This window comes from Vicugna pacos, chromosome 18 (genome assembly GCF_048564905.1).
Source record: "Vicugna pacos chromosome 18, VicPac4, whole genome shotgun sequence".
NCBI lineage: Eukaryota > Metazoa > Chordata > Mammalia > Artiodactyla > Camelidae > Vicugna > Vicugna pacos.
Genome location: NC_133004.1, coordinates 41,206,367 through 41,323,712, shown reverse-complemented (window position 1 = coordinate 41,323,712; position 117,346 = coordinate 41,206,367). Strand labels below are relative to the sequence as shown.

Sequence of the window (117,346 nt, the reverse complement as noted above, 5' to 3'; positions counted from 1 at the left end):
AACTACAGAAACTTCTGGAAACCCAGCTTACTGTTCCAGGCACACTTGGTTGTGGCCTTCCCAGGACCCATCTCCATCTAGCCACCAGCCCTACACCATGCTGGGGAGAGAGTGACCTAGACAGGGCAAGGGGGTGGTTAGGGGGTCATAGGGCCTGCTTTCCTCAGTCTGGGGACATCATCCTCTGAGAAGCCCTCAGCACTGACCTGGTCAGCTCAGTGGTCCCTGCAGGGCTACGGGTTCAAGGGAGAGAGGAGGGGTGCTGCGAAGGTCTCTGAGGAAAGTCAGGGGAATATCAGTAAGGGAGGGAGTAGCTCATAGCCAGGCCACCTTGGGACCGCGTCAAGACCAGAGATGGGGACGGGGGCAGTGGGGCTCAGGGGAAGCCTTGGAGGAGGCCTCACTTCCCTAGGAAGAGACTGTTCATGGGACAAGGGGGCAGCTCTGAGGGCTCCCTGGCCCTCAACCAGGCCCCTTGCCCATCACAGTCAGGAAGAGCCCCCGACCCAAGTCCATCTCCACAAGCTCAGGAGGCCACAGCCCAGCGTGGTCCTGTTGCGTGAAACCAAAACCTCAGGACCCAGCAAGTCCCTTCAGATGGCCTGCTCCCCGAGAGCCAGAACCAGCAGCACTGAAGGGACCAGCAGAGAGCGCCGGGTTGTGGCCCTGTGCCTGGAGGTGTGGCTGCACACAGCTCCTGAAAGCAGCGTCAGCCCCACCATCTTGGAGATGATGCTCTACTGTTCATTCATTCAACATGTGGGGAAACTGAGGCCCAAGCAGGAGAAGACTGGCCCAAGGGGACAGAGCTGAATCAGCCCAGCATCTCCACTGGGCATCCAGGACATGCCCCGGGCCATCCTCCCATATAAGGCTGCTGCTTTGAACAGACGTGGCTTGGAATACCGGGGGCCACTCCCTGGCGGTGGGACCTCCAGTGGCTTACTTAACCTCTTAGAGGCTCACTTTGCTTCTCATGTAAGGACGGCAAAGGCTGAGGGGAGTGTGAAGATTGGAAAGCAGGGTCGAGTACTGAGCAACTTGTCACAGACTATCTTGTTTAGTACTTACAGAAAATATCTGCTCCTTGGGGTTGTTAGAAGCCCACTTAGCGAAAGTGGAGCCTGAGCCCAAGATCACGCAGCTAGAAGGCAGAGATATTCATACCGGGGAGGAGAGGGGGTGGGGCATCACCATCCTGGCCCTGGAGACGCTTAGCTCCTAGTGCAGCCCTGCTAGGGCGTCAGGTCGAGGCAGAGGTAGGTGTCGGAAGCCAGGCGTGCGGATGCCACCAGGTGACACCACTGACACAAGCAGCAGAGGAGTCTGGCTGGGCAGCCACCCCGGAGGTGGCCCTGGAGGTCCTTCTGCAGATGTCAGCCCTGCCGCAGAGAAGAGCATCCTTAGAGGCACAGGGGGTGGGCAGGGGAACAGAATTGTGAACTACCCACGTCCAGGACCCACACCCACTCAGTACCGGGCCCACAGCCCCCCTTCCCGCCTACTGAGCTGGCCCAGGAGCCCAACCTGGAGCCCAGGACCGGAGCTCAACCCGTCCCCAGACCGCCCTCGGGACCCTCCCTCCCTGGTAACTACCTCCAGCCCCCGTCAACTGCTCCTTCTCCTCACCCCACTGCAGTCCAGCAGCAAGTCTCCGAGAACAAGCCACCCTGACCTTCTGCCCCTTGGCGACCCCGGAGCCCTCTGTCCGCAGCCCAGCCCCTACCCACCCTGGGGCTCACCCCCGGCCCTATTCTGAGCCCAGGCTTCGGCTCAGCCCCCTGGAGCCCTCCTCCCCACTCAGGTCCCATCATGTGTCCCCATGGCCTACGGCTCCCCACCAGCACCCCTGCGCCACTAGCCTCAGTCCAGTGCCAACTCCTACCCTCTGCGAAGCCCACTGCCCATCTAGCTTCTCTCAGTTTGGGGCCCTTGGCTGCCACTGCTCTGTACTGACCTGTGCCCAGATGGAGCGCTGGACCCTTGGCACCACCACCACGGCCGGGTGTGTGACCTTGAGCCCCTTGTGGGGCCAGGGAGCCACAGACCCTTGCTGGGTTCACTGCAGAGGCTGGGCGACGTCACAGCCTCGCTCCCAGTCCTATTGGGGCGCCCACCCGCTGCTGCTGAGCTCAGCAGTGAATGGAGGGGCCTGGGACCTAGAGAGAAGAAATCGGACCTGGGGTGTCGGAGGACTCTGCCAGCAGGACGCAGGGAGAGGGCCTGGCCTGGAGGGGCCAGAGTTGAGCCAGGAGAGCCTCCTGCCTCCCTCCTGGTCTCTGGGCCTCTTCCAGGCCCAGGAGAGTAACTCCTCCGAGAGAAACCACAGACGGTGCCCCCATTCCCAGCTTAGGGACACACAGGGTCAGGGGGAGGCTCTCCAACCTCAGGTTGCAGTCAAACCCTGCTGAGTGGGGCTGGTAACATCTGGAATTTCCAGAACTGAGCCCACAAACAGCTTTATTTCAGCACCTGTGGAAAGGGTCAGAAAGCTGCACTGTTGGCAGAAAAATACACACATTACAAATGTTAAACGAAAAAGATCAGGGTGCTCCTGAGTAGATGACTTTCTTCTCATTTTTTTTTTATTGTTGCAAAATACACATAACTTAAAATTTACCACCGTAACCAGTTTTTAAGGGAAAAAAATATTGAAACATACTGACCAACAATATTATGGTAGTTCCAGGTGTACTATGTAGTGATTTGACATTTGTGTGCACTATGAAACGATCACCGTAAGTCTAGTGACCATCTGTCTCCACACAAAGTCACTACAACATTACTGACCATGTTCCATGTACTGTACAGTACATGCCCGTGGCTTATTTATTTTATAACTGTCGATTTTTACCTCTTAATCCCCTTCACCTATTGCCCCCACCACCCTCCCTTCTGGTAATTACCCGTTTGTTCTCTGTATCTATCAATCTGTTTTCATTTTGTTTTGTTTTGCTTTTCTTCGTTAGATTCCCCATAGAAATGAGATCATATGATTTTTGACTTTCTCTCACTTATTTCACATGGCATAACACCACCTAGATCCATCCATGTTGCTGCAAATGGCAAGATTTCATTTTTTTGAAATGGCTGAGTAATATACCATTGTGTATAGTATATATGTATATATACATATATACAAATATACAACATATATACATTGTATATGTGTGTATATATACATACACACATTTACATATATACACATATATATGTGCATATATGCATCACATCTGCCTTATCCATTCATGTACTGATGGGCATTTAGGTTGCTTCCATTTCTTGGCTAATGTAAATAATGCTGCAGTGAACACTGGGGTGCATATATTTTTTCAAATTAGTGTTTTCATTTTCTTCACAGGGCAGAAGTAAAACTGCCCTATGATATGGGAGTTCTATTTTTAATTTTTTGAGGGAACTCCATGCTGCTTTCCATAGTGGCTGCACCAATTTACATTCTCACCAGCAGAGCACAGGTGTTCTCTTTGCTCCACATCCCCACCAGCACTTGTTATTTGTCACCTTTATGGTGACAGCCGTTCTGACAGTGTAAGGTGGCATCTCATTGTGGTTTTGATTTGCAAGACGTTGAAAAGAAAACCTAAATGTAAGTGGGAGTTCTCTAGGCAAGGTTTGTGAGGAGATCATTCCAGGTAGAAAAAGATGTGTACAAAGGCCCAGAGATTAAAAAGAGGAAAATAAGGAAACAATCCCATTTACCATCACATCAGAAAGAATAAAATACCCAGGAATAAAGCTACCCGAGGAGGTAAAAGACCTGCACTTGAAACACTGTAAGACACAATGAAAGAAACTGAAACTAACAAAAACAGATGGAAAGATATACTCTGTTCTTAGATTGGAAGCACTAATGTTGTTACGATGACCGCGCTACCTGAGGCAATCTACAGATTCAATGCAAAATACCCATGACATTTTCCGCAGAACTAGAACAAATAATTTTAAAACTTATGTGGAACCTCAGAAGACCCCGAATAGCCAAAACAATCTTGAGAAAGAAGGAAAGAGCTGGAGGAATCATGTTCCCTGACTTCAGACTAACTACAAAGCTACAGTTATCAAAACAGCATGCTGCTGGCACAAAATAGACACACAGGTGAATGGAACAGAATGCAGAGCCCAGAAATGCACCCACACACTTACGGTCAATTCACTATGACAAAGGAGGCAAGAACATGCAATGAAGAAAAGACAGTCTCTTCAATAAGCGGTTCTGGGAGAACTGGACAGCTACTTGTGAAAGAATGAAATTAGAACATTCTCTAATACAATATTCAAACATAAACTCAAAATGGATTAAAGACCTAAATACAAGACTGGATTCTATAAAACCCCCAGGCTGTAAGAAACCTAGATTCCTCTTCTAAACAGCAGGTATATACTTAACTTGCTTCAAAAGAAGACAGAGAAAGCATGTTGAAACTACATGGCCTGGTTCTATCCCCAGTACCTCCATTAAAAAAACAAAAGAAAGAAAGAAAGACAGAAAGTAAGAAACTTCCTACGACAGCGCCAGTGTGTGCCCCAGCCTGAGCCGGGTGCTGCACCAGCCCGGCTTGCTCTGCGGTGCAGCTGCACGCTAGGGTGAAGGCTGCAGTGGTCAAGGGGAGTGCTCAGTTGTGAGAGGCGGGGCCAACCCAGACCAGGAACAGCATCTGAACGGATTGCGGGCAGCCATAACTGGGACTTACAGGGCAGCACATCAGCAGTCCAGGACTCAGACTGGGACCAGGGCAACCATAGCTCATGCCCAGATCCATGCTGAACACTGGCTCCAGGCCCTTTTGCTCCAGCACTGCCCTACTCTTGAGCAAGATTACTGGTGCCAGGAGGAGGGAGAGCACACACTTAGAGGGAGTAGAGCCAGCTCAGATCCAACCCTCAGAGCTCCTGTTCCAGCAACTCGGGACACACCCCCATTCCTAACAGGGTGGCACTAGATGCTGAGCAGAGGAGAAGCCCTGGCTCACACCTGGATCAGGCTTTAGCATCTCCATCTCCAGCCCCACCTGCTACCAGGGTGATAGTTGCAAGAACATCCTAGGGAAAGATGTGACTCATACTCATGTCAGATCCCGCTCTCCCAGCAAAACCACTAGGCAAGTGCAGACTGCACTGGAATGTTCCCACATAAGGACACCCCATCAAAACATCAATAATTAACTGTTTCATGCAATTTCATAGAAACAGAGAAAGTTAAGCAAAATGAGAAGACAGAGGAATTTGTTTCAATTAAAAAAATAAGAGAAAACCCCTGAAAAAAAATTAATGAAACAGAAATAAGTAACTTATTAGATAAAGAGTTCAAAGCATTAGTAATAGGACCTAACTGAATTAGGGAAAAGAATAAACACAATGAGATACTTAACAAAGAACTAGAAAATATTTTTTAAAACGTCAGAATTGAAGAATAAAATACCTGAAATGAAAACACACTAGAAGGGATTAACACAGACTAGGTGATACAGAAGAACACCCGAGTGATCTAGAAGATAGAATAATGGAAATCACTCAATCAGAACAGCAAAAATAAAAACAAATTTTAAAAATGAGAACAGTTTAAAGGACCTTTCAGACAACATCAAGTGTACCAATGTTCACATAGAAGGGTCCCTGAATGAGAAGTGAGAGAGAAAGTGGTGGCAAATGTATTTGATGAAATTATGGCTGAAAACTGCCCAAACTTGAAGAAGGAAACATATCTGTACAGGAAGCACAGAGGGTTCCAAACAAGATGAACCCAAACAGACTCACATCAAGATGTTATCATAATTAAAACAGAAAAAGTTAAAGAAGAATTCTAAAAGCAGCAAGAGGAAAAAAAAGATTGAGATAAAAGTGAGCCCCTATAAGGCTATCAGTTTATTTTTCTGCAGACACTTTGCAGGCATGATAACATTTAATAACGTGCTGAAAGGGAAAAACCTGCAAAGTAGAACACTCTGCCCAGCAAGATTATCATTTGGAACTGAAAGAAAGATAAGGAACTTCTCAGACAAGCAAAAACTAAAATAGTTCATCAACAGTAAACTTACCCTAAAATAAATGTTGAAAGGTCCTCTCTAAGTGGAAAAGAAAAGGTTATAACAAGAAGTAAGTATCTATAGGAGTGGAAAAATCCCACTAGTAGAGGCAAATACACAGCAAAAGCTGAGGATCAACCACTTAAATACACCGGTACAAAGATTAAGGGACAAAAAAAAACTGTAAAGTCAACTTTGAGCACAACAGTAAAGGGATAAACATAAAGATGTGAAGTATGGCACCAAACCCACACGATGTGGGGAAGGATACGTTTTTTAAATGTAGCTTGTTTAGAATGCATTTGAACTTAGATGACTACCAGTTTAAAACAAGTAGATATAGTTATAGGTCAACATACATACACCACATGGTAACCACAAATCAAAACCCTGCAGCAGATCACAAAAACTAGAGAGAAAGGAACACAAGCATACCACCGAGGAAAATCAAACCAAAGGGAAGAAACTAAAAGAAGAGAAGAACGGAGAAGAACTACAAAAACAACCAGGAAGCAAGCAGAATAAGCACCTGTCAATAATCACTTTAAATGTCATGGGAATAAATGCACCAACCAGAAGACAGAGTGGCTGATTGGCTTTTAAAAGACTTGTGCGTATGCTCTTTACAAGATTCACTTCAGAGCTCAAGACACGGGCAAACTGAGAGTGAGGGAATGGAAAAAGATACTTCATGCAAATGGAAATAATGAGAAAGTGGGGCAGCAACACTCATAGCAGACAAAATAGATTTTAAAACAAAGTCTGTAACAAAAGACAAAGATAAAGATAAAGGGGTCAATACAAGAAGAGGATATAACACTCATTTATATTTGTGCACCTATTACAAGAGCACCTAATTACATAAAGCAAATATTAACAGACATAAAGGGAGAAAATTACAATAATACAATAATAGCAGGAGACCTTAACACCTCACTTAATGGATATTTCACCCAGGCAGAAAAAAAAATCAGTAAGGAAACAGTGGTCTTAAATGACACATTAGACCAGTTAGACTTCCTCGATAGCTACAGGACATTCTATCCAAAAACAACAGAATACACATTCTTTTCAAGTGTTCATAGAGCATTCTCCAGGATGGATCACACACTAGACCACAAAAGAAGTCTCAACAAATTCAACAGGACAGAAATCATATCAAGTGTTTTTTTCAACCAAAATGGTATGAAACTAGGAAATAATTACAGGAAGTAAAATGGGAAAAGCACAAATACATGAAGACTAAACAGCATGCTACTAAAAACTCAATCGGTCAATGGAGAGATCGAAGAGAGATACCACAAGACAAATGAAAAGGGCAACACAACTTTCCATATTAATGGGATGCAGCAAAAGTAGTTCTAAGAGGGAAGTGTGTAGCGATAGAGGCCTACCTCAAGAAACAAGCAAAATCTCGAACGACCTAACCTTCCACCTAAAGGAGTTATAATAAGAATAAACAAAGCCCGAAGTCCGCAGAAGGAAGGAAATAATGATCACAGAGGAAATAGATAAAATAGAGCCCCGCCGCCAAAAAACCCAATAGAAAAGATCGATGAGAACATTTTTTTTTTGAAAAGACAAAGTTGATAAGCCTTTAGCCAGGTTCATCAAGAAAAAGAGAGGACCAAAACAAACAAAATAAGAAATGAAAAAGGGAGATGACAACTGATGTCACAGAGATATGTAAGACCGTCACAGAACACTGTGAACAGTCACATGCCAACAAATTGGACAACCTAAAAGAAATGGACAGATTTCTAGAAACACACAACCAGCTAAGACTGACTCAGGAAGAAATAGACAATATGAACAGATCAATCACTAGTGAAATAGAGTCTGAAAAAAACTTCCCATCAAACAAAAGTCCAGAACCAGATGGCATCCGAAGGGAATTCTACCAAACATATACAGAAGAGCTAATTCCTATCCTTCTCAAACTATTCCAAAACATCAAAGAGGAGGAAACACTGCCACATTCATTCTATGAGTCCACTGTTTCTCTGATACCAAAATCAGACAAAGACACTACAAAAGAAGATTGCAGTTCATTATCTCTGATGACTATACACACAAAAATCCTCAACAAAATATCAGCAAACCAAATTCAAAAATATATAAAAAGGATCGTATGCCAAGATCAAGTGGGATTTATGCCAGGGATGCAAGGATTATTCAATATCTGCCCCCCAAAATAAAAAAACCCAGTGTAATACACACATTAAAAATAAAAGGAAGGATAAGTCACATGATCATCTGAATAGGTGCAGAAAAAGCATTGACAAAATTCAACATCCATTCATGATAAAATCTCTCATCAAAGGCGGTATACAGGAAACAAATCGCAGCATAATAAAGCCCATTTGTGACCAAATCACAGCTAACACTACACTCAATGGTAAGAGACCGAAAGCTTTCCCTCTAAAGTCAGCAAAAGATGAGGACGCCCCACGAGTGCTGCTTCTGTTTAACATAATGTTGGAAGTCCTAACCACAGTAATCAGACAAGAAAAAGAAAAGACGTCTACACTGAAAGGGAAGAAATAAAGCTGTCACTACTTGCGTATGACATAATACAATATATAGAAAACCCACCAAAACACTATCAGGACTAATAAATTCAGTAAGGTTGTAGGATACAAGATTAATATTCAGAAATCTGTTGCTTTTCTATATACTAATAATAAACTACCAGAAAGAGAAAACAATTCTGTTTAAAATCACATTAAAAAGAACAAAACACCTAGAAATAAACTTAACCAAGGAGGTGAAAGATCTACACTATGAAAACTCTAAAACACTGATGAAGGAAATTGAAGGTCTACAAAGAAATGGAAAGATATCCTATGTTCACATACCAGAAGAATTAATATTGTTAACATGTCCATGCTACCAAAGCAATCTACAGATCTAGTGCAATCTCTATCAAAATATCCATGACATTATTCACAGCCCTAAAATTGATATGAAACCAAAAAAGACCCCAAATTCCCAAAGCAATCTTGAAAAAAAAAAAAGAACAAAGCTGGCTAATATCAAGAAGTCTACATATAATAAATGTTGGCAAGGACATGGAGAAAAGGGAACCCTACTATACTGTTGTTGAGTATATAAATTGGTGCAGCTACTATAAAAACAGCACAGAGATTCTTCAATAAACAAAAATAGAGCTTCCATATGATCCAGCAATGCCACTCCTGGATATATATCTAAAGAAATGAAAACACTAATTTGAAAAGATACAAGCACCCCAGTGTTCATAGCAGCATTATTTGCAATAGCCAAGATATGGAAGCAACCTAAGTGTCCATCAACTGATGAATGAATAAAGATGTGGTATATATATACCACAGAATATTACTCAGCCATAAAAAAGAATGAAATTCTGCTGTTTGCAACAACATGGATGAAATTAGACGGTATTTTGCTTAGTGAAATAAGTCAGACAGAGAGAGACAAATACTGTATGTTATCATATATGAGGAATCTAAAAAATAAAATAAATGACTGAATGTAACAAAACAGAGACAGACTCACAAATGTAGAGAACAAACTAGTGGTTACCAGTGGGGAGAAGGAGGAGGGGTGCAAGATAGGGGTAAGGGATTAAAAGATACAAACTGCTATGTATAAAATAAATGAGCAAGAAGGATATTATACGGCACAGGGGAATATAGCCATTATTTTGTAATAACCTTAAATGGGGCATAACCTATAAAAATATCAAACTGTTGTACAACTGAAGTTAATATAACTTTGTAAACCAACTATATTCCAATTTTTTAATTAAAAAATATAAACAAACATAAAGGGAGAAATTCACAGTAATAATAGTAGGGGATGTTAATACCACACTTACATCAGTGGACAGATCATCCAGACAGAAAATCAAAACTCTGTCCTTAAAGGACACATTAGACCGATGGGGAGGGTATAGCTCAGTCATAGAACGCATGCTTAGCAAGCACGAGGTCCTGGGTTCAATCCTCAGTAGCTCTATTAAAAAGATAAATAAACAAATAAACCTAATTACCTCCCTCCCATAAAAAAATAATTTTAAAAAAGGACACATTAGACCAGATAGAATAAATAGATACAGACAGAACATTTCATCCAAAAATAGCAGAATACTCATTCTTTTCAAGTGCACATGGAACATTATCCAGGATATATATGCCACAAAAGAGGTTTCAACAAATTTAAGAATGTTGAAATCCTATCAAGCACCTTCTCTGAACACAAAGGTATGAAAGCAGAAATCAACTACAAGGAAAAAGTGACAAAAAACAGATGGAGGCGAAACGATAGGCCATGAAACGATAGGTCACTGATGACATCAAAAAGTAAATAAAAAGTACCTGGAGACGAATGAAAATGGAAACACAACAATCCAAAATATGCAGGACACAGCGAAAGCACTTCTAAGAGGGAAGTTTGTAGCAAATTCAAGCCTGCCTTAGAGAAAAAGAAAAAGCTCAAATAAACAACCTAACTTTACACCTAAAGGAACTAGGAAAAGAACATCAGTATAATAAAAGTTAGTATAATAACAGGAATAAAGATCAGAGCAGAAATAAATGAAATTGAAAACAATAAAAAAAAAGATCAATGAAACTCAGAGCTGGTTCTTCGAAAAGATAAACAAAATTGATAAGCCTTTAGCCTTCTTAAGCCTTATTAAGGAAAAAGGCAGATCCAAATAAATAAAATCAGAAATGAAAGAGAAGCTACAGCGGACACCACAGAAAGTGAAAGAATCATAAAGAGATCACTATGAACAATTTATGCCAATAAAATGAGCTACCTAGGGGAAATGGGTAAATTCTTAGAAAGTACAATCTCCCAAGAGTGAATCAGGAAGAAACAGAAAATATGAACAGATCATCAGTAATGAAATTGAATCAGTAATAAAAACAAATAAATAAAAACTCCCAACAAACAAAAGTTCAGGACCAGATGTCCCCACAGGCAAATTCTTCCAAAAATTTGGGAAGAGTTAAAAACCTGTCTTTCTCAACTATTCCCAAAAATGGATGAGGAAGAAATGCTTTTGAACTTATTCTAGAAGCACAGCATCACCCTGATAACAAAACCAGACAAATCCAGCACAAAAAAGAAAATTCCAGGGCCGTATCGTTGATGAACACAGATGCAACATCCTCAAAATATTAGCAAACCAAATACAACAATGCATTAAAAGGATCATACACCAAAATCAAGTGGCATTTATTCCAGCGATAAAAGGATGGCTCAATACCAGCAAATCAGTCAACCAATGTGACACACCCTGTTAACAAACTGAAGAATAAAAATCACGTAGATGCAGGAAAAGGTTTTGACAAAATTCAACATCCACTTATGATGAAAAGTCTCCACAAAGCGGGTAGGCGGGAACATACCTTAGCATAACAAAGGTCGTATATGACAAACCCAGGAGTAAATCTAACAGAAGATATGGAAGACCTTTTTGACAAAAATATAGAACTATTGAAATTTATTCCATTTTACACCATGGTCATGGATAGAGACTCAATATCATAAATATGTCAGTTCTCCTCAAATTAGCCCATAAATGCATACCATTCCAATAAAAATCCCAAAAGGTTTTGTCATGGAAATCGGCAAGCAGGTTCTCAAATGCAAATCGAAGAGCAAAACACTGAGAAGAAATGAGATTTTGAAGAACCAAAATTAGATGAAGGTCTCACATGCCAGATATTGGTACTAATTACAGAGTTATTGAAATTAAGACCATGTAACTTTGGCACAGAAATAGATGAATAGAGCAATGAGCGTAGAAAGCCTGGAAATGTGGGAACTTTATATTAGAGGGATGGTATTACAATTCTATGAGGAAAAGATGGCCAGGACTATTGGCTATCCATCTGGAAAAAACTAAATTCAGCTCCAGCTTCACACCTTACCAAAAAACCAGTTCCAACTGGATGGAAAAGAAATATGAAAAGCAAACGTTGAGTCTTTAACATAAAATACAGGAGGCTGAGTGGGGAGGGTATAACTCAGCGGGGGAGGGTGTGCTTGGCACTCATGAGGCCCTGGGTTCAATCCTCAGGACCTCTATTAAAAATAAATAAACCTAATTATCCCCCCCCCAAAATAAGTAATTAAATTTTTAAAAAATACAGGAGGCTGTCTTTATGACCTTAAGAGTGGGACAGGATTTCCCTAAAAGACACACAAAGAATGGCTGATGAATCTGAGGTTAGGTTTAATTTTTTTGTTGGGGGGGAGAAGTAAAGTAAGTGGGTTTGGTCACTTATTCATTTGTTTTGGGGGAGGTAGTAGGGCTTGAACCCAGGGCCTCATGTATGCTAGGCATATGCTCTACTGATTGAGCTACACCCTTCCCACCAGTTAGATTTAAATTTCTGTAGTTCAAAAGTACTGTCAAGTAAACTAACAAGCCACCAACAGAAAGATGACATTTGTAGCGTATAGAATTGACAAAGAATTAGAATTCAAAATATCGAATGAATGGCAAATCAATTAAAAACAACAGAAAAATGTATTACCTAACCTGGCTCGTTCAGCCGATTGGCGGCAAGCCACAAGCCAAACGCTGAGATGCCGACATTTGTAGCAGAAGGTTTTTTCAGGAGGCGGCCAAGCCAGGAGATGGGAGACTAGATCTCAAATCGGCCTCCCGGGAGGGGAGGGCCTCAGGATATCAACGGGGTAGAGCTGAGTGCGGGTGGGGAGCCTGGGGAAAGGTAATTGCAGATAAGAAAAAAGTGGGGCAATGGTCCTTCTGCCCAGGTGCTATTAAGCAACAGTCTTCATGAGACACCTGTTCTGAAAATGGTGATGTTAGCTTGTTCTGAGGATGGCGTTTTTGGCTCTCTGACATCAAAAGGTTACTGAGTGGACACTCACACATGTCCAGTTTGGAGGGTCAGTGGTCTTAGCAGTCTTAAATGGCTCAATCTAGAACTGGACACAGCTGACTACAAGCTCCTAAAAACACAACTTGGGCAAACATCCTCATTGTTTAGGCTACTTGAAGCTTGGAGGACATGCAAGTCGTTTGGAGCAACCATAAAGCGAGCTTGAGCAGTGAAGGCAGGTGACAGGTGCAATGGATCTAACTAATGATTACCTTCCATTTCAAATATACAAAAGATAAGTACCAAGAGGCAATTCACAGAAGAGAAAATCAAAATGAGAGAAGACATGACAAATGCTCTTCTCTAGCAACCAAGGACACTCCAGTAACAATGACCATTTTAGCACACATCAGACTCATGAAAATTAAAATGTCTGGCTCATCAAATGTTGGAGGTAATGTGAACAGTGGTGGGAGTGTGTCTTGGTACTGCTTGAAGAGCAATTAAACATAGTCTTGAAAAGTTAAAATGCACACACTCTGTGATCCAGAAATTCCAGTTTTAGATTTTAGGTATATGCACTAAAGAAACTCTCACACATGGACCCAAAGAAACACGTAAAAAAAAAAATGTGTATTGCAGCATAATTTACAGTAGCCAAAGATTGAGACTAACCTAAATGTCCATCGATAGAGTATGGATAAATGAATCATAGTAAATATTCACAATGAAATATTTAGCAGCATTTAAAATGAATGCACTCCAGTTCATCTAACAACATTGGCTAAACATCTCAAAACCATGATGTAGAGCTAGAAAGGGTTCTGATCCCAATTCCAGTGTGTTGGGGTTGGGTTTCCTCACACCACCCAGCAATATTCTTGACACCAGAATTGAGTGTCTTGCAATTCAACTCAGTTCTGACACGATCTACTTGGAGGCAGGGTCAAATCCCACAGGTGAAGGGTGCGGTCCTGCAGGACCACGCCTCCTACCATTACTACTCACACCAGACGCCAATAACAAGTTGTCCCCTGGGCTTCTGACCCATTGGCTATAGAGCGGAGGTTCCAACCACCTCAGGTTCAATCAGTTTGCTACAGCAGTTCCCAGAACTCAGAGAAACATTTTACTTCCTAGATCACTAGTATTTACAAAAGGATATGCAACTCAGGAGTATCCAGATGGAAGAGATGCTAGGGCAAGGTATGGGGAAAGGGCAAGGAGCTGCCACGCTCTCTCGGATCACTCTCCATCCTTTTGGGGTTTTACAGAACATTCATTAGGTGGGCGTGATTGATTAAATCACTGGCCCTTAGGGATTAATTCAACCTCCAGCCCCTCTGCCACCACAGAAATCAGGGGTTGGGTTCATGGCTGCTTCCCCTGGCAACCAGCCTCCATCCTCAGGTGCTTTCTATAAGTCACCTCATTAACAGAAACCCAGTGGTGGCGGCAAGGGGCTTGTTATAAATAACAAGATAGCCATTTCACCTTTATGGCTCTGAAACAATTTCAAGAACTGGAAACAAGAGAACGAATATTATAACAAAAGATGTTCCTATTGCTCTTATGGCTCAGGAAATTCCAAGGGTTCGGGGAACTGTAAATCAGGAACTATGGGTGAAGACCAAATAGACATGAGAAATACGTTTTTGGTCATCTGAATGACATATATATTTCTTATCAATCACAGTGTTGCAAGAGTAAAGGGCAGGTTGCAAATGAATGCGTCCCGGGAGATACCAACATCGTCATCAGTTCCCAGGGACCCAGCGCACAGGCTGGGCTTTCCAGCCTCCTGATCCCTGGTGACAGGAGGCCAAGGCTGGGCCGGAGCAGGATGGAGACCACACGAGACCTCTGCGTAAAGCCAGGACCCCTAAATCACTGACCCCCAGACAGTGAACTAGAAGAAAAAGAACCGCCATGAAGAGGGAGGCGGTGGGGACTGACTGTCCAGTCACAGCTTGAGAGAAGAGAATGGACAATATTCCAGAGCATCCCTCACCCTCACCCACACCCTGGGGGGTTAGGTCAGAATTCACAGTGCCTGTGAGGCTTGAAAAACACGAAGCCAAACTCTCATTTAAAGTGAGCCTCACTGGACAGTACACCTGCACCCGGCAGCTGTAAACGCAGATCCCTTCTGCAGGAAGGCACTTACACCTACGCCTGAGAGCATTCCCGCAGGTGAAGTTCCAAGGAAGACGATCTCAGTTAGAAAATCATCAAACACTACAAAACAAGCGACCACGAGCAAAAGAACTGCAGAGACAATTGACTGCAGAGTTAGACCTTCCAAGACTGCTGCCCTTAGTGTTAGCTGACACAGTTCATCGATCAATACACGTAAACAAATGAAAGTACATGTTGGAAGTATGACGAAACAAGAGAATGTGAAACTGACCAGACAAATTTAGGGGGAAAAAACACAAATAGAGACTTTACACTTATAAAATATAAAAAGTGAAAAAATTTTAAATGGGTAAATTAAACAGCAAGTTAAATATAGATAAAGATAAAATTAGTGGGTTGGCTTAAGATGGGTCCAAAGATATTGTCAGAAAGGAGCATGAGTACACAGAGACTCAAATATAAAAGACAGAGTAAGAAAGTCTGGCGTATCTAGTAATACAACTTCAAAAAGAGAGACTAGAGAAACTGGAAAACAAGCAATATCTGACGAGACAGTGGCCAAGAATTTTCCAGCATTGATTCAGGAAGTCCAATAAATTCTAAGTGTAAAAAATAAAAAGAAGTCCACAACCAGAAACATTCTAGTCTAACTCTAAAGTACCAAAGACAAAGAGGAGATGTTAATAGCTGGAAAATGAAAAACTAGTATCTACATAGGAGCCACAAATAGACACCTACTTCCTCAGTGGGACCCAAAAGACAGGGCAATGGTATCTTTGAAGTGTTCAGAAAAAACAGGGTCAACCGAGAATGATATACCCAGATAAATTATTTTCAAGAACACTAGCAAAATAAAGACATTTCCAGACAAAATAGGGTAACAGAAAGAAGTAAGGTCTGAGGTGCAAAAGGGGATGGTGAGAAAAAGAAGCAAACATGCAGATAAAACAAAACTAGTACTGAGCTTATAAAACAATGGCAACAATGCCCAATTCGTGGGGTTGAAAACACCAAGCTAGGAGCCCCAGTTCTGGTGAAGACGGAGCAGACACACTCCACCCTCTCTCTCCCCGGCTGATTACAATTAAAACCCTGGACAGAACACATGAAGCAACTATGGAGGACTCTGAAAATAAGAGCAGACAGATTGGAGAGAGAAATCAGAACTCAAGTAAAGATATGGCAGCAAGTTTGCGGGTTTGTTTCAGGCTTTATCCTCCCCGATCTCTCAGCTCCGACTCAGAGCGTCTGGAGTCCCGGAACTGCGTAGCAGGCATGGGAAGGAAAAAGCCCCAACAGAAACCGTCCTTGTCTGATCAGAGGCCTGGGAAAGAGAGAACAGGAGGAGAGTCCTGGTTTTGCTTGCAATCCCACTCAACCCTGCCCTGAGGCAAGACCCAAAGACTCACCCTCCTGGCAGTAGTGGCAACCCAGCCGCAGAAGTGGGACCACCCGACAGAGAAACTAGGAAAGGAAAAGTCCTTCTCTCTGACCGTAGAACCTAGGGAAGGGAGCCCTGGCAGTTGTAAGAGCTTGGGCGGAGTCCCCTTCTTTTCTCCCTCCCCTTCCTCTCACGCTTCCCCAGACCCAGGCGCAGCCCAGGAAGTGCGTGCCACAGGTGATGAGCAGACTGAAGCCTTGGCTTTCTATTTTTAGCGGAGGCAGCTTGAAAGAGAACTTCCATCAGCTGCATATGAAGTCCCAAGTCCACGTCCAAGGTACACATACATGGAACTGATCCTAAAAGCATACTAAAGGCTTTGAAAACTAAATTGTGATGTGGTTGTAAGGTTTCTTCACGGTGGCTCTCTCAGAGGAAGGCAAGGATTTGGAAGAGAGGTGGAAAAAGGGATACTTACAGAGGAAAGAGTGTGCAGGATGTAGGAACTCGCTAAGAGACAGGCTGGTGGCCCAAGGCCAGTTCCGTAGGTCTGTTCTTATACCTCCAGGCCTTATGGAGTAGTTATAGACCAGAGAGAGAGAGCGCGAGAGAGCGAGCGAGCTGTGCAGAGAGGGCTGTTTGTTCAGGCAAGAGGGATCCTACCTGGGCCCCAGGATCTAGAAAGTCTTGAACATAAAAACACAAGTGCATTAATGAAAGACACATGAACATCTGGGTCACCTGGAATCCAGCCCCCATTGCTGGCCCAGTGCAACCTATGACCCAAGGAGAGAGAACTCATGAGTAACACACTTCCGGGGCCAGAGAAGGGCTTCTCCCCAGCTTGCCCCAGTCCTGACCCAAAGGGGACGGGACCCACATGCCGTAAGGGCCTGGGGGTTGCGCCAGTGTTCACATCAAGGACTGTCTGTGCGTGTGGAGGAAATGACAGAGGAGTACAAACTGACAGAGCCATTGATTCACTTTGGTGAACAGGAATATAATGAAGCCCAGTCACAATATTACAGAGTAGACGTGGGGCAGAAATGGAGTTGATGCGTCCACAAGCCAAGGTGTGCTGAGGACTGCTGGGAGCGCCAGCGGCTGGACGAGGCAGGCAAGCGTCCTTCCTGAGAGCATTCATACGGCCCAGAGGACAGAGAGATTGTGGATTCTGGCCTCTAGATCTGTGAGGGAATACATTTCTGTTGTTTTAAATCACAAATAAATGAGTACCAGGGGCCAGTGACACGCACAACATGAAGTTCTCTGGGCTGAGATGAAGTGTGTGCTGTGTTCAGGACCTTGGCTGAGGTCAGTTTGCCAGTTCAGGTCGGGTAAGCATATGCTCAGCCTTTCAGGGTGAGAGGCTGAAAGTTACCAAAGATATTACAAGGTAAGGAAGAAAAAAAGAGGGGCGTTGGGGAGGAGGAAGGAAGGAAGGGGAAAGAAAGAATTTGGGGTGGGAGACTGGACACCGATGTTCAGGTCATACAATAATTCAGTTGATATCGCGGGAGTATTTACACATGAAAACTGGCAAATGCTCCTTTTCTGCAGGCTGTTTGGCGAACATTTACCAGCACAGCCCTGCTCTGAGGGGAAGTGCCGACAACCATCTCCTGGTCCCATCCCTGTAAGCTTCCTTTACTTCTCCCAGCTGGGAGCCCAGCAAGGTCGGGGTCAGGCTTTGCATCCCGGTTCTCAGCCCTCTGCTCTCATCTCCTAGAAGCTCCATCAGCATTTGTCAGGTTGATCAGGACCTGACGAGCATGAAAAGGAGGCTGACAAGTGAGGAAGTCTCAGTCACACAACAGGTGAAACTTGCGAATAGGACAGAGGCAGGAACTACAGATGCAGGCTCTGGAGTCAGACTGCTGGGGCAAATGGCTTCCCTCCCCTGAACCTCAGCTTTCTCATCTGTAAAGTGGGGGTAATAACCACACCTCCTCTGGAGGCTCCCAGTGAGGACAGAATGGGGTGACAGAGGACCCTGCACGCAGCCTGGAAAGCTACATGGATTTAAGGATCCCTCCTTTAAAGATCTTTCCTTCTTCCTATGAACCTGACTGCCCCACACACTCTGCCGGTGACAAGGACCCAAAGCTCCGTGAGCCAGTGCCCCAGCCATTCCTCAAGCATCTCCGTGTGCAGCAGGAAGACAGCACAGAAAAGGGAAGCCTTGGTTGTAAGTGTGGCCTGAGGGCTGCTGATGTTTGTCACTGCAAGGGGAAGTGGTTGGGAGCACGGGCTCCGGGCTCAGACCCACCACCACCGCATTTACACGCAGTGGTGCCTCAGCTGAGACTCATAATCTCACTTGGGAACTGAGTTTCTTCCCACATAAAATGAGGATCCTGCCTACCTCCTGGGTTTATCAGGAGAATGAAGAGCTATTTTTAAATATAACCAGGATTTGTTTTAATCAGGTGTGGCAAGACACACAGACATGAAATTGACTGTTACGAAGGAAGCAGTTTATACTCACAATCTATAAAAACAAGATTCCAGGCACTCCACGCAGGGCCCTGCAGGGAGGCCCCAGGCTCAGTCAGGAGGCAGAGGGTGGGGGAGACGTGGGAGGAGACTTTGCTGTGGGTTCTGTGAGCAAGGCAAGGCAGGGCAGAGCGGGCAGGTTTAGGATTGGCTGGTTTGAATAATGTCTGCGGACTCTGGGGATTAGCAGCCTCCTTAGTTGCCTGGCATCTGGCCCTGGGATGAATACGGCACAAGAATATGGAGAATAAGAGCCAGATAGAGGAGGTGGCTGGGAGTGGGGGCTCTGGACTGGTTGGTTTGCATATGAAGGGTGAGCTCCTGGACATGTCCATTGTTGTCCCTAACAATCGACAACCCTGGGAGGGGCAGTCTCTCCCTGGTCTGTGAGGTCCCCAGATATCAGAGCATCAAGAATACAGCAACTGAGAAAACAGTCAATACAAGTGCGAAGCGCCCAGCACACAGTGAGTGGGAGACGTCATCCCGCCTGCTTCAGCACCAACTGTGGGGCCTGGGTCTCCCTCTACTGTTTCACACGGTGAGTCTTCTCTGCTCAGCTGGACTCTAATTCCTGGGGCCCTGGAGGGCTCACTGCACGTCTGCCTCCAACCAGGGCAGGACAAGCTCTCCCTGAGCCCCCTCCCCCCAAAAAACAAGAGGAAGTAAACAGACGGCTGAGTCCGCAGAAGCCCACAGACAGTCCGGGGGAAAGAGCTGAGACCAAGACCTTGCCCCTCATTTCTCCTCCTTCCCCATCCTTCAGAGAGCCCTTTGTCATCTTCCTGTGCCTGTGAGCCCTGCCAAGTCTCAGGGGCCATGCTCACTTCCCTCCTGCCTTTGTTTCCCAGACCTGGAGAAGCGGCCAGCTGAGTGAAGCAGGATGAGTGACCATCTCTGGGACGGGCTGTGGGAGGAAGGGGAAGTGAGGGGTGGCGGAGGGGCAGTCACTCGGGTAAGCACCAAGTTGACAAGGTGCACAGACCTGAGTGTGCTCCGCATCCGGATCTGGAGGGAGTTAGAGTAAGCGAGTGTCCTCTCTGAGCCTCGGTTTCTTCCTCTGTCAGGTGGGAGTAAAAACTCCTCCATCTCACAGGACTGCTGTGAAAAGGAAGTAACACACAGCAGGGTCCCAGTGTCAGTGGCCTTGCCCCAGGGCAGTGGTTCTCAAACTTCAGCAGGTCCGGCTGGGGCCTGAGAATCGGCGTTTCCCCTAAGTTGCTGCTGGTCAACACTGTGACACCCACTGTGACACCCGCGAGTGGTATGACTGGGTCACGTGGTAGGTGTAGGTGTAACTTTTTAAGGAATGGCCAGAGCGGTTGTACCCTCTCACATTCCCACCAGCTGGGTATGAGAGCTCCGGCTGTTCCACGTCCCTGTCAACAGTCAGTATGATTGGTCTACTGATTGCAGCCATTTAATGGATGTATGATGGTGTCTTGTTGTGGCTTTCATTTGCATCTCCCTAGTGACTAATGATGTTCCACATCTTTTCGTGTGCTTGTTACCTATATATCTTCTTTGATGAAGTATCTATTCACATCTTTAGCTCATTTTTTTCATTGGAATTTTGTTTCCTTATTAGAGTTGATTGTATAGCATGGATATACAAGTCTGTTACATGATCGACAAATATTTTCTCCCAGGCTTGGTAGCATCTTTTGAAGAACAGAAGTTATTAATTCTGATGAACTCCAATTTTTCAATATTTTCTTTTATGGGTCATGTTTTTGGTGCTGAATCTAAGAAACATTTGCCTAACCCAAGGTCACAAAGATTTTCTTCTATCTTCTTGAGTTATACAATTTTAAGACTTACATTTAGGCCTATAAATCATTTTGAGTTCGTTTTTTAATATAATGCAAGGTATGGAATGAAGTTCCTTTCTTTTGTATACAAACGTCAAATTGTTCCAGTAGCACTGGTTTAAAAGACTATACTTTCTTCACTTAGTTGCCTTTGCATCTTTGTTGGAAGTGAATTGATCATAAAAGTGTGGGTCTATTTCTGTGCCCTCTGTTCTGTTCCATTGACCTATTTGTCTACCTTGATGCCAATATATCTTGATTACAGTACCTTTAATGAGTGAGTGCTGAAGTCAGGTAGTGTAAATCTTCCAAAATTGTTCTTCAGTTGCAAGTTTTTTGAGCTGTTTTAGGTATTTTGAATTTCGATAGGAATAGGGATTTTAGAATTGGCTTGTCAATTTCAACAAAGAAAACCTACTAGGATTTTTATTGAGATTATGTTAAATCTACATATTTTTGAAGGAAAATTGGGATCTTAACAATACTGAGTCTTCTCATGAATGAAATCTCCATTTACTCATCTTTAATTTTTCTCAACAATATCTTACATTTTCAGTGTTCAGATCTTGCACATTTCCCATCATATTTATTGCTACATATTTCATGTCTTTGATATTATTGTAGCTGGTCTTGCTTTCATTTCAGTTCCCGATTCTTTGTTGTTAGTATAGAGAAACACAGCTGATTTTTGTGTACTGATCTCGTATCCTGCAAATTTGCTTAACCCACTAATGGTTCTGGTAGCTTTTTGTATGTTCCGTTGGATCTTCTACATAAACAACCGAGTCATCTGTGAATAAAGACAGTTATTACTTCTTCCTGTCCAATCTGGATGCCTTTTGTCTCAATTATTGTACCTGCAGGGTTTTAATTTATAGAGACGACTTGAGTGATGACTCAGAAAGCTTAATGCCATTGAAAGAAGATTTTTATTACTTATATTTCCCAGAGGTAGAGAGTACACTGGTGGTGGGGAAGCACCAGCGTCATTCAGGAGGCAGAAACAAGAATGAGGATGAAGAAAACACATTCTTTATTATGTTTTCTGCAGGAAAAGCAAGGCAGGACAGGGAGACAGTTTAGGATTGGCTAGTTTGAATAATTCTGGTAGGTTTGGACTATACACTCTGTCCTTAGCTGTCTGGTACCTGGCCCTGCGTTGGTTTAGGTAGGGCAGGGGAAATATTGGCTTGATGTGTGAGAGGTAGATAAAGGAGGTGGGTTAGAGTAAGGACCCTGGAGTGGTTAGTGTGCATATGAAAGGCATGCTCCCAGGACAGCCCTTTGCTGTCTCTAAGAATTAGCTAGTCCTGGGAGGGGCAGCAACTCCCTGGTCCATGAGGCCTCAGATGTCACAGCATCAAGAACACGGAAAATAAGAAAATACAGTTAGTCCAATTAGCCCTGTGGTGAATGGAAGCCAAACGGATAAATGCAGAATCTAAGAAAATATAGTTAGAAAAATCTTATTTGTGTTTCTTGCCTTATTTCATGGGCTAGAACCTTCCAGCACAATGAATGCAGGTAGTGAGAACACACGTCTTTGCCTCATCCCTAATCTTGGGAGGGCAAGTAGGAGCAGGGTGGGGTGCCACGGAGGGGGAGGGGCTGGGGCAGTGGTGGATGTGGTCAGCGAGGGAGGTGGAAGCTTGGGAGAAAGCGAGGAAGACCTAGGGAGCCCTTATGTGGAAGCAGCAGGGCCTGAGGGCACCTGGCCTGCAGGTGCTCTGCAAAAGTTACCCAGAACCTGCTTTGTAAAAGTTCTGTGCTGCCCAACAGAATGAGCAGTGGTGCCCCCTGGTGGGGTCCACCTACCCCCTTGGGTGGCCTGGCAGGGAGGAGACTTTCCAGGTCCCAAGTTAGTGGGGTAAGGCAGGAAGGGAACCAGGTGTGACCCCACACACATGGCAAGGACGCTCTGGAGGCCCTGCCAAGAAGCCAGCAGGTCCCTTGTCCTCTCTTCTGCCCACCTTTCTAGCTGTTACCAGTTCCGCACAAGCACCTTTCACAGCCCAGAGGGCTCCATGATATTAAGGCTCTGTGCCTCAGTTTTCCCCAAGAGTTAAAACGGAAGTAAGCATTCGTCCATCACAGAATGTTGTAAAGCTGAAAATGACAAAATGGATGTTTAAGGCCTGACTCAAACAAGAGGGTTCCATGAAAATGCAGAACCTCTCTTCTTGGGCCTGGGAAGAGGGATAAGAAAAGTAAATGCAGACAGAGGGCGGAGGGTGCCTGGGCCAACCATGGGAAATTATGGAAGAAAACTATTAAAATTAGGGGGAAACTGAGAAAAGGAGAAAGGAAGTCGGTCTGCTTGCTTCCACCTCCAGGACTGAGGCCACTTCCTCTGATGAAATCGTGTCCTCCCCACCCCACCCCCACAGCCTGCTCTGCAGCCAATGCCAACCTCACCCTGGGGAGGGGGGAGCAGAGCCTCCTTTGCAGCCAGCCCCGAGGGTCACCAAAGGGCCCAGCCCCCATCCCTCACCGCCTCCACCACCAGTCCCAGGCTGGCAGTGGCCTCCATCAGACATGGTCCCAGGGACTGTCACCAGGATAACTCATGGCTGCTCTGAGCCTTCATCCCCTCTGTCCAGGGAAGGTCTGGAGTAGCCAGGGTCTCACAGCTGTGGAGGGAATCCCCTGAGGAGCATTATTACAATACAGCCTTCTGGCGCTCACCCCCCACAGCTCTGCACTCATTAGTTGAGGCCAGAGACTCTGTGCAGCAACCAGGAGGAAGCATCCAGAAGAAGGAGGCTCTGTGGGCTCAGCAAGACTGGAGCTCCAGTCCCGGCCCTGCCACTCCAGTCCTGGACGTGGGGCAAGACTTCTCTGAGCCCCCATTTCCATGTGCAGAGAGAGGACAGAGGGCCCTGCAGGCCCAGTCCTGCATCGGTGGGCGGCCCACTCTCTGGGTGGCCCACTCTCTGGGTGGGTGGGAAGGTGAGCCCAGCCTCACTCGTAACCTCACCTCCGGGAGGGGGTGCGACTGCACAAGGGGGCAGACCAGGGGGCGGGGCCTGGTGGGCCTTGGTTCTGCCTGGGGACTGCAGGGGAGACAGCAGGGGAGCCCCCGCCCAAAGGGAGAGGGACCAAGAGCCAGCCGGGTGCCCCTGGTGCCTGGGCTGGGGGCTGAGGCTCTGACCACCAGCGGCTCCCTCCTCCTCCTCTCTGAGGGGCTGCAGCTGGGCAGGGACTCATGGCCGCCCACCTCCTCCTGCCTGAGCTGGCCCTGCTGCCGCCCCGCCCCTAGGATGAGAGAGACTCTCAGAGAACCAGAGAAAAGGAGGGACAGACACCCAGAGACACAGCGACTGACTCCTAAGGAGGTGCCAAGGGGGTGCAGAGGCAGGGAGCTGGGCGGAGAGAGGAGCGGCCCCAGCTGGCCCAGGGCAGGACGGGCCCCTCAGCGTGAAGCCGGGGGCTGGGAGGCCGAGACCGCGCTCCCTACGCGCTGACCACACGGAGGCCCTTTTGCAACATAGGAAAAGAAGAAGCCAGATTGACAAGGGAAGTGCCAGTCACTGCCGGGGTGGGCGGTTCGGGGAAGGCTCCCCCCTACCCCAGTCCTGAGGGAGACTGACCTCGCCCTTCTGGTGCTGAGACTCCCCCCAGGCGGCCCCTGCACGGGCCTCCCCTCTGGCCTTGAGGTCTCTGCTTGTCTTCTCATCCCAGGACGAGGGCAAGGCCATGCTTCTGGCCCCGCTGCTGCCCCTGCTGCTGCTGCTGCTGCTGCCGCTGGCATCTCCGCAGGCTGGTGAGTGCCCGGGCCTGTCCTGCTCTGCCCAGGGCCTGGGGGCGCCCTGGGGAGGGGCTGTGGCCGGGTGTCTGTAGAAGGGGTCCCCTGGGGTCGCCGGCCAGGCTCCCACCCCCAACAAAGGGCTGGTCCCACAGTGCTGGATGCCCCCAACCCCTCACCCTCCTCCCTACCCCGAGCCTGGAGAGGGGGACACCCAGGCCAGAGGGCCAGTCCTGCCACTGTCACACATCCGCCTGTAGGTGAGGGTGCCGGACGGGCTGGGGTCACCTTCTTCATCTCTCCTGGTGGCTTCAGAGTCTCTCCTTCTCCCTCCTTCCTCTAGGTCGCTGGGCAGAACCCAGTCCACACTCTGACTTTGGAATGAACCAACCAAAGAGACTCTCAGCCCCCGAGGGCGGCTCCATCCACATCCCCTTCTCCTTCTATTACCCCTGGGACTTAGACAAGGTTCCCAACGTGAGGATATTCTGGAGATGGAAACACTTCCATGCGGAGTTCATCTACATCACAACCCCGCCTTTCACTCATGAGAAATTCAAGAACCGGCTCGTCCTGAACTGGACAGAGGGTTGGAAGAACGGCTCCCTCCAGATCCGGAACCTGCGGATGGAGGACGAGGCGGTGTACTTCTGCCGGGTGGAGTTGAACACACGGCAAAATGGCAAGAAGGTGTGGCAGTCCATCAAGGGGACCCAACTCTTCATCATCCCGGGTGAGTCCAGCTGTCCTGTCTGAGGCTCTTGGAGGCCACTGGTGCCTTGTTCCCTGGCCTGGTCTCCTTTTCCTGACTCTTCTATCAAAATCCTCTCTGCCCCTCAGATCCAGCCCCTCCACCACCCCCGGCCTCAGCACCTTCCTCGTCCCCAGCTGTCCTCCCTTCTTGCTCCAAGGTGGGGCTCCACCCTGCCCCTGGCCTTGCCCCACATCCTCCAGGTGACCTGACATCTTCAGGATGTGCCTGTCTCCCCCTTGTCATGTGTCCATGTGCGGAGCCCCAGCTACCCCATATCTGTGTCTCCCCACAGCCAGGAGCTCAGCCCGGCACACACAGTAGGTACCCGATGGTGCCCTGAGGGGCCCTGTCTCCTGGCAACTCCCCATCACCTGTTTCCCAGTCTCCCCACTTTCTTCTCCTGCTCTGCTGCCCAGAACATGGCTCTCGGTGCTCCCACCCCCACTCCCGTCCCATCTCTTTCCTCTCTTTCCCACCTCCTCTTCCCCTGCCTCCACCCTCTTTACCCTCCTTGTCTCTCGCACCCTCCCCCCACCTCTCCCGTGTTGTTCTGGTCACACTGTCCCCACTGTCCGCTCTGAGCTTGCTCCTGGGCCCTGGTCATGAAGAGGCGGCAGCAGCAGCAGTAACGGCAGCTCCCGCTTGCTGTGCGCTGCGTCCCGGCTGAACAGCCCGGTGGCACCAGCCTCACTAACCTTCCCCACGACCCCCAGTAACAGTCGCTACTGCTGTCATCCTCCCGCTACAGGAAGGGAAACCGAGGCTGGCAGAGTAAACACCTGCTCAAAGTCACACCCGGTAGGGGTGGGATTTGGCTCCAATTTAACTCCAGAGCCTCCTCTCTTAACCATTAGCCCCTGGACCTCACTTACTGACCTGATCATCTTGTCTTGACCTATATTTAACCTAATAATGGACGTGTTGCATTAACACACCTTCCTCTCTTACTCAGTGAGGGGTAGGAATTTGAACCTCGGTGTATCTGTCTCCAGGGTGCGGGAGGAGGTCTCTCCCAGGCACAGGCAATAAGGCAATGTGTAGTCTGTAGATAATTTTTTAGAAAACTAAAAATCAACTAATTTATTGTGGTATATGGTATAAGGTAAAGAACTAAGCTGATCTTTGTACCAAGAAACAAATCAGCTGTCCTCATTCAACTTACTGAGTACTTTTTCTCCATTGATTCATAGACCTAGGTTCTAGGTTCTTTTGTAGAATAGCATCCATTTCTGGTCTGTCTGTTCTGTTTCACTGGTCTTGTTGTCTTATATCAGTACCACACTGTTTTAGTTACTGTACCTTTATCAGGTTTCAAGTACTGATAAGACTTTTTCCATCAGAATCACGTTACTTCTTCCTCAAGAACTTTATTACTGTTGCCTGCCTATTCTTCCATATAAATGTTAGAGTAAGTTTGCCAAGTTCCTAGAAAAACACTCATATTGATTTTTTAAAAATCAGAATTATATTAAACCTATAAAGCACTGGACAGAAATTGAAATTAGAATCTAATGTAGAGTCTTCTCACCCAGGAAGCGGTCCTATTTTAAGTCCCTCAGTAAATCTAGGTAGTGTTCTTCCAAAGACCATAGAAATGGTCTCACAAGACTTTTCCTCTATATCCTTTATTTTTGTGATTAATGTGCAATGTTTTAAAAATGTTTACTTTATTATAATATTCATTCTTAAGGTAATATATAAATTTTGACCAAGATGGTGGATTATATGTACATATTTACTCCACTCCCTCCCAAAATCTACTAAAATGACAGTAAAAGGAATTTTTTACGACAAAAATCCATGAGGGCAAAATATATGTGAACTAGGTGGAAAAAAACAGAATTTGGGAAGCTGGAAACAGACAGGACTGTAACTGGTTCAAGAGACCAGAGGAGCTAAACCCTAAGCCAGCAGTGGGGAAACCCAGAAGGCAGGCAATGTACACTACAAAACCCCTTACAGGGCCAGCAGTCCCCTAGTACACCTGACCGTGGGTGTGGAAGGGGGTCTGAAAACCAGAGGACTAGTTGAAAATCTATTTAAGAAGCAGGAAAACCTCCATATCCCCATCCCCCACCCCAGCAGAAGGTGGAGGGTTATCCTTTCTGGCAAAACTGGCACAAAAACTCTGCGGGGAAGTACCCTGGGCATAACTGGCAGCAAGGGTTCTGTCCTTAAAACTGGACATTTGGTGAACTGACGAGACCCGAAACACCTCAACCCTCTTGGATGCTCCCCAGGATGCAGGCAGCCAGGCTGCTGACTCCTACCCCACCAAGGGCATAAGATCACAAGATTCTTCTCTGAAAAATCTATCGGATGGGCCTGAAAAAGGTCTAAAAATCTAACAGATCACTCTATAGCCCACTAGCACTTTCTGCCATCACACACACACAGCTTCCAACTGGCACGGCTTTCTGCTTGCCGGGGCCTTAGGGCAGAGAGACTGGGGTCTCAGCCTTGCAGCAAATCCCCTGCACTGAGGATTGTACCTTCGCCTCAGCTGCATCCAGGATGCTAGAGACTAGAGATTCTGTTTTTAAATTACTAAATTAAACATTTAACAAAAGCTTTCCCCATGAAACACAGAGAGCAAAATAATCAGGGGGGAAAAGAATCTGAAAAAGAAACCAAAACAATGGAGGGAGACTGAAAATTTTAAATATCATCCTTAAGAGATCACATGCATGTAACAAGAAAGAGTGCTTTACAAATGAAAAAACTCCTAGAAGTTAGAGATTACTAGCAAAGATGGAAAACTTAATAAATAAGTAAAAGATAAAGTTTGTGGAAATCTCTCAGAAGGTAGAACAAAAGGTCAAAGATTTGGATACTGTAGTGGGTTGAATAGCAGCCCCCCCCGCAAAAGCCCCCAAAAGCTATGCCCACATCCTAATCCCCAGAACCTGTGAATAGTACCTTACATGGTTGCAGATGTGATTCAGGTAAGGATTTTGAGATGAGATGGTTAACTGGGATTATCTGGGTGGGCCTTAAATGCTAATAAAAGTATAAGAGAGAGGCAGTGGGAGATTTGACACAGACAAAAGAGAAGTCAGTATGACCACGGAGGCAGAGACTGGAGTGAAGCAGCCACCAGAAGCAGGAAGAATCAAGAAACAGACCCTCCCCCAGAGCCTCCTGAGTGAGTGCAGCCAAGGTGACACCTTGATTTCTGACTTCCAGAACTGTGAGAGTAAACTCCTGTTGTTTAGAGTTATCCAGTTTGTGGCAATTTGTTAAAGCGGCCATAGAAATATAATATAGAAGGCAGGATAAGAAAAATTGAGAATTGGTCCAAGAGGTTGCACCTCTGAATAAATGGGAGCTTTAAAAACACGGAAGAAAGAAGGCCATGGGGAAGAAAATAACTACAAAATTACTCTAGACATTTTCCAGAACAAAAGAGCCCAGCAAAATGGGTAAGATAAAAAGACCTACTTCAGGGCCCTGCAACATGAAATTTCAAAACACCAGGGATAAAAAGATCCAACAAATTTCCAAGGAGGAAAGAAACAGGCCACATACAGAGATTCAGGAATCGGAGTGGCTCTGGCTGTCTCATAGCAATAGAGGAAGCTGGAAGACAGTGGTTGAATATCTTGAAATTTCAAGGGAAAATATTCATTCATTTAACAAATGAAATAACAAATACTGATTGAGTGCCTGCTATGGGTCAGGTCCTGGGAACTCTGGGAACTGGAGAAACAGCAGTTACAACAAAACAAAAATGTCCTCAGTGATGGAACTTACACTTGAGTGTAGAAAGAAAACCACAAAAAAAGCAAACAAGTTAATTCTGTCTGTGTGTCAGGTGGTGCTGAGAAGAGAAAAGGAGGAAAATGAAGCAGAATTGGGGGGATAGAGGTGCTGGGGGTGCTGCTTTATTCAGATGGAACAGGGAAGGCCTCTGGGACATTCATCAGGGTCCCGGCAGGAAGCAGCTGTTCAGACAGGGTAACTGAGAAGAGTTTTGAGAGGGGAACAGGGTAGGGAAACCAGTCAGGGAGGTGAGAAATCTGGGACCAACCACAGGCCTAATGAGCAGGGGAGGATGTAGATACTGGGACCCAGAGAAGAGATGTGGCCTCCGGGGAGAGAGAGTCCGCAGGCCCTTGATGGTTAGTTTGCTGTGTCCACTTGACTGGGCTAAGGGACCCCCAGACATGATTTCTGAGTGTGTCTGTGAAGTTGAGTCTGGAAGAGATTAGCAGTAGGTGGGCATCATCCAATCCCTTGAGGGCCTGAATAGAATGAAAAAGGGGAGGAAGGGCAAATTTGCCCTCCACTTGAGCTGGGAAGTCCATCTTCTCCTGTCCCCAGGAGTCAGAACTGGTTCTCAGGCCTTTGGGTTTGGACTGGAACGACACCATTGGTTTTCCAGGGCCTCCCCCTTGCTGATGGCAGATCATGGGACTTATCAGCTGTCATAATAGTGTGAGCCAACTCCTCATAGTAAGACTAATTCTGTTTCTCTATATATATCCTATTGGTTCTTGTTTCTCTGGAGGACCCTGACTAATACAATGTTTTTCAGGGAGGGGGCCAAGAGCTATGTCCTGACTTACCCTCCTCTCCCTCATCTCCTGCTGGTGACTCCCATTGGCCACTGAATAGGAACCAGGGGGTGAGAGAGTGCATGGCTGGAGTCCACCAAGACCAGCCTCCAAAGGCACAAAGCAGAGTGGAGAGGGGCTAGGGAGGAATCTGGAGAAGCCAGCAGAAAACTCCAGCCAAGGCACAGACATGTAGGAAGTGAGGGAGAGGTCTGGAGAATGTTCCACTCAATAGGGCAAAGGCTGTGAGGTGGGACAGTAAAAGGGTCCATCTGACTGCTGCGTGTAGAATCAGACTACATAAATGATTAAGGTCAAAGCAGGAAGACCAGTGGGAGATGATGTGACTACATTAGGGTGACGGCAGTGGTGGGTGAGAAGTCGCCAGACGCTGGTTATACTTGAAGACAGAGCAGAAAGGATTTTTAGATTCCATATGTAAGTGATATAGTATTTGTCTTTCTCTGACTTATTTCACTTAGCATAATGCCCTCCAAGTCCATCCATGCTCTACACCAGAAACTAATACAACATTTTAAATCAACTGTACTTCAGTTAAAAAGCAAGCAAATAACCCATTTAAAATATGGGCAGAAGAACTGAACATTTTTCCAAAAGAGGAAATGCAGATGGCCAACAGGAACATGAAACGTTGCTCAACATCACTAATACCAGGGAAATGCAGATCAAAATCATGAGACATCATTTCACAGCTGTCAGAATGGTGATCACCAAAAGAACACAAATAACAAATGTTGACAAGGATGTGGAGAAAAGACAACCCCTGTACACTGTTGGTAGGAATGTAAACTGGTGTGGCTACCATGGAAAACAATATGGACGCTTCTCAAAAAACCTAAAAATAGAAACCTAAAAATAAAATATGACCCAGCAATTCCACTCCTGTGCATACATCCAAGAAAAACAAAAAAATTAATTCAAAAAAAATACATACACCAGGCTATTATTAGCAGCACTGTTTAGAACTGCCAAGACATGGAAGCATCCGAAGTTTACATCAACAGACGAATGGACAAAGAAGATGTAGCACATATAGGCAATGGAATACAACTCACCCATAAAAAAGAAGGGTATTTTGCCATCTGTGGCCCTTCATTCACTTTTTTTTTTTTGCACTTCAAAAACAAGAATTTTGTAACTGGCAGAAACATTTCCATTGCATCAAAAACAACAGAACACCCAGAAAAACACTTAACCAAGGAGGTTACCTATACTCCAAAAACTGTAAAACATCAATGAAGGAAATTGAAGATTATACAAAGAAATGGAAAGATATCTTGTGCTCTTGGACTAGAATAATCAACACTATCAAAATGGCCATACTACCCAAAGCAATCCACAGACCCAGTGCAATCCCCCGTCAAGATACTCACGAAACCTTTCACGAAACTAGAACAAATAAATCTAAAATTTATATGGAACCATAAAAGACCTGAGTTGCCAAAGCAATCTTTTGTAGGTCTGTTTTTTTTCTCTTTCTTCTTTTTTTTTTTTTTCTTCTCTTATGGTTTGATGACTAGAGAAGTTCCTTTAACATTTGTTGTAAAGCTGGTTTGGTTGTGCTAAATTCTTTTAGCTTTTGTTTATCCGTGAAGCTTTTGATTTCTCCATCAAACCTGAACAAGAGCCTTTCTGGATAGAGTATTCTTGGTTGTATGTTTTCCTTTTTCATCACTTTAAATGTATCATGCCACTCCCTTCTGGCCTGTAGTTTCTGCTGAAAAAATCAGCTGATAACCTCTTGGGAGATCCCTTGTATGTTATGTGCTGCTTTTCTCTTGCTGATTTTAATATTATCTCCTTATCCTTAATTTTTGTCAATTTGATTACTTTGTGCTTTGGTGTGTTCCTCTTTGGGTTGATCCTGTGTGGAACACTCTGTGCTTCTTGGACTTGGGTGACTGTTTCCTTTCCCAAGTTACGTAAATTTTTGGTTATTATCTCTTCAAAATTTTTCTCAGGTCCTTTCTCTCTTCTCTTTCTGGGACCCGTATAATGTGAATATTAGTGCACTTCATGTTGTCCCAGAGTTCTCTCAAACTATCCTCATCTCTTTTCATTCTTTTTTCTGTTCTGCAGTAGTGATTTCCATTAATCTGTCTCCTAGCTCACTGATCTGTTCTTCTGCCTCATTTAGTCTGTTTTGGTTCCTTCTAGTGTGTTACTCTTTTCCGTAATTTTATTTTTCAACTCTGTTTGGGTATTCTTTATATTTTCCTACCCTTTGCCAAGAACTTCCCCATGTGCATCTATACTCCTTCTGAGTTCTCTGAATATCTTCACCATCATTACTCTAAACTCTTCTCAACAGATTGCCTATCTCATCATGACTTATTTCTTCTTCTGGAATTTCATTGTGTCTTGGCCTGAAAGATATTTCTCTGCTGCCTCATCCTGTCTATCTTTCTATTTGTATTTTTAGGTAGGTTAGTTATATTTCTCAATCTTGGAGAGGTGGCCCTCTGTGAGAGATGTCCTATGTGTCCCAGCAGTACATTCCTCTCTTGTCATCCAAGGGCCAGGGTCCAGCCGGTGCCAGTGTAGAGTATGGCCTGTGCTTGTGGATTCCTTCCACAGGCTTTGGGATTATTGTTATCTTACTTCCGGTATCTGCCCCCGGGTGGATGAGGCTGGACTGAAGGTTTATGCAGGTTTCCTGGCAGGAGGAGTAGGTGAAGCTTGGTCCTAGACCTCTGATGGGTAGGGCTGTGTCTAGAGGCATTTGTGGCTCAGAAGTCTGCTGATGGGTGGGGCTGCCTTCTCACCAGTATGTTGTTTGGCCTGAGGCTTCCCAGCCCATAAGCCTACAGTCTGTTAGGTGGGACTAGGTTTTGGTGCTAATGATCCAATCAAGATGTCAGCCTCCAGGAAAGCTCATGCAGATGAATACTCCTAGAATGTCCACCACCAGCTTTTATGTCCCCTGGATGAGCCACAGCTGTCCCCTACCTCCCCAGGGAAACTTCCAAAACCAAAACGCAGGTCTGGCCCAGGCTCCTATGAAATCACTGCCTCTGTCCTTGGACCTCACGCACGTGAGATTCTGTATGCCCTTCCCAAGAGACTGAAGTCCCTGTTTCCCCCAGTCTCATGGAGCTGCTGGAGTTAAGCTCCACTTGCCTTCAAAACCAGATGTCCTGGGGTCTTTTCCTCCCAATGTCAGAGCTCCTGGCTGGGGAGCCTGACGTGGGGCTCAGAATTCTCACTCCTGTGGGAGGGCCTCCGCAACTTAATTATTATTCACTTTGTGGGTCGCCCACCCAGGGGGTATGGGACCTTATTATAGTGCTAGCATGCCCCTCATACCGTCCTGCTGTGGTTCCCTTTTTATGTTTCCAGTTGAAAACGATCTTTTTTGCTAGGTTCCAGTCTTTTTTTCAATGGCTGTTTAACAGTCACTTGTGCTTTCGTTGTAGTCATGAGGAGAGGCTAGCTTGTGGTCCTACTACTCTGCCATCTTGAATTGGAAATGCTTAAATCAGTTTTTTAATGGTACCTTAAATATCTACAAAGATACGATCTGTTTGTAGAAACTAAAGTTTAATATACATTAATTCAACCTTAAAAATATATTTCCAGTATAGATAGACTAGGTGCTTTACAAATGTTTTCTCACTTATTAAACAATTTGTGTAAAAGGACAAATACTATTTGAATCCACTTCTAAGAAGTACCTAGAAGCAGTCAAATTCTTAGTGTCAAAAAGTAGAATGGTGGATGCCAGTGGCTGGGGGAAGGGGATTAGGGAGTTAGTGTTTAGCTGAGATAGAGTTTCAGTTCAGAAAGATGGAAATGTTCTGGAGATGGATGGTGGTAATGGTTGCAGAACAGTTAATGCCACTGAACTGCACACTTTAAAATGGTTAAAATGGTAATTTGTGTGTTATATATATTTTACCACAATAAAATTTTTTTTTAAATCTTGCAATTCAGTTATCCCTATTTGTAGGCGATGAAATGAGGCTCTGGGATCACACCACTGATCAGTAGTAGTCAGGATTTAAACAGAGTGATATAGATTCTAAACCTCCAGGTCTTCCCTTGTGACTCCCCTCCCCGTGGAGGAGCTTCAGAGAGTTGCTCCCCACCCCTTATATTCCCCAAATTAGGGAACAAGATGTGACAGCTTCACCCAGATACATTCAGTCCCTCGGGGGACAATCTACATGTTTCCTATGTCCTTTCAGCCACCACCACAACCACTGCCGCCGCCGCCACCACCACCACCACCATCACAGTTGGCCTCGGGGACTCAGAAGGGAAACAGAGTTCAGAGTCTTGGCCTCTGAGTATGGGAGCTACAGCTGGGTTGGCACTGGCCGGTGCTGTGCTCATAACATTAATTGTGGGGCTGATTGTGTACTTCACGTGCAAAAGAAGCAAAGGTAAGTGGTCCAGGACCTCCAACCTCTCCCCATGATTCCTAGCTAGGTATTTCTCAGAACCTACCCACATCAAAATGACCATAGGCGTCCATTAAAAATGGAGCTCCCTGCTGGGCTTGTGGTCTGGGCTTGGGAATCCGAATTTTTAATGGTCTCCTCAAATGGTATTTGTGTGTCATTAAGTTTGGGAAGCACTGCTCCAGACCAATCCCTCTCTGCAAACCCGATCATTTTCCAGTTGTTGCCTCTTAGTCATTTCTCCTCATTCTTAACTTTTGGTTCACAAGGAGGACAGGGTATGCCCTGGGAAGAGTAAGGAGATAACAGAAGGGAACAAGAAGTTGGCTCCACTCAGCCAGCATTGGTTGGTGCCTACTTTCCAGGTGCCTATTTTCCAATTTATAATTGGAGATGCAAAAATAAATAAGACATAAGCCCTGTTTTCAAGGAACTCAGTGGGGGATAGAGGTGGGGACAGTTGCCTCAAGGACTAACTGACTCATTTGGGAAGAACTATGTTAAGTTGGGAGGAAAGAGGTGTAATCAAGTCGGACTTCCCAGAGGAAGTGATACCTGCAAATAATTTCAAAGAATGAAAAAGAATTAGCTGGGCAAATGGTGAATGTGCTGTAGGAGTCACTCTCCTTCCAGAGGAAGGAAATTATTCTGGGAACTGCAAGTATCTCAGGGCTGTGGAGGCGGCAGGAGAGGAGGGAGAAGACCCTGTAAATCACACCCAGGAGCCTTCGACCCCAGAGGCAACGTGAAGAATCAGAGCGGCAACCTCAGCTTGGCCTTGCAGATACACCGCACTGTGGTGGAGAGGCCGGAAGTGGATCAGGCTGAGAACAGTCTAATGAATGTGTCAGTGTGGATGGAGGAAGACAGCCAGATCCTGAGAAACTTAAGAGGAAAAACCAGTAGCACTTGGGGAATGGATTGGTATATGGTCGAGGAAGTGGGAGTAAGTCCCATGTTTTCAACATAGGTGAATGAGGCCATGGTGAGACCACAAAGTGTATTAGGGGATATAGAAGGTCAAGCACCATGATTGGGAGAGAAGGATGATTCTTTAGTATGGGTTATTTTATATTTGAGAAGCGTGTGTGGCATCTGAGTAGAGGTGTCCATCAGAAATCTGGATTATGCATTTACAATTGAAAGAGATGAAAGGATAGAGGCATTCAATATTTATGCCACAAAATCCTCCAAAATTGGTTTGAAATACTGTAAAGAAATTTTAAAATAAGAGGAGATTAGCACTATCAGATTAATTGAAGAATAGAGGTGAAGAGCATAGAATCTAGAATGTCTGTAGCCAAATCCTACTTCACTCCTTGGCTGGGTAAATACTGGCACAATGATACTACTTGTCGAGCCTCAACTTCCTCATCAATAAAATGGGAATAATAATAGTACTTTCATAGGCGTTGTCATGAAAACTAAATGAAAAGCATTTAGAATAGATCCTGGCACAGAGTAAGCACTGTATCAGCATTAGCATTTATAGTTATTAAGCTACAATAATTAAAATGACACAAAACTGGCATATAACAGATGACAGGTAACAGATAAAGCAATGGAAAAAATTAGAAAAATTCAAATATAGGCAGGATGAAAACAGAGCAAAATATAATGGAATTTAGTAGGTTAAGAAGAAGCATTTCTTAATCGGGGAAATATGAGTAACTCAATACATGGTGCTGGAGTAGCATCTGAGAAAAAGTAATGTTATCTCCCTATTTCGTAATTTGCACCAAAATAAATTCCACAGAGATCAAAGATCCAAATAAGGAAAAAAATAACCCCAGCACTAGAATAAAGCATGTGAGACTATTTTGTAATCATGGAGGGAAGATGAACACCCTGAGTATGACATAAAACCCAAAGTCTATGAATAAAAATATTGGTAAATTAAACTATATACAAATTGTTTTTTTAATTCTGTGGAGCAAAAACCACAGTGGTTGTGTCCTGAGAGTAAGAATGACGGATGGAGATGAAGAGAAAATGTGACTTAGTCACTAAGGAAATGCAAGATAATATTTGAGGATTAAACTCAGATGAGAGGCCAAGATGTATAAAACCATCCATGCACATGATTATGTTTTTCCCCAACAGTATTCAACCATGTAGGCTTAGAAACCTTTAGAAAGTATTGGTTTGAAGTTCTGTTCAGCTGCTAGCACCAGAGAACAGAAATAACACAGAGGGTTTTTTGCTCTATTGTTTCCCTCATATAAAAGGATCTGGAGGCAGACGGAAGAAGCACTGTTCTTAGGCACTCAGGCTCCTACCTTTCTGCTCACTGTCCTGGGTACTGGCTTCTGTCCTAAAGGCTGCCTAATGGCCCAAGATGGCTGCGAGGACTCCAGCCATTATTTCTGAATCCAAACAGGAATCAAGAACAAGGAGGAAAGACAACAAGTTTATACTGTATAGCACAGGGAACTATATTCAATGTCTTGTAGTAACTTATGGTTAAAAAATATGAAAACAATTATATGTATGTTCCTATATGACTGAAGTATTGTGCTGTACACCAGAAATTGACACATTGTAAACTTACTATCCTTCAATAAAATATATATTTTAACAAAAGAAAAAGAAAAAAAAACACGAGGAGGAAAGGCCAAAAAGACCATGCCCCAGGTATAAGTCCTCCTTTTAAATAGCCTTCATGAAGTCCTACCCACAACTTCCCCTTACATCTTATTGGCTATATTTAGTCATATGTCCCTCATCTATCTGTAGGGGGCACCCTACCATTCCACATAAAATCAACGTCCTGTAACTGAATACAAAAAGTGAAAGGATATTGGGTGAGCAAATAGCATTCTATGCTTAGGAACACACCCAGGATTGGAAATCGGTCAGCTTAGTGCAGCAGAAGGACAGGGGAACACAGGTCAAGGAGCCAGTGAGGGAACAAATGCAGAGGAGAGGGCTCAGCAGGGAGCTTGGATAACCTGAAAGAAAGTAGCTTATCAAGGGACAGGAGTTCAGTGAGGTCAAAGCACAGGTATAGAGGGATGATGACAAAGGAGAGCTGGAAGAAAAGAAAGTTGTAGCACAAAAATGACACTAGCACTTACTATGTCTGAGTTCTCAGTCCCAGTGATTAAAAAACAAAAACCAGTCCAGGATGCGGCTGAGTGGAGCAGGTCACTGGACTCTGGGGTGGGGGACTGAGTCCACTGTGCTGAGGCTATCCCTGTGGGTGATGGGACCTCCCAGGGTGTTGCTGGCTGGTGGAGAGGACGTGTGTGAACCAGGGGCCAGATCCCCGGGAAATGCTACTGCAGGACTTGAGGAGGATGTGGAGGGAGAGGGCTACAGGGAGACAGCACAGGTTTCAGTGGAAGGGGGTGGAGAGGACCGGGCTGCAGTCTCAACACGGATTCCAGGCACAAGGGTCACAAGGTGGGAGAAACAGTTGCCACCCAGAAGGGCAGCCCAAGAAGCTAGCTTGTCAGGGCTGGAGGGAGCAGTGGTACCTGTGACAATGGCTGAGTGGGCCAGGACTCAGCAGGGGAAGGAGCAGGTGTTCAAGGAAGGGAGAGAAAGCAGAGAGAAAGGTCAGGAGAGAGGGCAGGGTGAAGGGGTGGAGGGGGCAGAGAAGAGCTGCTATCCTGATTGGTGTTGTGGATGACACACGACAGGTGTGGGCGGGCCACCTGGGCACTGGCTCTGAGTCCCAAGTCCTTCCCAAGTGGGTTTCAGCACAGCTGCTTCCCAGCTGTGGTCCCTCCTAGGATGCACTCAGAGTGGGAGGGGGCAGAGAAGGCAGGGAGGAGATGTGCCTCTGTGGATGGCACACTGACAAGCTATTGGTCCCCCTACAGGTCTGCAGACTAAGGCCAGAACCCCAGCCAGGTGAGTGAGTGTCCTGGGGTAGGGGGGTGGGCAGTCGTTTGGGAAACAGGAAGTTTCCTTCTGAGAACAGCGCTGGGGAGCCTGTCACAGCCAATCCCCTCCTGCATTCTTTAGTACACATCCTCACACGTCCCCTGACAGGCCAGGTTCTTTACTTCTTGAGGCTCTATCATTTTAAAAAATCAAATACAGTGGACCAGCCCTTTCTCTGATTCTTTCCCAGAATGGCTCTCTTTGTCTTTCTCTGGCACCCCCTTTCCTCCTCCTTTTGTCCTCATTTCTAAGCTTTTCACCTTGGTCATCCTGGTTTCTCTCCACCTGAACGTCTGAACATCATCCTTCCCAAACATGAGACAGGAGGGAAGAGGGCAGGGCACAACCACTGAAGGAATGACACAGAAATTGAGGACAGGACAAACTGGTTCCAAGATGGTGGAAGACTCAATTTCCAGTAGACCTTGAACCTCGTGGCACACCCACAGGTGCCAAGACAGTTCCTAGGCTGACCATAAAAGGTCAGAAAGCGGGCAGGGAGCCCAATTCCTGGAAATCCCTGACCCTTCCCCAGAGTAGTCTGAGTATTCCTCCCATTCATTAGTGTATGAAATTACTGAGCCCATAAAAACAGACAGCCCCACACCTCAGGGTCGCTCTCTTGCCTTCTGAGATGAGCAGCATTCAGTCTGTGGAGCCTGTATCCACTTTTGCTTTAAATTAAACACTCCCACACCCCTCAGTCTCTCTCCTCTCACCTTTGGAGATGGCCCGTGTTCTGCCCACGGAATGTGTATCTCCTAAGCCGCTCTCCCTTCTGAGTGAGTCGGCCCGCACTCTGTCTATGGAGTATGTTATCTCCCTGAATAACCTTGCTTTCACTTTAGTATGCTTTGCTCTTGAATTCTTTTCTGCGTGAAGCAAAAACCTATTCTCCGGCAACAAACATACCTACCTCCTCCACGTTTTTCCCTCTTTCTTGCTCCTCTTCTAATCTGTCCTTTTCCCCTGTGACGTGGGGAAGGCCACCAGGATCCTCTGCCTCCAGCTCCTCTGCCCTCTGTCCTTTCTCAGAGCAGCCTGGTCCCCTCCCCTCTGGCCCCAGCTCCTCTTCCTTTCCTGACTTCTCTCCCTCCTCACCAACCACCTCTTACCTTTCTCCATCCTTTTCTTCTACTTCCACACTTTTCCTTCTTGCAGCCCTGCCCTCCTTTGTCCCCCTCCTGACTCTTGCCAGCTGTCCTCCTCAAACCCTCCAGAGTGGCATTTCCTCTGGGGACCAAGGCCTGAGGCACCAGTTTTCAGTCTCCAGTTTTAATGGAGGCGCTCCAGCAGAAAGGATGGGAACTCACCCTCCTATTTCTCCTTCCTGTGTCCCTCCAATAAGGCCACTTCTCTAGAACAATCCACCTCAGTCAGCGCTCAGGGACAGGGCTACACCACAAACTGCCCCTCAACCCTGTCAAGGCAGCCTCCTCCTGAAAGCCTCAAACCGTTGCCCTCATGTTCTCAGTATGTGCAGGCAGGTCACAGAGCCCCCAGAAAGAGAAACAACCCCAAGCAGGTGTTAACTCTTTTCTGCCCAGCCTCTGACACACCGCCCGCCCTCCTGTTCCCACACAGGGGATCCTTCCAAAATATGGAGGAGAAATACGAGAACACTGGGAATAAAGGTAAGCCCACTGTCATTCCTGTACTCCAGCCTTCCTTCTTCCCCGCACACTCCCTCCCCATACCCATACCCGTGCCCTCAGCATCCTCCTTTCTCCCATGCCTCCCCCACAATCTGGGTCCTGACCTAGAGATGACCTCACTACTAGCACCCCCTGCCGATTCCTATACCCTGGCTGCCATGACCTGACCCAGGCACATCTTGATTTTTTTCTAGTGCAACATACAAACCCCAAACTGGACCCCAAGGTAAGCAGCTCAGACTAGGGCCTGAAAGGGAAGTCTGGAGAAGGTGGGGTGGGAGGTACAGAGGGACTGTGGTGTCGGTAGTGTGGGATCACTGCTTTGGGATGGGAGCCCTCCCCCTCTGCTGTCTAACCCCCTTCCTTTTCCTTTCTCACCCAGGATGATGGCATATGCTATGCCTCCCTCACCCTCTCCAGCTTGACCTCACCGGCAGCACCTACCTGGCCCCCTCCCCATAGGGGCCCCCAGGAAGAGACCGTATACTCTGCCTTAAAGGCCTAAGGAGTAGTACTGAGTGAGGACCTCTTTAGAGTCAGCTGCACACAAAGATCTGTTTCCTATTATCACCACAGCCAGACACAGACGATGCAGAAGCCAGTGGGTGCTGAAGGCCACCAAGGACCTGACAGACACACAGTCACCTGCTCCAATTCCCTCTTCAAATTTCTACCCCTTGCCCACAAAAATAAAAGTACCTGTAGAATTTGCCTGAATGCATCTAAGGAGAAAGATGATGTCACCTTCAACTTTTTTCCTTCTCACCAGAAGTGAACCGTAATAGATACCTCACACCCAGATCCCTCCTCTAGTACTCTTGTTCAGTGACTGCCACAGACCAGGGACCAACAAATCCCCAAACACTGGTAGGCAGCCTTGAACCCAAGGTCTGTCCCTCTAATCTAACCAGTCTACTTCCCTTATGACGATAACTAGCGTGTACTGTGTTAGTGCTTTACATGCATCTCCTCTTTTAGGCATCAGCAACAACCCTGCGTGGCAATGGATGTACACTTGAGGCAGGATAACAAGAACCAGAATGGTTCCAGTGCTTTTCCCAAGGCCATGTAGCTACTAAGTGGCTGAGCCAGGACTGGACCCCAGACCTGTCCTCTCGATGTCCTTCTCCCAGGACTCAGGTGGCATCACCTTCCCAGATCCCTATACTGACAGGCCTCCCACCAGAAAGCACGATGTGCCACAGTGACCCAGAGAAGGACATATGGAAGCCAAAAGAAAGTGAGTCATTAGAGATAAACTAAACCAACCAAACCAGTAACCTGTTTTATTAACACACAGACTGCACAGCTCTGACTTTTACCAGTTAACCTCGCAGCCAATGAATAACCCCAACTCTTATCAGCTTCACAGGGATCCTCTGAGAGGCATCCCTCCTGCTCCCAGGGAAGGGGTGGGAGAGCAGAAAGGAGGCGTGAGCACAGGGCTATTCCTCAAAGAAGGCCCTGGCGAACTCCCTTGTGTCGTCTCTGTGCTGCAGCTCCTCCCCCTGCTCCGGCTCTTTTCCAACATCCTCCATGAGTTGGTCCAGGTCCAGGTCACTGGAGGCTTCATCGTCAGAGGGGACACTTCTAGCCTCCTGAGGCTGTGGCTCCTGAGATCCAGGCCCTTTTTTCCCCATCACAAGACAGGCCCCACGAGGACCTGGTGGGGTCAAGCCCTCTGGCACTATTCTAGCTTCTTTTCCCTCAGATGAGTGGCTTACTGAGGCCCTGCTTTGGGGAGCTTTAAATTTCTTCTTAGGGCCTAAATGAAAAAGTGACAACACTGAGAGTCCTACCAGATCATCTGTCCTCACAATTTACAAGTCAATTTCCTAAATTGCTATTTCCAAAACAATTGCTGGAAAAGATGATTTTTCTCAATAGAAAGAAAATGGGCTTTGGAGTCAGAAATACCTGGATCCATAGGTTAGACATGGGTCTTATGCAAACTTTAGACCCTTTGAAGCTCAGTCTCCTTATTTTCAAAATGGCAAATATCCAGTCATCGAGATATTGAAAAAAATCAAAGGGAATAAGTATAAAAGTATCTATCTAGCCAGCCCACAGAAATATCAATAATCGTTAGTTCCCACCTCCTTACCATTCTCCTGTCTCTGAATCAAATCAAATAATAATCATTATGTTTCTACAGTGTGTGTTGCATCCTACAATTTGGAAGATGCCCTTTTCACCAAATTTCTGTGGGGTTTTTTTTTGTGTAAGTAATGAAAAGCTGTGGAATTGTTAAGAAATGATCCAAAGAGGGAGGATGCAGACAAGAACCTCATTTCCCCACAGTTTTTCCCAAGTCTGAGGCTTACCTGGCTGCTGAGGTTCGGAATTCCCATGCTCTTCTTTCCTTTCCATCATGGGGACAGGTGGAGCTGCACGTTCATTTCCCAGAGATCTCTTCACTGTCTTCCTTTGTGGGGTCCCATCTCGTCCACTTGCCGCACCTGCATCACCCCCGCCCCCCAACCATGAGGGACGTTGGACTATTTCTGAGTGACAGTGTAGCTAGGGTCTATGGACTCCCCATATTTAGTCTCTGTCCTGCATCTTCTGCTCATTCTCAGTCTAGTGAGTCTTCTTGGTTCCTTTCTTTTGCCCAAGTATTTTTTTTTCCCCCCCGGGTCACCTTCTCTTTATAGTTCACCTCAGTCTGCCTTCTCCAGGAAGTCATCTTTCTTAGCTAAGAATTTAAAACATTCATTCTACCTTTAACCTAAGATTTTATAATTAAACACACAGAAGTGAGGAGGCTACAGCTTCCCTGATGACACTAGCATGAGTCTTGCCTATTTTCTCAGGTTCTGGAGCTGAGACAGTGAAGTCAGTGAAGTCTGGCCACCTGAAGACCCCTCCCACTCTCTGCGTCTGCCCTGCCTTAACTTTAGCACATGTCCCATTTCCAGCTGCTTTGCTTACCTCTTGCCTTGGGTTTTTTTGTCTGAATTTTGGCTGGCTTGGGACTAGGCAAAGTTGGATCCTGAGAAAAATAAGAAAATATAAATGAAGTCACATAATTGCAATTTTAATAGAGTAGGATGCTACAGAAATGATGGGTGCACTTAAGGGAGTCAAGTTAGGTTCTGTGAGCCTGATACAATTTAAATCAATGACAACAAAGATAAAAATATTCATCATTCTATTTGGTATTAGTCAATACAAGGCTTTATGCACAAGAGAAGGAAAAAAAAGCTAGGCTACAAATATTTGAAAAACTGGTAAATTTAAAAATTAAATGAGAAAGTGAAAAATCTACATTTCAGAACTTCTAATTTCCAGTTCTACACGTAAAGAGCTTGGAAGTCATCAATCTGTTCTGACAACAACAAAACAGCTGAACACAGTGAAATGCCCACAACTCTTCTCGCATCCACAAGAATGCTGAGGACGCAGGGTAAACCTCCGCCCACAGTATGAAGGTACAGAGGCAGGTACAGGGAGTCTCCACAGGCAGAAACCACCAGGAGAACTAGTGCCAGGGGAGGAAAACCTCAACAGTAATGAATGAATTGCTTAGTGTGACAAGTCTGAGAGTTAAAAACTCCAGGGATACTCAGTCATGGGGGCTTCCAGACATCTCTGAGTTCTACCTCCAGGAGCCCAACCAGATTCTCACAAAAAATATCAAAGAAAAATCCCTTCACACTTCTGGCAGGGAGAAGGGAAAAGAGGCCATTTTGAAATATACCAGAGCACTCTGTTCTTCTTAACAAGGCCTGCCCTCTGGAGAAACTAGTTAACCAGAGCCTAGCCTACTGGGGTGTTAAGTTTTGAAAGAAGCCAAAGAAAACAACATCTTACCTGATATGCACCCAACAACAGAACGCCAAACTGCATGAAGCAAAAACTGACAGAACTGAAAAGAGAAACAGTTGATTCCACTATCACAGTTGGAGATTTCAACAACCCTCTGTCAGAAATGGACAGATCCAGAGGGCAGAAAATCACGATACATCCCATGGACATTAACAGACTACTAGAGGAGCACTACGAACAACACTATGCCCACAAATTTGATAACCAAGATGAAATGGACCTTCCTTAAAAGATATAATCTGCCAAAACTCACACAAGAAGAAATAAACAATTCGAATAGGCCTCTATCTAATAAATAAACTGAATCAGTAATTAATATCCTTCCAAAACAGCATCAGGCCCAGATGGGTTCACAGTGAATTTTACCAAATATTTAGGGAAGAAATTATACCATTCTCTATAATCTCTTTCAGAGGATGGAAGCAGACAGAATATTTCCTAACTCATTCTATGAGGCCAGTATTACCCTAATACTGAAACCAGACAAAGACATTATAAGAAAAAAAAACACTACAGATCAACATCTCTCATGAAGGGATGTAAAAATCCTCGACAAAATATCAGCAAGTCAAATCCAACACTGCATAAAAAGAATTATACACCATAAACAGCTGGGATTTATCCAAGGCGTGCAAGGCTAGTTCAGCATTCAAAAATCAACTCATGTAATCCATCACATCAACAGGCTAAAAAAGAAAAATCACATGATCATATCAACTGCTACAGAAAAAGCATTTGACAAAATACAACATCCATTAAAAAAAAAAACTCTCAGTACATTAAGAATAGAGAGGAACTTCCTCAACTTGACAAAGAATATCTACAAAAAATCTACAACTAACATCATACTTAATGGTAAGAAACTAGAAGCCTTCCCAAGATCAGGAACAAGGCAAGGATGTCCTCTCTGACCAGTCCTTTTCAATACCACATTGGAAGTTCTAGGTAATGCGATAAGACAAAGGAAGTAAAAGGTACAGAGACTGAGAAGAAAGAAATGAAACTGTCTTTGCTTGCAGATGACATGATTGTCTATGTAGAAAATCTAAAAATATCAACTAAAAACTCCAGGAACTAATAAGTGATTATAGCAAGGTTAATATACAAAAGTTAATTGCTTTCCAAAACCCAGCAATGAGCAAGTGGAATTTGATATTAAAAAACACATTTATATACTATTTATATTAGCACCAAAAAATTAAATATTTAGGTATAAATCAGCAAAATATATACAAGATCTATATGACAAAAACTATAAAACTCTGATGAATGAAATAAAAGAAAAACTAAATAAATGGAGAAATATTCCATGTTTGTGGATAGGAAGACTCAATACTGTCAAGATGTCAGTTTTTCCCAGCTTGATCTATAGAATCAGTGCAACTCCAATCAAAATCCCAGCAGGTTATTTTCTGGATATCAACAAACTGATTCTAAAGTTATATGGAAAAGCAGAAGACCTAGACTAGCCAACAAAATATTGAAGGAGAAGAACAAAGTTGGAGCACTGACCCAATCCAACTTCAAGACTTACTGTAAAGCTACAGTAATCAAGACAGTGTGGTACTGGCAAAAAAACAGACAAATAGGTCAATGGAACAGAACAGAGAGCCCAGAAACAGACCCACATAAATACAGTCAGCTGATCTTTGAAAAGAAGCAAAGGCAATACAACGGAGCAAAGATAGTCTTTTCAAATAGTACTGGAACTGTATACTCACATAGGAAAAAAAATTAATCCAGGCACAGAACTTACACCCCTCACAAAAATTAACTCAAAATGTACTATAGATATCAGTGTAAAATGTGAAACTATAAAACTCCTAGAAGATAACATGGGAGAAAATCTAGATGACCTCGGGTATAGCAATGACATTTTATATACAACACCAAAGGCACAATCCATAAAAGAAATAATTGATAGGCTGGACTCAACTAAAATTAAAAATTTCTGCTCTGTGAATGACGATGTCAAGGGAGTGAGAAGACAAACCACAAACTGAGAGAAAATATTTGTAAAAGACATATCATAAAGGATTGTTATCTAAAATATACAGAGAACTGATAAAACTCAACAGTAAGAAAACAAACAACTCAGTTAAAAAATGGACCACGCACCTTAATGAACACCTCACTAAAGGAGATATACAGATGGCCAATGAGATATGAAAAGATGCTCCATATCGTATGTCATCAGGGAAATGGAAATTAAAACAGCAAGATACCACTGCACACCTATCAGAATTGCCAAAAGGCGGAACACTGAGAATACCAAATGCTGACAAGGATGTGGAGCAACAGGAACTCATTCATTGCTGGTAGGAATGCAAAATGGTACAGCCACCTGGGAAGACAGTTTGATGGTTTCTTAGAAAACTAAGCATACTCTTCCCATATGATCCAGCAGTTGAGCTCCCTGATATTTACCCAAAGGAGTTAAAAACTTATGTTCCCACAAAACCATGTACATGGATAGTTGCAGTGGCTTTATTTATAACTGCTCAAACTTGGAAGCAACCAAGATATCCTTCAGTAGATAAATGGATAAATAAACTGTGGTACATCCAGAAAAACAGAATATTATTCAGCCAAAAAAATGAGTTATTGAGCCATGAATGTACATGGAGGAGTACTTCTAAGTGAAAGAAGCTAGTCTGAAAAGGCTACACACTGTAATGATTCCCACTATATGGTGTTTTGGAGAAGGCAAAACTATGGAGACAGTAAAAAAAGAAAAATCAGTGGTTGACAGGGGTTGAGGGTACGGTGGGTAGGGATGAATAGGTAGAGCACGCAGGATTTTAGGGCAGTGAAAATATTCTGTATGATATCATAATGATGGATATGTGTCATCATACATTTGCCCAAGCCCATAAAATGTACACCACCAAGAATGAACCCTAATGTGAACTATGGACTTTGTGGGATTATGATGTGTCAATGTAGGTTCATCAGTTGTAAACAAGTGCACCACTCTGGTGGGGGATGTTGACAATGGGGAAGGCTGTTCATGTGGGGGCAGGAGGTATATGGGGATTCTCTTTACCTTCCTCTCAATTTTCCTGTGAATCTAAAACTGCTCTTACATTTTTTTAATATGAAAAAAATCTACATTTCATATATCTGAAAACAAACTAAGCAAATAAAATAATGACTATCCTAAGTGTCCACAAAGAGAAGACAGTGAAGAGAGGCAACCTGCTAATCTCTGAAACTGCTCCAGTGAGAACCAAAGAACTACAGTAGGAACTGAGATGATAATCAAAACATAAGGTCCTAGAGATATGAGATATTAGAGAGAATAACTGAGTAAAGAGGAGACTCTCCTTCCCTGGAGACCCCTCAGAGATAAGACTAGCCAGTCAGGGCTACTCTGAGGCAGGAACAGGATGGTGCTTTAGTAAATAAAAATCCATGCTAAAAAGATGCCCTACAGCAATTTCCTAAAAGGAATACCCAAGATCAATCTTACTTTCTTCTCTTGCTCCTCTTCTTCCTCCTCCTCCTCCAACTCTGACTCTTCCTCTTCTTTCTCCAAGCAGGAATCTGAGCTGTTCGCTGCAGACAGCATTAAGTCTAGAACAGGAATAGGAGGGAAAGGCTAAATAATTTATCCGTAAAACACATGATGAGTTAGTGGAGCTGATCCCAGAGAATCAGTCTTCTAATTCTGCCTTTCAAGGTCAAAGGGTGTTTTCTCCACAAAATATGATCCCGGATTATCATGGCTCCACCCTTTTCAAACGCCCTGTCACTATTCAACATGCACCTTCCCTCCCTATTCCCTTTTTTCCCCTATTCCTCTCTCTGCCCATCCATCCATCCCAGATACTTGGTCAGTGGCATTCATGGAAAGCCTCCCATTATAGAATCAAGAACTAGGCTGATGGCATTGGACATAAAACAAAGAAAAGCTTCCGTTCCTGCTCTCATGAAGGAATCTCTCCTTTCCCTCTCCAATCGTTAACCTCCTACTTTCCTACCTTTTCCTCCCCCACTATCGTCAGATCCACTGTATCGGCTCCAGAAACCAAACAAGTTAACCCGCTCCTGAAGGAACCAAGAAACAAAAGCATCAGCCACTACTCTCCCAGGGGCTCTTTTTGCCCTCTGTCTTCAAGGTTTTTAGTTACAGAACTTGTATGCATATTCCATATCATTTTCACTTGGAATTTCACATTAGGTTTATCTAGATTTTTGTGGAGATTAACTATTATAATATATTACAGTATTATTACATATAATATTATTATAATTTCTTTTTCCAGTTTGTTTATAATTCAGCTAATAACTGGGAAGGGGAAATTCACTGTTTGTCATTTGCTACCTGACTCAAAGGCAGAATTTAAGGGTATAAACTGACTCTACATAAGAGAGAATAAGGTACATTCACCTAAGATTTGAAGTTAAATAAGGTGGTAGGATTCCCCCTACCACAAACTGTCTCTGTTTGGACTGAAAAAAGATCCCATTTGTTCAAGGGTAGGAAAAAGAATGGATGATTTAAGGAGTCAAGGGAATCTGGCCTGGGAAGAAAGGACTAGTTCTAAGACTAAGACTGTGTAGCAGGGAAAGATAAACTGGTTTTCTACAGTAAGGAATGTATGGTTTGCTTTGCATCCCAAGTCCCAGAGAGGAGCAGGTATGTGACCTAAACACTCCCACCTGAATACTGATCTGCTCTGCCTCTTGAGCCATCATCAGGGCTGCCCCCAGTTTCTGGCTGCAGTCCTTATTCCTGCACTTTTTCTGAAATGAAAGATTAGAGTCAATGATAAACATTACAGAAGTGACCTGAACATACTGCTACTCACCAGACATTATCATTACATTTATTTCCAGCTTCTGCTATTAATGTGATACTCCTATTCTTAATCTTTTGAGCTCTGAGACACAATTCCCCCTTAACCCCAAACAAATCTTTCATCAATTTCTAGCAATATTTTCAATCAACATTTTGGTGCCCTCTCCAAAGTAAAGGCCATGGAAATTTGTAAATAAGAGATTAAAGGAGTTTGGGTGATTGCATTTTTAAGCTTTTCACAAGTTTCTTCAGATCCAGTTGCTTGATTTAATACTCACGATCTGATTTTCCAAGGCCACTGAGCTGCTGGGCCTCTACTCACTTGTAAGGTTCACAAACACAAAGTGATTAATAGGGGGGAAATACTATTTAGTTAATTATCCTGCTGCAATCCTGGTAGAAAGAAGAGTGCCTCATGAATACCCTCACCTTTGCACACGTGGTCAGACATGGGACTTTCTCCCGACACAGATTCCCCTGGGAGAAATCAGGTTTAACAAAGGGAAGATTTTGTTCTCCAAGTTCCCTAAATCACCAACTGACCCTCTAGGGTTGCTCACCAATCCAGCTAGCTCCAGGGACAGCTCCTGGAAGTTCTTTAACATATTCACTGGGATCCAAGCACGAGAGACTGTTTCTCCAAAAAATGTCACGTGGTACTTGGACTGAAATAAAAGATGGTTGTGTTACAGCCTCTTGTCCTTCTCCTTGCTTTGGCCCTCCAGCCAGAAAAGGCAGGAGAACTGAGTATTCACAAGGAAGGAAGTGCTGGGCCTGGTCTGTTCCCTGAAACCTGACCCGCCTACCCCACCTCATCCCACTGTTCTTCCATCCTGACCTCAGGAATCCTAACCAAAGCATATTTATCAAAACTATAAATGTCCTAGTAATGAATAAACATTTAATTAGACACAAGTTTGTTTCTATATCTTTTTGCCACTCTAGCTAAGTATCTGTTTCTGCTCATGTTTGCTGGCTATGTCTATATTTATAATTCTCTACATCTGTTAGGGTAGATTTGCTCCTTACTTTGGCCTGAGCACCTACCTACCCTGAACCAGGAAAACTCACCGGCAGGGAATCAAGATGAGAGGCAAAAAGAAAATATTCCCCTAAGTCAGGATCAGATTCTACCATGCCTGGCCACCTAGAGAAGACAGATGGGTGAAGAGGGTGGAAGACAAGGGGTTAGATTAACAGAACACAAACTCATCAATATACATGTACAGAAAGGGGCAATGTGTTTTGCAAACAAAGGATCCCCAAAATAGATTCCCCTGTCAATCCCCCATAGTGGTTACCACCAAATGACTGAAGTGGCTTCTATTAATGTACACAGAAGCTCAGAGTCTTTCTAATAAAAATATCTTATCCTTCTAGGCCTCCTGGCAACCCTGGAAACAGAATCTTCTGACCAGGGACATCTCCAAAGAAGAGGCTATTCCACCTTCCTTGTTCTCTTTACTTTGTGTATCTCTCATTTTCCCAATGTCTAAAAAAAAATCTTAAGTGCCACTCTCTTCTTTCTACCCATTCAGGGTAGAACTGTCCAACACTTTTTGCCAGGGAGATACCACCTCCACTATGAAACCTCTAGAAAACATGCTCTTTCAAAGCCTCCAAGCTTGGTACTTTACCTTGTCCCTCACCCCATGCTCTTTCTAAGGCAGGTACCATTTCCATTATAAATGCTTTTCATTTCCTTCCCTCCCTGCTGAATCTACCACTCCCAAGTTCAAGAGGGATGCTCTGACTCTGTCATGGCACCTTACCAGGGGTAACCATATTGTTTGGCCCAGATGATGGACCCTGGGATGTAGGAGGCATAGGCCACATCACTCTCGCGCCCTATCCAGGTCTCCTCAGGGATATCACAGCGGTTATACTCCAAGTCTGCCAAAAGAGAGTAGAAATGAAGGGAAGGAAAGAGCCTCATAAGGTGAAAATCTGGATGAAGGCAGAGGAGAGGACAAGAAGAAACCGATATATGCAGCAGGTGGGACCACAAGGACACCTGGGAGACAGGTATGGAGGAAGAGTAAAGACCTATGAAAGAAATGCAGCTAGAGCCAGGAAAAGCGGGAGTGTTGCCTCATTATGCTCTGTAGAAAGAGGTCCCAAACTTCTGCCTATATCCCACATTGTCTGACCCTGTTTCCAACAATGTAACATCACAAAGATAATTTCTCTGAAACTGTTTTCTCATCTGTAAAATAGATGGGCTAGAAGGGATCACCATCTCTTTCAAGAGTTTCAGACATTCTAGAATTCCAAGCCACTGCATCTCTCTCACCTGCTTTTCCCCATATATCCCATATCCCTTCCCATCCACCAACCCAATACCAATAATCTAATCAGACTGACAGGGTCAAACCAATGCTGAAGAAGGTGGAATTCACTCAGAACACACATTTAGATTCCAGGATCCTCCCACAACATAACTCTTCACGGTGTCTTCCTCTAGCCCTTTATGCCAGATTCATCTTGACATCGAAGAAAAATTCCTTCCTCTCTCCAAACACTAACTACAAGGGACTCGAGTTTAAACTATACTTTTGTCATATTTAATCTAAAGAATGCAAGCAAGGAAAGAAAGAATGGAACAATAAAAACCGAAAAAAAATTTCTATTCCATTCTACCTGTATTCTGGTCACAGGACCAATTATCTGGGAGCACTGAGGGGTCAATGTTCCCACGTAGCCGCCTCCATTTCTCACAGTTTGGGGAGGAACACTGGACCCAGACTAGGCACTGACCTGTCACAGGAAAAAAACCTGAAATAAGACTCAAATATATGTTCTTCTTTCTTCAATCTAACTAAAATCAATATACTCCCTGCCACCCCGCACCATGCCAGAATCACATAGCCTTAGAAATCAACTAGTCCAATCCCTGACTTATAAAAGGGAGAACCAAAAGCTCAGAGAAGATAATTGACTGCTGAAGATCAGTCTAAACTGGTGGCAAAGCTCAACTTAGGACCCAGGTCTCACATCTCAATCTTCCTCCTATATCATGCTATCACTTCTCCTCCCCGCCAGGGCAGAGAGGATTGTTTCCTGTATTGACAGTTCTTACAAAGGTTGTCTTGCATCTTTCTGGCTAGTGCTTCATTATCCCCTAGCATGTCACTACTAAAAAGTTCTTCTGAAGGACTACCCAGCATCACTTTTTGTGCACAACACCCAGAGTTCCTATTTGAATCTCAACAGATTAACCTGTCACCAAATCACCAAGTTGCAGCCTTTGGGGCCAACAGTCCTTGAGCTCACCTCTCTCCGAAAGATAGGTCTAAGCCTAATATTTTTCAATCAACTGTTTACTTCAGGCCCTGCTCAAAGGCCAAGCATTCTTCTTATCCATTACCTTCTCAACTCTCATCCCCACCTTTCTCCATCCCCTTATCTTCTCAGTTGACCTAGTGCCCCACACAGCCTCTCCTCTCTCCCTCCCAAACCCTTCCACTATATCTTTGGAATTCCAGGAAAAAGCAACAAAAATCCATATATCCTCAGCCTCTTCTCTGAACTTCTGCTTCCTTTTTGAAAACTGGGGATGCACTAATGACACTGCCACAGCCCAACCCTACCCTACCCCTGTAACCCTCTACGTAGAATCTGTTCCTTCTCACATACCCCAGGCCAGAAAATGGGGTCAGCATCACCCTTACTCCCCATTGAAACTTCCAGACCATTACTATCTTAGAGCCTATAAAAACCCTTCCTCACTTGAGGTCCAGGGGCTACATTGCCCTTCATCTCCCTTGTCAAGATGTTGGCATCTGGTTCAGTCTTCTTTCCACTTGCCCTCATAGATGGCCACTATTTCCCCAGGGGTAACTCACAAGGCATCCCATACCTTTTCCTCCACACCTCAGTAACCTACGTCACCTCAGGAACCCACTCCCTTCCTGCATGCCCCATCTAGTTATCTGCAGGGACCACACACTCCCCTGAACCACTTATCCAAATATCCCTCTCTGATAAAAATGCCCCATCCTTCCACCACACTTGCTCAAAGACCGCTACAGCAACTTTCACTTTATCTAGATCTCCAATCCACTGGCCCCAACCTTCCCCGCAATCTAGCAGCAACCTCTTTTCTTCACTCTGTACTTCTTAGGTTTGATTTCCTTAGATTCTCTTGCAGACATCTTCAACTCCCTTTTCCTCTGTCCTTCCTCCCACCCAGCTGGCAAAACACAACTCTGAATGAACCCACTCTACCTTTTGCCTACACTAATAAACTGAGTGTTGCTAGAGAAAAATCACATAACCAGGCACTATATACTCACAGTTAACAACATTAACCAATATGTTTCTCTAGTAAGTTCACTCTCCCACTGTCAAATTTTACTTTAAATGCTGGAACATAAGGGATGCCCTCCATCCCACTGAAATCATCCCTCAGAAAAGCAGTCGACTTACATTTGGGTCCTTTCAAAATATCTCATGTGGTTCAGTTTCTCAATTACCTTATTTTTAAGAATAAAGTACTGATTGGGAATCATATGTTAGTGTGAAAAGACAGTTGTAATGGTAGTTTTGGATGTTTACAGAGGTGATCTGGCAAGACTAGAAAAAAAGAGTGGGGGAAAGGGCAGGGACCATAAAAGTGAACAGAGATCAATACAATAAATGGTAGTTGTGAAAACAGTGAAAATTCATGAGGAAATGAGTTGGGGAAAAATCATTCCAATACTATAGAAATAGAGATATTTATGGTTTGGGGTGAAATTTCCAATGCCAGTTGGAAAAAAAACACACTGTTTTGAAAGGCATAAAGTTCTTTAAAGTTTCCTTTCAAACAACTTAGAAAGAAGAGAAGATGTGTTTGAAACCTGTGTTTGAGGCTCATGACGTGCCTCTGTGACAATGAAGACTGATGTCATAAACATATGTCAATGGCACTTCAGTTGACCACTCATTCCTGAAACACTGGTTTACCTGGGTTCTATGATCCTTCATTCTGACATTTCCCCTTCCCATCTTTCTAGTAACTCTCTCCTTGGTCTCCTTTACTGGGTTCTCCTCGTCCTCTGTCCAACCTCTAAATCTCTGAGTTGAGATTTCAAAGCCTAATCATGGGTCTTTGTGTGCCATGCTACACTTTCTCCTGAGGCCAGCTCACCCATTCCTTCGGCTTTGAAATCCATTTTCATTCCTGACAACACAGAGATGTACACTAACAGCCTCTGTTCTGAGCTCCTGATTCCTATAGCCACCTTGCTCTCTGACAACTCTATCTGGATGCCTCACAACAATCTCAAACCTAATGGGCCCAAACCCAAATATTTGATCTTATCCCACAGAATTGCTTTTCCACCTCCTTTAACATAACTGCTCAAGCCAGAAACCAATTATCTTTGACATATCCTCTCCTCTCTCTCACCTCCCAATATCCAGTTCATTACCAAATTCTGACAATTTTACCTCCAAAACATCTTACAACCATTTGCTTCTGTCTCCACTTTCATCATCCTAATCTAAGCCACCAAAATATCTAATCCTAGCACTAACTTCCTAACTCCTGTCTCCCCATACTCCATTCTCCAATTAATCACCAAAGGGATTCTTTTAAAACATCAATTTGATGATGTCACTTACCTGGTTAAAACCCACCAGTGGCTTCTCACTGTACTCAGGATAAAATTCTTACTTTGTTACATAGTCTTTGATCTAACCATGGCCCAGAGTCACTTTCTGGCCTTGCTTCCTTTGCTCACTAAATCCTAATTACACTGGCTTTGTTTTAGAACCTGGGACATGCCAAACTTCATCTTACCTAAAATGCTCTCCTGAGCTTCACTTGGCTAACTTCTGCTCTTTCTCCAGGTTTCAGTTTAAACGTTATTTCCTCACAAATGCATTCCCTGACTGGCCCATCTTAATGAGATCTCCACCACTTCCTCTCATGACACTATTTCCTTCCCTTCACAGAACTTAAATCAAATGTTATATAATGGATACTTCCCTTTCTGCTTCCTAGTCCAAGAGCACCCACCTCTCCTTGGCAACTATAAGAAACAGGAAGAGTGCTACATTGATAGCAAATGTCTTACACATTCACAACAACCCCAATTCAACTCACGAGCACTGACTGCCAAAGAAGTAAACTTCCATCTTCCAGTCTAAAATCCACTCCTTGCCCTAATAACAAGAGTTACACGAGACAGAACACCACTATCAAGACCACCCAATTGCCCAAATTAGACTTATACCTCCAGCTCTTTCTATTACCATGCCATTACAACATGAGAAGTGGTTTATTCCCCTAGACTATCTTGTTTGGTGCCTGCATAATCTTCCTAGAGTTTTCTTTCAAGTATGTACAAACCATATTATGCTTCCATAATCAAAATTATGTATATACATACATACATATTAGATACTAGCTAACTGTTTATTCTGTTGTTCCTTAAACTTTGGTTCTTTTTTTTTCTGGTGCAAGCCTGTTTTCCCCCAGATTAAGTCTACTTACTTTCAAAATTTTAAACATACTAATATATATTGTATGATCTATTTTATTTCTCATACTAAAATTCCCCAATATTACCAAGGTTATGTCATACAATATATTTGTTTATCATCTAATAAAACCATAAATTCTATGAAAGCAAGGATTATCTATTCTGTTCACCACTGTATTTCCAGCACCCAACACAATACCTGGTACATAATATAAGGCATTAATAGCTGTTGTTAAAAGAATAAATAAATCTATATCCATCTTTATTGTCCCTCCATCCAACTCAAAGGTTAAGGTGTCCTTTCTGACTAAAAATAAACCCTCTGGTTTTCTTCTCATTCCCTTTAATCTCCCTTTCTCTATAAACAATTTTTCCTTAGCATATAAATATGCTGACAACACACACATCAAGTCTCTTTCTCTCAAATGAAAGCTAAAAAAGGAAAAAATCTTCCCTTAACTTTATACCCACCCCCCTTTATTTGCTATTTCCCCCTCCTAGTTTTCACATCTAAACTATTGTAAAAAGTATTTATTCTCCAACTATAACCTACCAGTCACCCTTACCAACCTATACGTTGCTAATCAACACTTACAACTTCCTAACTGTAATATGCATTAAGCATTTTCAAATATTTATCCTCTTTGATGTTTTGTAGTAGCATTTGGCATGGCTACACACTCCTGCTTTCTCAAGCTTCTCTCCTCCCCTGGCATCTGTGATACTACACTCTCCTAGTTGTCCTCCTACTTTTCTGAGCTTTGTTTTCCCCCTGGGTAGCTTAGTTTTCTTCTTGGTTTTCTCCCTGGGTAGCTCTTCCCCTGCTCAACCCTAAATATTATGTTCCCCAGGGTTTTTCATCTAGTGCTCTCCTCTTTTCACTCTGCATCCTCTTCTTGATGAATAGGCATCCTATCCCAAATCCGTATCTCCCGCCCAGACCCCTTTCTTGAACTCTAAATCTCATCACAGATCCCGTAATTTATCCAAAGCTCAATTCATCATCTTCAACATGTTCTTTCTTCTAGTCTCCATTTCAGATCATGATCCTTCAGCCACTCACAGTCACTCATGCCAGAAAACAGGACCATCCTAGAGGCCTCACTCTTCCTCAGCTCTGATATCCAACTGGCAATCATATCGTATTTATCCTGCCTCCTAAAGATCTCAAATTTGTCCCCTCCTCTTCATTGCTACTGTCTGTCTTCCTTGCTTGGGTAATTATTTCTATGGGTCTAGTCTTGCTCCTGCCAGTCCATCTTCCATGCTAATGCCAGAGTGAGTTTTCTAAAATGCAAATCTTACCAAGTTTTCCCAGCTTAATGTCAATAGTTCCTCTTTACCTTTAAAACAAAATCCAAATCCCTTACCTTGACTTGTAAAGCCCTTTATGATCTGGCTCTTGCATACCTTTAGCCTTATCTCCCCATTCCTACAACCTCCTACTCCGCAACACACCCAAGAGCTACAACCATTAGCGCTCCTCCATGACTTTGCCAATAATTATCACTCTGACCCCCATTCCTACCTTAGTTCACCTGACTAAATAATACTTTAAGAGCTGGCTCAAGTGATATCTTTTCTTGGAAACTTTTCCAAGTCTACTCCCAACTTGTAGCTTTCTTTTTGGCCTTCCTTACAAGCCTGTCTCTCTCATGACAGGCTTATATTTGTTTCCTCTGCATTTACTCAGCACCTCCTAAAATGCCTTGTACATGGTAGGCAACCAACAACTGTGGATTATGACTGAAAAACTGAATGAATGACATCATTCTCTCTCTTTCTCAGCAGCATATTCTCTAAAAAGCAGCTGTGAGAGATAAATTATAGTCTTTGCTTGCAGAATTTCTGCTAACATCCTAATCCTTGCTTCTATCCACCACCTCCAATTTTTAAGCCCAGGTAGGTTTTCCAAACCATGGCTGAACTCACCAAAACCACTTCCCTCTCGTTTTTGTTGGTCCCTGATCTGAGAATGACCCTGAACAATTTTCTTCAGTTGGTCTTTCTGTCTGTGCTCATGTCCACTTTGGGCTTCCTCCATTTTCTCATATTCTGGGAAGATAAAACAAAACATTGTGGGGTAGAGAGATAAAGAAGGGGATCTTTGTAGATAGTAAGGCCAGTGAAAGAAGGAAGAATAGTCATAGCTTAATAGTTTCAAGTCTTGGGCTGAAAATTCTCAGCATGCCCACTGTTTCATTCCCTAATTTCATAAAGAAATTGAGCCGGATGTCAGTATATATCTGACTATACTTACGAGCTTCCTTCTTTCTTTTGCTTAAGGAGAATCTACCAAATTTCTTCTCAGAGGATGCAGGATCTGGATGGCCTGGCTTAGATGTCTTTATCTCAGGGATTACTCCACCTTCCTTAGAGGCTGAAATCTCTAGAATATGAGGTACCACTACCCTTTCTCTGAAAATAAGATTTTTAATTAAAAGGTAAAAGGGAGCAATTTGAAGTATACTTCTTTTGAAAAAATCCAAGGATAAAAGTTAGGAGGACAGGAAAATCCTAGGCTTTCTAGGGCCTTGGAGGTCCACTGGCCTATTTTTCCCAACTCAACTCAGGCACCTTTCCTGAGATGAGAGAAATCTACAGAAATATGAAAAATGACTAGGTAGATAGAGAGATGGATGACCATTTATCAATGTTAAGTCTACCCTGTGATCAACTCACCTCACTGGATAAACTTACCCATCAGCACTATCATTATCAGTAACAGAAGAAGAGATTCCCGGTTCCTTGTCTAATTGTGTACATCTTGTAGGCTGGGCACAGGAAGTCTCTGCAAAATCAAGGCTAGATTCCATTCCTCCCAAAACAAAATACTATAAGCAGAGAAGTAATTAAAGAAAATAACCACTCCATTATTTCCAAACTGTAAACTTTCACTAAAATATCTCCCATCAGTTGCCAAGAAGAGCTTACCTTTGGACTTCTGTCACACCATATAACTTTTAAGTTTTTTAATTCTCAGGAAAAACTGCAAATCTATATCCTTCTGCAAGCCTTTCCAGATTGATCTGCCTATTCCAGGATAGTCAGGTAATGTTAATTTTATTTTGTGTACATTACAGAAATTTTATGTACCGTGTTTTTATATCATTTCCTTCTCAAACTTTCTCCAGCTATACCTAAGAGTAGCTGAAAATGTCAAACCATTTTTCTTAGCCCCATTACTTTATGGAGAAGGCCTCAGGGCCTATGCTATAGAATTCCTTATTCTAAAACTCAAATTCCTGAGCATATGTTAAAACAGTATTGGAAACAAAAATATGCAAGGGTAGATGGAGACTAAGTTCTTCAAATATGGGAAAAACAACTTATCTTTTGTAAACAGATTGTAAACATATAAAAATAAATTTAAGTTATATTTTAAAAATCTAGGCGAGATTATATTTATATTCTAAAGTCAATATAATCTATGTTTCTAAAAGTCTTTACCACCTAAGGTGGTTTAGCTATAGTCCTGTTAATAGAAGATGAAGATTTAAAAATATTTCAAAGTCCCATCTAATACTTCCTTAATTAGAAAGATGGAGGGAAGGAGAGAAAATATAAATTTACTCTACCCCTCAGATAAGTTTCTTTGCCTAACTGAGACTCTTTTACTCTTTCTATAAGCCATACCCAGGCACTCCTGGAGGGACTTCCGTAGCACAATCTGGACAATCTCTTCAAATTCTGCATCGGTAAGACTTGATTTTTCCTGCAGAGAGAAGGGTAGGGGAGAAAAACTGTTCATCTTTCCCTGGTCCTCCTCTCTGACTAGCCGAGGAAGTCGCCTTTAGATGAGGCAGTAAGTTCATAAGGCTGAGAGCATGAAGTTAACCTAAGGATTCCATAAATTCTATCCAACAATTCCTGGGAGTAAAGGAGTCAAAGAAAAGGAGAAAGTTTATAAAGTCTCTGGCTACTTCTACTCTCAACCTGTATCCCACCTCAGCCCCGACCTACCTGGCATTCCCTACTAAATGCTTTCATCAAAACATTTTTTACCTCCTTGAGAAGAAAATGGAAGCCCCCAAAAAGGAATAAAAAACTGAAACTACAAAATGAATTTCCCCTGTGGCATTTACCACATTCAAATTTATGTTATAAATATTTAAATGTCTCTTCTGAAATGAAAAGATTCTGTTTGCCTAGGCTGGGTGACTAGGAGAAATTGTCCCACTAGAGCCCATCCATCTAACTTTTACCTTTTCTTTCTTCTCTGCTTTCTTGTTGTTTTGGGCCTTTCTTTTTATTTCCTGGCCACCACCTGGACCATTTTCTGTGGTTGCTTTCTCCTCTTTCTTCTCTAACCTGGCCTGTAGCAGGCTTGGCCTGGCCTCTGGGGAACTGATCCCCAGGATCTCCTCCTTAGATGAGTTAAGGCTACAGGGCATCAGGCTATGCAATTTTTGTGCAGGTGGGGCAAAGGTTTTCTTCGGTCCCTTCCCACATTCTGAAAGAAATTTGATCATCAAATGGAATTTATTAAACATGGAATCTAGCACAAAAATTGCCAAACATTGCTCAATGATTGACCATATCAGACTTACCTGGAGAGCTTTCAACAAGTTCAGATTCCTAGGCCTCTCTCCTCATTCAACACCCCCAGCTCCCCACTCTCTCACCCCTGCCCTGAGATTCTGATGAAGCTGTTTGAAGTGAAGCCTAGGAATCTGTCATTTTACAAGGCTATCTAGATGATTCTGATGCACTTTCAGGTTTAGGAACCACTGACTAATTCAAAGGTGACAAATATAAGCACACAGGAAACTGAAGTATTCAAATGTGAAAATTTTTTAAATTTGCTTATTTTAACTTTGTGCAAAATTTTATGGGAAATCAGAGTTTTTTTTAAATGGTCAAAATCTACAAATGATGTAATGAAAATTATAATGATCCTCCCAAGTATAAGTAATATATCTTTCTTCTGAGCTTCCATAATACTTTAGAGAGTCTAAAAAGTAGTAACTTTAACAGTGGACACAAAATATATATGTGAACTGAGCTTCTCTTTGGTGAGAAGGGTGTCCAAATTGATCACAGGCTGAGAAAGGGGAGGAAAATGACTCTTGACTCACCTTCTTTACTCTGCAAGGTTGTCATCATTCAGCTCAGAAGCTATACTTTCTTTATGCCTCTAGTAGAAAAAAGAAACAGCTATGACTCTGAATGAACATGACTTCACAACTTTCTTCTCTCCCTGTCTTCTTGGGTTCAGGATAGCTTTGCCTGGGATGCCTGTACTACATTTTCTGCCTTCTTGACTACAATTCTACTCCTCAGTAGTGCCAGTTACATGCTGGAGGATAATGAGAGTTACTGTTTTAAAGATAAGCAACAATCCTTAGTGTTTTAAGTGCCTAGAACCATGTCCAACGTGAAGTAGGTAATTGTAAGTAGGTGGAAATGGTAGTGGTAGAGATATGTTAAAAAAACAAAACTCAGCTGAGTAAATTTTGAGGATCTTACTGGCTTTAATAAACAATACATTGGATGCTGAATCAGGCAGCATCCAATCCAGCAGATAGATAGGAGCTCCAAAGAGCTGGACAAAATTAAAGATTTCTACAGGCAAAAAGGAGCAGAAACAGGAAATAACACTAGGCAAAAAAAAAAAAAAAAAAAGGCAGATTGGTTATCCAAGGTGACTTTCCTTTAGCGGATTCCTGGAGTCTATCAGGATTACCTAACTAGTGCTGATCAAGCAATTCCTGATTGACTGGTTTAAGATTCCATTTCTGGGAAAGCCAAACTGTAATTAAGTCTTGGTTTGGTGACATAGGGCTTAGCCTAAGTGACCCCATTAGGGGCCTCTTATTAAAACAAGACATGTTTTAGAAGATGGAAGTATAAGGAGTAGTAAAGTAGTAGTAGTAGGGTGTGGACAGTCCTAGGAGTTAAAGAGTGAGCATTTTCTTCAGCAAGATAACCTCATTTCACAAGGTTCTCCTAAATGCTTAAAACACAAATTGGCAATTCTCCAACCTAATTCAGAGGTCCCTTAGGCACAGAGAATCACCGTTTATTTTATTTATTGAAGTACAGTCAGTTATAATGTGTCTATTTCTGGTGTCTAGCACAATGTCTCAGTCATGCATATGCATACATATATTTGGAGAACCACCTTTTAAACATCACTATAATATGCATTCCTTTTACTTAGCTCCTCTAGTCCAATACATTTCCCAATGTGCTGGATTCTATCCATTTCTATTCATGGCTCAGAAATATTTGGTAACCAGCAGAGGTCTCCACAGAAGCTAATAATAAGAACCTAGCACCTTCACTCTTATCCATAGTTTATCTATAGCTGTCTACTCACAGATGCTCTACACGACATCAATATGCTTCATTATTTCTACCAAAGTTGTGACTAACAATAGTGGGTAACACTTCTTCAGCACTGACTATATTCTTGAATATGTCATCTCATTCAATTCTCCCAATAAATCTATGAGATAGATTCCATTATACACTTGGGGAAATTGAGGCTTAGAGGAATTTAGAGATTTTAAGTAATTGATAAATAGTAAAATCAGGATTAGAAGTGGTCTGATTTATACGTTTGCACTATGAGCTGTGCTACACTACATCCCAATATTCTAGTTCAGTAGTTCAGTCCTTCACTCTGTTTTAATATCACAGCATACGTGTAAAGTATACATTAAAAGTACACATTGAAACACACAGAAAATTATATTTCTAGGTCAAAGGCTGCTCACAGCCATAGACAACTGAGGAGTAAGAGTCAGAGGTATCCAGCCATAAGAGAGGTTGAAGAGTATTTCTACACAGCTATAAGTCATTAGTGGCCCCGCAGAGTGCCATGACTTACCTTGTGATGTTCTAAGAACTTACACATTTTTCCAGTTTATACGTTCCATTATTGATATTATTTCTACTCAGCTGTTAGAAGAGAACTGCCTTTTGTCTTATCAGCCTGAATTTCTTATAACCTTTCTACCCAATTTTCTTTAGGCTTAGAGTATATAAGCCATTCTTATTTTTGTAACATTTAGAATAAGCATTACAGCTCTAGGAAAGTCTTTAGAGGTTATAACGTGCCATTTCTCCTTTTTAACAGATGACAAAATATGTAAAGAGAGGTTAAGTGGTTGGCCCAAAGCCTCAGTGTTAACACACTGAGCCAAGATGAATCTGGGCCTTTGGCTTCTAAATTCTAATAACACGTCTATTCTTCTCAATGATCTTATTTCTGGCTGTTGGTTTTAAGTACTTTTGAGTGCCCTAGACCTGAAACTCAATCTTCCAACTCTGCCATCTCCCATTATAAAGAGATCCAAAAGCAGCATAGAATGGATCCTTTGGTTCATATATTCTTCCCTCTAAGGATCTGAGAATTTTAAGACCCTCAAATGATCAAGCTAAACACTCAGGCATTCAGGGTGTAGAGTTCCTCCCTCTAGTCCCCAGATGAATTCAAAAGATATTGGGGACTTGACTTAGTGTGGTCACTGCATGGCTGAATGTAAAGTATTTTTAAATTATGTCTTTGGTATTTTTCTGTTCCTTTTCTTAATTATATAAATGCAAATAATTCAAATGTGCTGTTCTAAAGTCACTACTTTTCCTTTATATTAAGGAGCATACCTTCTCACTGTTTCCATCCTTGCCTTCTTTATAATAATCCTAAATAGAAGCTAGAAACTGCATAAAATTAGGCTGCAAAAGGAACAATAATTTTACCACAAATGACAAACATATCTTCTCCAAGACTCTAGAATTCCAAAAATGATCATGAGAAGTCCATATGAATGTAATGAGAATTATAAGAGCTTTATGAGAAAAGCAAAATGAAAATTAGTGTATTTGAAATGACAAAATTTGATTTTTTTAAATGTATATCTATATAATATGCTTGTGTATCCATAAACTAGCTCTGGAAGAATACACAAGAAACTGACAAAAGTGCCTCGCAGGGAATGGAATTGGGTGGCTGGGGGTGGAAGGGAGCTTTCTACTGTACCCTCTTGTGTAACTCCAGCATTTTACACATACTTCATCATTTCAAAGTGATTTTTTAAAATTCTAACTTCTTTAAAGAAAATAAAGAGTATTTTGATCAAGGTAAAACTTTTCCAATAGTTAGGCTTAAATCATTACATAAACCTATACTGACCTCTCTAGGCCAAAATGTGTTACTGGAGCCCCAACTAACTAAATAAAATTGTGGATCATTGTTGAGTTAATAAGATATAGTAAGGGTGTGATGAAGGACTTTATTTTTTAAAAAAATCTCTAACCTGATCAATAGAGAAGGGAAAGCCAGGAAGTCTCTGTCTGACAACTCAAGTCTCTGCTCTTCTGTTTTGGATGAAGTATTTTCTTCCACAATAGCAAATACTGAAATCTACTTCAGAGAGAGAAAAACAATTTTAAAGACAGTAATAAATACACAAAATACCAACTTTCATCTGACCAGTTACTAAATGACTGGGGTCTCTAGACATAGGAATATTTGAGGTTTTAGTTTCTCTTTTCCTACTTGGGATGAAAAAGAGAGGAAAAAATCCAATAAAGCTTTACATGTGAAAGTAAAAGAAAGTTCTATAACCACATCCTAACCACTTAACTGACATAAGAAAGAAGGGTGGATAAGGAGAAAAAAACAACTTAGAAGTAATAAAGGAAACCAAATCAGGTGTTTCAAAAGATACAGTTTCGTTTCACTTAGAACACTAAAAATCATCAGTCTTATTTTAAGATGAAATTATCTAGTTCAGCGTTCTCAGTGTGATCCAAAGACCTCTGGGGGGGTCCCCTCCATTTTCCAACTACTTATCTGTGTTAGGCTGGGTTTTCTCATATTCTTCAACCAAAACAAACAGAACAGATTGATTTCAGAAACAGAGGAAAATCCAGCTGTTTTCTATTAAGCCAGACATGAAAGAGATTTGCAGAAATGTAAAATAACACCATTCTCCACATTAAATTTCTTTCATTTAGGAAAATATTTTTTTCATTAGAATGTTACCTATGTTAATACGTAACAGGTTTATTAATGTTACTTTAAAGTTAATAAATATTTAATTTTTTCTCAGTTTAATACCTAATATATTAATATCAATAGATGCATAAATAGAGATAAACCAATCTTTGGAGTCCTCCATAATTTTTAAGATTATAAAAGGGTTCTGAGACTAGGAAGTCTGAGAACTGATCTAGCCAAACAAGGTAACTCAATTTTGTCAATATTTTTCAAAAAGCATTAATCCCTCCACCCACCCACCCCCATTTAGAATATGCTCACAAATTTCTCTCCTCCTAACTATCCAGTTTTTCCTTCTTTATACTGTCCCTGGAACCCCTGGTCTAAGAGAACAAAAGTAAACCCTTTAGAATTGTCTTCTAACACAGATCCTGTCAGCCTTAAAAAAAAAAAAACAAACCTGTATTTAAAAACCATATTTAACATCTCCTTTAAGCTGGAGTTTGATTTCCCTATGTCATTAATGGCATGTAGGCCTCTGTTATTTTCATGCCTCCATTAGGAAGTTTTCTTTTCTTTTTCTTTTTTTCATGTGTGTGCGCTCAGCAAGCATGATTTAAAACTTTGAACAAAGACAGAAAGAAGAAATGATCCCAGCTACTGGTACTGCCCATATTAGACTACGTAACAAGACATTCACTGTCATAACTACTTGAAGTAAATCTTTTACAGAATCTACGGTGACCTAAGGCTTCTTGGTTCAGAGAGTGCAAGGAAGAAATGAGATAGGGCCACTTACCACCAAAACGGACTCTTTCGGGACCCTGTCTTTGTTTACACCCTTCACTCCCCGAAATGCTTCTACGGGTGTCCCTAATTGTTCTCGACCTCAAAGTAGCCTTTTTGTGTTATTTTCACAACACAGAAAAGGGCACATGCCCACGAACTCCCAGACCCTTGCACCATTTTTTTCCTCACAGAGTGACAAGGTTTGGAACGCTAAAAGGCCTCCTCCTGCCTTTAAAGCCAAAGGGAAGAATTTCCTGTGATCCGCATTTTCCCTCTCTTTCCTCACCAATTGTGTCTTAAGAACAGCAATTAACATGGGAGATACCACCGGGTCAAAAGTCCTTGACTCCCCTCAAAGGGTAAAACAGTGGCTTTCTAGCCTCTCTTCTCCATCAAGAACCCCAGAATGAGAGAATTTCCCCTCAGCTCCCCCTCCCCGCCCCCACCCCGCGGAGGCACCAGGATCCTCATTCTCGCTCAGCCCTTGATATTGGGTTACTCTTGTTTGTTGGGAGTGAGTTTGCGTTTATAGATTCTAAGGAGAGGGGTAAGAGTCGGTCGTCGCCCTGAAGAGAAAACTTCTCCTCAGGAGACAGATACCAGGATTGGCCGCATCTAGAACCTTCAGCTGCAACCGGAGAAGCACTAGGTACCTTCCGAAGCGAAGAGGACCTAAGAGCGAGGAGCAGAACGAGCTACTGCCGTGATTCCAAAAGCTCCTCCAATCTCGACCCAGTTTTCCCGCCACCAAGGAAAGGCGCGAGGCCACGCACGAGCTCCACCCCCACCCCCAACAGCGGCGTGCTCGCAGGGCTGGGGCGCATGCGCAGCTGGAAGCCGCTTCTGCGTTTGCGCAGCAGTGTTATTGCCGCCATCTTCCAACCGAAGGCCGTGTAAAACTACAAATCCCATAATCCTCGTTGGCCACTGTTCTTAGGTGGCAGAATAGCGCCTGATCGTTCATAAAGCCTATCTTCCTTTTACTAATTTTTCTCTCTGCTCCAGACTGCCTTTTCCTTCTTCTTTTCGTTCCCTGATTCCCATTATTCCTTTTAGTCTCCTCTACGCCCTTAATTTGATATTTTGAGACTATCCTTAACCCCACTCTCGTCTCTTCTGCCCTCTTCTCAGCCACAGGACCTGCATCCCCAACTGCTATGGGCAGGGAGAACGGGCCACCTAGTACCCCCTTGGAAAGGGCGTTAAGTAGCTTCTTTCCCATTGGCTGAGGCAGGGGGCCCAAAGCAGGCCGAAACGTCTTCCCCGCCCACATTCGTTTTTATATAAGGCGGCGCAAAGCCGCAGCGCGCGCTCGGGAAGGCCTGTGTACGAGGGGGCGGTGGCAGTGTTGATGGATGCACAGCTATTGGTGGCTGTGGTGGGCGCCGGGGTCGTTGTCCGCGGGCTGGGGGGCTCGTGCGCAGGCGTCGGGTGGTGGGTGGAGGCGTTGGTGTAGGGGCGGTGGAGGCGGAGGAGACGGAGGAGAGGGCGTGGTGTCCCCAGGTGATCGTGATTGGGGGAAGGCTGGGGAGCGAGAAAACCACTCGGCCGTTTCGGGGAAGAGGAAGTTGGACTGTAACATCGCTTGTTTTATCGCCTTTTTTTTTTTCAGTTCAGCAGAGAATATTTTCCAGGGGGGTGAGTTAAAATGATCTATCGTATTATATTGAGAACAGTTTGTAGGAAGACGGTTAGTACGCTCCGCTCTTTCCCTCCCCCCTACTTTTAGATTCACTCCTCCGCTCCCTCGCAAACCTTTCTAAATAGGTGGGCAAAGGGGGCAGCAAGTTATGAATAATTCATGAGGGCCGCCCCGTTCCTCCCTCACGCCCTTCCGAATCGTGCTGACGCACGTTTCGTGTACCAAACCTGAGGAAGCGACGTAACAGTCCCCGCCCCTCGGACGGAGGGCGGGGCGTCATCTCCAGCACGTGCTGCATCTACCCGCGCAAGCCCAAAAGGGTGTGCGCAGGCGCTGCCCGCTAGGGGGAGGAAGGGGGCGGGGTAGGGAGGTTGCTGGTTTTAGAGCCGGGCGGAGACCGCTGAGACTCATTCCTCAGGAACAAGGGTCGGGTGTCAAGGAGACCTTTTCACTCCAGCTCCCCGACCCCCGCCTACGGTGGGTGGGATCGCGCGGCACAGACAAAGGATATCAGTAGGGACGGACATAGCTGCGAAGGGAAGTAGGGTGTCAGTTTCGGGTGGTGGGCTTTTTCTGGGGGGGCTGAGGGAGGCTATATTTAAACTCCCGGAGCCGTTAAGTTGCTTCGTACTCCGATGCGCGCGCAACCAGGGTGGTGGCGGAGTGCGCATGCGTGATTCCGGGACGAGAGGAACGCGCTCCAGCAGTGCGCGCTCGCGGCGAAGCGGTAGTGGTAGAGGAGAAAGGGGTCGGCGCACGCGCGGTTGATTCCTCGAGTTGTTCGGGTCTCGCGGGCATCTTGTTTTGATCTCGCGGGCGAGTGGGGCGCGCTTCGGGGGAGGCGCTTGGGCGCGAGACTAGGCGAGAAGAGCAGAGCTGCGCGCGCACTCGGGAAAGGGAAGGGAACGGGGTCTAGAAAGGGGGGTTAAGTCCCCTGGTCCCCCCTGGTTTCCCTCGACTGGGACGGAATAAGGGGAGGAAATGATCGAGATGGCGGCGGAGAAGGAGCCGTTTCTGGTGCCAGCCCCGCCGCCACCACTCAAAGATGAGTCGGGCGGAGGGGGCGGCCCCACGGTGCAGCCGCACCGAGAGGCCGCCTCCGGGGAGCTCCGCGGCGGGACGCAGCGTGGGCCGGGCCCGCGCGCGCACTCGGCTGGGTCCCCGGCTTCTGGGACTGGCAAGGAGAGCCCCGGGGCTGCATCCACCCCTCGGTTTGGCCAGTCGCAGCAGCAACGAGGGGGCGGCCCCCAGGCGCAGTCGCACGGGGAGGCCCGCTTGTCGGATCCCCACGGGCGAGCCGCTCCCCCGGACGTGGGGGAGGAGCGACGTGGAGGGGGCGGAACAGAACTGGGCCCCCCTGCCCCGCCTCGACCCCGTAATGGCTATCAGCCCCATCGACCCCCTGGGGGAGGTGGGGGGAAGAGGAGAAATAGCTGTAATGTAGGGGGAGGTGGTGGAGGCTTCAAACATCCGGCCTTCAAGAGGCGCAGGCGGGTTAATTCGGACTGTGACTCTGTCTTACCTTCCAACTTCCTCCTGGGGGGCAATATCTTTGATCCACTGAACCTGAATAGCCTCCTGGATGAGGAAGTGAGCCGCGCACTCAATGCAGAGACCCCTAAGTCATCCCCACTTCCGGCCAAGGGGCGAGATCCAGTGGAGATCCTCATCCCCAAAGATATTACTGACCCTCTCAGTCTGAATACTTGCACTGATGAGGCCCAAGTAATTCTTGCTTCACCACTCAAGACTGGTCGGAAGCGGCATAGACACCGGGGACAGCACCACCAGCAGCAGCAGCAGCAGCAACAGCAGCAGCAGCAGGCAACTGGAGGGACCGATAGCCACTCCGTGCTGCCCACAGCCCCCCTCACTCCCTCACTCCATGGGGAGGGCACCATACAGCAGCAGCGGCATAGGGGCCAGAACCGGGACGTCCCCCAACCCTATGAACTCAACACAGCCATCAACTGCAGGGATGAGGTCGTGTCACCCCTTCCATCTGCCCTGCAGGGTCCCTCAGGCTCCCTTTCAGCCCCTCCAGCTGCCTCAGTTACCTCTGCACCCCCATCTTCCTCCTCACGACATCGCAAACGTCGCAGGACTTCCAGCAAGTCAGAGGCAGGGGCTCGGGGTGGAGGCCAGGGTCCCAAGGAAAAGGGCCGAGGGAGTGGGGGAGGCCGCCACCAGGTCCACCCACTGCCTGCAGCAGGTTTCAAAAAGCAACAGCGCAAGTTCCAGTATGGGAATTACTGCAAGTACTATGGGTACCGCAATCCTTCTTGTGAGGATGGTCGCCTTCGGGTGTTGAAACCTGAGTGGTTTCGGGGTCGGGACGTCCTAGATCTGGGCTGCAATGTGGGCCACCTGACCCTGAGCATTGCCTGTAAGTGGGGCCCATCCCGCATGGTGGGTCTGGATATTGATGCCCGGCTCATCCACTCTGCCCGCCAAAACATCCGACACTACCTGTCCGAAGAGCTGCGTCTGCCACCCCAGACTTCTGAAGGGGACCCAGGAGCAGAGAGTGAGGAAGGGACCACAACCATCCGAAAGAGGAGCTGCTTCCCAGCCTCACTGTCAGCCAGTCGGGGTCCCATTGCTGCACCCCAAGTGCCCTTGGATGGAGCTGACACATCCGTCTTCCCCAACAATGTTGTCTTCGTCACGGTAAGAGGGTCTGCAGGCTCTTGGGGTAAGGCCAGGAATGATGAAGAGACTAACTGGGAACATGGCAGGGCCAGGTTATGACCCAGGGGGTTTCTGTGCATGCACCCCTCCATAGGAGAACCAAACCCTCAAGAGAAGGGTCTGAATCTGCGACTGATTCGCTGGGTCTCTCTCCCCTCTTATAACCTGGAAAGGTGGGGGCTCTACCTGGGGTCTCTTCTCATAACTACAAGCCCCAAGATAGGGCTGACTCCTTGTGCCCTGCTCTGATCCTGTGCTGTAATCCAGACCTGTCCACCATCTGATAGGGGCTGCTGCTCTCTAGGGGATTTGGTCCACATGAAAACTTGTCCTCCAACCTACTGAAGGTGCATGAAGGGATAAGTGGCAGACGTGCAGTGTCTTGGGGTAGGGGTAGTTTCTATTCTTCAATAGGGACCTGTTTGCATTAGATGGTAGAGTTGATTAAACAGTGTCTGGCCAGGGACTTACTTGACTTGGCCTTAGATCATCTCCACACTGACCCCAGATGGTGGAATGGGGAAAAATCAGAAAGTCCTCTGCATGCAAGAGTATTTTTCAGTGTCTGGCCCCTAACCGCACACGGCTCCCCATAAAGTGCCCCAGTTAGGCCACCTGCAGGAATAGCTGGCAGTGTGTTGGGTTCCACCTTGAAGAATGGACATTGTGGAGGGTGGTAATGAGCTTCTCATCTAGGAAAGGATTCCTGAGGGAGTGGGCTCATTTCTCTGGGAGAAAGGGGAGACTAGGTCTGAACCTGCCAGCCCTAACCACAGGGAAGGACCCCACAGTTCTCCCTTTCAAACCTGGGTTAGGTCCGTTTGCAGAATGTTCAGTCACTCAGCTTAATGCTTTTGGAGTGGGAATAAAGTACTGGACGGGGTCTTGAGAGAACCCCAGCATTCTTTCTCTGCAGTCTGACCCCCTCTTTGGTGATCTCATAGGTAATTTGCTCAGTTTAAAATTACCCTGGCTCCGTTTTTATGTTTGATTGGCTTACCACCAATAGAAACCGAGAGAATGAGACTCAGAGAGGGCGCCATCTGGGAGTTATTCTGAGGAGTATCAGAAGATGGTGGCCAAGGACTAAAGTCAGGCCATGGAGTAGGTTCTGTGGCAGCAGAGGTTTTCATGCCTCTGTTGACCTCATCCCCAATTCTTGCCCTCAGGGTAACTATGTGCTGGATCGAGATGAGCTGGTGGAGGCCCAAACACCCGAGTACGATGTGGTGCTCTGCCTCAGCCTCACCAAGTGGGTGCATCTGAACTGGGGAGACGAGGGGCTGAAGCGTATGTTTCGCCGGATCTACCGGCACTTACGTCCTGGGGGCATCCTGGTCCTGGAGCCCCAGCCTTGGTCATCTTACGGCAAGAGAAAGACCCTTACGGTGAGTTGAGGTTTTTGTGGAAATTGGGACTCTCCTTTCTTTAGTTGAGTCAAGGAAGCAGAAAGGGAAGGACTTCCTGAATAAGGTGAAGAGGCTCCCCGGGTGGGCATCCTCTTCTACCATCTGAGAAGGCAACAAGCTGAAGTGGTCCCCTGCCCTCCTCCCTAGGAAACAATCTACAAGAACTACTATCGAATCCAGCTGAAGCCAGAGCAGTTCAGTTCCTACCTGACATCCCCAGAGGTGGGCTTCTCCAGCTATGAGCTTGTGGCCACACCCCACAACACCTCCAAAGGTAAGGTTGGCTTATTTTGTTGGGAGAGGAAGGGAGGCCAGTCCTGGTGTAGGGTAAAGACCTTGTGGAGAGTCTTAAGGTCCTGCCAATCCCTCCTGATTACACTCTTCTTTCAGGCTTCCAGCGTCCTGTGTATCTGTTCCACAAGGCCCGTTCCCCCAGCCACTAAGTGGCCTCCTGAACAGAAAGTGTGCAGAAACTGCCTGCTGCTCCTAAGGACCTGGGGGAAGAGGAAAGTATCCCAAGGTCTTTCCTTTCTGGCTCCAAAAATAGTTTCCTTTCTTGGATCTGCAACGAAAGCTTTTCCTGTGTTGCTGCCCCAGCCTCTTCCCTACATCTCTGGCACCTAAGCAGCAAGCCCAGCTGTGCTGGAGTTACCATCATCTTCCTCTCCCCTAGCCCACTGGGCTGGATGGCATGGACTGTTTGCTGACCTCTGTTCTCCTAGGGCACGGGAGGTGGGGGGTATCAAGTTCTCTAGCCTTTTTCTCCTGTTCTCCCAAGGAGAGATTCTCATTTCTCCTTGGCTCTTGTCCCTAGCTGCGTTTCAGTGGACCACGGATGATGGACTGAGGGTTAAAAAGGGGAAGTTGGTGGGGAGGCATGCAGGTACTGTGAAAATCCTTCCCTCTGCTGTCCCCCATTGGGAAAGGGGGTTGGGTTTGGAATGTGAGAACAGCACAATAAACTTGATGTTTAGGGCAGTGGCCCCCACACCTGTGTCTGGAGCATTCTCTTGGTGGGGGTGGGAATGGTACCTCCCACTAGAACCTCTCTCTCTGCCTAGACTAGTCTTAAGGAAGAGGTTTTTCTATGGTTGGGTTAGCATTGTTGAATGCTAGTGAGACTTACAAGTATACAGAACCCTAGGTCAGGGAAAGGGGTCATATTGTGAATTTTGATGTGAAACTAGGAGAGTCCATCTACCCTCCCCCCAAAAAAACCCACTGACAAAAATTTTTTGTGGGAACTTTGGGCAGAAGACTAGCTTTGGAAGAGTTAACAGTGGAGTTGAAGTGGAACCAGAAGAAGCGCTTGGACCAAGCCACCTACCTGCTCTGGGACCTACCACCCACCTTTTGTTTGTGCCTGCGGTGTGGAACCAGACTAATGGGCAATTTAATTAACAGGAAGCTCTTCTGCAGCTTGTCAAGTGTTCTGGAGCTTTGAACATTCATTCAGCAAATACTGAGTGCTCCTGGGTCAGGGGTATACAGATGGGCCAGGCCCTTAAATAAAAGGAGGTAATTTCCCTAACTAGGTGCTAGCAGCTGCCTTGTAGGCTCCTTGAGCCAGGTTTTGAGGAAAGGCTTTCCCCAAAGTGCAACATGTAGGTTGAGACCTACATGTTAGAGTGATCAGAAATAAGTCGTGGGGGTGGGGTACTGCTCAGTGGTAGAGCACACGATTAGCATGCACAAAGTCCTGGATTCAATCCCCAGTACCGCCATTAAAATAATAATAAAGTCGTGCAAGGAATATGTGATGTCATCAAAAAACAAAGGTGGTATCTGTGACTGAAGTCAGGGTAAGAGGTTGGGAGGGTATGTAAACCCGCCTTGGGCAGTGTTTTCTACTTCTCATCGCTACCAAGTTCCTTTAAAAGGGGGCCAAAACCTTGACTTCCTGGCAGCTTCCAACCTGAGGCTTTACCCTATCTTAAGGCTCCCAAGAAGAGTCCCATTTGTTAGCAAAACCACTTTATTCTGATAAATAGTTTAAACAAAAATATGAACTAGCAATCCAGGGAGCCGCCAAGTCTATGCTTCCCATCGTCTCAGTGTCCGATGCATGAGAAAAGTATCCTCTGAAGGGCGGGTCCGGAGTTGAAGCCGGAGAGGGGGCAAACCTTCCAGGGTCAGATGTGGAGATTCGTAAAATAATGTATCTGGATCACACAAAATGGTCATGTCTGGCCCAGGCCCAGGTGGCTCCTGTTGGAGCCCAAAGCAAGGTTACACTCGGGGAGGGGACAGAACCCGCGGCAGTGAGGGAGAAGGGGGAACGGGGTCGGGGGGGCCTCAAGCCCAGGTCCCTCACCTTTGGGAGCGGGGCTCGAGCCTGCGGCGGCAGAAGCGCCAATTTCTCCCTCAGCGCGGCGTTCAGAACCTGTTCCTCGGGTACCTGCAGGCTCACCAGGTCCCGGAAGAGCCGCTTGGAGCGCGGCACATTCAGCCCTGAGACCGCGGGAGGAGCGGAGGTGAGCGGAGCCTCTCGCCCCGACTCCCGCGCCCGGCCAGCCGCCTGCCCCCCTCACCCTCGGCCACGCTCTCCTCCAGGCCGCAGCGAGTCTGGAACGACTTTCTCAGCTGTTCCTCCACGGCCTTCGCGGCATCAAACTGTCCCCCGACTGCGGCCCGCGCGGCCTGCAGCTCGAGGCTCAGGGCCAGGCTGCTCTGTTGCGCGGGCGTCCCCAGGTCCTTCGGCGCCGCGCGCTTCTCGCTCGGTGGCGCGGCGGCCGGCGGCTGCTCGGACCGGACCGGGGAGGGCGGCGCCAGGCGGAAGCGGACCTGGGAGCAGAGAGCGGGAAGGTGAAGAGGTGGGCGCGGAGTCGTCAGCGGGCTGGCGACCAAGCCTTCCCCCAGCTCACCTGCCGCCCCTTGCGGGCCCCGCCCCGCCGGGCCGCCCGCCCCTTCCGCTGTCCCGGGCTGCGGGTGGGCAGCCCAGGGCTCTCTGACCGCGGGCTCAGGCTCAGGTCCAGACCGGGCTCGGGCACTGGGGCTGCGGAGTCCGGGGCGCGAGGTTCTGGGGGTGACCCTGGGGCCGCCAAGGCCTCGCCCCCTCCCACCGACTCTAGCTCTGACTTCTCACAGCCCATCATCTTGGAATGTACAGAAATGCGGGATCGCTGAGGGCCAAGGGTCGCAGGACTCGAACTGGCCACCTTTCCCCCGCCCCTCTCAGACGCCGCTACCGAAAACCGTACGCAAGGGGGCGGAGAGACAAGCCCTCGCCCCGCCCCATTGATGCTCCTAACCGTCATTTCCGTTCCTCCGCCCCCTGTCTCCCGGCGGGCTTCCGCCTGCATAACCTCGCCCCGCCTCTAGGCTGGGGTTTTAGAGCTGACACCCGGCGAAACCCTACGGGTCCTCATCAGGACCATTTCTCCTTCTGAAACCTGTGTTACAGCATCCTTGCCTGGTCGAATCGTCAACTGGCTTCTGCTGGAATCCGGAGTGTGTCAGCCCTTTCTGTTGGGGCACCAAATAGGACAGCTTTAACTTAACGATCCAGCGCCCCCGCGTCGGATCTCCCTACTCTATGCCTCCACAGCATCTCCAGGCTTTCGGTCATTCCTGAACTACGACCGGAGCCCCCCAACTATGAGTGGGGGTGTGGCTCGCTGACCCCAACCCCGGGCTCTGTCCTAGAACCCTGGGCGATCGTGGTTGGCCGAGCGGTGACTGCCTCATTCAGCCCTACGGCCTTTTGTGACTTTTTCCTCTTCGAGGGGTCCGTAAAATATTCATCTGTATAAACAATAAATGTTTATGTTGAGTACAGTTTTAAAAAAGAAAGGCTTTGTGGACATATCCTGGAACCCTGGACTGCAGGGCAAGAGACTGGAGCTCTCGCCGTTCCTGGGGGCAGGTCCTCTCAGTTCTGTGAGCCTCTTTCTTCTTGTGTAAAAAGTACTAACTTGGGTTCAACTCTCCTAAGGCTCTCCCAGAGTGGTTAATACTTAGTCAACAGACATGTTTGTGTGCCACTTTTCAGTTTCTTTTCACATCCTTTATCTTCTCAGGAAATGCTGTGGAAGATCAACAATGGATGGCGTTACCACATTTTAGAAAAAAAAAAGTTTTGAGGATCTCAGTGGTGAAACTAGAGGCTTTCCTGCTAGTCAGGAATAGGAAAGTACGCCCATTCCCTCCACTGCAGATCTTCTTGGACTTATGATAGGGTTATGTCGAGATAAATATATCCTAAAAGTCAAAAATGCATTTAATACAAATAACCTACTGAACATCATAACAGCCTACCTTAAATGTGCGGAGAACACTTACATTAGCCTATAGTTGGGCAGAACCATCTAACACAAAGCCTGTTTTATAATAAAGTGCTGAACACCTCATGTAATTTATTGAATACTGTGCTGAAAGTGTATGGGTACAGAATGGTTAGTGACTGCAAGGCTGACCAGAAGCTGCAGCTCACTGCCTCTGCCCAGTGTCATCACAGGAGCGTCCTGTACCACATACCACTAGCCCGGGAGAAAGATCAAAATTTAAAACTTGAAGTACAGTTTCTACTGAATGCTTATTGCTTTCACACCATCATAAAGTCGAAAAATTTTAAGTCAAACCATTATAAGGTCGGGGATCATCTGTATATACATTGTTTTGTATATCTGACTTTGGAAACGTGTATGTTTTACATGATTATATGATAAAAATTAATTTTAAAAACTCAGTCTCTAAAAGTTGAAAGTAAAAACGAATCTAAATGTATATCTAGTTGGTAGCCTAACTACACAGAAGAAAAGTCTTCTGAATGACTTGGAAACAAAGTAATTTAGCTATACATCCCAAAGATCTACCCTAAGGACAAAATTTACTACTATTAAAAAAAACTGCCATAAAATCTTAAATTGTATTCAGTAGTCATATTGTTGGGAATAGGTGAAAATGGGTAGGATAGAGCATAATTATTTTGATGTTATCTCAACTGGAATATTGGAATAGGAGAAAAGACATACAAATATAAACTCCCTGATGCTGTGCAAATTTCCTATATTAAATTTAGGATGTATCTTATTAACCCATGTTGTATTTTAGCTTAGTTTTTTAGCTTAATTTTTAAAGTATATACTAATTCTGTGCACTGAAAAGCCCTTAGAAACAATAATGGACCCAGTAAGCACCCCTGGCCCTCAGAATGTGGTAACTAATTCCATATCTCTGGGCATTTCAAAAACTATACACAAATGTTCATAGCAGCTTGATTCATAATGGCCAAAAACTGAAAACAACCCAATGTCCTTCAACAGGTAAAGAGTTAAACTGTGATTTACCCACACCATCAACTACTACTCAGCAATCAGATGGTGCACACTATTGATTCACACAACCACTTGAATGAATTGCCAGGTTATTACGCTGAGCAAAAAAGCCAACCCCCCAAAATTACACACTGTAGGGGAGGGAAATAGCTCAGTGGTAGAGCACGTTCCTAGCATGCACGAGGTCCTCAGTTCAATCCCCAGTACTTCTATTAAAAAAATAAAACATTTTTAAACACTTAACATGCTGAATGGTTCCATTTATACAACATTTTATAAATGACAAGAATTTAGAAATGGAAGACAGATTGCCAAGTGTCAGGGATGAAGTGGAAGAAGGGGAGGTGGTGGGAGGGAGCTGGGTGTGGTCATTAAAGGGTAGCACCAGAGTTTGTCTTTGGTGTTGAACTGCTCATTTCCCTTCCTGTGGTGGTGGATACAGGGACCTACACAAGTAATAAAATTATATAGAACTTAATACTAATACACACATTTGTACAAAACTGGAAAATGTGAATGTGATTGGTGGATTATGTGAATGTCAATATCCTGGTTGTCATAATATAGAATAGTTTTGCAAAATGTTACTGCTTTAGTCCATTCATGCTGCTATTCACAGAATACTATAGACTGGGTGGCTAAACAACAAAAATTGACTTCTCACAGTCCTGGAGGCTGTGAAGCCCAAGGTCAAGGCACTGGCGGATTCCATGTCTGATGAGGAACCACTTCCTGGTTCATGGATACCCATCTTGTCACAGTGTGCCCATATGGTGGGAGAGGCAAAGCAGCTCTCCCGGCTGTCTTTATAAGGGCACTAATCACCTAGTCACTTCCCAAAGGCTCCACTTCCAAATACCAACACACTGGGGATGAGATTTAAACATATAAATCTTCAGGGGACACAAATATTCATTTAGTCTATAGCAGTTATCATGGGGGAAGATGGGGGAAAGTGTACAAGGGATCTTTCTGAATTATTTCTTACAACTACATACAAATTTACCAAGATCTCAATAAAAATTTTAATTAAAAGTAATGTTGGGTTTGGGAAGAGGGGCAGTGTGTGAGGGTGGGTGTAGAGAGCAAACAAGATTAGCCAAGGGTGGAGGACTGTCGTAGCTGGGTGATGGGTCCATGGGGGTTATCATAATATTTTCTTTATTTATATATATACATTGGACTATTTGTATGATTAAAACTTTTGGGGTTGTCTTTTGTTTTTAGGAGGCTGAGATAGCTTTGGCACCCAGGAAGTGTTGGAGCTGAAACTTGAGACTTTGCCCCACCCACCCCACGCCCTGGCTGTGCTGATGGATAGAAAGGCCCTACTGAACCCTAGCTGTGAGTTCAGTAAACTCCATTCCTCAGACTTAAAATCTAGCCACTACCACTTCCCAGGCCCGGACACAGAGATAAAAATAAGCCATTCTGTTTGCCAGCTTATGTTATGGGCCTCCAGGAAGTGGAAAGTTCATCGAATGACTTTAAAGAAACAATATGAATATGAGGATGGGTGGGTGGGGGTGAGGGAGTGAGGGGTCTCAGTCCTGCCCCGACTCTTTCTAAGATTTTTTTTTTTTTTTTGGCTGGATCAGGCTGAGAGCTCTGGGATTGCTTTTCCTTAAAAAAAAAAAAAATTTCCCCCTTTAAGAAGTTACTACTAAATGAGGACGATTCCTTCTCTATCCTTAACTTTAGAGACTCCTCCTGGCAGTGTGTTCTAGAGCTGTACCCTCTTCTGCCAAAGATGGATTCCAATTACATGTCACACCAAACCAAGCCCTGACTGGGGGCAGCAGAAGGTGGGAAGGGGGAACCCAGGAGGAGGGAAGAGAGAAGAGAAATTGTAAATGTGGTCCAGGAACTGAGACCCCTCTACTCACAGCAAAGGAGGGGAGAATCAGAGAAGCTTCCCTGACCCTACTACCTGAGATTGCCAAGTGAGGGTGCCCATCCCCAGCCCTCATTAGCCAGCCCCTCCCTTTACTCTCCACGCTGGGGAGGTCCCACCCATCGCCCATCCAGGGGAGGGTGGGAGAGGAGAGAAAAGTGGATACTGAAGGAAGAGGGAAAGAGGCACCAGAAGACCCCCAGGAAGAGGTCATCCTCTAGGCTCTTAGGCTCTGTCTTGATGGGTTAGACCCACCAGGTAGTGAAGTTCCCTTTAGTCACCTGGGCCAGGCAACCCCAGATCTAGATCCTGGTTTGGGAAAGACAAGTCTAGGTGCTGGAAGGGATCATTCAGAGTCATCCCTAAGGTTCTGCTATGGGTGGGCTGATGTGGGTCAGGAGACAGGACAGGGTCAGAGGTCCTTCAAGGGACCATACTGCTGAGTAGCACTATGATGCATCCAGGGCAGTCATCCATGGTATGGCTGGGACCACGGCAGAGGGCAGCTAGGAAGGTCTGCCAGGGCTGAGGAGGCAGGGGAAGAGCAAAGGTTCTGTCCAGGAAGGCACCCTCCAATAGGGTCAAGACAAGTCAAAGAAATGAGGCAGCAAACCTCCACCACCCCATGTGCGGGGACCCCTCATCTCCCATCTCCCACTCCTGAATTGGCTGCTGCTTATGGGTCAACCCAGAGATACCCCCACACTGTGTTCCTATCACATGGGCGTGCTGGAAGCTGGGAGTGACTGACTTGAACTTCAACAGCTGTAACGCATCCCCCAGCTACACACACATCCAGGCTCTCAGCCCCAGTGTGCTTTCCCATCTACCGAATCTCAGGAGTTGGCGGGGTAAACCCGCACTGCTTCCCCACCCCCACAACCAGCAGAAGGTCAGGCCTGAGCCCACCACTCCTTAATCTCAGCCCAGAAAGAGCCCGAGATCCAGAGGGGAGGGCACAGGTCCAGGTGCAGGACAAAACGCTGACCCTGAGTCCCTTGGTCTGGCCCCTCTAGCAGCAAGGAAAGGAACAGGAGAGCCAGGAAGACACCCCTTATGTCTCAGTCTCCAGGGATATGGGATGAGGCCAGCTTCTGGGAGGAAGGAGAGCTGAGGGTAGGGAAGGTCTCATTCGGAAGATGTCACAGTGTGGGTTGGGTAGAAGAAGGAGAAATTGGATGAAGCCAGGAAAACAGAAAGAAATAGATTTCCAGGGTTGGAGGTGTAGAGAATTCAGTGGAACTGGAATCAGCAAAGGGGAGCGTATTGGACTGAGGGGTCCTGCGCTTGCTGGGGAAGGGATGTCTTTGATGTCAACGTGGGGAATAGAAGTTGGTGCCAGTTGGTTAGGGCTTAAAAGAGCCTGGGGAGAAGCTGGTCAAAAACCACTGTAAGAAAGGTGATAAAGGCAAGGTGAGCAAGGTGGGTGGAGTTAGAGCTGTTAAACACGTGGCTATAAACCAGGAAGATGGGGCCATGGGTAGGGAGAATTCAACTATGCAGGGGGACATGTGATAAACTGCTGGCCTTATCCTGGGGTACAGGTCCAGACAGATCTCTCCCTGGCAGGGAGTCAGGGCCTCAAAAAAATGGGATGGGGACAGTCTGTTACTCAGTGAGGGTGGGCACAGACGATATGCTGGGGACCTCAGGAGTGAAGGATGATTTTGTGGGAACCTCTAGATCAGACAAGGAGATGCTCGTGTGAGGTCCTTTCACGGCCCGAGCATGGCTAGTGGAAGAGAAGGATCAGAGTCCCTCGGACTCCACTCTCTGCAATAGCCCCAGCACCATCTGCCAAATGCCAATCCAACAGGAAGAGGCCAGGTAGGGGCAGGGGAAGGAGAGGAAGGGTGGGGCTGGAAGGGACGGGAAACAGAAAGTTGCCAGGTAGGAGTGAGAGGTGCCCTAGGCAGAGGAGAGATGGGAGTCAAGAGGGCAGAGACAAGGAACTGGGGGCTGACACATCATGAAGTGACCAACAGGTGGTGACCACGGTCCCCAGCAATAACCTCAGCTTGGGCAGCTGTACAGAAACTGAGGAGAGACCAGGGCTGGGGGTGAAAGGGAGAAGGCCCGAGAGGGAACTGAAGCTCTGAAGTCCTGCCTTGGTCCTGAGGCTGCAAGATTTCAAGATGGTGGAGAAGGAAACATGGCTTACAGCTCACTGGTACCCACAGCTGAGGCTGTGGGAAGCTTGGGTGGGGCAACAGGACTCTTCTCCCCCAAACTACTGGAACAAGGGGCCCCAGCCTCCACAGACCACCACTCTCCCTTGTCCAAAGCCCAAGCCAGCTCCCCAAACCCTCCCCCTTTATCTCAACCTGTATCTCTACCCCTACACTGTCCCCACCTCCCCCAAGCTGCCCTCAAGAGGTGCCCAGGCACAGACCGAGCCCTCTCCTAAAAACTGTAACACAGAGGGGATCTTAGAGCTCATGAGAAAATGGACCCAGGGTCACCAGCTGATAAGTACAGAGCCAGGACCTGAGCCCAGGGCACCAGCCTGCGTGGTGCCCCACCCTTCCTCTCCCCACACCCACTCTGCCACTGATGCTCAGACAAGGGGGTGGCCATGTTCCCCAGAGCCCAGCACAGGACCACCACAGGGAAAGAAAATAAATATTTGTCAAATAAGAGGAAACTACCTTTTTCAGGTTTTAAACACTATCCCTAATTCTGACAATCTGGGATATCAAGTGATATGATTTTTTTTAATTGGTCAAAATTTCTTTGAGAGTCCTTCCATTGAGAGGCAGGGTCTATGCCCCTCCCCTTGAATCTGATCAGACTTGTGAGTCAAGTGGGGCCTTCACTGAAACAATTCTGCTTCTGACAAGCCAACCACCCCCACTCGCTGGGAAGCGGAGCAGGAGAGAGGGCAGGTAGAGCCAGCCTTGGGGTAGCCCTGTTTAGGGTCCCCCATTGCTGGGTGGTCTCCTTTTGTTCTGTAAATTAAACAGCTCTCCTGGTAACCATCACTTTTCCTTCTTTGCCATAGCTGCCAGGGAGCTCAATGCTAAAATTTGGGCCAGACTGCAGTAACTGACCTTGGCCTAGGTTTCTAGCATGTTTAGCTCCTTCTATATTTTCAAAAATGAATATAACACTGTATCACAGGATTACTGGGAGGATTACAGGAAGATATATATCATCTTTCAGAACCTACTATCCCCTAGGGCTTGTGCTAGCTGCTTAAAACAAAACTCTGTGGTATTATTCCCATTCTGCAGATGGGGAAATATAGCCGCATACAGAGGCCAAGTGATTTGCTCAAAGTCACACAGCAAGCAGGTATAGGAAATGGACTACACTTGAATGCTTTTCTTAGATCTAAAAGATAATGCATGTGTGAGAGCACCTAAATCAACAATGGTTTCCTTCCTTCCACCTTCGGCCTCCCTCAGCCCATCTGAACACCCCTCAGCTGGAGCACTTCTCACCCTGCACTGGGACTATCAATTTACCCTCTCAATTGTGGGCTGGACTGGAGTGAATCACCTGTAAAATCGCCCCAGGCAGGACCTAGCACTCAGTAAATGTTTGCTGAGCGAATGAAACCTCACCACTGGTATTCCATCACTCATTTTAAAGCTTTCATTCATCCCACAAATAGGCACTGAGCACCTACTCTGAAGATCCAGGCACTGCAGTAAGTCCTCTGTGAACGTAACTTTGGTTAATCCTACCAATCACTGTGTGCTTGCTGTAAACAAAAAATTTAAAGGAGGAATCTAAAACAGTGGTTGTCAAACTCCAGCGGGTATCAGGATCTCCTGGAGGACTGCTGAACACAATGCTGTGCTCCCCTCTGTTTCTGATTCAGTACGTCTGTGGTGGGGCCCTAGAAACTGCATTTCTAATAAACACCCAGGAGATGCTGATGCTGCTGGCCGCTGGTCCACACTCTGAGAACCACAGCTAGTAAGTGGTGAGGCCTCAGTCTAAACCCAGGTCTGTCTAACTGCCCAGGCTCTTACACACAATCCCTAGTGCTTCTTAACCTGAGAGCAGAGCAAGTGGCATGAAGGAGGCCTTTAGCTAAGTTCTGTTTGCACAGCTTGGGGAGAAAGGCAGTCATCCCCTCTGGTCTTTCCTGCTGCCCCCGACCCTGACCCCAGGTGTGCCTGCCTGGAGGCTACTGAGAGTTATGGCCTAGAGCTGGTCCTGAGACCCTTCCTCCTACTTCTCAACTCCTCTCCTGGCTGATTCCCACGACTCATAAGATTAAGTGATCAACACTTACCTGTGTATTTGGGGGAAGGCTGGTGTAATGATGATCTGCCAAAGATGTCAGGTCCAATCCCAAGTTTTTTTAAAAGAGGGAAGCAGCAGGAGACTTGATACAGAAGAAAAAGGGACAGTGTGACAAAGGCAGAGATTGGAGTGGTGCGCCCACCAGAGGCTGGATGACGCAGGAACGGATTCTCCTCTAGAGGTCTGGAAGGGAGCACAGCTTTGCTCACACCTTGATTTCAGCTCAGTGAAACTGATTGCCAACTTCTGGTTTCCAGAACCCTGAGAGAATGAATTTCTGTTGTTTTCAGCCACCAAGTTGGTGGAAATTTGTTACAGCAGCTCCAGAACACTCATACAGCTGGGGGAAAGGTCTGGGCCGCACCTCAGGCTCAGTCCACTGTGTCCCCCAGGATCTCGCTCACACCTTCACCTCGGTGGCACTCTGTCCCTAGGGGGCTGGGATTGGAGGCCCTGTGGTGGGAAGGATCTAGCCATGAAGGACTATTTCTTCCTTTGAAGGCTTCTCCAGGCTCCAGGGAGTTGCCAAGGGAAACTGGGGTGAAGGCAGGAGGAGAAAGGGTGGGCATGGTGGGAGACAGGTGTTGGAGGCATTGGGGAAGGGAGCCTGGTGTTGGGATTACAGAGGATGACTAGGTGCAGGTCGCTCTGTCGGGGGAGAAGGAAGGGGAAGCCATGACAGCACAGGGGTTGGGGTGACTGTGGAGAGGTCCTGTTGTGTGACAGACCTTCCCTGATGGGGAAGGTCTATGTTCAGTCATGCCCATCTGGTGGCCTCCAAGATCTTAAGGTTCTAGGGGTGGCCACACGGCTGGTTACCAATCATGCTCAGCAAGTGCACGGTTGCCATGGCAACCAGGACAGGTGCTCAGGAAACCGAGACCTTAGACACAGAGTCTGAGGAAACCTAGGCTGCTGGCAGAGCCTTAGGAATTGAGACCTAGGCCCCCACACACACGGTGTCAGTCCTTCAACCTGAGAAAATCCCCAGTGCCCAGTAGATTCCCCGCTGGCATCCCAGGCAGAAGAAAGGCTGTTACTCTGGCAACAAAGGGTTGAGGCTGGGTTGGTTTGGGGCCAGAAAGATAGAGGGGACTGCAGGCAGGGTCTGGGTAGCCCAGAAGAAAGTGAACTTGGTGGACACCTGGGTACCAGTTTTTCTGCCCAGAGAGTGTGTGAAGAGAGGACAGAGAAACCCACTCATCATGTGGTCCTGACCGCTCTTTCCTTCACATTAGGAGTGGAAGTTCCCCTGACTTTGTTCTGGCTCCAGAGAGAGTTTTCTGGATAGATCACCTGGGACTAGCAGAAAGGAGGATACTTGGATGCCACAGGAAGAGCAGGAGAGAGGCAGGACCACCAGGTCCTGAGAGGAGAAAGGAGAGGTGGTATCACACAGGTGCTCAGGTACCTTGTCAGTGCTGCCTGGAGGTTTTGCCCAGATAGATCCCAGACAGAAGCCAGTCCTTAGGGTCAGGGACGCACAGATCAAGCCACAGCTGTTGACGGGGCTGGGGGTTGAGAAGCACATTTCAGTGGTGTGGTGAGGAAAGTAACAAATCTAGGTGGGCTGTTAGGGCTGAGGTGTCCCACCTGTGACTTCCTGCTCCTGTCATCTTCAGACCCGGGTTTCTCCCTTGTCACCAACTCCCACATTTGCAGAGTGAGCCTACGTCAGGGGGTCGGCAGCCTCTTGGGGCCGTGTGCATTCTCCTCTGCCTCTCCTCACTGGCTCCTGGGCCTTAAAGGTCCTCTTGGGGAAGAGAGCACAGCCTGGAGAGGGAGCACAGTAGGGGAGCCACAGACAGGACCCCAAAGGGAGGGAGTCTGAACCTTGAAGCCAATGCTGAAGTCATCAAGTGGGCAGGTCAACATGGATGGACCTTGAAGGCATTATGCTAAGTAAAATAAGTCAGACAGAAAAAAACAAATATTGTATGATCTCACTTAAATGTAGAATAATAACAGTAATAAAACGAACTCATAGATACAAAGGACAGATTGGTGGTTGCCAGAGGTGGGACGACAGGGGATGGGCAAAATGGGTGAAGGTGGTCAAAAGGCACAGATTTCCAGTTATAAAATAAACACGTCCTGGGGATGTCATGTACAACATGGTGACTATAGTTAATAACACTGTATTGTATATTTGAAAAATAATAAAATAACAGTTAAAACAATTTTTGCAAAGAAGAATAAAGTGGGAAGAATCACGCTACTCAATGTTAGGGCTCATTACAGTAATCAAGAGAGGGAGGTATTAGCAAGGGACAGACACACTGATCAATGGGACAGACAGAACAGAGAACTCAGAAATTAGATCCACAGACCCACACAGATATGCCCAACTGATTTTTGACAAAGGCCCAAAAGGAATTCAGTGACAAAAGGATGACCTTTTCAATAAATGGTGCTGGAACAATTGCACATCCATAACCAAAAAAAAATGAATGTTGCCCTAAATCTCATACCTTATACAAAAATTAACTCCAAATATATCAGAGACTTCAAACAACAAAGTCTTACTGTATAGCACAGGGAATTATATTCAATATCTTGTAGTAACCTATAATGAAAAAGAATATATATATGTGTGTGTATAACTGAATCACCGTGCTGTACACCAGAGACTGACACAACATTGTAAATCGACTATACTTCGATTTTAAAAAACGTACCACAGACTTCAGTGTAAAATTAGAAAATGCAGGGGAAAAAATAGACAAAAATCTTCAGAACCTACGGCTAGGGGAAGAGTTCTTAGACTTGACACCAAAGACGCAACCCATAAAAGGAAAACTTGATAAATTGGACCTCATCAAAATAAAAAATTTATACTTTGTGAAAGACCCTGCCATGAGAAAGAAATGACAGCTATAGACTGGGAGAACATATTTGGAAATGATATCTCCAACAAAGTACTTATATATATCTAGAATATTTTTTTAAACTTGCAAAACTCTAAAAACAACAACAAACAATCCAATTAAAATACAGGCAAAACACACAAACAGACATTTCACTAAAGAGGATATACAGATGGCAATTATCTGAACACACATGAAAAGATGTTCAACAGCATTAGCCACTAGGAACATGCAAATTAAAACCAGAATGAGATATCACTGGACACCTGTCAGAATGGCTAAAATAAACAACAGTGATAACAGCAAATGCTGGTGAGGATGTGGAGTAATTGGATAACTCACACACTGATGGCAGGAACGTAAAATGGTCCAGCTGCTCTGGAAAAGAGTATGGCAGTTTCTTACAAAATGAAACATGCACTTAGCTTATGACCGATCCATTGCACCCTTGGGCATGAAATGAAAACTTACACAAAAATCTTCTGTACACAAATGTCCCTACAAGCTTTGTTTGTAAGAGCCCCCAAATGTCCTTCAATGGCTGGTTAAACAAACTGTGGATCATCCATACCTTGGAATACTGCTCACCAATAAAACATGGTGGGGGAGGGTATAGCTTAGTGGTAGAGTGTACGCTTAGAATGCGCAAGGTCCCAGTTTCAATCCCCAGTAAGTACCTCCGTTAAAATAAGTAAGTAAATAAGTAATCCTAATTCCCTCTTCCCCCACCAAAACGAAAACGAAAACAAAAAATGACCGTGCTTCTGATACACGCAACAACTTGGATGAATTTCAAGGGAATTATGTTGTATGAAAATAAAGGCAACCCCAAAAGGCTATCAACTCTACAACTCCACTTATATAACTCCACTTATATTCTTGAAATGACAAAATTATAGAAAGGGAAAACAGGTTAGTAGTTGCCAAAAGTTAGGGAGGGGAGAGGGGAAGAAGCGGTGAAGGCTATCAAAGTGCAGCACAAGATATCCCTCTGATGGAATTGTTCTGGATCTTGTATGTGGCAGTGGTGGTCACAAATCTACAAGTCATAAAATTACAGGGAACTAAATATGCACACACAGGCACACACAAATAAGGACATGTAAAATGGGTGAAATCTGAATAAGGTCAGTGGGTTGCATTAATGTCAGTTTTGTGGTGGTGAAATTGTACTATAGTTATGCAAGATGTTATCACTGAAGGAAACTGGATGAAGGGTGCACAAGAGCTCTGTATTATTTTGGACGATTGCATGTAAATCTACATTATTTCAAAATAAAAAGTTAAAAAAAAAAGAAAACAGAGGACTGTGTTAAAATATTTGCCACTCATAAAGGGCTAATGTCCTTTACATAAAAAGAACTTCTAGACATCAAAGGAATAATAGCAAATCCAAACATGTATACAGCATGTAATATGTGGCAAGTACTATTCTAAGTTTTTTGGATGCATTAACTCATTAAATCCTCACATTAATCCTATGTCCTCTCCATTTTACAGGTGAGGCACTAAGGCACAGAGAGTTAAGAACTGGCCCAGGGCCATACAGCTAGTAAGTGGTAGAGCCAGGATTCAAAGCCCAGCAGTCTGGCTTTAGAATGAAAGCTCTTAAACGCCATATGAAAATCTGTGGGTCTCTAGAAAAGACCCACAGCCCAGGACAAAGTTGTCAGCACATATAAACAATAAAGGAAAAACAAATGGGTCCGAAACTTAAAGGAGAGGAGAGAAAACTGCAGAAGGGTGGTGCAGACCTCCCCGTACCCCAGGCACCAGCGTTTTCAACGGCCTCACTGCCCCAGCTTGGGCAAGCCCAGCCCATGCCACACCTCATTGCACAAGGTGCAGACTCCTCCTTCAACACAAAATGACCAAGCCACGCCTTCCAACACCTGCGTCTCTAGAGCCACCCGCTCCAGGAGGCACTGAGGGAAACGGAAACGGGCAGAAGGCCATGCCTCCGCTTTCACGTGGAGACAGACACTGCCTCCCAGGTGAGCTGGGAGACAGGTGTGGGGCAGACGGGCTCAGCTTCTGAAAACAAAGAGGACTGAGAATGGAAGAGGAGGCCCCCTGTCTTAGTCCATCTCCCCCTTGGAGATTTTGTCAGCTGTCTGCCCAGTCCCCCAGACTGACCCAGTGAGCAGACTGGCAGCTCCAGCACGGAATGGGCAGTTCTGCAAATCTGGCAGCAATGACCCAGGGGACAAAGGACTCAGTATGAGGCCACCACCAGCAATACCTGCTCCCAGGCCTGCAGCCTTCCTGGTCCCTTGGGAAAGCTCTAGCCCTCTGAGTCCCCCAGGTGCTCCCCTCCCATCTCCCTCCTCCCCAAGGCCTGGTGAACAATGGCCATGTCTTGGGGTTGGGGGCAGGGCAGACAAAGGAAGCTAGCCCCACAACAGTCCTAGAGACTAACATCTCATTTGACAGGCGACTTCTTCCCTCAGGCAGAACGTAGAGAATACCAGCCGTACCATCCTACAGTGTTTTCCTCCGATTAATCTCAGTTCTGGGCGGGGAGGGTATAGCACAGTGGTAGAGTACGAGCTTAGCATGCACAAGGTCCCAGGTTCAAGACCCAGTACCTCTATTAAAAATAAATGAATAAAAACCTAATCACCTCTATTAAAAATCTCAGTCCTGCTACTGCGAGGAAAGCAGGAACAAGTTAAAATATAACTGCAGAGACCCACAGGTTCACTCAGGCGTCTGTGTACTTCCCGCTGTACACGCACCCTGACTGCATGTCTGAATCACTCTGAGGCCAAGGCCTCCATGCCTGTGCCCACCCCGCGACAAGGCTGGCTCTCCTCTGCAGGGCTCCAATACAAAAGTGGATGAGGCCGAAGGGGAGGGAAGAACATGGGTAGAAAGAAGATCTGGTGTCCAGGACTGGGACTTTGTCTCTGGGTTCAAAGGCTTAAACCGAGAATATTTCACCCCGGTCAACTATCTCTGTGGCAGCTTTGAACTGTCAGGAAGCCGAGCTGAGGGAGTTGGAGGCACCATGCGTCCCCAACCCTGAAGAGTGTGCAGTGGATAAGGAAGCACTGGGCCCAACTGGAGCCCCTGGACCCTGGCAGGGTGCAGATTGCATCACTATTTTTGAAGAGCCTCCGAGGAAGGAAAGGGACTCAGTGGAGTCCCGCAGTAAAGTGATACCAATATTGAGACCAAGACCAGGGTCGCCTGACTGTCTCAAGTGCTCGTCCTGCTCCTCACTGCACAACACATTCTTTGCCACTTCCAAAAGTGGCGTCCCCTCCATGAGACAGCTGTTTGGAGGGTGCACCCCACACACAAGGTGAAGGTTTACCTTCTGGTTCACTCAGCACTGTCTGAGGCCATGGAGAGAGTAATCATAACCCGCAGATCACAACCACTCGCACAATAACAGCAGCTCACATTTACGGAGTCCTTCTGGTATGCCGGGCACCGTCTCCCTGACCTTCATGACAGACCTAGGTAGGACACGGATACTACTACCATGCCCACTTTACAAATGAGAAAACCGAGGCTCAGAGAGGTTAACCAATTTACCCAAGCTTACACATCCCGGAAGTGTTAGTTTAAACCACTTCCCATGCTCTTAACTACTGCATTCCACTGCTGCTACCCAAGTATACTGGTAAACAAATCAGTATGATAACTTCAGATCCTGCTAAGTACTATGAAAATATAAAGCATGGTGAGAGATAGAGGACGATCTTGACAGCGGCTGTCTCCCAATCTCTAGGCCAGGTGGTCAGGGAAAGAGTCCACGAAGATGTAATGACATCTGTGCAGACTCCAGAGGGGCAAGGAACCCTCCATGCCAAGATCTGAGAGAGGGGCATTTTAGACATAGGGGACAGTTTGGTTTTTTCCCAAGGGTGATGGAAGGTTTAAGCAGGGGAGTGACAGGTTTTGCTCTGTGATGAATAGATTGTAGGGGGATTCCTAGGGGAAAGCAGAAGAGATCTGAAATTTTCAGGAAATCTGATGATGAAAGGGGAGAGGGGAGAGGGGGCAGGACTGAGAATAGAGTAGGAGGACCTGTGACCAGCACTCTTCCTTGCTCCCCACGCTCCCAGGGCCCGCCCTCTCTAATAGGATAGGTGGGTTTTGAAAATAAAGACTCCTGGCCTCAGTTGGGCTCACCCATAGTCTTACCACTTCTGCCCCGTGGAGTCCAGCAGCCTTGGGGGAGGGGAAGTGCCTGGGGTCTGACGGGGACAGAAGGGGAAGGTGTCCAAGACGGGATTTTTGCTCAAGTTTGTCATCAGGAGGCAGATTTCCCCAGGGGTCACACTGTCCCTCACTGCTCTCTACCAGAAAGGGCTGGGTGGGTAAGATTCCTCCCCGAACCATCACCACAAATCTCCACCCCAGGAGAGCCTATGTTTTCCTCCCAGTTGGGAAGTTCTTCCTCACTTCCCAACACAGGCCTTCTCCAGGGCTCTGGACTGGATTACTTAGGATGGGGAGAAAGATGGCTACCTGGGTGCACTGAGAAACTTAGGACAGGCAAGTTCTGTGGACTTTCCCCCTCCACCCTGGCCCTTTGTCTCTCCCACGTCTCCTGCCCCCGCTTGGCCAAGCCCAGACAAGACTCCATCATGCCTGGGGAGCAAGAGATGGTGGGAGGTGCCAGCAGCTCCCTGGGCTGCGGAGCTGCTGGCTGAACTCACCTTCTTTCTTTCCTCCCCTCCTGTTCCCAAGATGCTGAAGAAGCCAAAGAAGAATGGGAGCAGTATTCCTTCTCCTAAGCCCACAGCCTCAAGCCCATTGGTTCCTGAATCTGTTGCTACTTGCAAGGCTATTTACCAGTGACCCTCAGGGCGGCTCAGCCTTCACACTGCCCTACCCAACTCTCACTGAAATCTTAGGTCCCCAAGGAAGAAGAGCACACCTCTAAGGGCTTGGAGGGGCTGATTCTGGATCTGAGGCAGTAAGGCCATACTCCATAGCCCTGGGAGCCATTAAACCCCCAGGCTTCCTGGGACACTGACCCTGCATTGCCTGTTTGGTCCCAGAAAAGTTCCTGACACATTATGGAAATGTGGTGAATAAATGGTGACCGAAAGTCCCAGAATTGAGCCCCTGTGTATTAGAATGTTTTGAGACCCTGCCTGGCTTCAGGTTAAACTCAGGACAGATTCCTAGAGAAGGAATGGAACACCTGCTACAGCGTGTGTGTGTGTGTGTGTGTGTGTGTGTGTGTGTGTGTGTGTGTGTGTGTGTGTGTGTGTGTGTGTGTGTGTGTAATGTGTATGTAGCATGTCCTGTGTGAGCAAGGCTCATTTGTTTGATGGATGAAAGCTGCACAACCATAAACATGACCTTCCTGTCCCTCAGTTTTAAAAAATGGAAGTGATAATTCTTCATCAGAAAGCCATTGTGTGAGAATTACTTAGAACAAAACACAAACGTAGTCTCAGCAGGTGGTGGATGATGTTGCCCTGTGGTGTACAGCCAACAGGCTCAGGGTAGCAGAGCTGTAGGGTGTAGGGCGGGGCAGCCCCCATGCTGCTCCGGGCTTTGGGGATAAGCCACCCCAAATCCCAGCAGTGGGGCCCAACTCGGCCAGAGCTGCGGGTGGGAGAGAGACGGGGGGTGGGGGGTGGGGGAGAGTTTGCTAAATTCTCTAATGTACTGAGTCCTTCCAGCAAACCATCCCTGTTGCTCCTCACTGGCCCTCAGCTTCACCAGCGCCCACAGCCTGCTACTCAAACTAACGTCTGGGAGCAAGACCCAGCAGCACACTCATCCCTCCTCCGCTCCCGGGGCCTCTGCTGCCCCCTAGGCTCGGTCCTGATGCCAACGCTCGCTCCTCCCCACACCTCCAAGCTTTATGAACTCTGACATCCCCCAATTTTGCCGTCTTGTGAAATAGCTCTGCTTTTCCTTGGAGAGCCACCTCTGCGCCTCTGCGTAGCCTGGCAAGAGGTCAGGCTAAGCCAGAGAGGGGCTTGCGGCTCCACGGTCTCACCTCGTGTTGACGCCCGCCCCCGAAACTTCCTCCAGATCGCCAGCGTCTCACGCCCGTCCGCTGGTCCCACGGGGCCAGACGAATATCCTTCCGATTCCTCCGACCGCGACCCCAGGGCCCCCGCCCTCGCCTTCTGCCCCGCGGCCCCGCCCCGCCGCCGGGAACCCTGGGAGGTGTAGTTTTTGGCCGCTCTCGGCGGGGGCGGGGCTCGCACGGCCTGATGAGTGTCGGCGGCCGCCACGTGGAAGACACTGACCCTCTCCATGGCTGAGCCCCAGAGCGCCAGAGAGGCCGGGCAGTGGGTTGGCTTCGGAGACGAAGTTTCCAGCGAGGTCTTGTTCGCCGTGGGGTCTTGGACAAGTCCCGTAACATCTACAACAGTCTGTTACAGGATTTCCAGGGAGAGCGCGGGCTCGGCACCTGGTACCCAACCAGTGAACCGGTGCTGATGCTGTCGTGACTGGCTGGGTTGATTGGCCAACGGCAGTTCGGCCCCTAGAAGTGTGCGTGAGCCCAAAGCCTGGCCATTTGACCCTCCCCGCCACCCCCACCCCACCCCCCCAACAGCAGGCGCAGAAGTTACTCCCATTCATATCTGGGCCACCACCTCAGGTGCTCCTCCCTGTCCCACCCAAGTTCCCCTGCTTGCCTCTGGCCATCCACAAACACACTCTACATCTACTCAGAAATACCTGAAATTTATTTCCCAACATTTTGATAATTTTTTACAAACTGAATAAAAGGAATGAAGGGGAGTATGTGGACCCCAGGCCAGGCCTTGGGGTCCTGATGAGAGGTGACAGTAATGAACACTTCTCCTCACTCACAACTCCTGGCCTACTGCCCTGACTTCTGCTCCAACCTTACCTAAGAGTGAGGTGGGGGCTTTCTGAGGATGTGTGGCTCCCCTAGAGGGGACTCCGGGCATCCTGTTTCAGGCCCTGAACTGGGTCAGGTTGGGAGCAAGTGTGGGCCCGGATATAGCGCCTTCGCCGCCTCTCCTGCCTGCGGGCCAGCTGCCGCAGTTGTTTCCGAATGGCCCACAGCACCAAGTATACTTCTCGTAGCATCTCAGCCTCCCGCGACTCCAAAGGGGATCCAGTCTTCATTTGGGAGACAACTGAGGTAGAACTCACAGATGACTGTGAAAGAGAGAAGATAAGCACACATGAATAGCATGGTGCTGGTGGAACCACCTGCAGATAAACAGCAAAGGTTTTTCTAATTCCACCTCCTCTGTCAGGCCTCAGCTTGGCACCGCCTCCTCCGGGAAGCCTTCTTGGGCTGTCTCTACTCTTGTGTTCACCCATACCACATTTTCTACATTATTTGTTCTGTAGATTCATGTTTTCCATACAAGAATACAACCTTCTGGAAGACAGGGACCTTGTCTGAGTTCCCACCAGGGTTCCATGGAGAGCATATCAAAATAAAGATCACCCTGACCTCTGTCTCCAACCCAAAGCTCTCTCCTGACCTCCAGGCCTGTATATCCCACTGCCTCCTAGACATTTCCCTGCAGATGTCCACCCTAAACGTGTCACTTTCTCCCCTAAGTCTGCTCCTGCTCTCAGTGAATGTCTCCAGCCTGCTCTGACTTCTGTCTCTCCCTCTCCCCTCACTGTCACCCAATCAACCACCCAGTACAACAATTCTATCTGTTAAATATCGCTCTGATCCATTAACTTGTTCTACCTGGTGCCTCTCTCCCCATCCAGAACATTCTTTCCTCTAAGCCTGGCCTGCAACACCTCCAATGGATCCTCCTGCCTGTCTCATCTTGGCCCCTTCTGACCTCCCTCCACAGGGCAGTCAGGTAAACTTTTGAAAATTATTAGTAATGCAGTAATAGTTTATTCAAGGCCAAATAAGCTTACTTGGCAGTGATCTAGACCTTCCCTTTTTAAAATGAAAATTGTGACTTGGAGATAATTATTGATTGACATGCAGTTGTGAGAAATAATAGAGTTTGTGTATACTCTTTAACCATTTCCCCCAAAGTAAAATCTTTCAAAACTCTAGTACAATATCAGAGGATACTGACATCAATACAATACACTGATCTGAATGTATTCCTATTTCCCAGTTTTACTTTGTACTTTGTGTGTGTGTGTGTGTGCGCGCGTATGTTGAATTCTACCCAATTTTATATCACATGTGCAGGTTCATGTATCTAACTGCCATATTCAAGACACAGGAGATTTACAGCAACACAAAGATTCCTCATGTTGCCCTTTTGTAACCAACTCACCTCCCCTCTCTCCCCCCTCTGCACGCAGCCCCTGGCAACCACTAAACCACTAATTGGAGCTTACTTCTATCATTTTGTTATTGCAAGAATGGTATATAATATAAATGGAATCATATGATCTATAACCTTTGGGGACTGGTGGTTTTCACTCAGCATAATTCCTTTGAGATCCATCCAAGATGGTGCAGTTTGTCCCTTTTTATGGCGGAGAAGCATTCCACGGTATGGATTGTCACAGTTTAACCATCCACCCACTGAAGGACATTTGGGTTGGTTTGGACTATGATGAACAAAGCTGCTATAACCATTCAAATCCAGATTTTTGTGTGAACATAAAATCTCATTTATCTGGGGATAAACACCCAAGAGTACACTCGCTGGGCCATATGATAATTGTAGGTTTAGTTTTATAAGAACCAACCAAACTGTTTTTCCAGAGTGACCACACCATTTGATACTCTGACCAGCATGAATGAGTGATGGGAGATGGGGGAAGGGCTGTTGGGGACAAGGAGTTATGGTGCTGACCTTCCAGCTGCACATCTGCCAGCCAGACTGCAGGGCTGAGACCATGAGCGCGGAGACAGATTTGACAGCAGTCTGTGGCAGCTGCAACAGCGATCTTCTCCCTTGGCCTGCTTCTACCGCAGCTTCATCCGTGGTGGTCTTGGCCAACGTGCAGGAATCAGCCACTTTGGGGGACACATCCATCTTGGAGGACTTAGCCTCTTTGGGGGGCTCAACCAACTTCAAAGTCTCAACCACCTTGGAAGCCTTATCTACCTTCGAAACATTTTTCTTGGAATCAGTGTGTTCTATGACAGTTGACTTAGCTTTGTGTTTCCAGAAGAAAAGCTAAGACAAGGAGAGACAGGAGAGAAGAGCAGATCAAGAGACAACAGTGAGCAGAAGAGAAGACCCAGAGGAGAAGGGGCAGTGACTGTCCCGGCCTCCTCCCCAATAAGTCCTGTCCCTCACCTCCTCCTTCCCCATCTTGTTTGGCCACAGGAGGCCAGGAGGAGAGGGAGGCCAGGTGAGGGAGTGGGGGATGGGGTTCTGTGATCTAAAGGTCATGGACCAGTATTGCTCACCCCAGCATGTCAAGAGGAAGAGGCAGTCTCTGAAACTCACCCAGTGACTAATCTTGCGCCAAATCCATTGGAAAAACCTCACAACCGCAGCCATCTCTCCCGATACACAAGCCCCAGGTAGAGGGCAGAATCAGCATTTAGTTCAGTAGGGAAGGGGCGGGGGACAGGCTGCAGGCCAATGGCCGCCACCTAAGGGGTCTTTCGGGAGCTTCAAGCACAGCAGTGAAGAAAGAAATAGAGAATCCAGGAGGAAAGATCCCCACAGTGACTCACCCTAGGCCCTTCCTCCCCTCCCTGGGACAGGGAGAGGAGTCAAAAGTGGATGAGAACCCAGAGGGAGGGAGAATTCTAGCCCATTGTGAGAGCTTGCCTGGCCCTGACCCCCCAACCCCCGAGGCCTTCCCAAGACCCCCAGAGCCAATCCCTTCACCTTTGGCCTTTCTTCCCCCAGATCCAGGGAAGGGAACCTAACATTTACTGAGCACCTGGTACTCACTGGGCATTTCCCATGTGTGTCATGTAACCCTCCCAGTTGCCCATCAGGTAGGTATTACCATCAGTGCCATTTTACCCATGAGGAAGACAAGATTCAGAAAAACCAAAGAATCTGCCCAAGTCGTAAGTCTTGTAAATCCTGGGAGCCCCAGGGCGGGAGTCCCACCAGGCCGGCCCCCAGTACCCTGCTCTCCGCAGGTCCCCGACTCCAGGGCTCTCCTGAAGTGGAGGCTGCCGCTTTCCCCCCTTCCCCACTAGATGGGGTCCTTCTCCCTACCTGCCTCTTCTGCCTGGGAGCCGAGCCGAGGCTGTCAAGGAGGGGACTGCTCACCCACAGGGCCCCATCCTCAGCCAGCTGGGGGTGGAAGCCACGGAGGCCAGCCAGGCCTGGCGAGGGCACCGTGTGCCCAGGGAGCCTGGCCCACACCCAGCGCTCAGACAAGGCGCCCATTCAAGGCCCCCCGCCCCGCCCCCAAGCAACCACCCGGATCCAGCCCGCAGAGGGGACACGCTGGGAAGTTGGGGGTGGATCCGGCACAATCACCAAAGGCCTCATTGTTTCCCTGTCCCCCACCAGCACGTGGGCCGACGCCCCCCTCCCCCTCCACTCCCTCTGCCTCGCCTCGCCTGCCCCTTCCCAGGACCCAGGACGCTGGCTCCCTTGTCTTCCCACATCTCCACTCTGAGCCACGTTAGACCTCCCCAGGCCGGACAAAACCTCCAGGGGAGCCCGGAGACTGGGTTTTTCTCCCACATGTGGACACTGTTGGTGCAGGTCCCCCTGGACACAAGCAACGAGATGCCAACCTCCAGATTCAAGTTTCTTCGGATTTTTTAATTATAATTATTATTTTAATAACAACCTGAATCCCAGAACTTCCAGACACTGTCCATACTCCCTCCCCTCAGAGGAGAGGGGGGCACTCAAGGGAACAAGGTGGGGATGGGGTGTCTGCCAGGGAGCCTCCAACTCCCTCAAGCCATCTACTGCCAGGGGTCCCAGAGCACTGACACCTAGGGAGGGAGGAAGGAGGGCTCCATCTAACACCCCGTCCTGATGCCCTCCTTCCTCTGTCGATGCCCGGGGATGTCCCAACCCAGTCCCTGGGCACTATTGGGAGATCAAGGAAGGGTGGGGGGCAGGCCACCTCTGAGCCTTCAACTCCCATCCCTGGGGATCGGGGGCATTAAAGCTGCATAGGAAGAGGGGGCAGGCAGCTGGCGCAGGGCCCAGCAGCTGTGGCAGCCCCCAAAGGCACATTGTGAGGGAAGGGAGGCTCAGACGGAGGGCCCGTTGGGTGCCGGGGGCCCAAGCCGCAGAACCCCGGAGGAAGGCAGCTGGGCCAGCTGCTCGGGGCTGGCTAAGGCACGCAGCAGTCCATTCTCCTGCTCCAGCGCGGCATTCCGCTCAGCCAGGTCCCGGATCTGCTCCTTCAGCACCTCCACCTCCTCCCGGACCGCAAACATGAGGTGGGACTTCACCAAATCCTGGGGGTACGGGGACAGGCAAAACGTCAGGGGTCCCAGGCCACCCCAACCTCATCACCTGCCCAGTGCCTTGAGGAGCTGGGTGTGAGAGAGCCTCCTGCTCCCAGATGATGGGGGACCACTGGGGAAGAAGTAAAACGGAAGGGACAGGGCATGGGGTATGAGGGTGGGCATAGACGCTGGACAGAGGGAAGGCCAGAGCCAAAGACAGACATGGGGACCAGGAGCCAGGGTGGGAACCAAGAAACGTAAAGAGCTCAGGTGGAGGCAAGGGGGTGCAGGAACCCAACTAGGAGCAGGCTGAGGAGCTGGGAGTCAGTATTCCCTAATAATGAGGACAGCAGGGATGGAGCATTGGGCCAGCTAATGGACGCAGGGCCTGGGATTCAGCACATGAGTTGGGACCTGCTAGGACCAGAATGGCTTCTCTTACCATGGCTTGTTCGATCTTGTTGTCAATGCCAACCAGGCTTCCGGAGCCACTGGAGAGACACAGGGAGACGAGAGGTGAGGAGGAGGAGGAGCAGGAGGAAGAGGAGGAGCAGGTGCCAAGCCAGGTGTCTGGATACCCCAGCCTGCTGCCTTCCAGGTGCTTCTCAGAGCAGGCTCTGGCCTCCTCCACAAGCCCCATTCGCTGCAGCCTCCCACCCACATCCCTGCCTGTACCTGTGACAGTAGAGAATCAGGGAGAGAAGGGTTTTGTCCATCCCCCGGCGGGGTGAGGGCCGCTGTCCAGGCCCCCCTGGGCCCCGGTAGGGTGGGGGTCCAGATGGCCCTCGGATGGGGGATGCTCCCCGAGGGGAGCAAGGAGAGGAGACACAGCCCCTTTTCCGGGGAGGCCCTGGAGCCATCCCCACTACCCGGGTCTCATATGAGGACACCAGGGACTTGACAGAGACCCCTGGCTGGGCCATCCCCAAGGGTAAAGGGTCCTCAGGCCTCCCCAGAGGGAGAAGGCTATATCAGGACTGCCTGGGGGGCTCAAAGCCCCCCGGGCAGAGTAGAGTCTGGCTGGTGCCAGGCAGGCAGAAAGGAGACGGTTCCTAGGGGGTGCTGGCCTGAAAGATATACACCATCCCACAGGGCAAAGCCTGGCTGCTATTGGCTCCTCAGGGACACGGGGACCCCCTCCCGCCGGCTCCATGGTGGGCGGGAATTCCCAGACACGGTCAGTGCCAGTGTCCCCTTCTCACCCTGGCACCAATCCCAGAGCAGAGGGGAGGGGGTCGGCTGAGGAAAGTCAGCCGGGTTGGAGGAGGGGCTGCGGGGCCAGAGGCCTGGGCCAGGGAGGGGTGTGAAGGGTGAGGGAGAGACTGCTCCTGGGAAGCCTCTTCCCACCTCTGACCCCATCTTGACCCCTCTGGATGAACACTGGCCTCCCTCGAGGCCTCAGCTGCTCCCAGCTGGGAGGGAGGAAAGTGAGTGGAGCTGATGGGGAGAGTGTGTGTGTGTGTGTGTGTTTGTGTGTGGAGGGGGTGTCTCTAATGTGCCTGCAGTCTTCTTGGGACTATGAGCATCTCCCCAAAACACAAAGCCCATATCACAGGTGATCCATGGGGCCTAGCTAGAGGGTCCCCCATCTCCCATGGTAAGGGTGAGGAGGAATGAAAAAGGTTACCATGGCAACGGAGACCGAGCCTGCAAGACAAGCACAGTCTGTGAGCCTGGGACCCGAGTCTGGTGTCTGGGGCCTTGCAGGGCACAAGAGCTTGAGGAGAGGATGGGACGGTGAGGCTGCAGGTGGGATATTGGGACCAGGAGCAGGGGCTTTGAAGACCCCTGGGAGCGGAAGACAGGGAGAGCGGGTCTGGCTGCAGTTTGTTAAGTGGCCACCAGAGGTCGACTCAGGCCTGGCTCAACGGTCCCCAGAGCCAGTCTCTGGGTCCTGTACCTGGCTCTCCCTCAAGCCTGTCTCTCTGTGGCCCAGGGCCTGCACAGTCCTTTGCACCCTGTCCTATCCTCCAAGGCTCCCTCTCCCCACCACTCAGCCCATGTTCCTGCCTCACCCCATGTCTCACCACCCACCCTTGTCCAGCTTCTGCCTCAGCTGCCCCAGCCCCAGGACCAGCCCTCCACCCATGCCCCCCAGTACTGCAGGAGCATCAGTCCTGATCTCCAGCCCCCCGCTTCACCCCTCTCCGAGAAGGCGGCCCCAACCCTTGTGCTCCCTTATCAAACCCTCTCTCCTAGTTGTCAGTTCCAACCTGCTTCCCTGTGGGGGGAATTAGCACTCAATCCAAGGTGACCCTTGGATGAGGCCCTGTAGCAAGGAAGGGAGAACGAGGGCACTGGGAATTTTCCATTTCTCATCCAGGCTCTGGGTGCCGAAGGCACTGACAGGTGGAGTAACCAAGAGGGTGATCAGGCCTGAGAGAGCAGGACAGGGTGGGCTGGGGCAAGGACATCTGGGACTCCTGGGGTTGGGGGGAGAGGACAAGTTTAAGAGTGGAGGGTGGGCCAGCCAGCTGAAGAGTCAAAGCAGTTTTCAAGCTATTTCAATCTGAGACACTGGGGTGGAGACTGGGTGCCACAGAGTCCCCCTCCCCCAGGACACACAGAGACCAAAGAGGGGCAGATTCACAGGAATAGGAACACTGGCCTTGCTTGGCGGATGCTCAGTACAGATGCCAACTAAGTTGTTCCTGCTGGCCAGAAATAAAGGAATAAGACAACAATAAACATTTGTTGGCTAAAAGATGATTATCTCCTGTTTATCTAGTGCTGGAGAGTTTTCGACAGCACTTTTCCGCTGTCACATTCTAACATTAACACTTCAAGGGACCAGGACTCTGGCAACCCAAGCCCTCTGTTTGGACCGGCACTGTACTGGAATCCCTGAGCAGGGTCAGGAGCAGGAAGCCTGGGGTTGACTGGATGAGATCAGCTTTCACACAAGAACCCAAAGCAACTTTGTCAGAGAACAAAATGCCCCCTTCTTCAAGACACTTATTGCCATCTTCCAGAAAACTGTCATGACTTCAAGTGTCGACAGTGACTTCAAATGTAAGTGGCGCCCCCTGGAGCTGTGCAGTGTGAGACGTGCACAACAGGGGGCTCTGGCCCTGCTCTTAGGACTCTTAGGTCCTGGGACAAGGACAGCGGTAGAGGTTGGTCTTCCTTTTTGAAGGTCAAAGGAAACAGCCTCAAAATGAGGATAAGATAAAGAAGCAGGACACCTGGGAGAGGTGGGGAGGTTCTGATCCTGGGAACAAGGGCCAGCCCTGCTCCCTCACTGTGTTTTGAGGAGCCCCCAGGGGCTGGGCCTGAGGCCAACATAGTGGCATCCGGCTGCCCTGTCTACACTCCCTCCCGGATCTGTGGTGCCTTTGGGGCGGGAGGAGGGGCAGGGAGGAGGGGAAGATGGCTCCTTGCCTGGATTGGGAGAGCTGTCTCTGCTTCTGTCCTGGAGGGAAAGGGCATCCCAGAGATGGTTGCCTCCTCCTCTTCTCTTGGGACACAGGCATCCCAGTAGGAAAGTGGAGAGAATATGGCTTTGGGGTCAGACCTAGGTTCTGACAGCAGTCCTCCACTTACTAGCTGGGTGACCTTAGGCAAGTTTCTAAAATCTTCCTCCTCAGAGTCTCAGTTTCTTTATCTGGGAAGTGGGGATCATGGGGTTGCTCTTAGGATTATGTGAGATAAGAGGTAGCACCTGACCTCAAGGAAGCACTGGATAAATAAATGTACATTTTCTTTCCTGAGTTCCTGGAATTCATTCCGTACAACGCCTGGATCCCCCATGTGGGCCATCCAACCATCCCCTCACCCATCCATCAACTTATTCAAGTACCTCCCAACTGCCAGACCCTGTTGGGGACATGAAGGTTCTTACAACCCAGGAGCATGTGACCAGCTTGAACTTACCATGCACCCTCTGTTCTCCTATCCCCAGATTCTAGGATTGGTCAGGTATCCCCAACTTTGAGATTCAGGCACTTAACATCCCAACACACCTTCCCTCTCAAAAGGGAGGGTTCATGCCACTTAGACCCTGTTCTGCCAGCTCTGGGCACACAAGAGAGGTGCGGTGGGGGCTACACGCCCCATTCCAGGGGGCCAAGGAGGTGGCCCTGCCCAAATCCTCTGGCCCAGCAGGGTGGAGCAGAAGGGGCTGGGCTGGGCTTGAGCCCCAGAGGCTTGGAGCTCAGCAGGGTAAAGTGGAGGCTGGGAGGCGGACCGGTCAGACTGGGGTGTTCGAGGGGGTGGGACAGAAGGAGGAAGGGAAGGAGGGGACAAGGCAAAAAGAACAGAGCTGCGGAGGCTTCTGGAGGCAAAACTCTCTAAGAGAAAGCAGGAGGCTGGCCTCTGAAATCAGCAGGGGTGGGGGAGGGACGCGAGCCCTGTGCCAGGGAACCTCCCAAGTGGGAGGGGGAGCGGGTGGGAAGTGCTGAGAATAGCAGCGATGAGGGCAGGTGACTCTCTCGGCCCTGGCCGACCTCACACCTCACACATTCCTTAGAGCAAGGAGCCCAGAAGCGGCTGTGCCCAGCCTTGCTCTGTCCTCCATTCCCCACGGCCCCGGACCAGGCCCCTGGCCCTCCATCCCATCGCCTCCTATCACTCCCTCTCCTCTCTGGCTCCCGGCTGTCTCTCAAGGCCCCAGACCCTCTTCTTTGGTGGGACTCAGTCCCTGATTCTGGGGAGGGTGGCGCCATGAGAGCTGAAGGCAGGAAGGAGAGACGCCCCTCCGCCCCTCTAGACTAGGGCCCCCAGAACCCACTAAGCCCTGCCCCCTACTGCCTTCCAAACAGGAAGTCCCTCCGCACCGAGGGCTGCAAACAGGAAGTCCCACTCCTCCCTCCAAAATAAAAGGGGCGACTCCCTGGCACTTCTCATGGGTTCCTAGCAGTCCACAGGCAGAAGGGAGCAGCTTGGCTATATGACTTGCAATTTTGTTCCTCCCTTTCAGCTTGCTGACACTCCTGTGTTGAAACCTGGCCCTCGAAACAGGAAGTTCTGCCCACCGTGCCATAAACAGGGCATTCTCCCCTGAAGGGCAAACCTCAGCAGATCCTGCTCTCTTATGCCTCCCCTGCCACCAGTAGCCCACCTCTCCATAGCTTTGGCTTGGCCTTGGCTGCAGGGGAGGGCTCAGCCCCCTTGGTGATCCTAGTGCAGAGAACAAAATCTTAGAGACATGCTTTCTTGGTACTAGAGGTCCCGGGATCCTAAAGTAGTTGGCATGGACTACAAAGATGTTACCTCTAAAGACAGGCGTCCCATTCCCCTCCATAGGGAGAGGGAGAACTGGGAGGTGGCTGACTCCCTATTCTCCTCTCCAGCACATTTGCCAGTAAATTCTTAGGATTGGCCAGATGATCGCTAAATCTGCAAGAGCTCTGGAATTTGACAACAATGACTCCCTTCAAACTCTAAAAAAGTCTACGATTTTACAATCCTAGCCAGGGAGTTCCACCCAGCTCTCTCCACAGAGAGGGAGTAGGTCTCAAATCAACTTTGCCCAGTGTGTTATGCCCAAGCCAGGCTTTTCTGTTTAAGAAGTCCTCTCCAAGTTCAAGTTGGGGGAAGGACACCAGGCAGTTTCATGCGGCTATCCCAAATGCTGGGTGGGGAGCCTGAGCCCACCTACCTATCATCATCGCTGTCCAGGTGGCCACTGATGGCCAGCATGGAGCGGGCGAGGCTGAGGCTCTGGGCAGCCGCTGCTCCAAAGGGGTCTGGAGACTTGTGAACCAGACTGGCATCAGGGAAGAAGTAGAGGGCAGGGGAGCTGGGGCGAGAGTCGAGTGGGGGCACCTGGAGATAGAGAGGTAGGAACCATCACATCGAGCAAGAGAAAGATCCAGCCACCTTACAGTTTACCTAATGGTCTTCCTCCCTTCCCACCTCTCCCCACACATCCCCTGTCTTACAGGGACTTAGGACCCAGGCATCCTGCCCCTACAGCCCTTCTTTCCCCCAGCTCTGGGGAAGGCATTGGGCAGGTATTAGAGGCAAGGGAAACAGCAACCATCCTGAGGACTGGGTGAGTGGCTTCCAAAAAATGGCTCGTGGGGTACCAGAGAGCGGCTCTGGTCTGTACTCCTAAATCCTTCCACCACCTGAACCAGGACCCCTAATCAGAGGCCAGTCAGAGAGTGTCTGCCTTCTGTCACTTGACTTCTTAAAGCGACTCAAATATCACTTCCTCAGAGAGGCACTTCCCCATCCTTTGACTAGTGAATTCCAATGAACTCTGTTCTATTTTTTTTATAGCATCTAATATTACTGAAATTAAAGTATTTTTGCCTCTCTGCTGCTGGAAGGTAAGCTCCAGAGGACAGAGCTTATAATTTGTTCAATAGCTATTTGTAGAATGAATGAATCCTCAGAAACTGGTCCTCCACCTCCCTCCCCCCAACCCTCCTCTATCCATTCTAGCTTCTCATTCTCAAACTTCTCCGGACTCAGGTGAAGTTCTGCTCCCGCTGTCGGCTCTTGTGGGAAGGGATGGGGGGAGAGTGGTTTCTGGGATGGAGGGAGGCGGAGCCTGGGCAGGGACCCACACAGACCAACAGGCGCTGGGGGTGGCTGCAAAAGGGCGGGGGCCACAGGAACAAGACGCTTCTGTGAGGCCCCAGGAGGCCCCAGCTTCTCAGAAAAGCCAAGAACAGAGAGTCCAGGGTGGTTAGAGGGACAACACAGAGGAAGGGAGCCCAGGTAGTGCTCCCGGCCCTCCTCCAGGCCCCTGTTAGAGGTAACCTAGGAGAAGAGGCATGGGGGAGTGTAGAAGGAAGACAGACTTTGGGGCAGGGAAACAGCAGCACAGATGCATGTACTCAGGAAGAGATCATGGCGTGAGGGAAGGAAAGGGGGCTAGGGGCACAAAGGAAAGAGGGGCAGGGATTGCGGGCCCAAAGGAAGCTCAGGCAGGGCCTAAGGATAGAGAGGGCCAAGGTTGGGGGCAAACAGGGCTTGCTTTGGAAGAGTGTGGGGACAGGGACCAGTATAGGAAACAGCATCTTCTCCCCTGGGGTAGGAACTGAATGAAAGAACTCGAGAAAAGTTGGGGGGGTGGTATGAGAGATGTGAGTTTGAGGCAAGGAGGGGGTGAGGGGAGCCGGTCCTGACTGGTCTTGACAGGGCCCAGACACACAGTCTCAGGTTATTTTTATACTGTGGTTTGTGCCCAAGGCCTGGAAGGGGAAAAGTTCTCATCCTCACACCCTCTGCCTTTCCTCCTGTGTCCAAGGTGTTATTTTCTCCTTCAGGACAGACACATCCAACATCCCTGGCTGCCCGCCCCCCACCCCAAGGACCCAGGCCTCCTGCCCCCCAGCCCAGACTTGTTCCTCTTTTGGAGATAGGAAGCAGAAAGAGCAAAGGATTTAACTCTTTCTAGGCTGCTTCCCACCTCTCTCCCACTCCATGGTGGCCACCCCCAGTGATTGATCCTGGAGAGGCCCAGATGCAGGGAACTGAGACAGACAACTGGGGTAGAAAGGATGAACCAGCCAAACCCTTGTAAAGGGTCCCCTCACCCCAATTCAGTTCCTCAATGTCTCCGAGAAATTTGACTTTGGACAAAGCTGGAGATGGGGCTGGGATGGGTGACAAGAAGAAAGAAGGAAGACCTCTCCCCACCCCGGCCTGCCGTTGCCCACCGCACTTGGACATGGGACTGCAAAGGAGAGATTTACAGTGGAATGCCAACTTTTTACCCCTCTCCTCCAACCCTGGCAGCTCCCCTCCCAAAAGCCCAACCACCCTAGCCCTGCCTGGGGCCTCTATCCCTGAATGCCTGAAGAAGTGAGGCCAAGACAGAAGGTGAAGGCCAAAGGGAAGAAGTCACATCTCCATGATGGAGAGACAGGACTGGGCTACTTGATGGAGACTTGGACCAAAAGCAACAAATCAAAGGCCAAAGAGAAAGAAAGTGTAGAATGTGGGGAAGAAGGAACCTAAGAGAGAAAACAAGGACCATGTGAGGAGTAGGAATGAACTTCTAAGTGAGATGGCAGGCAGGAAAAAGAGGAGCTGTCTGATCTGACAGACAGGTGACACTGGAGCAGGGAGAGGGCAGTATGGATGTGGAGCCCAAGGTCGAGATGGACAAGCACCACCCCTCAGGTGTCTCCCCAGCCCTGGAACCCAGCTCTTACCTGCCCCATCTCCTCCGGAGCAACCAACTCCATCCTCAGCCGCAAGGCTCCATCCTTTGCACGGGACAGTGGAGGGGTTCCCGCTGTTGAGGCCCCTGCCTCCACTTCTACCCTCAATGAGGGCAGGGGTGTGGCGGCCTGGGAAGTGCCCGTGCTATCCCCTGTCCCGGGCTCTGGGGGGCGCTGCTGGGGTGGGGAGGCCGACAGAGGGGGTGTCTCCACCTTGGCCTTGCCAGGCACTGCCAGTTGGCCCAGACCCCCGGTGAAGGAGCGGGCCTGAGGTCCAGGGGAGGTGGGCGGCGGGCGGAGCCAGGAGGTGGGGCCCTGAGACAGGCCTGGCTGTGGGATAGGGGTGCCCAGGCCCAAGCTGGCCAGCTCCAACCTGGAATCCAAAGATCTGCCCCCGGTGCCCCCTGAGGCCCCTCGAATTCCCTCCAGGAGCCGGCCGAAGCTAGGGGGCTCCAGGTCTCTCTCGTAAACATCCACACATGTCCAGCGGCCCCGGCGATAAGGCTCTCCCAGGCCTTGGGGCAGCTTCACCACCCGGAAACGGGAGGCGGGGGCCCCAGGCGGTGGGGAGCCGTTCCGGGGGGTGCCTTTGCCCCCTGGCTCAGGGTTGGGCTCTCCATTGGGCAGGCGGGGCTGGAGCCCGGTGGGGCCTGGCAGGGCAGGGGGATCTGAAGCCCCTGGGCTCCCTGGACCCTCATAGTCCGTGGTGACGCTGGTGATTTGGAAACTACTCTTCTTCTTGCCCCCACTCATGGTCCCTGGGGCTCAGGACTGGGCCAAGGTGGGCAGGGGGGCGGTGATGGCTCTTCGAGGGGCTCAGGCGCCCCTGGAACAGGGGGGCCACATGGCGGGGACATCAGGGCCCCTGGCGACGTCTGGGTCCAACATGGCAGAAGGGCCTGGCGGGAACTGGGGGTGCCTGGTTGGTGAAGGGAGAAGAGGGTAGGGGAGGTGGCGGGAGTAGGGGGGGCAGGGGCAGGTTTTTCCTGCTGCTGTTGCTGCCGAACTCCAGAGCTGAGTTTGCAAACTAGAAAAAGAGAGAGAGTGTGTGTGTATGAGAAAGCAGTGGGCAGGCCATCTCCGGGGCTTCCTCTCTGGGGAGCAGAGTGAGGGAGGAAGGGGAAACCGCCAGAGACCCAGAGACAAAGAGACAGAGATGACAGAGACCAGAGCAGAGGGGACAGATTGGGGAGGTCACAGAGAGCAGGAAGAGGCAGCCCAGATCCAAAGCTGAGCATTTCTCGCTGAGATTCAAACTTACGGGACCCAAGCCGTCCCACCCAAGGGCAAGGGCTTCAAGAATTGGGTGAACAGGGGTGAAGCCGCTCCTCAGCCTGATCAGGCCTCCGGGAGGCCTCTGCTGGGCCTCCGAGGCCCCCCCCCCCCGCGCCCCAGCTCCCCCATCCCCGGGGCAGGCCCTGCCCTGCCGCCCCAGCGCCACGCCCCGCCCAGTCCAGAGCCCTACCTCTCGGCCGCGGCCACCCAGCTGGGCCGGGGGTCCCAGCCACCTAAGCTGTTGGGCTGTTCTTTCCCTGGGGCCTCCTGGCCCCAGCTGCTGGGGCTGGAGGGGCGCAGGCGGCGATCAGAGGCTGTCCAGCCCTCTTTGGGAGCCGCACCTCGCCCCACAAGGCATCTCCGCGGAAAGTTTGCTGTCCAGAAAAGAAGGAACCCCCGCCTCCTTGGCGGAGCCCAGGCGCTGCCTCTTAAGCCCCCGAAGGTCTGCGGACGGGCGCGGGAGGGGGCGGCTCAGCCTCCCAATCCTCCAGGTGGAGCCGCCTCGGTGGTCGCGGCGAGCGGCTCTCCCAAGCCTCCTCCCGCGTGGCACCGCTGGGTCTCTCTCCGCTCCTCCGCTCCTCTCAGTCTCTCTTTCTGGGCTGTTGACAACCCCCACACCAGGAAGTCCTGCCTCCTCGGGCCTGCTGACTGCTCCTCTCCTCCTCCTCCTCCTCTTTCCCCTCTTCCTCCCCTTCCTCCGCCCTCTCTCGCTCCTGGGGCTCCCGGCCAACTGGCCCGGGGCCAGGCCTGCCACGGCCGCTGCTGGTGCAGTTGCTGCCGCCGCTGCTGTTCCAGGGGCCCGGAACAGGCTGCCTTAACCCCACACCTGCTGGGCCCCAGCCCAGCTCTTCCTCGGAGGGAGGGGCTGTGGAGGGCGGAGAGAAAGGGGGAGGAGTTTGCGGGGAGGCCAGGGATTCCCTTACTTGTAGACACTTGCTGCCATTGGCCTACAGACACGCAGAAGAGTGGGAAGGAAATTAACCAGGATTCTACTGGGTGCCTGCCACCCCATAAGCGCCCAGTAAATTGTTATGGTGCCGCTGCAGCTGTTATTGTCATATCTTCGCTGGTTTTCGCAGTAACTGTATGAGGAAGAACCTGTTTTTCTCCCCTGTCCTAATTTTTTAAAGTGGACTCTTAGGACAATTTTCAAACAGGCCCCAAAGTAGAGAGAATGGTATCATGATCTCCCAGGTACCCAGCATGAACAATCATCAACTCACCGCCAGTCTGTTCGGTATATACCCCCAGTATCCTTTGTTGTATTGTGCTGGAGTATTTGAAGCAAATCCGAAACAACGTTATTATTCCTTTTCTTGGATGTGGAAATTGAGAGTCAGGAGGTTCAGAAAGGCTGTCAGCGGTAGAGCAGGGACATTTCAGACACTCAGGTGTGTCCTTGTCTGGCTCCCAATATAAAGAAACAACGAAGACTTGTTCACGAAGGTGCTGACTTGCATTTTCTCTCCAGTCGTTGATCACACACAGTCACCCATACAGATGCACCGGCCTGATGAGGAACCAGGCTGGCCACAATGCCTGGACCCTTTTCATCCATATTCCACCCTTTCCACCTCCCCATCTCGTTCCTTGCTCACGTGGAGAATCCACACACATTCATAAAGGGCCTACTATGTGCTTTGGTGTGAAGAATAAATCTCCAACTGCCATTTTCTCTTTTTTGATCTCGCAAACAACTTTCTGACAGGCATTATTTTAGCAAAAGCAGCATCTAATGATCACAACTGCCTTCACTCCCAGGGTCAGAAGGAAATGGATTCAAATTAATTTTGGTCATATGGAACTCTTTTCAAGTATATTAAAATTCCTCATATTTGCCCACTCCACGTAACTATCTAACGGTTTCTCAAAACAGCCCTGAGCAGATGGGGTGGTTCCAAGCTCCAGTGTTCTGCTGAGGAAACTGAGGCTCACAGGATTTGGGCTATTTGCCAAGGCCTCAGAGCTAGCATTTGATGGCACCGAGACTACCTATGGGCTGTCTGACACACCCTTCCTTCCTCAGCTTTAGCTCATGGAAATTTTTAACCACTCTTTAGGGTTAGGCAAAAACAAATGAAGCAAACCCCCTTGCCCCTAGTTTATTATTTCTTCTTTATCTCTTTGTTGAAATGTAGATGCACGCCTGACTCTCTCTCTTCACGGTAACAGTGGCTACTACCATCTTCAGATCCTGAGGCCTCCCAAGTGGTGAGGTCCAGGAAGCAGCCTCCCACACAACCCCCGCCACTCGCCCCAGACTCTCTCCCCTCTGGCAATATTCAGAACACAGCCCAGCTGCTCCGCCCCCAGATCCTCCTTCTTTCGGCGCTGACTCGCTACAAACTATTCAAACTTATCTTTGGATCCTCCCCTTCCCACCGACTCACTCAGACGCTCAACCTCAACTTGGACTCCTCCTTGTCTACGGGACATTGTTGGTCTCTGTGGAAATGTGTGTTGAACTAATAAATAAAAGTTTATTCACACTAAGGTGCAAATAGGAAAGGACTGTTATGTATTTTTATGTGTTACGTCTCCCAAGGGTATTTATAATAGCCTTTTAATGTATGGGGCCCTTTACGACTTATAAAGCTCTTTGCATTCATTATTTCGCCGAGTCAAAGGTTACTTGAGACCGCAGGGGCAGACAGGTAAGAGATTTTGAGCCTAGGCGGTGAAACAAGGTCTGAACGCCTGAGAGGCTGCAGGGATAGGCGACGAGCACCAAGCGAGCCAGCTCCTGCTCCCTCCGCGTACCTGGGGGGCGGCTGGAAGACGGGGCAGGGCCAAGGGAGCACGCCCCCTGCTGGACAAAGACGTGGATGGTCCGGCTCCCCACTCTGGGAGCCCCTCAGCCCGGAAATAGGCCCCCCCTGCCGGCCTCGCCGCCTCACTGCATCCCGGGCTCCGCAGCCGCAGCCTCGCCCCGGCCGGACGCGGGGTGCGCACCGGGGGAGCGCCTGGTGCACGGGGTACGCGCGTGGGTGCAGGCCCCGGGCCGCCGCTGGAGGGCGCCGCTGCGCGCCGCGTCCCGCTTCGCTCCGCCGGGGCCTTGGACATCGAACCCAGCACGGCCCGACCGGGCAAGGGCGAGGGAAGGCGAGCAGCGGACGCCCCAAAGCCGGGGCGGGCTGGCGCGGGGTCCCCCGCGCCCCACGACCTTTCTCCGAGTTCCCCCGCGGACACCGCTGGCCCCGTGCCCCAACCCCCCCCACCCCAGCCTAGCGGCGTAGCGCTGCGCGGCCGCTCCCGCTCCGTCCTTGGAGGGTGTGGAAGGGTGGGTTTGGGGCCGGGGGCGGGTCTGGGGGCGGACCCGGAGGCGGGGCTGTCTCTGCGGCAGGGCCCTGCTCGGCTCCCCCCGGTCTCTCTCTGTCTCTCCTCCTCCCTCCTCCTGCTCCGGGCGGAGCCCGGCATGGGGGGGCCGGCGCCCGGCAGGCCAGGTACGGTGATGTAGAAATTGGGGAGGCTTGGTGCGGGGAGGTGGGATGGGGGACAAGGGGTAGGGAGGATCGGCGGGGCGAGAGACGGAGAAACCCAGGATAGCAGGACAAGGGGAAGGGGAGGGGTGCCCGGGAACCTGGGGCTCTTGGATGGAGAAGGGGATGAAGCCGGCCAGGTTTGGAACAAACAGGGAAGGGAGAGGACGGCAGTGAGGAGGGGCGCCTAGGAGGAGAGGTGAGGCTGAAGGCGCAAAGGAGAGTGTTTGGGAGAAGGGAAACCAGAGCAGGTATGGAGGCCGACGCTCGGAAGGTAGCTAAGGGGCCAGACTGGAGACCCCGGGGTGGGCTGGAGGGGCGGGGACTGGGAGAGGGAAGCCAGGAGCCTCCCAGATCCTGGAGGAGGAAGGTGATTTGGGCCTTCAGCGAGGGAGGCGGAGACCATCGCTGAGGGGCCAGGGTGCCGGAACAGGGGTGGACCAGAGCCCGGGCCCAGGCAAAGGACTGGAGAAGGGGACGGCAGGGAATGGATGAGTGGTCTTGTAGGTGCCTGACTCAGAGTGCCCCCACCCTTTCTCCAGCAACCACGCCTTGCCCTCATGACACCCCCCAGCCTCAGGCCCCAAGAGGGGATAGGGAGTCTGACTGTCTCCCCCTTCCCCAGTGGGGTGCAGTGTAGGCGAGTAGGCCCCGGCATAACTCCTTGTCTATAGGTACGTCCAGTTCGGTGCAGTTGATCTGTGTGCGTCTGGAGGTCTGTGTGTGCTGTGGGTGTGTCAGGGTGTTTATGTCTGTGTGTCTGGCTGTTCCTAGGTTGTGTTTACCTATGCCACTCTGTGTGTCTGGTCCTCTGCTTGTAGATACGAATCTGTGGCCTGGTGGTTTGTGTGTCTGAATGTGTGTGTGTGTGGCTGTGGGGTTGCTGTGTGTTTGTGGGGACTGTATGGGGAATCAGGATGTATTTACAGAATGGGAGTCTGTGTGGATCTGATCTCTCAAGTGTGTGTATCCGTGGCTCTGAACACCTTTGTCAGGGTGTGTGACTGTGTATACACGTCCGTCTATGTCTGTCTGTCTGTGGGGCCTGGAGGCGGTATTGGGTTTTCTGTGCCTCCATCTGTTTTCCTCTCTCTGAGGACCCGAGTCACGTCTCTGCTCCTTTCTCTCTCTCATTCATTCCTGGCCCCCACCCACCCCACATCTTTCTTTTTTTCCTTTCCATTCCCCCCACCCCCCACCAAGTGGATCCGGGACCCAGGGAGGGCCGCCCCCCGGGCCTGGTGGTGCTGAGCAGGGCCCCTCAGCCCCCACCTCCTGCCCCACGACATGAACCTCCTCTACCGAAAAACCAAGCTGGAGTGGCGGCAGCACAAGGAAGAGGAGGCCAAAAGGAGGTAAGGCTGCAGTCCCTGATTGCCCCCTTGCCGGTCTCACCTCTGCCTCGCCCTGGCTGGGCCACATCCCTCTGCCCTTCCTGGGTCCAACAGCCTGGTCATCAGTCTGATCTGAGTCTGTGCTCAGTACAGAATTGCTGGAATTGCACACGCTCTGTCCCTGCCCAGCTTCTGGCTCCTGACTCTAGCCCCTGCCCTGGTCCCTTAGGGGGCTTCCAGCTCAGGGGCACCCTCTTGGCTCTTTCCCATCACCAGAGGCCCAAGTCACTCCTAACTGACTCACCTCTGGCCTGTGAGTTTCTCCTCTCTGTCAGTGTGGGGCTGACTCCTGGTTCCCCTGTCACCTGACCTTGGAAGCGGCAGGTCCTGCTGCCCTCATGGTCCAGGGATGGGATCATTTGAGGGGCCCCATTTGGCCCTCTCCCAATGACAGAGCTGTGTATGTGTGGTGGGGGCCATGCAGGCTGAGCCCTGCAGAAGAGCCAGGGCTGGTGACCCCTCCCTGCTTGCCCCCTCTCTTTGCCCTCCCAGGGACCAGGGGCCTGGCCTCTCCTGTCTTGCTCCCTTCTCTTCTTCACTCCCATTGATGGCACAGCCTCTTGGAGCCTGAGTCAGAGCCACCTCCCTGCTCCTTCTCCCTCCTCAAAACTGTGGAGTTTAATTCTTGTTGTTAATTAGATTAATCAGAGCTATCACTGCAGTGATCTCTCCCTAATGAAGGGTTAGTAGACAGGGCCTTAATGAGAGCCCACCCCACAGCAGCTCTCCCCTCTTCCCTGCCAGCTGCCCCCCTTCACTCACACAGATGCTCAGGGACAGTGAAAAGGAATGGGGGTAAGCCTTAGAGGGGGGAGGTGACAGAGAGCGGACAGCACCGAGGAAAAGGGAGAGAGAAAGAGAGACAGAGAGGGAGAGAATGGGAAAGAAAGAAAGAGAGGACAGGAGGAAAAAGAATCAGCCAGGAGAGGCTGCTCTGATGATGCGGCGGTCCAGCCCCGGTCTGGGAAGGGAGGCGCGGCATGGTGTGGGAGGGCAGGCCGCAGCAGCCAGACGAGAGGGGAGGCCAGAGGCCAGAGGCCAGGTGTGGGCCAGCATGAGAGTGACAAGGAGCAGGGCTGCGGTGCCAGATGCACATGCCAGGCTGGGCTGTGCTGCCTGGGTTTGCGTCTCTGTGTATGAAGCTGGCTACACGTGTGTGTGCCGGAGATGCCCAGGCTGGGATCGGCCAGCTCCAGGGATGCTCCCTTACACACAGGCTCACCCCTTCTCCCATCTCTGCCCTCAATTTCCTTGCCTTTTTTAAAGCCTATGGATACAGCCTGAAGCTTCTACCAGCACCCTGGTCCTTCAGGCTCCCCTGCAACCCCACCCTGAGCCCTCTTCATCCTCCCGAGGAGGCCACAGGGTTGCAAACCCCTCTTGGGGTGGAGGAGAGGGAGGCTTAGGCCAGAGGCCCGACCTCTGCTCCATCAGGGCCTTCTCTCCCCAGCTCCAGTAAGGAGGTGGCTCCCTCAGGCCCGGCAGGGCCCGGGGCTGGCCCAGGGCCCGGGGTCCGTGTGCGGGACATCGCCTCGCTGCGCCGCTCTCTCAGGATGGGCTTCATGACGATGCCCGCCTCCCAGGAGCATACCCCCCACCCCTGCCGCAGCGCCATGGCCCCACGCTCCCTCTCCTGCCACTCAGTGGGCAGCATGGACAGTGTGGGGGGTGGGCCTGGAGGGGGCGGGGGAGGCCTCACAGAGGACAGCGGCCCCCGAAGACCCCCGGCCAAGCCCCGGAGACACCCCAGCACCAAGCTGAGCATGGCGGGGTCGGGGGCAGAGACGCCCCCCAGCAAGAAAGCAGGTGAGATACCGGCACCCCTCCCCCGGGAAGCTGGGAGGATCCATTCCGGGCCAGGGGAGGCCTGCCGGGAGGGTTCATTCAGGGAAGATCCAAGGAAGTGGAAGGTTCCATTCTCAGGGGTGGGGGGGCTCCTTTTTTGGAAGGGCCTGAGATAAACCATTCAAGGGGAAGCTCCTTGAAAAGTTCATTCTTGGAAAAGGGGTGGCCTTGGAGGGCCTTGAGGGTGGGAGGGAACTTAGGGTGAGAGCTGCAGATTCTAGGCAGTTCATCAGAAGGACTGACAGCTGCAGGGAGGAAGAGAACCTACTGTGGCTGTAAGTTGAGGGATGTGGGGAAAATGAAGAGGCAGATAAGTCAAGAGGTCACAATGGGTCTCCCCATTTCCATCCCTGACTAAGAGCCTCGTTTCTTTTTCTCTTTCCCATCCTGCTCAGGCTCACAGAAGCCAACCCCAGAGGGCCGAGAGTCCAGCCGGAAGGTTCCTCCACAGAAGCCCAGGCGAAGCCCCAACACCCAGCTTTCTGTCTCCTTCGATGAGTCCTGTCCCCCAACACCCTCTCCTCGAGGGGGGAACCTGCCCCTTCAGCGCCTCAGTAGGGGGTCCTGCGTAGCTGGGGACCCTGAGGTGACGGCCCAGGAAGAAGAGCCTGTGTACATTGAGATGGTGGGGGATGTCTTCAGGGGAGGAGGGCGAAGTGGAGGGGGCCTGACCGGGCCCCCTCTTGGGGGTGGGGGCCCAACCCCTCCAGCTGGCGCCGACTCGGACTCAGAAGAGAGTGAGGCCATATATGAGGAGATGAAGTACCCGCTGCCTGAGGAGGCAGGGGAAGGCCGGGCCAATGGGGCCCCTCCATTGACGACAACCTCCATGCCACACCAGCCTCACGCCCTTCAGCCCCACACCCACCGCCGGCCAGCTTCAGCCCTTCCAAGCCGGAGGGATGGGACGCCCACCAAGACCACTCCTTGTGAAATCCCCCCGCCCTTCCCCAACCTCCTCCAGCACCGTCCTCCACTCCTGGCCTTCCCCCAAGCCAAGTCTGCTTCCCGAACCCCTGGCGATGGGGTCTCGAGGCTACCGGTCCTCTGCCACTCCAAGGAGCCAGCTGGCTCCACCCCAGCTCCCCAAGTGCCTGCCCGGGAGCGGGAGACGCCTCCCCCACCGCCACCGCCTCCCGCTGCCAACCTGCTGCTGCTGGGACCCTCGGGCCGAGCCCGGAGCCACTCGACACCGTTGCCACCCCAGGGCTCTGGCCAGCCCCGGGGGGAGCGGGAGCTCCCCAATTCCCACAGCATGATCTGCCCCAAGGCAGCAGGGGCGCCGGCAGCCCCTCCTGCCCCGGCTGCCTTGCTTCCCGGCCCCCCCAAGGACAAGGCTGTGTCTTACACCATGGTGTACTCAGCAGTCAAAGTGACCACGCACTCTGTCCTGCCAGCTGGTCCACCCCTGGGGGAGCCAAAGACGGAGAAAGAGATCTCAGTCCTCCATGGGATGCTGTGCACCAGCTCCAGGCCGCCGGTGCCCGGGAAATCCAGCCCCCACAGCGGGGCCATGGGTGCAGCAGCTGGGGTTCTCCACCATCGCGCCTGCCTGGCCTCCCCTCACAGCCTTCCGGACCCAACTGCAGGCCCCCTGACCCCCCTCTGGACCTACCCAGCTGCAGCAGCTGGGCTCAAGAGACCCCCTGCCTACGAGAGCCTTAAGGCTGGGGGGGTGCTGAATAAGGGCTGTGGAATGGGGGCTCCATCCCCCATGGTCAAGATCCAGCTTCAAGAGCAAGGGACCGATGGGGGGGCCTTTGCCAGCATCTCCTGTGCCCACGTCATCACCAGTGCAGGAACACCGGAGGAGGAAGAAGAGGAGATGGGTGCCACAACATTTGGGGCAGGCTGGGCTCTGCAGAGGAAGGTCCTGTATGGAGGGAGGAAGGCAAAAGAGCTGGACAGTGAGTGAGGAGGAGGGAACAGGGAGGGGAACCAGGGATGTCCATGATGATTTGGGGGAGGTGTTGAAAGGGTTATTTGGAAGCCATAGCCCATTGTCCTGAATTGGGAACTTTTCTAGGAGACCAGAGGGTTGGGGCATGTGGCAGACTGATGGGATGCAGTCCCCATGTGTGTGCTGGAGGGGCAGGAAGATCTGGGATTGGGAGGGTAGTAGAATCTGGCCCCAAGAGAAGCCTTCTCCTCCTGCCCTGTCCGGCTCTACTCCCTGCTCCTCCCTTCGCTGGGCTGCAGGGGTGTGTGTTTGTGAGTGTGCGCACACTAGGAGCTAAACACAGCTGCCTCCCAGCTGTTACCATGGCAACCCACCCAGACAGGAGGGAGAGGAGAGGGAGGCCCCTACCGTTGCTTAGCAACGCAATGCTCTGCCAGGCCTACTCTCTGAGATGAGCTTAGTTCACATGCAGCCCTTCCCCCGATACCCACCCCCCCCCTCAACTTCCCAGCTCAGGATTTGGGATTCTCCCTCTCCTGGGAAACAGTGCCCCAGGTCTCTGTGTCAAAGGATGTTCATTCTGGCCCTATCTAGGACTGGAGGGCTCTGAAGTTAAAGATGGGGTCAGGCAGACCCCTCTGAACAGGGAAAAGGGGTTGGTAGCAGTAAATGTCGATGATTCTCAGCCCAGGGGTGGTGCCAGGCCTGGAGTCCCTCCTGTGTGTATATGTGTTGGGGGAGGGTGAAGCAGGGGCCCTCCCTCCCCAGGTGTGACCTGCAACTGGGCAGTTACTTCTCCTGGCCCACCCAGGCCACTGTATGTGTAGCTGGGGGGACAGCAAGACCCTTCTCGCTATACAGGCTCTGAGCTCTCCTTGTCACCCCAGCAGAGGTTGAGGACGGTGCCCGGGCCTGGAATGGCAGTGCCGAGGGTCCCAGCAAGGTGGATCGTGAGGACAGAAGCCCTATGGCATCAGGGATCCCAGTGAGGAGCCAGGGGGCAGAGGGCCTGCTGGCCAGGATCCACCACGGAGCGGACCGAGGAGGGAGCCGCACGGCGCTGCCCATACCCTGCCAGACCTTCCCTGCCTGCCACCGCAACGGAGGTGACACTCTGCGAATACCAGCACACAGATAGGGCAGGCTGGGGGGAACCCCCCAGGGTCCGCGTCCTGGGCCTAACATCCTAATACCACATTTCCATCCCTTTCCTCCTCTGATGAGTCAGAGGGCAGCTGGGCAGTCTGTCCTCGGGAACCTGGGGGAGGGGAGCCTGGAGACCCCTTGCCCTCTCACACCTCATTCTTCTGCCTCAGACTTCACGGGAGGCTACCGCCTGGGGCGCTCCGCCTCCACCTCCGGAGTCCGGCAGGCCGCGCTCCACACCCCCCGGCCCTGCAGCCAGCCCAGGGATGCCCCGAGCCAGGTGAGGAAGGAGACGGGGTTGGGCTTTTTAATCTGTGAAGGAGCTGCAGGAAAAAGAAGGCCCGGGTGTGGAAAGAAAGGCAAGAGGTCAGGCTGGGGCCTGGCACAAACTAATAGGGACCGCTGGAGAGTGAGGGGGTAGGGGAGAGCCTGGGAAGAGGCTGCTTAAGACGCGCAGCCAGACAGGCCCGCCACCGGCTCTACGTGCGCCTGTGTGCGCTTAGAAAAAAGACACCCTCTTTGGATGGAAAAATGCATCCCACTAGGAAGACAATTTTCAAGACACCCTTTGCTCAGGGTGAGACAGGCCCCCCCTAGCACCACGGTGCAGGGAGAGAGGACAGAGGCCTGGGGGCAAGAGACGACTTGTTTCTGGGCGACGCATTGGTCTCGGCGGTGGGGACAGGGCCGGGTGACTCTGAGGTCCTTGACCCCCCCTTATTCCTTCCTCCGCCCCGCCCCCCGCCGCGTCGGGGCTGGCGGCGGGAGGAAGGGGCACAGACCCACCCTGCGCTGCCGCTGCCGCTGCCGCTGCCGCTGCCCCTGCCGCCCCCGCCGCCCCGCGAGCGCGACGGCAAGCTGCTGGAGGTGATCGAGCGCAAGCGCTGCGTGTGCAAGGAGATCAAGGCGCGCCACCGCCCCGACCGCGGCCTCTGCAAGCAGGAGAGCATGCCCATCCTCCCCAGCTGGCGGCGCGGGCCCGAGCCCCGCAAGTCCGGCACCCCGCCCTGCCGCCGGCAGCACACCGTCCTCTGGGACACTGCCATCTGAGGAGGGCGGGAGGCCGGGGCACCGGCCGGGGGGCGGGGCGGGGCGGGGCAGGGGTGACCGGCCCTCCCGGAAACTTGCCTTGAAAGAGGGACGCTTGAAGGACCAGGTGAGAGCGAGCCAGGGAGAACCCCTGCCCTGCACCCTAACCCCCGAGACGGGAGTCTGCCGGGCCCACCGGGCTTGGGGCGCCAAGCAGCACCCCCCAGGAATTTGGGGGAGGGTTTGCTCAAGGTTGGGAGTGAGGCCCTCGGCTGCTCTCCCCACTGAGCGAAGTAGAACCCTCCTCTGGAGAGGGCGAAGGCCAAGCTGGAGGTCAGCACGGGGGAGGAGGGAAGGGCTAGGGAGGAAGAAGGGGGGAGGGTCAGTGACGGACAGGGACTAGAGAGTGAGAGGTAGAGGGGCCCTTTTAGAAAGTGGGGGATGGGGGAGGTGGTATTTATTTTGTTATTTATTTTAGTCCGGAGGGCAATTCTGGGCCCTTCTGGCCTACTCCTGAACAGGGAGTGGGGAATCGCAGGCAAGTAAAGGGAATCAAGTTGGTACTCACTCTCCCCAATGCCTAAAGGCCCCACTATCCATGCCCCGCCTAAAGCTGGGGACTGGTCTGCAAGGCGGGGTGGAACAGGAGACCGGAGGGGCTCTGGTGAGCTGAGGGCCAGAGGACTCAATTGCAGTATTTACAAGGTGCCAGTATTTGGTAGTGAGCCTGGCCTGCTCTGAAACAGGCATCTTACTTAGCTGGCTGGGGAGGGTGAGGGACTAGCACCAGGGATGGGTGGGATGATGGGGAAGGAGGGAAATTTTAGCGGGTGGGGGGCGGGCAGGGTATTTATTTAAATTTAAAAAAACACACAGAAGAGATGTCAGGAACTTTTTTTTAAATTCCTTTCTTTTCAGAATAATATATTAAAAGACTAACGATCCTAGAACCGGCTTCTTCTATTTCAGTGTGCTCCGTCTTTCTTACACCTGTTTCATTTTCCCTCTCGCCCTGGCTTGGTGGGAGTTGGAGGTTGTGCAGGGAGGGTTACTATGGCAAGTGATGGGGAGAGGTGGAGTTGGAGGTAAGTCTTTGGGAATGCCACCATGCAGTCACCCAGCAAGCATTTACTGAGCATCTGATGTATGCACGGCCATGGCCGATGCAGAAGGAAGATTCAGACTGAAGCCTGTCCTCAATCAGCTTATAGTCTATTCAGGGAGATGAGATACCTGAGCCGACACTGGAC

General features: G+C 48.5%; 7 protein-coding genes and 3 long non-coding RNA genes across 27 annotated transcripts; 6 read left to right on the top strand and 4 right to left on the bottom strand.

The window, feature by feature from the left end:
- The first annotated feature begins 24,397 nt into the window (after nt 1-24,397).
- LOC107035055 (paired immunoglobulin-like type 2 receptor alpha) lies at nt 24,398-40,886 on the top strand. The gene is made up of 7 exons (XM_031676768.2): nt 24,398-24,479; nt 24,805-25,194; nt 33,980-34,177; nt 38,023-38,053; nt 39,671-39,720; nt 39,936-39,967; nt 40,124-40,886. Exons 1-7 carry the CDS (start codon nt 24,413-24,415, stop codon nt 40,244-40,246), a joined length of 891 nt encoding a protein of 296 aa, XP_031532628.2. The 5' UTR covers nt 24,398-24,412; the 3' UTR covers nt 40,247-40,886.
- A 115-nt stretch (nt 40,887-41,001) lies between these two features.
- On the bottom strand, nt 41,002-66,531 carry ZCWPW1 (zinc finger CW-type and PWWP domain containing 1). Of its 6 annotated transcripts, none has more exons than XM_072943222.1 (18): nt 66,452-66,531; nt 63,108-63,214; nt 59,922-59,980; nt 59,049-59,296; nt 58,480-58,558; nt 57,544-57,634; nt 57,104-57,261; nt 56,776-56,898; nt 51,014-51,130; nt 50,146-50,266; nt 49,445-49,520; nt 48,934-49,038; nt 48,235-48,318; nt 47,553-47,619; nt 47,042-47,145; nt 42,673-42,733; nt 42,066-42,200; nt 41,002-41,506 (listed from the first exon to the last, which is right to left on the bottom strand). In XM_072943222.1, the coding sequence occupies exons 3-18, from the start codon at nt 59,947-59,949 to the stop codon at nt 41,187-41,189; spliced, it is 1,917 nt and encodes a 638-aa protein (XP_072799323.1). In that variant the 5' UTR covers nt 59,950-59,980; nt 63,108-63,214; nt 66,452-66,531; the 3' UTR covers nt 41,002-41,186. The 6 variants fall into 6 exon arrangements, with proteins under 6 accessions (XP_072799323.1, XP_072799325.1, XP_072799321.1 ...); XM_072943224.1 differs by having other exon boundaries at nt 63,108-63,217; nt 66,452-66,517; XM_072943220.1 differs by lacking the exon at nt 66,452-66,531 and adding an exon at nt 65,236-65,789 and having other exon boundaries at nt 63,108-63,217.
- MEPCE (methylphosphate capping enzyme) lies at nt 65,788-71,312 on the top strand. Of its 3 annotated transcripts, none has more exons than XM_072943218.1 (5): nt 65,788-66,220; nt 67,799-68,894; nt 70,085-70,303; nt 70,472-70,598; nt 70,715-71,312. In XM_072943218.1, the coding sequence occupies exons 2-5, from the start codon at nt 68,631-68,633 to the stop codon at nt 70,765-70,767; spliced, it is 663 nt and encodes a 220-aa protein (XP_072799319.1). In that variant the 5' UTR covers nt 65,788-66,220; nt 67,799-68,630; the 3' UTR covers nt 70,768-71,312. The 3 variants fall into 3 exon arrangements, with proteins under 3 accessions (XP_072799319.1, XP_072799318.1, XP_015107428.2); XM_072943217.1 differs by lacking the exon at nt 65,788-66,220 and adding an exon at nt 66,590-66,701; XM_015251942.3 differs by lacking the exon at nt 65,788-66,220 and having other exon boundaries at nt 66,855-68,894.
- Nucleotides 71,313-72,281: 969 nt separating this feature from the next.
- PPP1R35 (protein phosphatase 1 regulatory subunit 35) lies at nt 72,282-90,730 on the bottom strand. Of its 4 annotated transcripts, none has more exons than XM_072943213.1 (7): nt 90,593-90,730; nt 83,163-83,262; nt 81,741-82,012; nt 73,189-73,789; nt 72,856-73,108; nt 72,639-72,775; nt 72,282-72,532 (listed from the first exon to the last, which is right to left on the bottom strand). In XM_072943213.1, the coding sequence occupies exons 4-7, from the start codon at nt 73,624-73,626 to the stop codon at nt 72,359-72,361; spliced, it is 1,002 nt and encodes a 333-aa protein (XP_072799314.1). In that variant the 5' UTR covers nt 73,627-73,789; nt 81,741-82,012; nt 83,163-83,262; nt 90,593-90,730; the 3' UTR covers nt 72,282-72,358. The 4 variants fall into 4 exon arrangements, with proteins under 4 accessions (XP_072799314.1, XP_072799315.1, XP_072799316.1 ...); XM_072943214.1 differs by having other exon boundaries at nt 81,741-81,833; XM_072943215.1 differs by lacking the exons at nt 81,741-82,012; nt 83,163-83,262 and having other exon boundaries at nt 90,593-90,695.
- On the top strand, nt 73,431-74,096 carry LOC140687150 (uncharacterized). Its single transcript, XR_012061295.1, has 2 exons — nt 73,431-73,520; nt 73,728-74,096. It is a non-coding gene; the product is annotated as an uncharacterized lncRNA (long non-coding RNA).
- Nucleotides 90,731-91,271: 541 nt separating the features above from the next.
- SPACDR (sperm acrosome developmental regulator) lies at nt 91,272-94,254 on the bottom strand. Its single transcript, XM_006219125.4, has 3 exons — nt 93,975-94,254; nt 93,372-93,698; nt 91,272-91,734 (listed from the first exon to the last, which is right to left on the bottom strand). Exons 1-3 carry the CDS (start codon nt 94,026-94,028, stop codon nt 91,501-91,503), a joined length of 615 nt encoding a protein of 204 aa, XP_006219187.1. The 5' UTR covers nt 94,029-94,254; the 3' UTR covers nt 91,272-91,500.
- Nucleotides 94,255-94,323: 69 nt separating this feature from the next.
- LOC140687148 (uncharacterized) lies at nt 94,324-95,291 on the top strand. The gene is made up of 2 exons (XR_012061293.1): nt 94,324-94,552; nt 95,007-95,291. It is a non-coding gene; the product is annotated as an uncharacterized lncRNA (long non-coding RNA).
- TSC22D4 (TSC22 domain family member 4) lies at nt 95,244-106,154 on the bottom strand. Of its 3 annotated transcripts, none has more exons than XM_006219126.4 (5): nt 105,494-106,154; nt 104,020-105,055; nt 101,508-101,674; nt 96,351-96,399; nt 95,244-95,917 (listed from the first exon to the last, which is right to left on the bottom strand). In XM_006219126.4, exons 2-5 carry the CDS (start codon nt 104,779-104,781, stop codon nt 95,708-95,710), a joined length of 1,188 nt encoding a protein of 395 aa, XP_006219188.2. In that variant the 5' UTR covers nt 104,782-105,055; nt 105,494-106,154; the 3' UTR covers nt 95,244-95,707. The 3 variants fall into 3 exon arrangements, with proteins under 3 accessions (XP_006219188.2, XP_015107453.2, XP_072799313.1); XM_015251967.3 differs by lacking the exon at nt 105,494-106,154 and adding an exon at nt 105,290-105,429; XM_072943212.1 differs by lacking the exons at nt 101,508-101,674; nt 104,020-105,055; nt 105,494-106,154 and adding an exon at nt 96,584-96,839.
- Nucleotides 95,764-99,618, top strand: LOC140687149 (uncharacterized). Its single transcript, XR_012061294.1, has 2 exons — nt 95,764-95,899; nt 96,387-99,618. It is a non-coding gene; the product is annotated as an uncharacterized lncRNA (long non-coding RNA).
- Nucleotides 106,155-108,593: 2,439 nt separating the features above from the next.
- Nucleotides 108,594-117,043, top strand: NYAP1 (neuronal tyrosine phosphorylated phosphoinositide-3-kinase adaptor 1). 6 transcript variants are annotated; one of them, XM_072943209.1, is made up of 7 exons: nt 108,594-108,746; nt 109,986-110,137; nt 111,627-111,982; nt 112,417-113,928; nt 114,809-115,027; nt 115,238-115,347; nt 115,848-116,142. In XM_072943209.1, exons 2-7 carry the CDS (start codon nt 110,070-110,072, stop codon nt 116,115-116,117), a joined length of 2,535 nt encoding a protein of 844 aa, XP_072799310.1. In that variant the 5' UTR covers nt 108,594-108,746; nt 109,986-110,069; the 3' UTR covers nt 116,118-116,142. The 6 variants fall into 6 exon arrangements, with proteins under 6 accessions (XP_072799310.1, XP_072799308.1, XP_072799312.1 ...); XM_072943207.1 differs by having other exon boundaries at nt 109,325-110,137; XM_072943211.1 differs by having other exon boundaries at nt 108,595-108,746; nt 114,812-115,027; nt 115,848-117,043.
- Nucleotides 117,044-117,346: the final 303 nt, after the last annotated feature.

What these genes read in the sequence shown, in the direction of transcription:
- MEPCE (XM_015251942.3), top strand. Translation starts at nt 67,206, where the DNA reads ATGATCGAGATGGCGGCGGAGAAGGAGCCGTTTCTGGTGCCAGCCCCG. An exon ending in GCAAGAGAAAGACCCTTACG is followed by an intron (nt 70,304 to 70,471) that starts GTGAGTTGAGGT and finishes CCTCCTCCCTAG; the next exon opens with GAAACAATCTACAAGAACTA. An exon ending in ACCCCACAACACCTCCAAAG is followed by an intron (nt 70,599 to 70,714) that starts GTAAGGTTGGCT and finishes CTCTTCTTTCAG; the next exon opens with GCTTCCAGCGTCCTGTGTAT.
- PPP1R35 (XM_072943213.1), bottom strand. Translation starts at nt 73,626, where the DNA reads ATGCAGGCGGAAGCCCGCCGGGAGACAGGGGGCGGAGGAACGGAAATG. An exon ending in GGGCCCGCAAGGGGCGGCAG is followed by an intron (nt 73,109 to 73,188) that starts GTGAGCTGGGGG and finishes CTCTGCTCCCAG; the next exon opens with GTCCGCTTCCGCCTGGCGCC. An exon ending in CTCGAGCCCCGCTCCCAAAG is followed by an intron (nt 72,533 to 72,638) that starts GTGAGGGACCTG and finishes GGGCTCCAACAG; the next exon opens with GAGCCACCTGGGCCTGGGCC.
- TSC22D4 (XM_006219126.4), bottom strand. Translation starts at nt 104,781, where the DNA reads ATGAGTGGGGGCAAGAAGAAGAGTAGTTTCCAAATCACCAGCGTCACC. An exon ending in CTCCGGAGGAGATGGGGCAG is followed by an intron (nt 101,675 to 104,019) that starts GTAAGAGCTGGG and finishes CTCTATCTCCAG; the next exon opens with GTGCCCCCACTCGACTCTCG. An exon ending in ACAAGATCGAACAAGCCATG is followed by an intron (nt 95,918 to 96,350) that starts GTAAGAGAAGCC and finishes CCGTACCCCCAG; the next exon opens with GATTTGGTGAAGTCCCACCT.
- SPACDR (XM_006219125.4), bottom strand. Translation starts at nt 94,028, where the DNA reads ATGGCTGCGGTTGTGAGGTTTTTCCAATGGATTTGGCGCAAGATTAGT. An exon ending in GGCGCAAGATTAGTCACTGG is followed by an intron (nt 93,699 to 93,974) that starts GTGAGTTTCAGA and finishes TCCTTGTCTTAG; the next exon opens with CTTTTCTTCTGGAAACACAA. An exon ending in GGCAGATGTGCAGCTGGAAG is followed by an intron (nt 91,735 to 93,371) that starts GTCAGCACCATA and finishes TCTCTTTCACAG; the next exon opens with TCATCTGTGAGTTCTACCTC.
- LOC107035055 (XM_031676768.2), top strand. Translation starts at nt 24,413, where the DNA reads ATGCTTCTGGCCCCGCTGCTGCCCCTGCTGCTGCTGCTGCTGCTGCCG. An exon ending in AAGGCCAGAACCCCAGCCAG is followed by an intron (nt 38,054 to 39,670) that starts GTGAGTGAGTGT and finishes GTTCCCACACAG; the next exon opens with GGGATCCTTCCAAAATATGG. An exon ending in CGAGAACACTGGGAATAAAG is followed by an intron (nt 39,721 to 39,935) that starts GTAAGCCCACTG and finishes ATTTTTTTCTAG; the next exon opens with TGCAACATACAAACCCCAAA.
- ZCWPW1 (XM_072943222.1), bottom strand. Translation starts at nt 59,949, where the DNA reads ATGATGACAACCTTGCAGAGTAAAGAAG. An exon ending in CAAAAGAAAGAAGGAAGCTC is followed by an intron (nt 56,899 to 57,103) that starts GTAAGTATAGTC and finishes TTATCTTCCCAG; the next exon opens with AATATGAGAAAATGGAGGAA. An exon ending in AAACAATATGGTTACCCCTG is followed by an intron (nt 49,521 to 50,145) that starts GTAAGGTGCCAT and finishes TGTCTTCTCTAG; the next exon opens with GTGGCCAGGCATGGTAGAAT.
- NYAP1 (XM_072943209.1), top strand. Translation starts at nt 110,070, where the DNA reads ATGAACCTCCTCTACCGAAAAACCAAGCTGGAGTGGCGGCAGCACAAG. An exon ending in GAAGAGGAGGCCAAAAGGAG is followed by an intron (nt 110,138 to 111,626) that starts GTAAGGCTGCAG and finishes TTCTCTCCCCAG; the next exon opens with CTCCAGTAAGGAGGTGGCTC. An exon ending in TGCCTGCCACCGCAACGGAG is followed by an intron (nt 115,028 to 115,237) that starts GTGACACTCTGC and finishes CTTCTGCCTCAG; the next exon opens with ACTTCACGGGAGGCTACCGC.